The sequence below is a fragment of the Falco cherrug genome, chromosome 5, assembly GCF_023634085.1.
Source record: "Falco cherrug isolate bFalChe1 chromosome 5, bFalChe1.pri, whole genome shotgun sequence".
In the NCBI taxonomy this organism is placed as follows: Eukaryota; Metazoa; Chordata; class Aves; order Falconiformes; family Falconidae; genus Falco; species Falco cherrug.
In genome coordinates this window covers 3,865,706-3,986,910 of record NC_073701.1, presented here as the reverse complement: position 1 = coordinate 3,986,910, position 121,205 = coordinate 3,865,706, and the positions used below count along the sequence as shown (strand labels likewise).

The window sequence follows — 121,205 nt, the reverse complement described above, 5'->3', positions numbered from 1 at the left end:
GTCCCCACGCAGGATTGCCTACTGCTCACACACCAGGTTCTTTCTTTCCTCCAGTATTTGCTCTCGCTCCCTGGGAGAGCTTTCTTGTTGCGATTGTGAAAGCTAATAAATAATTATTTTGTTTATAATAAATATAATAAAGCTAATAAATACATAAATAAAGCGATTTTCACCGCTATATCTCCCCAGCTTTGGGCTGGCACCTACAAGCTGTCCCAGAAGTCGCTCGAAAGAAAGATGCCCCTTTGGGAAAGGCGCTCAGGAAAGCCTTGGCTTGGCTTGGTGGCCAGCCCGTGATGGTTTGCTGCCGCTCGGCGGCTGCTGCAGCCAGTGCCCGGTGTCCCGGCCGCACCGCCCGCTCCCCCCGGCTCCGCGGGCTGACGGGGGGCGCAGGCGGGGACCGGACCCTGGCCCGGGGCCCAGCGGGGCACGTCGAGGCTCCAGCTGTTGCTGCTCACTCGCGGGGTAAGCAGAGTTGCTGGCTGTAATGAAGCTGTTGGTTGTGATTATTTCATTAATTTTTTTGGGGGTGTCTCACGATGCAAAACGTGGCGCTTTCTGGATTTATTATCGTGACTAGAGCGACAAAAGCGTTCCCGGTGCAACGGGGCGCGGATAAGGGACGGAGCATCTCCCCCTGGAGGCTCCGTGCCGTGCCGTGCCGTGCCGTGCCGTGCCGTGCCGTGCCGTGCCGTGCCGTGCCGTGCCGTGCCGTGCCGTGCCGTGCCGTGCCGTGCCGTGCCGTGCCGTGCCGTGCCGTGCCGTGCCGTGCCCTGGGGCTCCGCACGCCCCGCGCCGCCCCGGCCCCGCCGCCCCTGCTGCTGCCACCACCAAGATGGCGGCGCGGCCGGCCCGCCCCGCCCCGCAGCGCCCGTCCCTCCCTGGGCCGGCCGGGGCCGCGGCCGCCGCGGTGGCTGCTGCCGCCGCCGCCTGTCGCCCTGTGATGAGAGCATCAGCCCTCACTGCCACGTCTCCCGGGCAGCTGCGGCGGCGGCAGCCGGCGGTGTGCAGGGCCGCGCCGGGGCGCCGAGGCTGGGCCAGCCGCCTCTTCCCGGCCCTTCCCCTCCCGCCGCGGCCGCCCGCTCTGCCTCCTGCCGCGCCGCGGGGCGCCGGGCCGGGGGTCTGCCCGGCGGGACGAGCCGCGCTCCGCGGGCACCCGCCGCCGCAGCCTCGCCCCCCGCCGGCGGGCCGGGGGGCTGCGGGGGCCGGGGCTCGCCGCCGGGCCGGGGACCCCGCTGCCGGCTGATGTCCGAGCCGCGCCGCCGCCCGCGCGTGGATGTGTGAGTACCGGCCCCCGCGGGGGCCCGGGGGGGCGAGGGGCGCAGCCGGGCCGGGCCGGGCCCCCGCAGCTCTGTGTGTCTGTGTGCGTGTGTGTGCTGGCTCCTGGGCTTTGCGTCGGTCCTGCCGGTGCGTTACGGCACCTGCTCCCCGGCTTCTCGCTTTCGGCGTGTCCCCGTGTGCCAGGGCGGCGCAGGGCCCCCGCGCGCTGCCCGGAGCCCGCCGTGCGGGGAAGGCTGCGGGTTAAACGCGAGCAGGTCGGGCTGGGGACACGGGTGGGTTCGCTTTGAGGTTTTCAAACGCGGTAACCAGTCCTACAACGTCCTTCCACCGGCCTGTGGAAGATGAGGCAATGCTCTGTAACTCGGGGCACACCTCACCCACCACCAGGTACGGTTTCCAGAATGGATGTGGGCGCACGTCGCTGTTCCCTCTTGTACCACTAAAAAGCAGTGTATCGCTCACCCTGCCTTACGCAGGGCAGCACAGGCCGATAATTTTCCGTGTTACGTGAGGTAGCTCCTTCGCTACTCCAGCATCATTCTGACATGACCGTGCAGTGGAAAAGAAGCAGCTTTGCAGTTGATGGTCACTCTCGTGCATGCTTTTCCCTTGTAACAGGCCCCTCGTGTCACTGGCATCTTTTGGGGCTGTAAGTGAAGGAAGGAGATGTCTGTGTCACAAAGTGGTCGGTCACAAAGTTCTTGGACATGACGCGTCGTCGCTTTTGTAACCGACTCAGGTCTGTTAACTCACTGTGCTCAGAGGATGTTTTCTGAGGGGGATGCAGCAGTACAGGGACAGGACTGGAATGGCTTGGCTCCAGTTTCACAGGGTGCTGACTGCAGAGCAGGGCACCAGCCCTGTAACCCGGAGCCTGCCCCTTTGCTCACCTCCTGGCACTCCTGGGGTGGCAGTGGCTTTGTTTCTCACACCCATTTCTCCTTCCAGCCGCTCCTCGAGGCGCTGGGTATCGCGATCGGATGATGCTTTGCTGATAAATCCTGGGCCCGCTGGCGCGGAGGTGGTAGCCAGGCAATGCTGACCTCTCTGGGAGTTGTGCTGAAACTTCACATGCCTTGTAGTCCCTTGTCGGACTGGAAGTTCTTCAGGTGTAGATGCAGCTGCTTCTTGTTTCTGTTCTTGAGCATCTCTGACTTGGGTTTTGCAGCGCAAACCAGCACGGAGGGTGGGAATGCTGTCCAGGTTTCACTTATTTGAAATGACAGAAGAGCTCAGGTAGTATCAGTGACACAGTTACCTGTGCCCACCGTGATGCACACTCCTCATCCCAAGACTGTGGAATATCTGCGTGTCTCCTTGGCTATCTCGTGGCTGACCTAGTGACTTGCAGGCATTTGAGACCTGATTTTCAGAAGGTCTGGCTGTCCACACTCCTGCTGATGGGGGTATCTGTATTGTCTCAACCTGAGCATCTGAAATCGTTGATAATTTCAAAAAGGTAGGCGTTTCATTTTTATTTTTTACTTTATTTTTTTAAAAGTCTTTCTGACTGTAAAATGGGGATAAACATTTCGCTTCCTACTTTTGCAGAGTACATTTTTATTCTGCTTGTAAGAAGGTAAATTCTTTTGAAAACTTCTTGTAATGTACAGGTTAGCACCTTGCTGAATTATTCTTTTTACAGAGACGCTAATGGCATCCTGTTGTAGCTAAGGAGATAAAGCTATTCTCATCATAGCAGCCTGCCTGTATGAGCAATATTTGTGCTGATGTAACATCGCCAATACAGTTATGTTGTTATGTATTACTCAAAAGCAGACAGGCCTAATCACTTTTTTGTCTATGCTTTCTTCAGACACTGCTTTTTGGTCTGAAATTTTAGAGACAGAATCTATGTATGTAGTATTTGAAGGGGGGGGTGAAACCCCACACCTTTCTGCTCTTTTTCACATTGAGCAGCACTGAACATAAATCTTTCTCTGCAAGTGTCTGCATTGCAAGTTAATTTGGGCAACTGGAGCCTGGCTATCTGGATAAAAAACTAACATTTTTTTTCTTCTGCAGGCATCAAATTTGGATGTTTGAGAATACAGCAAGAATATATATGCTACAAATGTGTGTTAAGGTGACTTCCAATGTCCATGAGCATACAGTTCAGAAGCCAGTCGGGTCACTCGGTCTGACTCTGTAGAGTTCCAGCTCCTAAAGGTGGATGTGGTGTAAAGCAACAAGATAGTACTGATTCTGAGACGGTCCTACCTCTCAGTCTCTGTGCTCCCCCTGTGCCTCAGTATCATGAAATCCTGGAAAGAAGTTTTCTTCTGGCAGTTACAAATGTGTGGTTTAGTTTTAGTTTATGGATGTAAAACTCTTGAGTTGGAGGGGCTGGATGCATGCTCTGGATTTAAAGAAGAGATACTTTATCAATAGGAAGATGTATGTGGTTTTTAGCACTGTTGAAAATCAGTTGGAGGTTTGGATGAATTTTTCTACTATTAGAACATTTATTCTTTAAAGTATTACTGATTTCCGACCATTCTTTTGTTTGTCCATTGTGAAATTTTATGTCCTGCGTTGTTTATGGACTGAGAAATACAGAGGAGGGTTGAATTTGGCTTGCAGAATCTGCTTAAATGCTTGGGATCTTTAGGCTTCAGTATTACCTGCTCTGTCATAGTTCATTTTGCAGTGTGATATTCTGTTATACGTATTTTCCTTTTTGAGGCCCGATTTTCCTTCTTGCACTGCCACCCAGTTGGAGAACTGATGCAGTTTGACCGTACTGCGGTGCTAACCTATGCACAAGAAACCATAAGGAAGAGAGGAAATTGCGACATCCACGTTCCTCTTCCTTCAGTGATCCCTTCTCCTCTGCCATCTCCTTAATCCGCTCTCAGGCTGCAGTTTGGCCTGCCCTGGTATTGGACGGTGCCATGAAGTTAGCTCTCTCCTCTTTGTTCGCCTCGCTGCAGCAGGTCTTTTGTGCTGATGGGAACTTTTGTTCATTTATTTCTAACCGTACCACGATTGGATAAGCGGTACAGCTTTTAGAGGGTGGATTTTTAAAAATTGGAGGTAAATCTCTGTTAGCTGTATGACTTGGCCAAATCACTCATGAGCTATCACAAATTCTCCTGAAAGACTTCCTGCCATTCTTTGTGGGGTGTAGTCAGTGGAGAGTCATTTCTAAGTTGTTTTTTTTTTTTTTACTTTTTGGGCTGAACGTGTTGCAAACGGAGTCTTCAGATGGGAGTGAGTATTATGCAAGCGAGTCAGAAAAGCCGTGATGGCTAGCTAACGTGGTGCAACGGCAGCCATGTATGCTGGGGGTTTGAAATGGTTGGGTTAAAGCAAAATTCTCAGTGTGGCCCAGACATGCTTATAAGGGAGCGTGTGTGCAGGTTTGGACAGCTAAATTAGTCTTGGTATAATTAATTATACCAGGGATTAACGTATCCTACTGCATTTTCCTGACCTGCTAGATTAGTTGCTCTGTAAATGGTGCTGTGAAGTTCTGAGTGCCACCTGCCAGAATAATGCAAGTTGAATTGAGGACTCGTACCGTTTTGCACGGGGGAACTTGCAGATTACCTGTACCTCTTATTTAAGAGGCAAGTAGAGGGGAATTGATGTATTCTCCTATGTGGTTTATATTTTAATGCAAATTTATGGTTTGTGCAAATTACAATTTATTTAGAGTCCCCTGCAATAATTCTGCTTTTCCATGGTGTCAGGGGTATGCAAATCACAGTCGCACCGATACCTTCCGATACGAATCCCAGCGCAATGACCTGGGGGTAAGGCTTGAGTAAGTGTTTCTTCCTTGTGTTCTACTCCATGCTTTCAAACTCATTGCTACAGATGGCAGATGCCTGCCTTATTTTTAGCTATGTGAGGACAAAACAGAAAACACCTAGTGACTCCCCATGATTTTTCATCATGGCTGATCTCCATTAAATTAACCGTAGGGATTGGCAGAGGAACAAAAACAGCAGGAAAGCTGCTTCTGTTTGTTTTAAAAGCACTAAAATAATTGCAGTCTCTAAAACACTAAAATAATAGTGTAAAAAATATTCAATACTATGTACAGAGACCCCTGGCAAGAGAAACACTTGCCAAACAGTTTATCCTGTTTGGGATAAGGAAATTGAGGTCTAAATCAGGAAAATCAGTAACAAACTTCCCTGGAAGTCAGTTGAAGAGAGATTAAAAAAACCCGAGAGTTCCTGGCTTGCAGGCCTGTACTCAGGCCATTAGAGCATGTGTATGTGTTCGGAGTTGGGAGCAGAACACGTGTTTTGGTGGCTTGCTTGGTTGAAAATTACAAGATGGGCTCTTAAGGCAAGAGCATCTTTTCTACCTCGCAGCTGCTCTCAGCGGTGATCTATTTTGCTGTGCATTTGTCCTGATAAGTTGGAAAAGAAAATTTCAGTGGCCATAGCCAAAATTCCCTTCCTTTCGCAGTCGCACGGCACGGTGTAACGGAGGGCGATCAGTGGCTGTGTTTTAGCAGTGCCGTGCCTGTGCGCAGTGTTTACTGAAGGGCTTTGGTGCAAGACGTTCTTGGCAGTGCACGTTGACAAACTGTTTGAACAGCCAGCTTCGGTAGCTTTGCCAGTGTTGTGTCTGCTGATGCACATTGTCCTAGTGATGGAGTGTTACTTCCCAACCACAGGCCCCTTCTAAACAGAACTTTTGTTTCTGTCGGTAACAGGCAGGTGGAGTTGGAGCTTAAAACTTTGTGTTGTGACATACCCAAATCCTGGTTTGGATCTGGAGCTGAAACTCTCCCGAGCTTTCAAACAACAGCGGAGGTCATCTTTGAGAACTGGATGTCAAGCTTGGGAATTCCCACCAGCTCTTTAGTTGGAGCCTCTTGCTCTGGATGAGGCCAGACTCGCTGTCCCTTCCCCCACACGATTTAGCAGGATGGGAACTGTAGGACCAAAATAGAGCATGACCCAGCTGGTCAGGCCTGCATTTCCCTCTGCTGCTGGAAAAGCTCAGCTTTGCACCTCTGTCTTGTTCTCACACGAGGACCAGCCAATGCTTTCTTTATTCCCAGATCCAGTATTGGGCTGTGAGTGTCGCTGTATACATCGGAAGAAGCCAAAGAAAATGTTACTGTATTGCAAACTGTGCGACGCTGTTGTCTTGGGGGAGAGTGTCGGCCACTTGTAGCTGCTGAGCCCTGAGGATCTTACGTTGTGGGTTGGGTTTTTTTTAATCTTTTTTTTTAAACATAATTTCAATTTATTCATAAAATTATTGTAGTCATTCATTAAAGTCTTATTAAGCTGTTTGTTCTGACCTCCCGCAGCAGTTAGTTGCAAAGGTAATTACATGGTTATGTGGTATTATTTAGTAGTCCAGGAATTGTGCCTTTGTTCTTGTAGTTGCCAGAGGTTCATTAAGAGCGCTTAGTATGTGTATTTTCTTTCCTCCAATTCACAAAGACTTGAACTCATCTGTGTTCTGAAGAGGACCACATCGCCTGCATACCTCTGGAAATCTCTTCGTCGCACCCCCTGAAGTAAGGTCTTTGAGGGGATTTTTAAGGAATGTGTAGGATTTGGTTTGGAAATCCCTCTCCATTTTTAAAAATTACTTTTTCAGTCTATTGGATAATCTTCTTGATATTAAGAACTTAAGTCTGTGCCCCGTCTTTAAAGAGCACATCTGCAAAATGAGCTGAGTTGAGCTTATTGCACTTCAACCCGGAGAGGCTTTTCCTGGAAAAGTTTTCTCTCCTGCTCCCATTTTTGTCTGTGGGTATTTGAAGTACTGTGGCAGCTACAGATGGCAAGTGCTGCCTTCACCTTGTCTTTAGCTAGAACTTTGATTTTCCCCACTTATCTGTCTGCTTAGTTTTAGCCTTCCTCACTGAAGATGCCCGAGTCATAGGATGTAGATGCTGTTCCTGAATTCTTGCCTGTTTCTTGCTACTTTCACCCTTTGATTTGGCATGTGTGTCAAGGACTGATAGATGGAGCTTCTTCAGCCGGAGCTGTGCTGTAGCAGAAAAGCCTACGCTGAGCTGGTGTTCCTGGGTTGGTTTCGTTATTACAGAGGAGGTTCTTGGTTCTTAGTCACTGAGCAAAAATTAATCTCGCTGGTGCATCACCTGACAGTGGTGATTCACCACCTGGCTCTTGGCCTTTTCGCCTGACCCTGGGCTGTGCTTCAGGGGGGTTTCTGGCTCTCTCCATGCTGAATCTCCTTCTTGATCTGTCGCTCCGTACGGCATGAGGACTTGGAAAATGTGCTGACTTGGGAGACCTCCCTCCTAAGCAGCTTTGCCTGCCGGCGCGGGGCTGGGGCCAAGTGCTGGGCCTGGTGGCGGGTGTGCGCCTGTGGAGCCAGCCTGAGTTGAAAGGTTGTGTTGACTTTAGTGCTGGGGGAGCTCTGTGCAAGCCAAATATTTAGCTTTCCAGCTGATAACCTGTTGGTTGTTTCCTCCCTCGCAACAACTGAACGCTCTTTTGATTCCCCAACCAAGTCAGGGCTTCCACAGAACTTCTGCAGCTTGTCGGCTCTCGGTGTGGCAGATGTGAGGGTGCTGATAAGGTGGCCTCATCACCCAGGCACGGGTGCAGCCATCGCTTTTCTAGGCTCTCTTCTTGATGTTTTGGATTGTGGTTTTTTTTTTATACATATTATTATGATGATGATGATGATGTCGGGTGAATGGGTTACCAGCTTTGTGGTTCAGTTTTTCCAGCTGTCCAAATGTTTTTACTTAAATAAATAAATAGGTCTCACACTAAAAGGAAAAAAAAAATAAGCCATAGTAACTGGGAGTCACAGCAGTTGAAAAGAAAACTTGACTATAAGGTGGATTTGCTGATAATTTGTGAATTATGATTAGGACTGCTGGAGAAATAAGAGTTTGAGATTAGGTTGGCTACAGTGGCTTGAAGTGAGGACATTAGTAACCGAGAGACCTTTTTACATAGCTTGTTTCGCTTTCAGAGACTGATGGGGGACGGAGGGAGGAAGAGGAGAAAGAGCTGTTTGTCTGCCAGCTGAAAGTCTCAACTGTTACAGCATATATTTATTTCTAAAGGTTAGAGAATCCTACTCTTTTCCTCCTCCCATCCTTACAGAAACGATTTCACCAGGGGCTAGTAACTGTCTTTCGCAGCCTTGCAAACAAAGTTTTATAAATAAACCACTGTCTGGGACACAGTGAGTTGTTGTCACCTGTGGGGTGGTAACAGAAGCTGTGCAGGTGCTTGCTGTGCCCTGGCAGCCCTGGGGACAGAACCTTTCACTCAGGCCAGGGGAAACTGTCCAGGTCTTAAATGGACCCTGGCCTTTGTGGTCTGGGAGCTCGTGCCTTGGAGCTTATCCAGACAGTCCAGTTCCAGGATATATGTTCCTTTTTGAAGGAAGATGACCTAGAAGCCAACGCTCCTGACAGCAGGGGGACAGGTTGCTGCTGCAGTGGGAGGAGGAATTCCCAGATGCCTGGATGTAGGAGCGCTCTGGAGATGGGCAGTGTGGTTTCCCGTGGCGCTGCGGGACTGCTTCTGGCACTGCTGCTTCCGTGCTCCTTGGCTTGCATTTTCCCTGCGCCATTCCCAGTTCCTTCATCCTTTTGTCCCACGCTTGATGCTAGCGATGGTTCGGGGTGTTACCACTAGTACCCAGAGGGGCTGGAAATGTCGATGGTGTTTTCTCAGCGCTGGTAGTACCCTGTGCTTCATGTCAGCGCTTTGCAGTTGTGTCACGGGGGTGGCAGGTGTGTTTCCATCCTGCGTAGCCATAAAGCACAGTCACCTCGAATGGAAAGTCTTGCTAGCAAGCCAGACGATGCTGAGAGCTTTTGTGTTGCTGAGGAGGAGGCAGGCAGAACTCCTTTGCTAATGGCCACAGAGGCGTGTTGCTTCACCCCAAGACGTCGCATGCTTACTCAGCAGGAAGGCGGCTGCTTTGATCAAGATGTAGAGTTGCAGTGAGAGACTTGTGGTCTTCTCAGCCCATGTTGCTGCAAGTGGGGATGGCCACATTTCCCTTTCTGCTCTTAAGAGTAGCCGGTTGTAGGACTTGTGGAGCGAAGGAGAGCCTCTTGAATGTTTTCCAAGCTCTCAGAGTTCTCATGCCTCAGTGCAGTGAGCTTCCCAAGAGGACTGGAGGCTCGGAGTTTTCTCCAAATAAAAAAAACAAAACTGTAATGCCATCAAAATAACTGGCTGAGCATTGTAGCATTTCCAGCAAAGAGATGGGGAACCAGGCAGACTTTTCATTCTGATGAGTCACTGACTGTCCTGGTTTGTCTCTTCTGAGAGTTGTTTGGGCAGCTGCTGATGCAGGAACATGATTCTGAGTGATGGTCCCTGGGGAGCAGGACAGGGCTGCATGCTGCTTCACCTCTCAGCTGGCGGATGGTTTGGCTGCCTAGCTGCCCATCACTAAAGCCTTGCTCACAGCTGTGGTTCTTGCCGGCTTGGTCCTGCCTCAGTCAGGAGAGCTGGGGAGCTGATAGGGAGGAGGAGTGTTGGTGCAGAGAAACAAAATACCAAATGCTTTCTGAAGTCCTAAAAGCAAGAATTGGAAATCAGAAGGTCTGATCCCTTACAGTCCTGGATCTTTTTGTGACCATGTAGGCTGTAAAGCTGAAGGTTTTGTCTCTGTCCCAGAGGAAGAGTGTGGTCCCTCTCTAGCACCCAAGAGCTGTCTGTACCCATATCCATTCCCTTGCGTGTTTTTACGATGCCCGCGTCTGCCTGAGAGAGGAGATCTTGGAAGCCAGGCGGTTTCTGTTTTGGGGATGTTGAGGATGAAGGGAATACAAATATGTGACTTACTTTTGATGGAAAATACAGGTGAACTGGGAATAACAATGTGGACTCATATTAATGGACTGAAGAGTCTTGTCAGGAAAAGCTTTTATCTTCCATTACTCACTTTCTGTGCCTGTGACTCTGTATAAAATAAGATTGCCGATGGGGTGGGGACTCTGCAAATAGAGAAAGGAGCCTGGTAGACTCCCAGCTCGCTCCGTGGGCTCGTTATTAATACTTAATATGACTTGGATGCACACAGGAATCTTACCTGTTGGAGTGAAGGGTCATGGGCACTTTTTTTTCTTGTTAGCATATTTTTCACAGTTGAGTCATGCCTTTATTAATTGAAAACTATAAAAAAGCTTTTTCCCGTGTCTGTCTGTCTCAAAAAGGAGGGCTGTTGATTGGTTCAAAGCCAAAAAAAGCAGACTTAGTCAAACTGATCTGTAATCTCACTGCTTTGTTTAACTTTATCGGGGGAGCTTCAGTTTTGCGTGGCTAGTTTTATAAAACAAAAGCAAACAACAACAAAAAAGGAAGGGTTCTTAGGCAGATTTTGCTCTAACAGACACCTGCCTAATTTGATCAGACTCCAGTGACATAAAGTTTTATTTAAAGCTTTTGGCTTGAGGAACTGCCCGGTCTATACATTCATGGATCGCTGTGAAAGGGCTTATTCAAGTGCGTTTAAAATACGGTGCGCTGACATTAAGGAGGGTTGCTTTCCACAGGCATTCTTTTGTACTGGTAGAAACCTGCATTTTACTGGTTTGCAAAACCAGAGGGTGGAAATGCAATTACTCAGTGTCCAAGTGTCTATATTAGCGAGCATGCGAAGCATACTAATGGGATAATACTAATGAAAGCTGTTAAATTATTTACATGAATTACTGACTGTGGCATAAAGTACCTTCCACTGTTAATACTGCTAATTAGACCACCAACATATTGCATCCGTTATCACAAACATCCTGTAGGTTGAATCAGAACAATTGTTTTAGCTTCCACAGTCCCTGTAATAGTTTAATTTGGCTTAAAATAGCTTTCAAAGTTGCTCCTTTCAGAGGTTTTTCTCATATTTTTTTTCACCTTAGCTGCTTATGTGAAGTGTCTGGATGCCCTAAGTGAATTCTGCATTGTCTGTTGCTGCCCCTGCTCATCTTGTGCATTCAGGAGAATTTTCTTCTGTTTAATTCTTGAAATATAAATATTCCCAAATAAAACTCTAGAACATCCCAGAGAAAGTTCTCTGAAAGCTTTAGAGCCTTGACTAGAAAGGTAAGGAAGGCTTCAGTTTTCTGTTGTGGTGGTGTTAGAATTATAATGAGAATTTTGAAGTCTGCCAAAGCACATTATTTTCCTCCAAGCCCAAATTGCCCAGTGTTTGCTCTCTCCTTTCATGCAATTTCACAACTCTTTTTTTTTTTTTTTTTTTCCCCTTCCCTTCCCTTTTTTACTCTCCAGGATCTCTGCTTTACTTTTTTTTTCTTTTTTGTGCTAGTGACCTTCATGTGGGTATGTAGAGAGCATTTCCCTTTTGAAGCATCCTGATTTTTGTTGAAATTTTGAGAGTTGGTTATTGGAATATAGATGAAGGATGGGAAATTTTAATACAAAGGATGATTCTTTGAGGGTTTTTTTAGAATAGTTCTGCATGCTGTGTTCATGGTGACAGTGATGTGACTCATGAACAAACTTCCTGGCATTTCTACCAGCTGTGATTTCTCAGGATTTTAAAGGAGGTGATAACTGAATTGTAAATAGACAATAGGTTCCATCTGTAAATTTCAAAGCTAGATCCAGAGTTTCCCAGAAGGTGGAGGTGTTTTTTGGACCCTGGGTTGGTTTTGGCTATGGTATTTTGCTGAAAAGGCATCTGATTAGTCTCCAGACATGCAGATACACCAGAGTCCTTGTAGCAAGATGCCCTCTCACTGTCTTGGTTCTGTACAGCATGTGCGCTTGGAATGACTTCCAGATTCACACTCCAACTCAACACCTTGCTCTTTTATGTCTGCTAGCCATCAGAAACGTACCTGACTGCCGAAATCCTTGCAGTGTTATGTGGGAGACCAGTGAAAGAAAAGCAAAATCATATGGGGAGTGATAAAAGTCTGTGCCAGAGAATCTACCTTTGTTACTGATACTCTGAGTTGCCCAGCCTGTCTCATAGTAGGTCATTTTAAGGAGCTGATTGGTTTAAAATGTGTCATTTAAAATAAAGAAATATTTATAGATTCAGGTTTTAATTATTATTAATATTTTTGAGGGCTGGGATACGTGATTGCTTATATGTGCCTTTGAAGTACTTGTGTACATAGAATCATTTAGGTTGGAAAAGACCTTTAAGATCATCGAGTCTGACTGTAAATCTTGCACTGCCAAGTCCACCACTACACCATGTCCCGAAGCGCCACGTCTACAGTCTTTTGAATACCTCCAGGGACGGTGACTCAACCACTTCCCTGGGCAGGCTGTTCCCGTCCCTTTCAGTGAAAAATTTTTTCCTAATACCCAATCTAAACCTCCCCTGGCACCACCTGAGGCCATTTCCTTTTGTCCTGTTGCTTGTTACTTGGCAGAAGAGACAGCCTCCTTTCAGGTAGTTGTAGAGAGCAGTAAGGTCTCCCTGGAGCCTCCTTTTGTCCAGGCTAAACACCCCCAGTTCCCTCAGCTGCTCCTCATAGGACTTGCTCTCTGGACCCTTCTCCAGCTTTGTTGCTCTTCTTTGGATGTGCCCCAGCATGTGTGTTTTGCAGCACTACTCTGCTAACTAGAACCACTTTAAAATGGACCTCCTGCTGTCGTGTCAGTTGGGATTTCTTGGCACGGGAAGGGAGCTGAACCATGCAATTAACTTCATGGAGACCAGTCTGTCTGTTCAGAGCTCTGGCAGAGGCAGGTCCAAATAACCTACCAGCATCAGACCCTGTCAAGTGATGTGTTGGGTCGTTAAAAAACCCTGCGAATCTCTAGTAGCTTCTTGCAGCAGAACAGGGAGGGGGCTTTTCCCAGGCTTGCTTTTGAAATGAGGCACACAGTTTTGTGGTCTCCAGCACTGGAGATGCTCGGTGGCACTTTCCAGCCAACAGGAAGTGGTAGCAGTCACTGATGGCTAATTTAAACAGCAACTTTTTAAAGACACAGTGTCAGTGGTGTCTGTGCTGTGTATGCAAGCAGACACTGATCCGGTGTCATTGAAATGGCACAGTGTTTTAGGGTGGTGATGGGTGTCCCACAGGGCTCAGAGTGTATGAGAGTGGCTTCCTTTTGCATGAACTTACTTGGCTGGGGTGTGAACTAGGTGACCAGCAGTTTGCAGCTTAAGTGATGTTCCTGCCTCCTTTGCAGACCTGGGAAGGCTTCGGGATCATTTTCTGCATCTTGGGGCACAGCCTGCTGGAGGCACTGGAAGTGGATTGGTTCCTGGTCATGCCCGGTGGAAGGAGGGGACCCAGCCGGCAGCAGCTAAGCCGTTCAGCTTTGCCTTCTCTCCAGACACTGGTTGGTGGGAGCTGCGGAAACGGTACCGGTTTGAGAAACAGGTAAGGACAACAGCAGGTTTGTTGAGACACCCGTGGCTGGGATAGCGCTGAAAGCTGGGAGCCTTGATCCACTCTGAACTCCGGGCAGGAGTGCAGCTTTGTGGTTAAAGCAAGGAACTGGGAGATGGGAACCTCGAGCCCTCTGCTGTAGTATTAAGAGATGGCCCATGCCAGGGGGAACATGCCCTGCATGACAAACCTCTTCCAGCTTCTCTTCTCAGCTCTGCTGTGGCGCATGCTTACCTCTGCGGCCCCTCTCTTGGCTTCATGCGTTAAGATCAGCCCCATGGGGAGGACTGTGGAAGTGGTCTTAGCCACCCTTCACCGCCGCCACAACAGCCAGGGATGGAAATTGCACGGTGCTCCGTTTGTCTTTCTCTGCAGCAGTTCCCAGAGCAGTGAGTCCTAGCAAATGATGAGTCCTTGTCTCTTGTTCGCTTGCCTGCAGTGCCGCAGGGAGTTAGTGTGACATGTCGGAGCTCAGCTGTGAGTCCCCCTCCTGCGTGGTAGAAGGGCAGGGCAGGAGGATGCCTATATTCTGCTTAAGCCCTGCTGGCTGCAGATGAAACTAATCCTCACAGTTGTCAAAGCTCATCCCCGTTTTCTGGGGAAGCTGGGGGCTGAAAAAGGAACACGTGGTGACATACAGATCTCCACATTTCACATAAAGACTAAAAGGGCCCAGCATTACTTCTGTTCACACAGGAGTTAGCAGACTAGAGAAGTTATTTGCTGCATGTTGAGGCCCTCATCTACTTGGTATACGTGCATTCTTACAGAGTAGAGAGATCCAAGCCATTTAGCTTTGGCCTTTGAAGATTTCTCTGCCTGGGACGGATGGATGGATGGCACAGTTTTAGATTCTTGAGGAAAAAGTCACTATTGAGACCACGGAGTCAGTGCCCCAGGGTCCTGGGGAAGTGTCGCTTAATCCTGGTTTCAGTCAGACACAGCATAGTTTATGCCTGAACTTCCTCCATCAGTTCAGTCTGCTGGAGCTTTTAGTTGTCCTAGCCTCTTCTGAAGGCTAGGAAAGAAGGAAGGGTGAAAACACTTGGGAGGGCAGCCTCTAGGAAGTGGCTGAACTCCTCTGTTCCGTTTTTAGTTACCCCTCTTTTTACGAGAGGAACTGTGGTCAGAAAGACAACGGACACTTTGCAGTACTGGAGGAGGCTGGGCGCCACTGTAATGTCCTAGTGATGGGTGGCAGGAGCCAACATTAAGCTCTTGGTCTGGCACAGAGTCCCTCATTGATTTTTGCTTGGAGTTGCTCCCTCACTCTGTACCTCTGTTCCTCCATCTACAAGTTTACTGAAATATTGCTGGACGCATCACAGCACCTCTAGCAGACCGGTCTGTTGTCTAGAGAAAATGCTGGGTGAGGGTTTTGTCTGAGCTAAGAAGCCTATGAAGCTCACCACCAGTCTTGTGCCAGAAACGTGAATGCAAGACTGCTGCCATCTCTCCTCTAGCAATGCCCAGTCCCAAATTCACAACCTCAAGCACTCGCTGTCCTGGAAAATGATAGAGATGATGTAGAATGTTTACCAAGTGAGTGATACCTGTCTGCTTCAGGAATGGTAGTGCCATCAGCCTCTCCGCGCCTCCGATCACAGCGCTGATTACTCCGGAGCCTGTACGTCACTGTCGGATACCTGAACTGCCGTTGGATGGGAGCCTTCTCTTTGAATTCCTGTTCTTCATCTACCTACTGGTAGCCCTCTTCATTCAGTACATCAACATCTACAAGACTGTCTGGTGGTACCCATACAATCACCCTGCTTCCTGCACCTCACTGGTGAGTTCCCGGCGAATGCCATCCCTCATGCTTTTTCATTACACAGCTGCTTTTCATGCTGCTTCAGTCCAGGAATCACAAGGCATTTGACATTAAGGGCGTGAAGGGAAGTTCACATGCACCCCCATCAGTCAGGGCCATGTCACCCCCATTTTTACAGGGGAGAAAATATGTAAAAGGTGGGAGAGGGATGTCAGCAGGATTCCTTCAGTGGAAATTTTTTGTGCTAGCCCCTAGGGTTTGAAATGGAGTTGAGACTCCAGGAGTCTGCTCTCTCCTGCTGTGGGTGCCCTTTCCCAGTGGAAACAACGGAGCCGAGAGAAGGGAGATGATGCAAGTTTTCATTAGCATCTCACAGCAGGTCAGCAGCCCAGGGGTTGGGGAGGGGGTCAGATCCTCAGCTTATGTAAAGCTCCTAGTCTCCTCAGTTTCAGTCTTCTTCCTGCCCCAATAAGCTGCGCAACCTGGCAGTGACCTGAGTCAGCAAACTCATCTGAGTGAAGCTAGCTTCTGAGGGGGTCCTTCACTTCATGCTGTGTCCGTGCTGCTTGGAAGCCTGGGGCGGTTCCTTAGTTAGCTGCACCGACAGGCGGTGCTGGTGTTCCAGTTACCAGGTTCCAGTTCAGCTACGTGATGCTGGACACAGCTTGCTTTGAAGAAAAAACATTCTGTTTTAGGCTCCCTACCTGGAAGGTTTTAATAGTTATTTGTTTGTTCCCATCAGATGTCAAGAATTCTTTTTTACCCAAAATGTCCCTGAAGTCCCAAACAGCAGTATTCAGTGTCTGCGAGCTGCTCTAGCCCGAACACATTCAGTGGCTTCACTGAAAAATCATAAGGGGTCCAAGAGCTGTATCTGACTTGATGCTGCCAGAGCCAACATTAAACTTCTAATACAGATTTATGGCCTGTGAAGTTGACGTTTCTCAGATCAACTTGATTAACAGGGAGCACTGGTCGCTACAGACCATCTCTGAGACCAAGAGCTAAAATGAACTGGTGGGCTCACTCTGGACTCCATTTTGGCTGCCCTTGCTCTGGTTGCTCAGTGGCTTTTCCCAGGAGAACTTGCAAGCTGTTCTCCGTAGTAGGATATCCTGGTCCTAGATATCCCTTTGAACCCCAAAATACCTGCCTGAAGGGTGGGTTTGTTTTGTTTTGAGTGGAAATCTCTTCATGGTAAAGAACCTCCACGTGGGGAAGATCTTGCTTCTGGAGACATTCCTGTGTTACTGATGTTTACCCCTCCTCCAGGATAAGAGAGCTTTGGGGAATGCTTACACAAGGTCCTAATGCACTCTCAGCAGCCAGCTTTCTAGTCCCACCCCAGCTGGGTGGTTTCAGAGTCCCTTTCCCTGGTGAAGACCGTTTTTCTTTCCTCCTTCAGAATTTTCACCTCATTGACTACCACCTGGCGGCGTTCATCACAGTGATGCTGGCGCGGAGGCTGGTGTGGGCCCTCATCTCTGAGGTAACATTCCCACTGTTCCCTCTCCTGCCCATAGCACGGATTGCAGAGCATCACCATCCGTGGCCTGAGAAAGTTCTGCAAGCTGGATAGCTGGAGGGTTTCTTCCCCCAGAACAAGCCTGGGTGTGAAGGACTAAGATTTTGGGGATGCCCATCTGCCTTGGAGTTTTCTCCTTGAGCCCATTCGTGTCCTGCAGTATTGGGTAGCTCTGCTGCCTCTGCAGCTATGAGGAGATTAAATGGCCCCACTTGCTTCTTTATCCCTGCCAGTGCAATATGGTGTGTCACTATCTCTATCTCGTGCCAGAGAAATGGCTGAGAGAACTGCAAGTTTGATAGCAGAAAGGCAGATAGGGAGGTTAGCCAAGACTGGATGAATGAACAGGAGACAAGAGGGGAAAGGTCAGCAGGAGGATGTCTGAGTACACTAAAGTGAAATAGGAATAGCTGGTAGAACTGCTTTTCCAGTCCTGGTTACTGAATAACTCTGAGACTCTGGTTGTGTCACGTCAGATTCTGGGACTCTCCCTGTTTGTGAGAGCAGAACCAGGCCAGATGTATGTTTGAGGAAGCTCATTTTAAGGAAAATGGAAGGTCTGTCCACTGAAATGGTTAACAACTCCAGGCCAAGCAACTAAGCGATAAGTGTAAAAATAAATAAAATAAAATAAAATAAATGAACAGTTCTATCCTGTTGAATAGATGGACCAGATGGGATCTCTGAAGTTCTTTTTTCATCTCTGATTCCTGCCATTTTCATTTATGTTCACATTCTCCATAAAACTTCCCATAGACTGAAATTTCTGCATTGAAACCTTCCATGCAAGTTCTTGCACGTCCCATTTATTGGCTCTAACCCCTAAGAATCTTTTCATAGTTCAGTTGCCTTCTCCCCTCTGGAGACTGGAACAAGCTTTCTTGCTGCCCTTTTGAAGGTGGTGCCTCCTTACTAGACTGCAGCCTGTACATCCAGTAGAGATGAGCGGTGGAAATCTAGTTTTGGGATTGCTATGGTGCACCATCTTCTCTTCCCTTAGCTGAGAACTGTGACATTCCAGTTCTTTAGGAAAATAAATGCTGAGACTTGATCCTTCTATAGGAGAGAACAAGAGGAAGCGTGTTTCAGGCTATCCTGGACTATCATCAGAGCAATAAGGGACCTGAGCAAAAATATTTTCTATTTTGCAGCTCTGCTTTTTTTTTTTTTTTTTCAAAAGGCCCTATTTTAGTCATGCCCTACAACTTGTGCTTATTTGAATCTTTCAGATTCTATCAGTCACGAATAAAATCAAAGGCATTCACCTTTGTAAGAAAGTCTGCTGCATCTGGAAGTGGGCAGCTGTGCCTTCCCTCTCCCTGCTCCTCCTCCTCCGCAGGCACGTTCTAGCACTAGCATTGCAGAGCAGCTGAATGTTTCCTCCCCATTTGCAGGCCTCTCAGGTGGGTGCGACATCAGTGATTCACTACATGGTGCGCCTGGTGCTGCTCACCCTCTGCGGATGGGTGCTCTGCTGGACTTTGGTCAACCTCTTCCGCAGCCATTCAGTGCTCAACCTCCTCTTCCTGGGCTACCCGTGAGTGACACCACCTTGTACCTGCATACATAGGTGTACGGGGAGCATAGCTGCTTGGGGGCGGCATGAACCACCATGGGAAGCAGAGCTGTTGGCTGTAATCGGTGCCCTCGTTTTATGATTAAAGGGGAAGTAGGAGTGGCCAGGGTATGATGCAAGGAGGTGGTGCTGAGCTGGTGAAGCACATTGCCTCAGCATGCTGTTTGCATGAGGGGCCTTTACTGCGACTGAAGACTGGGATCATTGGTTCCATAAATGAGATTTAAAGAAGCTTCTCTGCACAGCTGTTGAAGCTGCAGCCTCTGGGCTTTTATGGGGGAGAAGAGTTGGCTACTGACTTCTGGAATGAGGGTTCCTCTGTGGTGTCTCTCTCATAAAGGCCAGTATCTGTTGAGAAGGTGCCCCCTGCTTCGTGTTGGAATGGCTGTCATTTCAGCCCTTTTTTTTGCTTTCTTTCTCTGCAGGTTTGGTGTCTACGTTCCTCTGTGCTGCTTCCACCAGGACAGCAGAGCACAGCCCCTGCCTGCAGACTGTGGTTACTTGGTACAGGACCAGATGGTGGATGATGGGGCTTCAGCTGTCAGCAGCCTGGTCAAACCCAAAGATTTCCTCTCGCTTCTGTGGGAATCCCTGAGAGAACAGTTCAATAATCCTACGTCTATCCCCACCCACAGCTGCCCCCTTTCCCCAGATCTCATCCGCAATGAGGTGGAGTGCCTAAAAGCAGACTTCAACCGCAGGATCAAGGAAGTTCTCTTCAACTCCCTCTTCAGTGCCTACTACGTGGCGTTCCTGCCACTGTGTTTTGTGAAGGTAGTTCTTCTCTGGCTCTCTCCGCGCCCCTGCCCGCCGTCTCCTTCTGAATGTTGTGTGAATTGCTGCCAGGCCAGATTCCTGGTTAATTCCCCTTTTCTCTGTCTCCCCTTTGGCAGCCTGGATAGCGGAGCATGGCTGCATCCGGAGTGCACTAGTACTGCTCCTGGTTGGCGGATAGGTATTGCCATAAATGTGATGCACCTCTAGTCCCATCACCCCACTTACTAACTCCCCTTCTCCCACCCCCTGTCCTAGGCAGATGATAGCTGTGTTCTTCCTAGAAAAGGGAACCTGTTGTTACCCGTCTCAGATCCAACATCCTGGCTTTCAAGTGCTTGGATCAGAGGCTTTGGTGGTCAGCCTGCTAGAAAAAAGAGCCAACTAGGATGCTTGGCAAGCTAAATTCGAGAACCTTTTGTCATTGTGAGGGTTGTATTTTTAATCTGTCATTTTTCTAACTTGAACGAGCTCCAGTTGGTGTAGTGAAGTGGGCAGGGCTCTAAATCCACGTAGCAGTCTTGGTGCAATTGGTGCTCCTGGGACAGTTCTGTGGCAAGCAAACCCCCTAGGTATCTGCTGCTGGAGGAGGAGAGGCACCAGCTGCAGCATCATCCCCTGCCCTTTCTCCTTCAGGTCAAGGAGAAGGGAGTCTTGAGTGTTTCCTAAGCTGTAACCCTCCGAAACCACCGGTCCAAAAGCGCATGCCTGTAACATGTGGTGTGGGTCTGCTGGATGCACATGCAGTACGTCCCTTGTCATTCCTTCCTCTGTTTTATGACAGTGGTGCCAAGTTCTTGTCTGGTCTCTTTGCAGAGCACCCAGTACTACGACATGCGCTGGTCGTGTGAGCACCTCATCATGGTGTGGATCAATGCCTTTGTCATGCTCACCACTCAGCTGCTGCCTCCCAAGTACTGTGACCTGCTTCACAGATCAGCTGCCCACCTTGGCAAGTGGCAGAAGCTAGAACATGGTTCCTACAGCAATGCTCCGCAGCATATGTGAGTGTGGGGATGGGGAGAGGTTGGCATACCTGGCCAAGAGAAGACATTCTAGTAAATAAGGAAACACCAGCAGTACTTATCTGTTGAGGACACTTCTCCATTCCCCATGCAACTCTGCTGGTCTTTCTGTTCCCTAGAAACAGAAACATCTACTCTAGCGAGCTATCCGAGCTTCTCTGGTCTCTGCTGGCTCCTTCCCAGAAAAAAACACGGAGATTCCTCTTAGCCACTGGAGAAGTAGCATGCGCAGGGGCAGGGGGTGGCCCCCTCCAATGCAGCAGGCTAGGCTCTTGCACTGGGAGCCATTTCTTTGCATCACTCAGAGTCCATCTGGTGGGCTTGTGATCCTCTGTGCTTTTCCAGTGGGAGCTAGGACATCCCTGTGGCAGAGGCTTTGGTATTTTTCAAGATGCAGTCCATTCCCGTGAACCCACGTCCAGGGAGTTGCGAGCACAGATGCTAACGCTCTGGCATTGTTTCCCCACAGCTGGTCAGAAAACACAATATGGCCACAAGGAGTTCTGGTGCGACGTAGCCGATGCCTGTATAAAGCAGTTGGGCCTTATAACGTAGCAGTGCCTTCAGATGTGTCCCACGCCCGCTTTTACGCAAGTATCTCTTCTCTTGCTTGGTGACTTATGATGGTGGGAGGGAGGAGAGGCGCAAACATAGCTGCAGCAGAGCAGATCGTGGGGAAGAGTTCAGTGCTGTGCAACAGCCTGTTGCCGCTAAAATACCCATTTGCAGCAGAGGGGCTTTCCCGTTGCAGGATGACAGTGATGTCTGGGCAGGATGGAAGCCACGGCTGCCTTGTCAGCGCGTGCTCGTTACAGTGATGCAGCTCTCCCATCAGGCAGTGGCATATTCTTAAAGAGGGTTCTAGTCAATGTCTTCCAAGGAAACATTAAAGTATGTCAGCTGGCCAGTACGTTATTTCACCCATCCTCCCCTTCTCAAGAAAAATGACACTCCTACACACCTTGTTTCTTATGCTAGCAGTGGTTGGAGTACAAACATTTCTTCTGCCCAGCATGATGGTCATTAGCACAGTGGTGCCCAACAACATTATGTATGTACCCCTCCCCACTTTAACACTGCAACAAATTATAGAAATCTGTCTTTTTTAACTGTTTCCCTGCAGTTCCTTTTTCACCGTCCATTACGGCTGCTCAACCTCCTGATTCTCATCGAGGGCAGTGTGGTCTGCTACCAGCTCTACTCGCTGCTGCGCTCAGAGAAGTGGAACCATACCCTCTCCATGGCCCTTATCCTTTTCTGCAATTATTATGTCTTATTTAAGCTCCTCCGGGACCGGATAGTATTAGGCAGGGCATACTCCTACCCGCTTAACAACTACGGACTCAAGGCACACTAGGCCGGCCAAATGTGTACCCCTTCTTTTTCCCTTCCCACAGGCCAGGGAGGGAACCTCAGAAAAAAAAAATATTTTCGTACAGTTCTATTTTTTTCTTGCAGCGTTTATAAATATTTAAAATATTTTATATTTTGTATACTATTGTTTTTGTGGGGCGGGAAGGGAACCAGTGGCAATTAAATGTCGCTTTATAAACAAGGTGTTATTTTATATATATATAAAAAAAATCAATGTGTATATACCGTATATCTATACCCATACATATATCTATGTGAAGCAACAGGATTGTGTGTGTGGTCACTGTGTCCGCTTTGCTCACACAACTGCCTTGCTACTGCATACAGTGGGGATAGAACTGATGTTAATTAGGAACTGGTCTGCTGTAGAACTTGGATAAGTTGACAGTCAGGGGAAGAAAGGAAACACGGGGGCCTTTCACCAGGACAAGTAAAGTTTATCATAGTAAATTCAGTACCAGGGAAGTGCTGCACTGGAAACGTGCACTGATGTGATACCAGTTTAGAGAAAGGGAGGAAGCAGTGTGCAGAAAAGACAGCCAACACTATTGTCAGTCAGTAAAACCTCTCAGTTCTTTCTTCTTCCCACTGTTAGTAGGATGTGAGTATTATTTTTAAAAGACAACAAACTCTTAACTTTAGCTCCTATCATTCCTCCTAGCAACTTGAGCTCCCTCACTTTGCCCAGAGAATTAATTAGATATTGAAATTATAATTTTTCATCATGTGTCATTTAGGAAGGGATATGAAATAAATAGCTTCATCTAGAAGGACTGTAGTTGAGTATTTTAAACATCCATCTCTAATCCCATGAGTAATAGCATTAAATTAGGGAATATTCAGTCACTTCCTTCAAGCAATAATGTTCCTGGCAGAAATTTATTCTTGTCAAACACTTATGAACTCCCTTATTGCTATACAATGCATTTCAGCAGTGTTTCACTCTAAGGTATGTTGGTAGTGTTTAATAACTTAGCATTAATAATAGAAATATTTACTTTTAAACTCTTCTTCATAAAGCTGAACTATACTAGAATCTAGTGAAAAAACAGTTGTGGCAGTATCACATAGGGGAATTAAAAGGCAGTATCAACCATATAATTTAACTGTGGATGCTAGGGGCAGCTGATGGTAGGAGTTGATGGTTTAACTCAGGTGATTAAGGAGATGGCAATGCGATGTTCTTCCATTCAGATGCCGTCTGACTGAACTTTGCCATTAGTAAAGTGCTAGCTCTGCTTAAAGAGTGGGTATGTATGGGGGGGGGGGGGGGAAAACCCTCCCAAACCGTACTGAGTTTGGGAGAAACTGCAACTACTTTCTGTTCCTTCTTCCCTTCCAAGCTGAGTAAGAATACAGTTATCTTCTCTGCTCCTATCTATATGACAGCTTCTCCAGCAGCCTGATCACAAGCCCAGGATACCTGGTGAGCCCTGAACCAGAGCTTTGAATCGCCGAGTTGATGAGGATTCATGCTCTACTTTTTCTTACCCTTGCACATAAGGCCGAAGGTAGATAGGACAGCTCATGTAGCAAGCACACCCTTACTTCGTGGAACAGTTAAGAACTGACCTTAGGCTGTTTGTAGCTTAAGGAACAGCAGCACAGCAACACTTCCATAGCTACAGGCTTGCTATATTGCTGTGAGGAACTAAGTAAGGGGCCAAAAGACAAAACTACCTAATTGCAGTTGTGTTAAGATCCTCATCATTCCAAGGGAGCTAGGCATTATTTGCTGTCTCTTCCCCCCTCAAAACAGTACCTTTGTTATATCCTGGAGCAGGAGGAGTTCAGTGAGGTTTAAGGTCTAGAGATTGCACCTTTCCCTGCACAGTAGTATGAACTGCCCACATGCAGTCCTGTAGATGCAATTGTCTTCCATCTTTACACAGGACACTTACATGGAAAGGGGTTGCAGAAGATAGTTGCAGCTTCCCCTGTTGGCAAAAACACAGTGAGGAACTAGCTAGCACAGTTGGTGTCCCCAGTATAAACTGGACCATCCAATAACAAACAGGGAGCAGAAGTGATGGCTGCTAAGCATCAGTGCCTGCTTAGACCAGTGTTCCTCCCCATTCCTCAAACAGGCCTACTACTGAGCCTTACTCAGATGAACACTGAAAACAAGTCCACTCTTAATATTCGCTCAGGTCACACTAGGGAAAAAAAAAAAAAAAAAAAAGGCTTAGTCCCCTTCTTGGTCACTCCATCATGCAAGGATGTCGTAATAAATGGATGGTTTTTTTGTCTGGTAACGGAACTGCTCTAGCTTCAGGCCAATCCTCAGAAGAACAGCTTCATCCCACCATTTTGCCATGACCTGGGAGAAGACGAGAGAGGGAGAGAGAAAGGAGGAAGGAGGGGAGGAAAAAAGTAGCATCATCACATACAGGTGCTCTTGAAAGCCCTAGAAAACAATTTCTTTTCCCTCAACAGCACCTAAAGGACACATGTTTTTTTTCCCTATTACATCAGTAAGTAACTTTTTATTTGGGATAAAGGCAGCTGTGTGACTTATCATTACAAGACATGGGCCTTTCATATGCATGAGGTCCATTTCAAGAGGGAAGGTCTTAAAGAAGTTACAGAAATGAGAAATCGGAGATGAAAGTAGTGACAAATTGGGTACTGATGCAAACAAACAAGACGACAGATAAGTCTACCTCCCAGATATCTGAAGAGTCCTTCTACCATTCAGGAGTGAGTTTCTCCGAGGCAAATCTCTTCACCCACAAGTTAAAACTTATTACCAGCGCCTGCCAAGTCCTCAAGTGTGTTATGTGGAACAGCAGGAGCCTGGTTATAGTGGTTCAGGACAAAGTCAGCTGGGGATTTTTATGACCCAGCATTCACAAAGAGCCAATACTCACCTGGAAACTGATGGGAAGCCCAGCAGCAGAATATCCAATGGGGACCACAAGGCCTGGAATCCCAGTGAAGTTACCAAGCTGCATGAACCTGGGGAAAAAGCTGTTGTCAGCATTCCTGCCTTAGGACAGCAGCAGAGACATGCTTTGGGGAAAAGCAACTAGGATCAATCTCTCCTGCTCTACAGCCTGAGCTCCTTCAGTTAGTGCAGCTAGCCTCCAGCTGTTCCCACGCTTGTTACTGTAGTGTAGGCAGTGCTCTTCTTACCTCATGGACCGGACTGTGAAGGACAGGTCGCTGCTCCCAGTCAAGAGATCAGATTCATAGATTCTTGGGGCAGTGCAAGCAACAGCTGTGGAGAGATCACAAATTTAAGAGGACCTCAGGACATCATCTTGTCTACCCTTCTGTCTCGGATGGTCAGCTAGAGCAGGCTGCCAAGGACCATGTCCAAATGGCTTTTAAATATCCCCAGGGATGGAGATGCCACAGCCTGTCTGGGCAACCTTAAGTGCTTAAAGAGCAAAGGAAGAGTCGGGCAGTGGGCAATCTTCAAGGAACAGCTCAGGTCATTAAAGCCATGTTTGATAAACGTTGGTGATGCCAACTCACACCCCTGGAACGCAATCAAGTCACTGGGATTTATGAATTAAGCAGTTCCTTTTTAGAGCAAGAACATTTGCATACACAGAAGTAGACATCCAGTCCCCCCCCCTCATGTCAACGTGCTGGCTCTGCAGCTCCCATTTCAAATACCAAGGAGTTTCTCAGAGTCATGGACGATATAGGCAGTAAGAATAGAAATACACAGCAGATCTAGAAATACACAGCAGCCTTTCTAACCAGACTGCATTAGCTTCTGAAGGCTTGAGACACAGCAAAGTATTTGCACAAAAGTCATGCACAAAAGGGGAAGTTAATGGAGTGACTGTTCCTAAAATGCACCACAGCTTTTGGGGACCCGCTCTTTGGCCGAGACTGCCAATACCTGGTGTAAGGATACAGTTCACAGTGGTGAAGATCTCTTGCAAAAATCGCATGCTCCGAGTTCTCTGTCGATTTGCCTGCAAGCAGAGAGACCACTGTCTGACTGGGCCTTCTTGATCCGCGAGGCTCACGTTTGATGTTGACAGACTCTGCCCATCAGAACCTATGCCTTTGCAAAAGACAACACCACTCGTGCAGTTTAGAATCAAAGATGCAGGACTAGTCCAGATGGTGTGTCCTCTGTAGTGCCCCACCATTCAGCATGCTTTCACAGCAGAAGGCAGTCCAGCTGGGTGATAATCTCCCCATACACGTGGAAAGGTAAGAGAATCCTCTACCCCACCTTTACAATTTCACTAGGTGCCTCCCTCCAGCCCTCACCACAGCACGTTCCTTACCGTAATATAATCCAGAGCTGTGAACTGGGAAGCCAAGGCCAGGTTAGCCCGAGTGTCCAAATTCTGAAAGAAAACATCGACCATGGCTCTGCTTGCAAGAAACTCAATGTGGAGCCCAGAAGTTCTCTTCCAGGTCCGGTCTACTATATCGGTACTCACCCAACTGGTGGTTTGTCACAGAAAAAGCAGGAAACCCTCAGGTTTCTCAGTGACATGACACTTGCTCTGTATCAGCCAGGACAATTACTGCCACCGATCCAAGCTGCTGCTACTTACCATTTCCTGGAAATGTTTATTGAAGTCAGGTTGCAGGAAGTCCCTCATCTCGCTGAGAATGCAGATTACATGTGCTACTCGAACTTCCTCCATCTCTGGAAGAAACACTTCAACCACACTAGCTCCCAAACTCTGCAGGTGCTCCACAGCTGCATACAGAACAGGTAAAACAAACAGCATCCCTGAGTACACCAAACTTCACAGAAGGGCTGCAAATCTCCACTCCCTTGAGAAGTTGGAGACCCCATAGGCCATTACAAGGTAAGCATCTCCAGCACATCATGTGGCATGCAGACTGCTGCAGCTGCTTCTCATAGGTAAAGGCCTTCAGCCTAACTAGAACTCAACATCCCAACAGGGCAGGGGCAGGGGCTTGCAGACAGGTTCCTAACATAGCTGCTGCCTTTCAGGCAAGTTCAGCTCTTCCCTCTAGCCCCCAAAGTTAACCTGAAGAGTAAAGGTGGACCAACAATGCTTCCAAGCACTCGACATGACTGGTATTCTATCAGCACAAAGTGTTTATTTAGCATCACAAGATTCCCATTCAAAGCCTCTTATGAACCATTATGGTAGAGAAACCCAGGGGATACTCAAGAGACCAGGTCAACAGTACAGGTTCACTAAATCCTGATGTACTTTAGTAAGGCTGAACACCAAGATTTCAGGAAAAGTGAATATTTTGCAGTCTAAAAAGAATCTGTATCTTTTTTTTGTCCCCAGCTTCTTCATAAATACCCAGGCTTGCCTATTTCACTGGCTTATGGTGCATTTCTTCTAAGAAAACTCTACACATGCAGAAGCATGAGTGTCTATGGAAATAAGGAGGCTGAAGAAAATCCAGGCAAACAAAGCTTGAATACTGTGAACTCTCTCAGCTCCAATGCGTAGGAGGCCAACTACTTACTATACCAGGCATTGTAGAGTCTTTTGCCCCAGCCCCAAGTACTCACCAGGGTCAATTTTGCTTAGTCTAAAATCTGACAAAGCCACCCTAAAGGCACCATTTGGCTGATTTCAAGGAAATACCAGAGGACTGGATACATCACAAAGACCTAGCCCTGTCTTTGCTACTGAACATTATGTCGTGAAACAAGTCTCTCCCTTAAAAGTCTTTTACCACTAAAGCTCGCAGAGTAAGTATTAAAAGCACAGATCTGTCTTTATACAGCGGCTTAGCACACTGGACTGCATTCTTCCATTGTAACCTGACTAGCCTACAACTGCCGAGCTTTTTAACCCTCAGCAGTCAGGAGAGCTTCCCTAATACAAAGCTACTGCTGTTTGTCCAGCCAGACCTCTTTAAACATCTGCCTTCAAGGACTTCAGGTGAGATCTTTTTAATGCAGATGTAAGAGGAGCACCAAGTGATACCTTGACATCAGGCAGAGTAAGAGACAGACTTTTCCTCTTTACCTTTCTCACAGATGGACAGGACTTCATCGTCACATGCCTAGAGAATAAAAGCAAAGAACTAAGCAGACTTTAGTAACAGCTGTCTTCTCCTTGGTGAGTGCACTCACCAGGACTTTGGTCCTCATGGAGATTTCCTTGCTCTTGTCCCTAATAGTAGTGAAACACAGCCCTCCAGGACTGCCCTAGGCCACCTGCTCCACAGCTTGCAGGTCATACCCCTAAGGAAAAGAAAGGTCATCTTTTCCAGAGGAGAGCATATTCCTCCTCTGCACTGGGGCAGAGCCAGAAAGAGTCCTGGTTTTCCTCCAGGGAAGAAATCCTGAGCACATTTGTGGGGTCGCATTACAGTTGCCAAGCAGTACTAGCTTGCAAGCCCTGTTTCCATATTGGAATGATGAAGTATCACGCAGCCAGCTACAGCATTGTCACCAAACAGATACACTTAATTTTCCTCATTTGATTTTAAACCAACTGCCTTTTGTAATCAGCTCAGAAGCACTGCTTCCAATAGAAACAGCAGTATAAGGAAGCACACTGCCATCAACTGTACAGTCATTAGTTTGCCTCATGCCTCCAACAGACTTTTCCTCAAAAGACTGCCCTAGGAAAAAATCTATCCCTGTCGATGGTTTCACCCAGGGTATATTCTCTTCCAATTACAAGACTAAATATGAAGAGCTCTAACAATGACAGGCAAGGAAACAGTGAATGCACTGAATTCCTTTAAATTCTCATTTTGCAAAGCAGCAGAAAGAAAGAGGTAGAACAGTCACCTTAAAAAATGTCCAGTCCACTCCCAGTTTTAAGCCTTTCAGGTCAGTAGCACACATATCAGATAGAGTTGCTTTGGGCTGTTTTAGTCCTGCAGGGCACAAACAAGAGTTCCTCCTTTTATCTAGGATGCTTCTAGGAAGGCAAAGCACCTGGGCTTTGGGAGGGAGAGGGCTCACCTACCATATGGATAGAGCGGATCTGGCTCAGCAAGGATACTGTAAACAATGGCTGCATCTGCCACTGAGGTACAGATAGGTCCTGTAAAAGAGAGATCAGTTCTAAAAATGTGACAAGGAGTAAACGGTACCCTTCCTCCCAAGGTCCTTCATAGGCACTGATTGCCTCCCCTGTGAGAACAGCACACAGCAAGGTCCCTGAAGCGGAACAGAAGTTCTCTTACCTACACTGACTGTGGAGTAGGAGAGTGGCAAGCTGCCGTAAGAACTAATGCGCCCAAATGTGCCTAGAGAAAAAGAAATGGGCAGTTAGCCAGGTACCAGTAGTTGCTGGCAAGGTCTGACCTAGATGGCTCTGATACCTCTAGTCAGTAAGCAACATACCCTGCTAGTCACTGTTTGCTGTTTCAGAGCGCAGTCACTCATCTTTCAGTGCCCTGTTCTGCTGACCACGATCTGTCTCATCAGTGAAAGAGACAGGTTCAACAAATAGTGAAACTGGTTTCCCCATAAGAAATTATTTAGCTGAGAGGAAATATGTGCAGGGGCATTTTGAAATACATGCATTGAAATATGCAGAAGCAGCACCTATGGTATGGAGGATGGAGAGGCAGCAGCAGGATTATCAACAGCAAGAGATACCACCCCCTGGGAGATTTCACCCACTCCACCAGTGAGACCTCAAGCCTAACACCAATTGTCTTCTGCAAGTACTTGTATCGCCTTTCTGAGCAGTTAGATTTTTGTCATTGTCATCATTATCTTCCTCAGATGAATCAAAATTAGTCAAGTTGATCACATGTGAAGGACAGAAAAACAGTAATGGCTGAGTATCTGCCCTCAAATGAAGCAGCCAAGATCCTTCAGATTGATAAGCCATTCCCAGAAGCTGGCATCTCTTCCATGTGACAATCCTGTCTCACCACCTCCCATGGTGTAGAAACTGCCCTGTGCATTTATGTCCTCTGCACATTCTTCTTGATTACATTAATTTTGTACAGCAAAACCTGCTACTCCTTCTAACACTGAGATAAGAGGGAATTACTACATCCCGGTTATATACAAGCCTATTACCAGGTTTAATGGACCAGATAGTCTGAGCAGCATCAGCCTCTCCATATAATAGGGGTGATGGCAAACCATTGGGGCTGGAGCTGCTTTTCACCAGCTCACTACAGACACAGGTGTTAAGAACACCTCTCGGCAACAAATGGATATTGAAGAGGGATGAGTGAGTAGCAAAAAAAGCAGCACCCGTGTTTTGTTTAGCGTTTGACTCAAGTAAGTTTGGGGGTTTTAATATCTTTACAATAGTCAGTATTGAGAATATGTCCACTCTGCCAGTCCAGCCCATGTGACTCCCAAGGTGTTATACTCCAGGGTTTCTCTGGTCAAGTTTTGCTTGACAGGAATTAATGGACTGTGCCTGACTTGTTTGTGGCATCCTCAAAACAGCGAACAAGACACACACTCCCCCTCCATGATTAAAGGACTCTACCTTTCAGCCCCACCACACCACAGAACGAAGCAGGAATCCTCACAGAGCCACCCCCATCTGTGCCAATAGCCACCGGGCAGAGACCTACAAAAAAAACACAACCCACACATGGGCCTGTGATCAGAGACATCGTGTTGCCCTGTCCATTCTACTAGTAGCTGTAGCCAAGACAGTACACAGAGCTCTCTGTTCAGCTACAAGTTCTCTCCAGCTTCTAAACCGCTTTGTAAAAACTAAATGCCTGAGGTACTCTGGCTCAGGACCTTCTTCCCACCACCTCTGATCTCCATTTAGGACCACTTACCTGCTGCTACAGCTGCTGCTGACCCACTGGAGCTCCCACCTGTGAAGTGGTTAGGCTTGTAGGGATTCCTAGGGATCTTGTGGTACCTGAAGCAGACAAACAGTGTTGAATCTTTTCCTAGGAAGGACCACATGCACTACAGGGCAGGAAAAGATCCAGAAACACAGCTCAGGGATTCTGATTTCTTAGTAAAGAGATACCATTTAATCCCAGACAATGCTATGTCCCTAGAAAACAAGATGCAAAGAAGACTTCTACCTCAAAGCCCAATCTCATTATCACAAGCAGCCCATCCAAAAGGCAGGCTCAAAGCAACAGAAAGGATGCCACTCCAGCTCTTCTGTCTGCGACAACACCGTGCCATTACTGCATGCTACAGTGCATTACGCAGTTCCAAAAGGCGGAGCAGCTGGCAGCCAGCAATTCTTACAGACAAGCAAGTCAGCATCCCCACTCTGCCCTTTATCCCAGAGCAACAGCTCCCAAAGTCTCCAGTCTGACCACAGTCCCCAGACACCAGAGACCGGCCAGGAGGCAAGGTACCCAGCCAACCTCACAGGGAGGAAGTGCCCTGGTGTGTTGTTGCAGCTGATGGGGGATCCCCAGTTCCATCCAGCTGCATGTGCACAAGCATGGCTCTCCACACATGCCTTATCAAGGCTCTGAGGACCACTGCTCTGGAATAGCAGTTCTCAGTTTGGCTACAGCTGGAGAATTCTCAACAGTAAAGTAAATTCCAGTGAACCTGTTTTAGCTAGGAAATACAGTAAACCCACTACATTATCCTGAGATGACTACATTTTCTCATCATTCTGGGCCTTTAGCCATTACTGTGACTAAGCATTAGATTACTATTTATCTATTTTCTCTCACCACTTTTGTCTACCACTTATCCTGTAAACATTCACACCTCCAGGCCTGTAAGACCTGGCAAACCAAGTTCCTTACTCAGCAGACACCACTCAGATTCTCTCCTTCCTTTGGTTTCAGGTGCCTTCAGGCTTCCACAGCTACTCTGACCCTCAAATCTACAATGCTGGGGTTTTATACCCTCAGGGTTCTCCCTGCACAGGGTGCTTCAGTCAGTTTTATCCTCACATGCTTGCCCTATTTTTATACCTTTCCCTGACAGTACTGGACAGACTTTTAGCTTTCTAGACCGGGGGGGGGGGAAAAGAGAGGCAAAAGGGATTTTTACCTATTAGGGTTGCATCCAGTTGTTCCAGTCCCTAGTTCATGCATGTTTGAGACCCCAATAATGATAGCCCCAGCCTCTCGCAGCTTCTTGGCCACAGTAGCATCTTCTGTTTCAGGCTCTGTCCCAAGATACACTGTTCCCACTCGGTGATGGTAAGGTACCTTAGCAAGAAGACACCTTATTATTCACCCTAAAACCCTGGCAAGGTAGGCAGGCATGTGTGCCTGTGAAGCATGCACACTTCAACTCCATAACAGATCCCAGACATTAGGACCCACAGAGGTAAAGTAGGGGCTAGGAAGCTTCACAGGACACTTAACCCTTCAATATCTGGTCCTTCGCCCATGCAGACGAGTCCTTTTAATACCATGACACAGAAGAGCAGAAACACGTAGATCATCAAAATGTCTGCCTCCCTGCAACAATGCATCTGCTATGCCCAGAGGCTGCAGAACAGTCACCTTGGCTCCACAGCACGTAGGAGCTCTATTTTCCATTTTTCTACAGACAGAGCTGCAGCATTTCAGATCTGCAGTGCTTTGAAGCAAGGCACCAAGATTAGATGAATGCCAAAATACCAGATGGACTAATTTTCAGGATATGCTAAGTACTCCTTGAGGTAGCAATGGAAGACTCTATACAGAAACAGGACTCCCACCTTGTGGGTAGGTCTCTGCAGAACCTACAACAGCTTGATGACACTGTCAGGAGCATTTAATCGTAACTTGTTAGGCCACAGGCAAAACTCCTCATGAATGAAGATTTTCAAAGTAACACATATTTCTGACACGTCCTTTAAAGTAAGGAGAGAGGGATGCTTTGCTGGTGGAGCAGAGGCAGTGCCTGAGAAATACAGGCAGTTACACCCACTGCTACAGATGCTTTCATACATTCTCATTTCATCAGAAGAGGGACTGTTTCCCACTCCCACTCTCTACTTCCCACGGATTAAAGAGATCAGTACAAGATACGAAACACGTCTGCTGTACCCAAGATCTGTCTTCACCTGGCAAAACTTGTTAATCCTACTCATTACAAACATTCTCAGGCTTTTGCCAGGGAGCTGGCCTTAAAACCTCATTAGAGCTGGCCTTTAAACCTCGTTGGAGTGAGCTGTCCATGTTGACCACCTGCAAGATGAACTGACAGCTAGACAAGGAAACTCACCACTTTGAACTCTTCTTTCAGACACACTGGGATGCCATCCAGATATGACAGGGTACATTTATTCCTGTAACGAGCAGTGGAGGCCTCAGCCATCTGCACAAAGGAAAAATAAAAAGTGTATATTATATATATTTAGTTCAGCCAAAGGTCATTACCAGCATCAGAATGGATACCAAAAATGGTTTTCTCAGTCTGCTACTAAGCCAAACTATAAGAGTTTCTTTCTTCTTCCACCATATACTGGTGGGAAACCACTACTTCGAAGCATCTATGCTAATAGATAACACATAAGCACAGAAGTCCCATTTTAAACATATAGTCATCCAGCAGGAAACAGACTGCTTTAATGCTACCTCTCTCCTGGCAGGAAGAAAACTTGTTTGTAGTCCTCTGCACAAGGAGGGAGGAAAACCATACATATTTATCTGTGCAATATATCAGCAGAAGAGCCTCTGCCCCTTCTAATGGATGATACTGCTCTTGGGGCAGCAGAGGCCCCTTTCCTACCAGATGCAGACATTACCAGCATTATTTGCTCCGAGTCCCATTGCACTATCGCTCTGAGTGGGGGCGTGGATTTGTCGCAGTCCTCCAGCATGGCAATGATGTTCTTTGCTACCTGAGATGGCGTCAGCTTCCCACTCCTACAGGGCAGGACAGAAGTTGGGACCTTGTTACAAGACCCCCACACCACACCCACACACAGGGTTTGCCCCTCATGTAGCAAGATGGCAGCTGTCACAGCTGTAAGCAAGAACTATGTAAAAATCTGCATGTGGTGATGATTTCAACACAGTTGACACCACCAGGACAGAAGACTCCCTTCCTTAAGTACAGAATTTGCCTACGCAGCACACCTCCAACCCTTAGAATAGTGGCAGGAACTAGGAAAGTTACCAAGATATTCCTGAACCACCAGATAAACAGGGAAGGCCAGCTGACAGTTTTACAGAGTCCTCAAGCTCCTGAAGCTACGAAACTCCCAGTACTATGAGCTAAGACCAAGAGGTCAGCCTCCCCTTCCTTCCTACAGGTCTCCTGTTACAAAGAAGGGGCTCCCAGCAGTACTGTCATAACAAACAGGCCTTCCCCTGCTCCTGGCAAAAGGCTACATTACACCACAAACACGTCTGTCTCTGGCTGACACAAAAGCCGCACAGTCAGGATGCACCTGTAACACCAGACTAGTGTCGGCTTCCACTCCACAGCCTGCTGGTAGAGGTGGTCCTTGAGGAACCAGTGCGAGGAGCACAAGAGGATTTATGTGAGCACTCTACATGTGGTGCATGCCCCACAGGCAACCAGGAGCTACCAAGCAGCCAACAGCTTGCAGAACTGGACAGTCAGAGATGTACTCCCAGTTCTTTCCAAGCTGGACACATTTACTGGGTGAAAGCAGGCAAACTGCTCACAGGAACACAAGCAGTGGGGAACCAAGTGATTTTTCAAAGATGCACAGTATATGCAACTCGCATCATCCACATGAACCTTCCTTCCTTCTCACTCATGTTTGGGCAAACAAGGTATGTAGAAATCTCCCCCAGAGAAGACTGACAATAAGCCAAGGAAAATAGCATTTAAATATCCTTGCAGGCTTGTAAAAGTTGTGCCAGCTCTCCCAGCTGGTTTTCTTTTGTTACTTTATTAGTGGGAAAGGACTGCAGAGGGTGATGCTAAACAGTGGTACCTCAAGGACAATTCTAACAAAGAGAGAGGCCTAAGAGCTTGTAGAACAGTGGCAGCCCACCACAGGAGGGGAACACGTGAGACAGGTTGTTTCCAGACTGTAATTTCACCTACCGGTAGCAGTCCAGGTAGTCTTTGATCCCTTTGAAGCTAAACCCATTGCTAGCAGAATCAGACCTGCAAAGAAATGATTAAAGGGGCAACTGTGAACCATCAAAGCCACCCCTGTTTAGACCTATAGACTTCAGCATCACAGTCCAAAGCAGGTTTGGACACCACTCACAGTAAACCTGCTGGTCACTGTTTGGACTGCTAGCCTATGCTTTTCAGCTCACACTGTCACAGACTCCTTGCACACATACCAGACACTAGGCACTCTAAGGGTGCCACAGAAATAAGGGGTCAGTCTTGTTGACATTTCCTAGTTGCTTCATATTTCTACTGCAATACAGCAGTCATTAACTGTTCAAAATTTATTCCAGGTTCACATTTGCTACTCACCACTGCAACATTACAGAATAGCTAGAACATACTGGTAAAACTACCCCCAGGATCTTGTTGCAAGTTAGATCCAGAGATAACCAGCAGCACATACAGTGTGTTGTGCAGGAGGGGGAAAAGGCACTATGCAGCACATGCAAGGATACACATCAGCAAGCTGCTTTAAAACTAAGTCAATGGCTCTAGCACATAAGAAATAAACCATTTCTCATCATAACAGGATTAACATAAGATCATGTGAAGAGCTAGCTACAATTACTACTCCTGTGATGTCTCCATGTCATCACCCAAACTAGAAGCCAAATCCTGGAACAGGACAGCACATGGCACCATAACGTGCTATGCTGGGAAGAGGTTAAGGCTCCAGTAACCTGCCCTGTATGTATCACTGGTGGAGGCAGGGACATAAGAACTAGAAGGCTGCACTCACCCTGACCAATGCCTGCAGAAAACATATCCCTCCCTCTAAAGTGAAGGAGCTGAAAGTTTTTTCTTGCTTTAGTTTAAGAACTTGAGCAGGGAGCAAGCTTAATCCTGCTAAAAGCTGAGATACATATAGAGAACCTGAGATGCTGATGAAGTACAGCTCATATTTTCAGTAACTACTGGATAGGCCCACAATAAGAACCAAGATGAGCTGAGGAGAGCATTCACAGCAGCCCAGATGCTCCCATCTCAGCATCAGACCTCAGGAGACATGTAAGCCTTAGTAATGTTTTGCCTGGAATCTAGTGGGATTTAATCAAGTGCAGGCTGCAGTCAAAATGCTGAACTGGCTTTTACCCAAGCAATGTAACTAACAGAGCCTGATTTCTTGTGGATCTTTTTCTTTACAACCCATGTACCTTCTCTCCTCCAAGTAACCCCTGTGTTCTCTTTGAGATTCCCCACAGGCAAGAAACGCCACACCTGCAAACTCATTTCAAGGGTTGTATGCACTGACTAGCCAACCACTAGGTCTATCTGCTCTAACAGTGCAACCAGAGCCCTAGCAAGGGAAGAATCTGGTCTCTCCCCAATAAGCAGGCTCCCTGGAACTTGTGGAAACTTCACATAACTACCAACAATTTATAAGTTACAAAAGGAAAGATGACTGACAGCACTATTTGTTCTGTAAAATAGCTGGGTGTGGGAAAAGATTTTAATCCAGAATACTGACAACAACAGCTTTCCACTGATATAATAGTGCCAAGACAAGTGTTCTTCCACTCCACTCTTACACATCACATACTGACCTTGCAGCTATCAGCTGCTCGATAATATCTGAAGTGCTTCTAGCCTCAGACTTGTCTTCTGCAACCTCCGCAGCAACCTCCGGGATAAACGTGGGATCTTCATGAATGTCAAGCGAACGCATGAGCGAGAAGTTGTTCAGCCTGAAAGAGAGTCACTGCTAGAGTTGCAAGCTCCACCATGACTAATTTTTCAGACTGTTCAGAGGGAACCTTACCCAAGAACATTTTGTTTTAGCAGTCTGCTCTTACAGCAGGGAGTTGCAACAGTTACAAGATAATCCCTTACACCTTTCTTAAAGGCAGCATCAAATCTATCCTGCTTGCTTAACAGAGCCTCCTACCTCTTGACATAAAGCCAGCCAGCCTCCGTACACCCAAGCTGAGAAAGAAATGGTGAAAGTCTTTGATTCACTTTAATTAGACATATCACCCACAGACCAAAGAGGACAGGAATGGAAAGGAAACTGAGAAAGCAGTATAAACCATACATTCAAGCACTAATCCTGTTAGAACAGCACCTCTTCAGACTTTTCCATGACCTGCTTCAACATGGTTCATTTGCAACCAAATACAACCAGCGTAAGTCCAGGGCTTGGAACATGTAAAGGAAAAAACCCAAGACCCTGCCATAGTTGTCAAGGAATGATCTGCTGTGTAACAGCAGTGACACTTGTCTGGGACTGATTCACATGCCCCAAACAAAAAATTGAGGGGTACCAATTATGTGTAATACATTTCTGTGTCCTGGGATCTGCACAGATCATCCACCAAATCACAGGCAAACTATGTGAGCCAAGCGTGAGCTTGAGGTTCCCGACACCTCTTACCTGACTGGCTTAGTGCAATGTACACTTGAAAGCACAGTTTCTAAACAAAAACATAAAAGCGAGAGAAGGAGAAAAGGCTGATCTAAATAGTGGGTAACTTAAAAAAGAACATACTAAAACCACTGAACTTCATGTCCGGCCTCAATTCCACACAACTACTATTCTTTTACCACTGCTGGTGATAAACAGCAGATTTGCACATGCTTTTGCTTTGAAAGGAAAGACTGCTCTTTAGCAAAAGAACAGAAAGGCAAAGAGGCAAGCTGGTGAATTTTATTTCTATCCACTTGCCTGAGTGTGAATAAAGGTTGATTCCTTCTCATAGAGGCCCACTCAAACCAGTTTTTTTTAAATAATCTAGTAAACATTATGAAAATCTTGCTGACTCTCAAGTTATGCAGCTTCCCTCTTAGAAAAGGTCATTTCAGATAACCCATAAGTGGTACACAATGCAAGTACCTTTACAAGAAAAAAAAAAAAAAAGAAAAGGAACTGGGAGGGGAAGAACACTCCCCACTCTTACCTTATTAAAAGTGGCAGTAAGCAGATCTGTCCAAAAGCCTAGAAAAAAGCAAGCAGAAACATTGGTTTGCAGTAACTCTGACCCAAACACCTTCCTCGCTAGACAAGGAATGCTGGATGTGCTCACAATTGCCACAGTCTAAAAGCACCCTAGAGAGCATGCAACGCTATGTAGTAAAAAAATAGCACAAATGCTTGTACTTCAGGCCACAAAACTGGCCCGAAATGCTTCCCCTTCTTGCCCCCCTCATATTTATATAATTATAAAGAGAGTGTTCCTTTGGTTCTCCTGCTTTTGTCCTTCCCTGACACAGCCCTGAAGCAGCCTGCAGCTGCAGGGTGCAACACTTTTAAGAGGCATCTATCTAGCTCCCATCCATTACTTTCTTCATGTTCCACAGATTATGCAAACATAGCATAAGGCAGACACTTATTATTATTTTGTTCATCCTACTGTTAGGATCGTTCCTCTCGCTCAACCAGCTCCTGCAGTAAACAGAGTTAACTTGGAAAAGCATGAACAATTTGGAGACTCTGTGGTAGCAGACAGCTGAAAACACTCTTTGAATACCTTGGTTCCCAGTGTAGCGATACCCACGGTCCCAAAGAGAGCAGTCCTTATTCCAGCCTGTCCTAATAGCTCAACAGTGGGCTTCACAGACATGTTAAGGGATGTACACATACAGTACAAGTCTGAAGCAAGACTCACACTCCTAGATCCGCGAAGTGATATGTTGCCTCACACATTACATAAGAATTGCTGCCTCTTCTTGAAAATGCATGGCTCCTAATCTATATCTAATCTAAACCAGCACAGTCCTGTAGGAGATTGAGAATCTCACATCCTCCCTCCAAGGGGGATGTCAGGAAAGATAAGAAGCTCAGGGCCACACACCAGAAGCAGCCACAAAGCAAAGAAGAAAAGGTATTCTGGCTGTTATATCCTGGAAGAAAGCCACTTGCAAGGTATTCTCACAAACACACACAGCCCATCGCTAGTTTTCACCCCAGGCCCACCCAGCCTCCAAGGTCTGCAAAAGGTCACTCTGCTGAAACGCGGCTTTCATGCCTAACCTTGACCCCTGCTCACAAGGAAAGGCCAAGCAGCAACAGAAAGGACCTGCTTTTGGGTGGGCAATGCCGCAAGGCAGGGGACGCAGGCTTTCCCCCCCCAGCCCCCTGCCACAGCCCTCGCACGCTCCACACCAGCCGCAGGCCAAAGCCCACCTGAGGGAGTGCTGGGGCGAGCGCTGGGGCACGGCTGCCTTCCAGGCTCTCCTGAACGCCCTCCCTGAGGGCCGAAGGGCCCGGAGCCCCTCACACCTGAGGGAAGCCGGCGGCCGCTGTACTCCGCCGAGTCTGGTGCTGGCTGCGGGCTCGCCGTGCCACGCTCAGCCAGGGGCCAGCTCACCCTCTCCCCACCGCATCCCACCCGGGGGCCAGGCTGAACCCAAAGGCACGCAGGGAGCGCCGCAACCTCCCCACGATTCCCCAGCAGACCCCCTCCTTCCGAACCCCCTGGTCCCGCTTTCCCCACCAGCCTCGGTGGGGTTTTACCGCCCTGTTTACCCGCTCCCGCCGCGCCCTGAGGTACCGCCTCCGCTGCCCCGACCCACCGTGTTTGCCACATGAACGAAGAGCCGCAGCCCGGAGCCGCACAGCCGCGGGGCCCACTGCGGAGAGGAGGCAAGAAGTGAGCGCCGAGTCCCGCTCCCCGCCCGCCCGCTCGCCCCCCCTCTCCTCCCCGGCGCTCACAGGGTCCCGCGGCGGGCTGCGGCCCCGCGCCTCGGCCCAGCCCGGCTCCCGGCGGCGCAGCACGGCCCCCGCGCTGCCCGTGTGCCGCCGCACGCAGCACAGGTAGGCGGCGGCGGCCGACAGCAGCGGCAGGAGCAGCAGCAGGAGCAGCGCCATCGCGGTCCTTCCCCTCAGCCCGGCGGGGGCACGGAGCCCTCCCGCTGCCCGGGCGGAGCTTGGGCCTCGCCCCGCCCGTGGGCCGGCCCTGCCCGCGCACCCAGGGCGCCTGCGCCCCGCCCGCGGAGGTGGCGGGAGCCGCGCGGGGCCGGCCGGTGCCTGACAGGGCGGGCCGGGCCTCCCCTGCCGCCCGCCATGTCCCGCTTCCTTCAGGCGCTTCGCCGCGCTGCCAGTGCCCGGGCGACCGCTCCAGGCGTGGAGGAGGCGGACATTTACCGGTGGGGTCTGACAGGTCAGCGGGCCGCCGTCGGTAGCCGGGCGGGCCCCGGGCTGCCCGGGGAAGGTGGTGGCGGGGGAGCGGTAACGCGCGCTGCGGGGGTCCCTTCTGTGAGGGAATGGCGGGGGCCCTGCGGCTGGGCTCCGTGTTAGCAACCTCCGGGCCTGAAATCAGGAAAGGTGTCAGTAAAGGTGGCTGCCGGCCTGGGAGCGTGAGCCCTGGATGCTGCAGCGAGCGGGGCCGCTGCCGTGCCGGTGCGGGCCTGCCGCCGCTCCTCACTCGCGCTCCCCTCGGCCCTGCCGTGAGGGGGGTGCCAGGGCAGGGCCTTGGCTCCCTCGGCCCCGATTTTACCATTCCAGTGCCTCAGCGCGGCCTTCGACAGCCCTGCGCTTCGAGACCACATCGACAGGGCCGCGTTTAGCGGCCTCCAAGTGGGTTGATGTTGAGAGTGAAGCTTTTAATGCACTTTCTGCTGCCTGAAGGGTGGATGTTAAAGGGGAATGGCCAGGCCATCCACCCTGCTTGTGTATTTTCCTGAGATGTGGGAAGCCCTTGTTTCAATCCCTGTGCTGCTTTGGGTTTGTGTTTCCTGGGGGCTTCACACTCTCTGCCTGCATGTTTTCCTGGGGAGGAGAGGGCAGCAATGGCACAACGTTATTAACAATAGACAATATAATTAACAGTACGCAACATAATTAACAGTACGCAACACTTGAGTCCAGGTACAAGGAACGATCTTGAGAACTCCTACTTGACTTATTTTGTGTTTGTTTTAACATATTGTGCCCCATCATTATGATTGTAATGGTGGTGGTAGCTACAGTGACCTGCAGTTGAGGTCTGCCCTCAATTCTTAAGTTCAGGAAAGCTGGAAAACATGTGGAGAAACTGTTATTATACAATAGTAGATTGTTACAGACATTTCTGGTAGCCTAAAGCATGTCCGTGCATCTAATACTTATATATTTGAAAAAGTGGCTGGAGCTGAAAATGAAGCTGTCTTTTAGGAATGCAAAGTAGCAACTTGATTATTGGATTAGATTCCTTGTAGAGGCCTTTGTAATGACTTGGGGCATTTTTGTGTGCACAAGTTCCTGAATATGGTTTAATTTAATGGATTTGCTGTAACACTAGTGTGTCTGTTCTCCAGGAGCGTAAACCATCTTCTGCTGAAAACTGGTGTGCTTTTCCTGTAGGGCAGATGTTTGGGAAGACCTGTTCTGGGCAGGATCTGCTTCTGGTGGCTTCAAGGAGTAGCTCTGTATAGAGTGTACTAGATGACTGTGTAAATGTAATTAATTGCTTCTATTGCCAGGCATTAAGCTTCGTTCCTATCAAACAGAAGGTGTAAACTGGCTGGTGCAATGCTATGAAGTCCAGCATGGCTGTATCCTGGGCGATGAAATGGGTCTTGGGAAGACTTGTCAGGTGTGTTTTCTTCTACTTCTTCTTATGGAAAATGATCTTTGCCTAACTTTTTTTTTTAGCCCTGTGCTTCTGCAGAATGGAGAAGAAAAAGCATCCTAATGACTGGTCAGTTAAGCAGCTCAATCCTGAAGTCTCTTAAAAGAGAGAGCTCACTGTTTCTTTCATTCTGTAATCACTTAACTGTTAGGTCCTGAATAACACTCTAAAAAAGTTTCAGGGTTTTGTAAAAAGATGAGCGGTCTTTTTATACTGACACCTTAATGCATAATTTGTAGTACAAAGAGTTGAAAGCACAGTACATAGCCAGTACAGAGAGGATGATGTTGTTTTGATGCACCTGCAGCAAAATTATTTTTGAGTTTGCAACACATGGATTAAAATTGACAGGTGTAAATTTTTCAGAGCTTTTATTTTTTGGTAAGTTTTTCAATGGGTTTCAATTTTGTTGGGAAATGACTGTGCTTTAGTTCAGCTAGTTTTATTCAGTCAGTCTTAAATAATAAACTGTTAGTTTCAGAAAATGATGTATGGTAGATCGTTTTTGTGACTGTGGGAGAAAGGCCTTTGGAAAGGGGCTTCAGATATCAAAGTCATGTTTTGGGATCTAAACTTTTTTGTCATTGATGGTGGATCTCATCTGATATTCTGTTAGCTCTGCTTTGTGCTAGAGAACCTGTGGGAATTATCTACGAAGCTTAAGAAGGAGACAGTTTGTGTAGGTTCAGGCTACTGGGTTGAACCCTTTCCTTGTTATCAAAAAAATTATTTTCTTTGCCTTCTAGACTATTTCTCTACTTCTTTATTTAACAAAAAAAATAACGAACAAAGAGAGATTCCTGATACTTTGTCCTCTGTCTGTTCTGAGCAACTGGAAGGAGGAACTGGAGAGGTAAGTTTCAACAGTTGTCCAGCTCATCATATTCTTGCACAGCAAGTTACAAAGATTCTCTTCAAATGTGCTGAGTGCAACAGTTTTCTTCCTTTCAAAAGGAAAAAAAGTAAAAAGGGAAGCTACTAAACCAACAAATCAATGCGAACTGTGCAGTTAATGTATAGTCTTTACAATGCTGTGGTATGCATTAATTCATCCAAGTATTGGCTGACTTTCAGTCCAAATGCCCCTACTAGCTCCTTGCTTTTTATTGATTTATAATGCTCCATGCTCAGCCTCTCTTAGGCAAAATCTGCTGAAGACGGCCAGGATTCTGTATGTTGAAAGGTAAGACCCGAATTGAATAGTATCTTTCTTGGCATGCTCACATATATGCATGCAAAATACATTACATCTGTGCATGCAACCCGTCTTCACAGGGGTGCAGTGACTGTGCTGGTGGCACATTTGCTATGCCTGGGATATGTACATTTTTAAGCTGAAGCCCAAAGATTCTTTTTAAGTGGGAGGGCAGAAAGTTAAAGATGAGAACAGAAGTCTGTCTATGTGGCCGTCACACGATACTGTCTCTTGGCATCTGAAGTTGTCCAGGTTACATTCTGAAGTGAGCTTGCCTGATCTGGGTAGATTTACAGCTGGAATAGTTGGGGCAAAGTGCATCCCTGGTGTAGGTGCAGGAGGAACATTAGGCAAATATCAGTGGTGGGATTAAATGAGGAAGAATTTTATGGTCCCAATTCTTCCTCCATGGAACTGGTTTTATTTGCTTTTTGACTAAGGATAGATTTTTGAGGTCCTGACTTGGACCTGTTTGCCTTTATTTTAGCATGATTTAGGCTGTTTCTTTGGTCCCAGCTGGGCAAACTGTATTCATTCACCTGCTTTTCATGAGCTTTTTCAGTTCTGAATAGCAGATGGGCCATGACTGGTTTTCAGTCTCATGTCAGTTTTCAGTCGTCTGCCTTGAACTTTGAGACCTAGGATAATGTGCTTTATCTGGGACTTGTCCCAATCAGTACCAGCAGCTGAGGTGCCAACCTAAGATGCAAATTAGGAAGGAATTAGATTCAAAAGTTGAGATACAGCCACATCTCACAGGAGGGTAGAGCGTTTGAATAGAGGTTCTCATTATCTGTGCAGTGTAGCTATGTTTGTTTGTAGGGTCCAAGGTCATAAACACATGAAAGACACAGCTTGGCTTACTGCTTTTGCTCTTTCTTTTGATGACAGGTTTGCTCCAGGTCTTTCCTTTGTGACATACATAGGCAACAAGAATGAGCGACCCAAACTGCAGCAGAACCTGAAAGAGCAATCTCACTTCCATGCACTCTTGACGACATATGAGGTACATGGTATCTTTGTCACTTGAAAGGGGATCTCGAGTTTTTCCTCACCTTTTCCATTCCTCTCTACTACCCAGCTCATGCCTTGTCCTCTGTACTCATCTCTGACCTTCTTCAGGGATTTTCTACTCTGTAACACGTTTCACCCACTCAGATATCTAAGTTGCTGCAGTTTTTGTGTCCCTAAGATAACCTGCTTTAATTCCAGCTTTACCACACAGCTGTATCACACCTTGAGTAAAGAAAACAGACACATATCCATCCTTAGCTAATGCTAAATGGTATCTGCATTGTCTTTGTGTGGTGCTTTACTGACCTTTAGCATTTAATAACGCGTACACACATGTGATGTTTAGTAAGATTCTATTAATCAGGCAATGCAAGAACTCCTAGAGTTTGCCTTTTTTGTGCCCTCTTCAGCATGCCCTCCTCAGGCAAAACTCTCATTCCTGGGCTGCAAAATGGTGAGGGTCCTGTTATAATGGGTAGGTCTTTGAGCTGAATGTGATCAGAGCTGTCCTAAGAAGGTCCTGTCCTCCTCTAAATGGAACCAGCCAGAAGAGGGTTGCTTTCTTGGTCAAGCTTCGGACTTTGCATGACCTGGTGCTTAGTTATCTGCAGTGGGAAAAAGCCCTTATTTTTCTCTTACAAGTCAGTCCCACTCAGGTATTAATTTCGTATCAGCACTTTGATTTTATTTTAGCAGTCTCTTAGCAAACACATCAACTTAAAATAAGATGTAAGGCATCTCTTACAGCTCCTTTTCTTTTTTCCCCCCTTCTGATCTCACTTTCCCTTTGCCCTTTTGCTTTCCTTCTCTTCAAGTATTTCACTGTCCCCTCCTGCTGGGAGCTGTGTGACCTGTGCTGACCACTCTGAACTTGCATCTTCTTCCACGTTCCACAAGCAGGAGTGGGTGGCAGTGATAACCCTTGTCCTGAATGTGATAAATGGCGGTGCTCATACTGTAACAAGTCTGCTGAAACAACTGTATTGAGATAATCACTTAGCTAGTATTTTTCTTGTTTCTGTTGCTTTTAAGGATAAAATTCTGTGCTTTTTAAGGATGTCTTAAGGGACCTGATTTCCCTTCCTCTTTGAGTCTGAAGTTGGGCAAACAATGTGTGCACTTTAGGATATTAGCAGGCCATTGTGATAGCTTAGATTAATCTGCTGAAGCTTGTGCTTGCTTAGAGTCAAAAAGATTGTAGTGCTTGTGCTGGTTTTGGCTGAGATAAAGTTAAATTTCTTCATAGTACTTAGTATGGGGCTGTGTTTTGGGTTTGTGCTGGAAACAGTGTTAATAATACCGGGATGTTTTGGTTATTGCTGAGCAGTGCTTACACAGAGTCAGGGCCTTTCCTGCTCCTCACACTGCCCAGCTGGTGAGTAGGCTGAGGGTGTACCAGAAGTTGGGAGGAGACAGAACTGGGACAGCTGACCCCGAGTGACCAAAAGGATATTCCGTACCATATGATGTCATGCTGAGCAATATACTAGGGGGGAGGTTGGCTGTGGGGGTGCTGTGTGGGGACTGGCTGAGCATTGATCAGTTGGTGGCGAGCAATTGTTTTAATTTGCACCACTTGTCTTTCTTGGGTTTTGTTTATGTTTCTTTGTTATTTTCCTTTTCATTATGATTTATTTTTTTATTTTATTTCAATTATTAAACTGTATTTATCTCAACCCACAAGTTTTCTCACTTTTACCCTTCCAATTATCTTCCTTCATCCTGCTATGGTGGGAGTGAGCAGATGGCTGTGTGGTGCTTAGTTGATGGCTGGGGGTAAACCACGACATGCCATGTGCATGGTATTTCGTGCTGAAGGACGAGGGTATGAAAAACCTTTACAGAGTTGAAGAACATGTATGGTGTCTGTAAATTTCCGTTAATTCTCTGAGGGTTTGCTGGTGCTTTGCCAGAGAAGAGTTAAAAAGTAGGATCGCAACAGCTTGTGGTTACAATAGCTGCCGTGTTACTTTCCTCAGATATTAAGTGGCTTCATTCCACTCTGCTCCATTTCACCATAGTTGGCAAGCAAATAAAAAGATGCTCTGTGTCTGAACGAGTATATTTACTTAAGACATAAATCATGGTTCATTTTGTTTCATTGCAGATTTGTCTGAAAGATGCAGCATTTCTAAAATGGTGAGTCTAGTTTTAATTTTTTTCAAATTTAATTCTGCATTCTGTGAGTGATTTCTTAGGTGTATGTATGTGTGTGAGATCCCATGCTTGTTTCACAAGAGCCAAGGATGTTCTTTGCTTTGATTAGAGCTTTGCCTTTACTAACTTTCAGTGAAGAATCTTTAATGTCAGCTAAGATGTATGTGAACTTCCCCCAAGGACAGTTTTCAAGCCAGTTAAAATAGTATGATCATAGTGACTTACAGCAGTACGCTATATATCAGTCCAGAAGACATATTTAGAACAAAGGAGAACTTCAAGAACTTTGGATTACAAAGTTCTTGCAAAAAATGCAAGATTTACTGAAACCGACCTGCATTATACTAAGATGATCATTTGCTAATACCATTGTAGAGGAATGAAGGCAGGTTAATTAACATTGATTATATACAGCTGTGAGCTGGCTTCAGGGGCGGTGGGTTGGCTGATGTGGATAAGGTGCAGCTGTGGCTGGTTCCTGCTAAGCAGTTAAATAGCTCTGAGGGGTATGGAAGAGGAGCAGCCAATGAAGAGAGATGTGGAAGATGCAGAGGGAAGAGAGAGAGCTGCCCTGGATGTAGGAGAGATAAGGATGCAGTAGAGGCAAGAAGCAGGGTGGACTGGTCTGAAGAGGATGAAGAAACAGCATGAACAGTAGATGAACCTTTGAAACCTTGTGGGGGATTGGTGGCTGCACCGGGGCAAGGCGTGGGAACTACTTATTGAAGTTAATCTGGTCTGGGATGGTAAAAGCCTTTTTGCAGCCTACTGGTTTGCTAGTGCTGCAACATACTATATCCTGAAGTTTGTTGCCTCTTGCCAGTAGTCAGAGCTGTGGAGGGCTTCTGGAGCATTATGCTTTCTAGCAAGACTGATTATACAGCTGAAATTCAGTCTGTAGGAAGTATTGTCATGGTCATATAAGATTTTATGGAAGCCTATGCTTGAAACGGAGAGGAATTTTCATATTTTTTAGTAATAATGCCCATGCCTTACAGTGGTGATAAGTGCTGTGACAAATGCTGTGGGCAGCCAGATATCATGAATGGCTTAGGGCCTTCATAGGAGTAGAAACCTAGTCCCACCCCATGCCCCCGACAGGATTTTGGTCTCTCAACTAGTCAGGCCTGCTGTGGGCACCCTGTTGTCTTCAGCAAAGCACCTGTCCTTGGCCACTGCTGGAAACAACAGGTTGTGCTGGCTGAGCGCATCATGGTAGAAATCAGGCCTAATGAAAGACAGCCATGGCCATATTGTCCTTACAGTTCTGTATCATGTCCTGCACTGCTGTGTATGATTCTACTTATTTTGCAGTTTAGCCCAGGTATGTAGTACCCAAGGAGAGCAAGTAAGTAGCCCTGGTATCACAGAAATGTCAGCTCCAATGCAATTTCCTACTTCTAAGGCTAGCACAGAGCCTCAAAGACATGTCACTCAAGTCTGGATTTTTTTGCCCTCTAGTCTTTCTTCTGGAAAAAAAACCATTGCTGATTGTTTGTACCTTGCCCTGTCTAGGAGCAGTTGGAGCGCTTTGTAAATATGGGACAAAGCTGTCAGATGTCCCACTTCTACTATTCCTTATGAGCAGTGTAGCAGCACAAATGAGTTGTGCAAGAGCCATGCTCTCACATACTGCATGAGAGATCAGACTCTGCTCTGCACACGAGCGTCTGCGATGTTTCACTCTGCAGTGTCTGCTCTCCAATTCAGTTGCTGAGCCTGTGAGATAAGAATAATGACATTTGACTGTCCTGGCAATGGAGAACCACTTTTAAATAGCAAAGAGGAGAATCGAGGCAAACGGAAAGGCTGTAGGGAGAATGTATGTTGTTGTGATTCCTGCCCTTCACTGGGAAGAAAAGCATATGGTAAGAAAAGCCGAGGGTCATGCTTTCACTCCCCTGCCTACTCATCAGTCAGACTTGTCTATGTGGAAATCACTCTGTGACGTGGGAGTTGAAGCCCTAGTGATAAGCAGGCACAAACAACTGAGGGTTGAAAAGATCTGGAGTTTGCACTAAGCCTAGTGGATCTACTAGATCACCAGTGATTCTGCATCCTACCTGAGGAGACACTGCGTATAGCTGTGTGAACCCACAATATGTTGAAGGGTCCTGCCTTGCATGATTTGCAAAAGACTTATAATCACTGTCTTCGCTACCTCATAATAGTTGTTGCATTTTTGCACAGGTGCTTGGGCCTAGTTTCATGTCTCTTTTTTTTTCCAAATCATAGACCTCATTGATGTTTAACTAACTTGTGCTATGTCATTTTCCCCATAGTAATGGGAGTAGAGAGAGAAGCAACAAATTCAAGTGAATTTACTGAGTTTTGTTTTCAGAAAAACTCATCCAGGCTGTAGTTAAGGAGCTCTGCTGGCTTTTAAAAACCAGCACTTGTGAATTCCTCCCACCCAACTCGTGATGTTTGCTTGTTCATGTGGTGGGACCATCTCAAGTTCAGCCAAGCAGAGCCACTGCTTACTTCAGTCTTTTTGTACTTACAAGAATAAATTGTCAGCCCCTAACTGAAGATGCTGGTTTGTGTTTGTTCAGCTTTAATTGGGCTGCCTTGGTTGTAGATGAAGCTCACAGACTGAAAAATCAAAGTTCTCTGCTTTACAAGACGCTGTCTGAGGTAAAGTAACTCCTCTGTCTTCTAGTGGCTAATGACTTTTTCCTTTTCAGTATAGCATACAGATTCTCTGTTTCTTCCTCTGAGTATTTATTAAGCTCTGGGCCGCAACCAGTTTCTATCAGAGTTGGTGAACAGATTCCCCACATTTAGTGGCAGATGGACAAAGGCCTTGGAGGTGGGCAGTATTTGGAGCTTATCTCTCATGCTTGGGCTTGATATGTTGGAGCAATTTGAGAGACTTAAAAATGTAAAGCAGCCAAACGTAGTGCTGAACCACAGCTGTGCTACCGAAGTAGTAGAAGTCTGGTTGACCTAAGACAGTGTAAAGCAACAACAGGTTATCTATCTCCAGCTGTGGGAGGGTGAAGGAGCCCTTGCGTAGTTCATGAGACCTCAAGTCCATGTACTACTGACTTCTGTTGTCCCATTTAATAGAGCCACCCTTTTTTACTGAAATTAGTAGAATTGTTCCAGCTTCCAAAGCACCCTGCCAGAGTGTCAGAGTGAAGGCTGTGTTTCCTCTTACGGCAGTGAAACATGGGCATTAGGTCTGGGCTGGCATCAGCACCAAAGTACTACAGTACCTTGAAAAGTAAATTTTTTATTAAATTCCTGAAAGTCTTACATCTTCTGAACATGTCCATGCTGCATTTCAAGAGCTTTGGTTGTAGTCACAAGAAAGTAGGCATGATTTACCTTAGTTCTTCTGCTAAAATATTTTCTATTACCAAACCTGAGAGGAACTTGCATTTTTTTCAAAGTAGCTGTATTCCCCAAGTCTCTTTACAGAGACTACTGTAAGCAACCAGATAATGTTGCTGTGTGTGTTGGTTAGCCAGCAAGAAGAAATGGAACATAGTCTTTCACAGTTTCATTTCACTGTCCTGTTCTGACAGCATTTTCCAGGCATCTCTCATCACCTAACACTGAGTATGCAGTACTGGACTGTAGAGTACATGGATCTGAGAATTTTAATTTTGTAAAATGTCAGTTTTGTGCTTGTTCTTATTTTGCTTACACTGGCTTTCTTGCATTGGTGCCACCCTACTCTGGTGGAGCTGTTTGACTGTCACACCATACCTTATGCTGTATGGTTTTGGCAGACATTTGCAGCATTCTGCAGGCAGTTCTGGGCCTACTTCATCTTTAAGTTAAAACTTAATAGTGGTGCGGGTGGAGTTGTGTATTGAGTAACTTTTCCAGATATTTTCTTCTAATAAATCTGTTTTGTTACTGGTTCTTTCAGTTCTCAGTAGGCTTCAGCCTGCTACTCACCGGCACTCCGGTCCAGAACAGCCTTCAGGAACTGTACTCCCTGCTCAGCCTCATTGAGCCTGACATCTTTCCTAGGGAACAAGTGAAAGAGTTTGTTGAGTACTACCAAGCGATTGAAAAGGAGAGTGAGCCAGGTCAGTAATAAGCGATGTTGGACTTCAGTCAGAACCAGCTGTTATCTTGACTAGGAAACAGGCAAGCTGTGTCCTCTTTATTTGCTTTCTTTTAATGCTGACTAGTTTTAAAACAAAGCCACTAAAAGTAATAATTACTTACCTTGATGTATCTCTTAAGTATTTAAGATATGCAGCTGTGTCTTGGTTTCTCTGTTAAAATTGGGTTGAATCATTTCACTAATAGATATAAGGTTCCTTATACATTTATTTTGAAAGCATAGTTGTGAAGGTACTGTATAAATTCCTTACATTTAATGCAGTAATCTTTTTTCATCTGCTTCTGCATAGCCAAAGAATTGCACCATCTTCTGCAGCCATTTTTGCTTCGAAGAGTCAAATCTGAGGTGGTTGCAGAGCTGCCAAAGAAGGTGGAAGTGGTTCTGTACCATGGAATGTCAGCTTTGCAGAGGAAGTACTATAAGGCCATTTTGATGAAAGATCTAGGTAACTGAGAGTTTTGAATCCTATCACTTAATTTTAAAAACAAAATTAATTCCTTCTGTAAATCTGTGCTCTGTTGTAGTGAAGCAGAAGACACTTTGGCCTGCGGAGTATATATAGAATAACCATGTCAAATTCAGTGCTTTGGGCTGCTTCATTTGTGATTATAGCTTGTGATAAAATAAGAGACACGTGGATCTAGAACTGACTATTGCAGAGCTAGGGAGGGTCAGTTTCAGGATTCTGCTTTGGGCCAGCCTGTAATTGAAAATACTTATCACAAGGTAAGCCTGTTCGTCTTGCATGTTTTTGTGTTCAGGCAAAAGTGTGGTACAAGAAATTTTGGGTCTGTGAATCTCTACAGATTTTCCAGTAGTAGCACAGGTGGTGTAAAGCAAATCTAAACATACTGGATGTAGATACGAGTTTCTTAGGAAAGCACAGGGCCGTATAGACAATGCAACCACAGGCTCTTACCATAATAGCTTGCTTCTTGTCACTTTGCATCTGAACTGTTACAATGCATCCTGAGATATGAGAAAGTATTTGCTTCTCTCAAATTCTTCCTCTTCCATCTATTCAAACCACATCATATGGCTTGAAAGTGCTTATGTGTTGTAGGGAAAGTAAAACTGGGGGGATGGAGACTCTTTGTTCTTCTAGGACTAGCACTTTGCATGAACATCACCAGGCAATTTGAACTTTCCTCTTCTAAAGTCAGCATATGCACACATATTCTTTTTTCTACTCACAAAATTGCAACCCTGACTGCCTGGGAGATCTTTACTATGCTGTATTACTTTTTTTGTTGGAAAATTCAAATAAGGAACACCAAATGTCTTTCCCTGTTCTTAGTGATTTCTAGGTCTATAAATCACTCTTAGAAAAATGACAGTGACCCTTTCCAGTGAGTCCAGGAAGTTGCAGGGAGTTTGATAAGGCAGAGTAGTTTTCATCATGGTCTTATTTCTAAAGGTTTGTCCAAAAAATGTGAGGGAAAATTTTTTTTGGTCCATGAAAACAGATGTAGTAGCCTTGAGATGGAAAAATCAAATGAAGACGTGATATGCGGAGAGAGATACTCCAGTGCTGAAGCACTTGCAGAGCAGTGCTCCGTACCCAGACCTTCCCAGTCACACTCATTGATGGAGCATGGGCTTTCATGCTCAGTTCCTTTTCTGTGCTTTTTGTTCCAGATATATTTGAAAATGAAGGAGGAAGGAAGATTACACTTCAGAATGTCTTAATTCAGCTTCGGAAGTGTGTTGCCCACCCGTACCTTTTCAATGGTAAGCAAGCAGTGTTCTCTCTTGAAATAGAAAAAAAATAAGTTTCTTAATTTACACAGTGGTTTTCTATTATTGCTTGGCAGCATAATGCATAGAAGAAGCAAGTAATAAACAATGTTGTACTTGAATTAGTAGCAGCTGTGAGTTTGTGACCAGTTCCAACACATGACAGTTCATCAATAATGAGGAATCAAGTAGGGGACTGTGTAAAGTCTGAGTTTCTTACTGCAGCCCTCCATTTGTGCATCTTGTCTCACCTAAACAATGAAGTCACAATAGTTTTCTGAACTACTGAGGGTGTCCTTTAGATACAGAGAAGGACCATCACTTCTCAGGCAAGCATCACGGAGGTCTGCTTAGCGATAGTTGGCAGTGCACACACTGAGGTTGACCACAGAGTCGTTACTTGCATAGTATTAGGTCTGCTTCTGAAACTCTTTTCTGTTCCAGGTGTTGAGCCAGAACCGTTTGAGATTGGAGACCATATTGTTGAAGCCAGTGGCAAGCTGGTTTTGTTGGATAAACTCCTTTCATTCCTGTATGCTGGGTATGTCATGTTGGGGTGAGGAAGATAGGGTGGGGTTGACACAGGGGGAAGAGGTAAACCAGGAAGGCAAACTACCTTGCTTAGCCATAAATTGAGCAGATATTAATTACAACACAAGCGCTGCCCTATTTATTGCATGTTACTGACTACCTGAAAGAAACAATTTCAGTATAAGGAGCTGCATTAGAGGTCGTAGAGGAACCTCAAGAGATTTTTTGAGCTTCCCTTTAAACATTTCTCAAAACACTTCACTAACTCTCTCACGTGTTCTCATATTTGCCATATTTGGGAACTTGGGAGAATAACCATCTGACGTGGTATTCAGCATATCTGGTTTGACCACAGGTTTCCTGAGAGTAGCTTCCAATGCATCAGTTCAGTTCCTTTATGCTATGTTGCTTGTTTCTGCCCGGGAGGCAGAATGGATAGTAAATGTGAAAAATAAAATTTGACTGGACCAAACCCCAAGAATAAGCTTAAACTTCAGCTTTGGGAATGGCATTCAGAACTCCTTGTGTTGAGCTCTGGTGACTCCATAACCTGGAACCCAAGGACCTTGGGTATTTACCTCAGCTCTCAGGTGGGAGGCAAATCAAACTGTGGTTTGCATTCTTGTGCAGTCTGTGAAGCAGTGCCCTCCTGCATGATAAAAGTTCTACCTTCTCTCTTAATTGGGCTGAGATTTCTCTTTGACTGCTTCCAGAGGACAGAGCTTCAACAGACCTCTGGAAGTTCTAATATGGAGGTCTTTGTCCTTCTGGTGTGTAGCACCTTGTAAATGGGTGCCTCTACCTTGAACATCTTTGGCCGAGAACCAGCCCTGTGCAAATTCTGGACTTAAAAATGCCTGTGCTCTGCTCTACAGTGAAGTCTGATTTGAACAGAGCACTGTGAGGCCTAGAGCTTGGAGGGAAGTGACTTGATTTCTCACTTATATGTGATTATAGGAAGAGTTTGATCTTTGAGGGTCGTTTGCTGGAGAAGGAAATGCTCTGCTGTCACAGAGTTGCTGATATTACATTTCCCCACTATTTAAGATGCTTTGTAGCGTGTGATTTGGGAGCAGTCTTTTGTAGCAGGTCATGCGGTGAGGAAGCCCTGGTAATGCTTGGTTGAAGCTGAGATCCTTTTAGACAGGCTCCTTTGGGTCCTCCCCAGGCTGCATCAAGCCAGCAGCAGAGCTGCGCCAGAGCCTTGTTATCTCTCTGTGACTCCACTCTCTAGACATGGCAGCTGATGATGGCAGACAAAGCTAACTGGTTGCATTTGGATGTGGTGCTGAAAATGTGGTGAGGGAACAGGCCATGACTGTGAGGCTTAGTGTACACAAGTGATAAGGCCTTGCTATGTAACGGTGACTGGTTAAGCTATTGTAACCCCTCTACCACTCCGTGAAATGCTATCATGGTATGTTGAGACTCATGGTATCTCATGTTCTTCTTCCAGTGGCCACCGTGTCTTGCTGTTTTCTCAGATGACTCAACTGCTTGATATTCTGCAAGACTACTTGGACTACAGAGGTATGTTCTGCACACTTTGGGAGAAGAGGGCTTATCCTTATGATCTCTGCTATATGTTGTTCCTCTGATTTTGATTGATCAGCCCGGGATGGAGAAGGAACTGTGAGGACTTATACTTCATAGTAGATAGAAACCATATTCTTGCAGCGGTGCTGTGAGTTGGAGGGCCTTGAGTTCAGCTCTTTGCTGTGTTAGCACCTGCCTGAAACGAGCTGGCACTTAAATGTTGTTCTTCAAACTAGTTTCAGCTTTGGTTCCTCAATAAAATGTAGTTAACAGATGGCAGGGTAGCAATGTTTCATTATATACCTGTGTTCAATTATGTACCTGAGTCCTGAAATAATTGCACTGAAGGCAGTAGGCTTGCTCTAGATTCAATTTGTCCAGCACAAAACACAAATTGGGCCACATTCATACCAGGAAATTAATTTTTGATTAAAACAGTTGTTGGCAGCAGGGCCCCAACATGTCTGCAAGGCCAGATTGGATCAGACCACTTTTGGCAAGGTTAGCAAAGTGTTCTTGGGACATTTTCTTTTGTTTCAATCCACATGGCTCCATGCCTACTTAGGATTTCCCATGAAAGAGGCTTTTGTTTGGTGTTTATGGTTTTGGACGACTAATAGTGCAGGATAAAGCCAAATGTAGGGCCATATCCCATACTGCTCGCTCACAGGAAGGCACACATTGAGGGCCATGGGAGTTTGCATAAGGAGGATCCAATGGTTGTTGGCCTGTTTTGTGGGGCCAACAGCCAGCACAGCATAGTCTGAAATGAGATTCTGAACTGATGTTCTTTTACATTGGCTCTGAATTTTCCTGTTGTGTTTCCAAGCAGTACGTTAAATGCTAAGAGTCTCTTCTTCAAACCCAGCTACGTTACCCTTTGTTGACAGTCGACCTGGAAGTCAGGGTAGTTACTTCAGTTTATACAAGGTTTAACTGGGAAGGAATGAAGGAGTTGACTACACTAAAACGAGAATTGAGCCAGGAGGATTTGGCATAAAAGGATTCAGGGCAGTAGTGAGACAATAGAGAATGAGTAGGAGGGTAAGAGCATATACAGAATTTCAGAAGCCTACCTGTTTCTTTTTTGAAAAGGCTACAGCTACGAGCGGCTGGATGGTTCTGTTAGAGGTGAAGAGAGATACCTTGCCATTAAGAACTTTGGTCAACAGCCCATCTTTATCTTCCTGCTGAGCACCAGGGCAGGTAAGTAAGGAAAGGAGAGACTAACAACCCATGTTGCTTCTGCACTCTTCTTTTGCTCTCTCTGGCAGGATTTCAGAGAGTTCTGATTCCTGCAGAGCCTGTTCATGATGAGGATTTTTGAGGGAGACAAGACACATTCTGAACTTGAGTCTCTCAGCTAGGACATCTGGTTTCTGTGCTTTCCTTTTGGCAGCTGATGCCAAGATACTTTTCATATTGCAGCCACTTGAGTTACTTTTTTTATTCCAAGTTCCATAATGCCTGTCCCTGTGCCAGGTTGAGCTTAAGGAATCTCACTAGCATTTTATTTCTGCAAGCACCAGACTTGAGGCCCGAATAGACTTCCCTTAAATAAGCTGGTGGAATTGCTTCTCGAGTTTGCTGAACATGGACATGCTCTCTAGCTGGCAGACAGACTCAAATGAGAGCCTTTTAGCATTCTGAGACTGCAAAGAACACTGTGGGACTGATACAAAAAAAATGGCAGAAAGAAAACCCTCTGGACTTTGTTTTTATAAGTTTAGAAGGCAGGCATTCTTTGTTGCAGTGCTGGGTGCACGGAGATTAGCATCTCAAATCACGTACACCTATCCAATCAGCATTCCTCAATCTATTACAATAAAGCATACATATTCATCATATTTCCCTAGAATCTAATGCATATTATAACAGATTCCCCGATTTACATATGCATAATACATTTGCGTATGCACACTTCGCTCCTGGGGGTCTTTCTTGGAGTCTTTTGAGACCTCTGGTGGTTGACAAGTTGGTGAACTTCATCTGAACTTTCTTGGGGAACATGCGCACTACTTGTTCTTGTATAACTTCATTTGTTCTCTGCGCTGTATGGTTTTGACCACAATGTTCTGTTACCCCACTTCTCTCATCTAGGTGTCTCAGAAAGCTTGCTACATCTTAGTGAGCTTATTCAATAGGTCAAGTTAATCACTGCTTTATTTTCACCCTCTGTTAGTGGTTCTTTACATCTTAGTTATATCAGGACTGCCATCTGTGCTTATTCCCCTCTTAGCTCCTCGGGCAGGTCTGTGTCTTCTACACAGTATCAAACCTCCCTGTCCCTGTTCAAGCAAGGACAGAGGCAGACTTCTGCTTGCCTCCAGGGGAGCAATCCGCCCTGCTTCACCTGAAAGCATTGAACTTAGCGAACTAAGTCTTCATTTGGCCTTCTGGTCAGACTTCCCTGTATGAGCCTGGCTCCAATGATACTGCAGTGCATTGTAGGAAGTATGTAGAGAGACGGAGGTGCTTAATGTAGGAATAAGTGTGTCTCTCACCACAGTGCCTGCACTCTCCCTGCCCATGTCAGTCAGAGTTGGTTTTTACTGCACGTTGCTATGTCTAGCCAAAGCATCTTGTATTCAGCTGGGAACAAGTGTGCTAACAGTATTTCCATCACTGTTATGTTATGGACAGAGATTTTCAGGTGCTTGACTACCTCCGTTTGCAGGGATTTTCTGATTGTCGTGAAGAGGGTTTTGGCATGAGCTGGAAGAAATGAGGCAGCAGGCTCCCACCTCTTTAACTACAGTATACAGTCACAATAGCAGGTATTAAAAAAACAGACTTAACTGTATTTTTTTTCTTTTTATTCCATGAGAGCCCAAACTCTAATCTCAAAAACTTTTAAGTCACATAAATGCCTAGGCTCTGGTTATTGTATAGTTGGGCCTGGTTTTCCACTGTTTAAGCAGTGTATTTACCAGTTGCTTCTGTGCTGCAGCCAAGTCGTGACTTGAGCAGTCCCTTGTAGCCTCAGTGAAGTCAGCCCTTGCTGGGTTATTCTGCCTGCCAGTGGAAGAATATGTCTGTGTTGCACTGGTTCACTTGCCCTGTATCTCTTCTGGCTGTATTGCATAATACAGCTTGTTTTTTTGCTATTGCAGGAAGCTAGGAGCTGGAAATGGGAGGCTCGCCCATCTTCTTAGATCCTTATGAGGCTTAGATTTGGGGTTGAGAGATACATTGAATTAGATGTGGTTGATCAGATCTGAGAGCGCCTTGCACAGCATAAATTGTCCAGCTTCTCCTTTATTTTTTGCTGGTGAACTATTTTGTGACCTTTTTTGTTTGTAGGTGGAGTTGGCATGAATCTGACAGCAGCAGATACAGTTATTTTTGCGGATGGTGATTTCAACCCACAAAATGACTTGCAAGCAATAGCAAGAGCTCACCGGATTGGGCAGCACAAGTGAGAAATGTTCCTACTTATGGTTTGGTTGCTGACTTTGTCGGTCTGTCAGTCCTGCTTGCCCTATCCATGGGCAGTGGAAGGTTGAAGTACAATATATTGAAGTTCAAAAAAATGGCAGAGAGGATTTTATGTCTTCGGGGGTTTTGTTGCAGCTTCATGCAGTCTTGTCCTTGTCATGTGTCTAAGGCGGGAGCTTTGTAGATTTGGAGTAGGAGTGGGAGTCTGGAGGTTTGCCTGCTCTTTTGCAGTGAGCATTTCTCCTGTGTCAAGAAGCAATTGTATCAACATTACATTTCTGCAGATTATTTTTGTTGATTTTGTTCTTGCCTTTTTTTCCCCTGCCAAAGGAGTGGGTGAGAGGATAATGCACCATGCAAGGAAACAGCTTTAGTGCACCTTCTAAAAAAAAAAGAAAATAATAAGAATTTTCTTACACTTTTCAAGGCCTGTAAAAATTATCCGTTTGATTGGGCGAGATACAATCGAGGAAATAATCTACCGAAGAGCTGCTTCGAAGCTCCGGCTGACAAATGCCATTGTAGAAGGAGGTCAGTTTGCTCTGGGAGCGCCCAAGCATCAGGGAGCAGCAGAGTTACAGGTAAAATAAAGCTATATCTTCAATTTGACTCCAGTAGTGTCTTCAGAAATGTCCCAGAGTGTTTCTGCATTTATGTCTAATATGAACCTAGCCAAACGGTTATGTTTTTGGGGGAGATGTGCATTGACATGACAGCTTTTGCATGTCTTAAGAACCAAAATGACATCCCAGGTCCAGACAAGATCTGACATTTGAAGTCAGTTTTTTACAACTTCGAGGCACATCCATTGTTGAAAAAGGTTGTGTTTCCTTGAGGAAGAGGGGAAGGCAGAACCTTTCCTTGTCTTACTTGTTTGTTTTTAATTATAACAGGTCTAAAGTGGAAGCTGACTCATTGTTTCTAGAACTTATTTGTTTCTGATGCTTTTTTGTCACAAACAGAGCTGATGATAAGTACTTAGCTTTTGGTTGCTAGTCTGAAACTTGGTCAACTTTCTGTTGACCTCTTGGCAAATGTAGTGTCTTGGGAGTCAGGGCATGATTTATAATTCTGACCTGAAAGCTGAGGTTTGTGCTGAGAACTTGAGTTGAAAACCTCAAGCAAAGTGACATTTAGGGGAATATACCCGCTATGTGTAGCTAAACCTGGGAGAGGTTTGGAATTAGTATATCCTTTCCCTTGTCACCGCCCCTCCCAACCCTATCAGCATGTATCTCAGCAATTATAGTTTCCATGGGAGAAATGGAACTGAGCCCATAGGAAATTCCATGCTGATATTTTTCTCCCTGTGGATTTTTGTGGTATTTAAGCTTTTGTTTTAAAGGAGTTGGGGGCAAAAACAGGCCTGGTCTTTTTGGCTATGAAGAAAGGTGCTTGAATGCAGTCAGTACAATGCTGTTTTTTTCATCGATCCCTGAAAAAAAATGACTGCTCAAGTCTGGATGAGTTATGTTTGAGGGAGATATGCTGTAGGGGCCTGTCCCATCAGGTGCTGGGAGAGCTGGGTGTGTTAAAGCATAAGTATTTTGACAGGTAACATTAAGGCATAATTTCTTCGCTTGTCCATCCTTTGTATTTAAGCCTTAGAAGCTTGAGACACTGGGACTGACAAGTAATCAGGAGTTACTAATACTGAACTTCCCCTTCTCTTTGTTAAAGCTGAGTGAAATCTTGAAATTTGGCTTGGATAAATTGCTGTCCTCTGAGGGGAGTACCGTACAAGATGTGGAGCTAGAAAACATCCTTGGAGAGACAAAAGGAGGGAAGTGGGTAATGGATGTTGTGCTGCCACGTGAAGAAGAGAGTGAAGAGATGGATACAGAGAGTAAGTTAAGAATCTAAATACCTATGATGAAACACATGACACTTAAGTACTGGTAGAGAAAGCTTCCCAGGGAGGGGTGGCATTTTTCAGGCAACAAGAAGAAACGTGGACTTGTAATTAAGTAAGTTACTTGGATTTTGTTTGCGGCCTATCCACAGACTTTATTTCTGAGACTTCCTTGTTCTTCTTTTTGTGCCTATTTGTTAGATAATGGTAACAATACTTGCCCAGTTGGGGGGGGCTTGGGAGCTGAATTCCTTCATGTGCTTTAAATATTTTAAGACCTCGGGTGAAATTCATGAGAAAAGGGGAAGTATTAAAATTGCACCTGCTGTTTTTCTCACAGAGAGCTATTAAATAGATCTATGGTTTTAGAGATATAACAGTAACTTATGGAAAGGCTGTGTAGTATGTGTTTTGTATTTGTCACCAAACAAAAGATTATTTGCCCTGAAAATCGCAAGTTGAAATGCCCTTTTAAAAATTCCAAAATGTGAGATAAGAAATGGAGAGTCACGGTGTCTAAACAACTAGAGCAAACCTACTCTGTGTTCAGTAGTCTACCCTCCAGTCCGAACGGCACACAATTGTGGTTAGTTCTTCATAGCCCCCAAACTATATGAGAATAGATTCTAAGGATACTTTCCTTCTTCTAGTGTCATCGTGAGAAGAACTGAATTTCTGTTTTGAGTACAGAGTAGTACTTAAATATGTATCTGTGACTGAAGCAGAAATAAGGCCCTGCAGGTTAGGTATTGTCTGTCCTGCCGCGGTTGCCAGCAACAGGTACTTACTTGCTGAGAGCTAGCAAAGAGTGGTATTTTCTGTTGGTAACTTAGAGGAGCAGTGGTACTACACAGTGTAATAGTTATTGGGAAAATAACTCACTTGATGAGCAGTAACTCTGAGCTGCCAAGAGTTTTGCTTTTTTTGTTATTGTTTATTTTGAGGGGAGCTCAAAAGCCAGTTTGCTGTCCCTTTACAAGAGTTGCCTGTAACTAGATAGCAAAGCTAAATGGATTCGCTACTGGCAGAGGTGCAATGACCGAGGAGAACAGTGATGGAGCCACAGCTTAAGACAGTTAATTGACCAAAATAGGAAGAAGAGGTTTTTGCCAGTATAAATGAGTTAAATGAAAAGCTTTTGCCTAAGGAAGCAAATCTTGATTCTTTTGTTTCTACATGATGCTGTATGAATGTCTACATGTATGACAGTGGTCATACAAAAATTGAGGAAAGCGAACATCTTTTTTCTGCTGAGAGTAGAACAGTGCCACAAAGCAGCCAAATTTCTCTTGATCTCACTGTACGTTGTAGGTGTTAGTGGCTTTCGGTTCATTTTTACACTTTTTAATTATTTTTTAAAGCTCACATGTACGTGTATGAAGGCAAAGATTATTCAAAAGAACCCAGCAGAGAAGACGAAAAAGCATTTGATCAGCTTTTGGATCTTCAGAAAGCCTTGACTGAAGGGACCAGTAAGGAAGGGAGAGCTCTCCGGAACAAAGCAAATGTAAGAGACACAAAAAGGCACATGATGCTCTTTCATTTGATTGTGGAAAATGAGGCTGACAGTTTTGTCTCTACCTGCAGCTTTCAGAAGGCATGTAAAAGATTTGGATGTCAATGTAGTAAAGTTGGCTCTTGAATCTGAGGCCTTGACAATTCAGCAATTCTGATATCCTATCTCTGATCTGTTATGTGGGGCACTCATGTAAACTTAGGTCACAAAACCACATATTATGTGACAATTGGGGTCTGATGATTAAGACCAGTGGACAAGTAGGGAAATGGAAAACGAGTATAGGTTAAAGTGGGCACCAGACACGGCTTTAAGATCATCAGTTTGTTTCCGTGATAGTACTTTCTTTCTCCAGGCCCTTCTCACAGGCCTCCGGGAACAGTCAACCAGGAGGAAACATTTGTTGAGTGCAGAGGAGCTGGATGCTAGGCGGAAGAAGCGCCAAGAAGCAGCAGCAAAGAGAGCAAGGCTCATGGAGGAAAAGAAGGCGGCAAAAGCAGAGGCGGAACGCAAGAAAAAGTAGGGTTTGTAATGCATCTACTACTTGTGAGCTGATGTCTGTTACGCTGTACTCTAGAAATGTGTGTCTGGTTGACGAAAACAAGTTGTGCTCTGTATCTGCTCTGGCAGGTGGGGCTGGGGTTGAGGGGAGGAGATGACAAAATGGCTGCAGGCCACCCTTATGAGAGAGTTAACTTCATACAGCAGAATGTTTGTGTGTGGGCTCAAACTGTGTAACACAGGGATGTGAAGGTGGAAAAATGGCTTCAGCCCCTAGCGAGGGTTCTTTTCCCCTGAATACGCTGCCTGACCTCACATCTAATTTAATTCACAGAGAGTGGCTTGAATAAGAACCCCATATCTGAATGTGCACTGAGCTTATGGGAGAAGCTTTCTGAAATGTCACTGTTGGCTCCTGTGTATTGATCTGTGACTTTCTGGCATGCATCTTAACTTTCTCCTCCCTGTTTTCTAGATGTTCTTCCTTTTCACTGCTTTAAGTAGCTCCTTGCCCCTTGCCATATGCTCATTTTTTCCATGCCTGCAATTGTGTTATTGCACTGGCATGTGGCTCTTCATATCACAGGTAACAACTGTGGTAAATTTTGTTCCGGTCTAAAATAGAGGAGGGGAGCAGAAGGAATGCAAGTCAGGGTCTCCTGTGTTTCACTGCAATGATGTAAAACAGAGTGTGTGCCCCACCCACCCCCACCCCCGGCTTTGATTTTCATTGAGCAGCATCTTTCTTCTCTTGTTTTGTTTCAGGATGGCCTGGTGGGAGGCAAATCATTACACATCTACCTGCCTTCCTTCTGAGGAAAGTGACTTTGAGGAAGAGTCTGAGGAGGATCAAGCTGGGCTGAGTGTGGATTTAGATTACAAAAATGCAGACCTGAACTGTATCAAGTACGTCATGGGAGATGTCACCCACCCCAAAGCAGAAGAGGAGGATGCCATCATTGTCCACTGCCTAGGTGGGACTTAAAACAACAGGAATGTTAGTGGACAAGGGGGCTGAATTGTCCCTACTAGCTCAATAGTTTCTAATTCACATCCAGACCGAAATAATTTGGATTTGAGTCTGGCTTAATTTTGAGTGGTACAGAGGCAATACAGCCTCTACCCCACCATGTATAACCCAGACAAGTACTAGCAAGATAAGATGTACACTGGTCTTTTCATGTCCTCACTGGATTTATGGGCAAGCCTCTTGAAAAGTGCCTGTATGGCTTGAAATTTTATGGCTGTGGCCAAGTGGGGACAGTTCCGCCTGAGAGCAGGGCCTTTTGTTCATCCTGTGGTAGCTGTAGGGATTGAACTGAGAGATTTAAAATCATCTCCCTTATATCATCAGCCACAAGAGAAAAGGCACTTCCAGAGGCTGAGATCAGACTTTCTCTGTCTCAGTGTTTGTCTCTCAACATTGTAAGTACAGAGGCTCTAGGCTAGTCTTCTAATTTAAGGACCTCTGTTAAGGCAGTAAAGCTGAGGGAGAAAATTCACATGACAGAGTTCCTTCTGAATCGGTGCTGGAGCTGCTCTCTGAGCTGAGCTGTAGCAGAACATTATACTCTGCTTTGGTATATGTTAAACTTGCACGAAACCTCATGTTTAAAATGGAAATGCCAAGTAGAAGTGAAACCCTGCAAATAACACACATCCGGTTGTGGGAAGCCCAAGGCACCAATCTGAAGACATACTAGATGAATGCTCTATGCACCTATGTGCATATATGTGAGGATACCAGCAGGTTTATATGCTCAGTGCCATGGTTAGTGCTTGTTTGAGCACCCTGAATGGACAGCAAGAAGGAATTCTTCCCAGAGAGTTTTTCTGTGGGAAGTTTGTTTTTCTCAAGGGCTGAGGTTTATCCTCTAGGATGGTCCCTTGACGACTGGTTGTGTGGTTCCTGTATCTGGTTTTGATAATCATTCGTTGCATTTGTACAGAGTAGGTCCCTTTCCTGCAGGGGTGGTCTTTATCCTCACCTTCTAAAAGGAGTCTAATTTGTCATCTCGTTCTAGATGACTCCGGCCGCTGGGGAAGGGGTGGTTTGTTTACAGCTCTGGAGGCTCGTTCTGATCAGCCAAGGAAAATATATGAGATGGCAGGAAAGATGAAAGGTAAGAGATTAAACCACGACCTTAGGCCAAGATACTTGAAAAAGCTTAAATCCTACTGATGTTGCAGGAGTGAGGTGCCTGGATACCTCAGTACTCATGTTTTTTCCTCTTTCTCTGGATACGTGCATCCCTAGCTCTGAAAGTAGTAGTGCAGTGGGTGCTTTGACTTGACTTATCTGGAGTGTAAGAACTCTGCACAGAGGGTTGGTCATTGCAATGCGTACTGCAAGTCATAAAAAAAAGAAGAAAATCGAAGTTATTCATTATTCACAGGATTTTTTCACTATATGCAAGAAAGCACTGTCAAAGTGCTTTTAAGAAGAATGAAAGCCATCTCAGGCAGTACTCAGCTGACCCTTTGGCTCCCTCCAAGCACTAGTCTTCTAAGCATTTATTAGCAGTTTTGAGCTACCTGCAGCTGGTGAGGAATGTACCCCTTGCTGTAAGGTGGACCTGTTGTTTTTCATAATTTCCTGGGAGATGCTTTCTTCTTGTTCCAGCGTCTCTTTCCATTTGTGGTCTTTAACTGGGATGTATGTGTGTCTTTAGGGGGGGGGGGGGCCGGGGCGCAGAGGGAGCGGTGTGGAGGTAACATCTGTCTTGCTTCCCTGGGCAAAGGGTCTGACTCTGCTGAAACCATAATTAAAAAAAAAAAAAAACAAGCCAAGGAGAATAATACAGAACATTGACAGTGAAATCACTGCTCCATTGACTGCCTGTTGACTCTTTAGGACTGTTTTTTTGTTACTGTTCTGTTGTTTTCTGGACAGATTTGGAGTTAGGAGGAACCCTGTTGTTCCCTATTGATGATAAAAAATCCAGGAAAAAAGGACAAGACTTGGTGAGAATGAGAAGCTTCTTTCTGTGTTGTGTTCTGCCTGCATGTTTTTGAAGCTGTGTATAATGAACATTATGTCTTTTTTCCCAGTAATAATGGCGCTGAATACTAAACATGACTAAGTTGCAGTTAAATGTTAGAGAAAGATCTTTGGCTTGTTTATTAAAGCTAATAGTAATGCCGTTTTCCAGCAGCTATCACTGTGTCTCTTAGCACTGTATATAGACTCCCATTTAATTTTTTTGTATGTTTTCTACTTAGTTGGCCTTGATTGTAGCTCAGCACCGAGATCAGTCCAACAACTTGTCTGGCATTAAGCTGTCTGCTTTGGAAAAGGGCCTGAAGAAGATTTCTTTAGCAGCCAAGAAAAGGAATGGTAAGTGTCTGTGCAGTAGAACAGTGAATCCTTACATATGTGGTTGCATCTAAAGGTGATGACCAATTTCCACCTCTCCTGTACTGTTTTTTGTGAGGTGAAGTAAGAGTGAGACCTCCATGGCAGATATTTTGTGTTCTGAAATACTACTTCTGCTCATGTTGGGTAGCTTGAAGTCCTTACCTAGACCACTTTCTGTATGTGTATCTTGTCCTAAAGAGTGTGCACTCCCTATTCCCTCCTCAGCAACAGTGCATCTTCCACGCATCGGGTACGCAACAAAAGGTTTCAACTGGTATGGTACCGAGCGGCTCATCCGAAAATATTTCACAGCACGGGGTATCCCCACTTTTATGTATCCTTTTGGAGTATTGTCTTACTGTGTTCACGGTCCTAATATTGAAATGATCCCCTAAATATCTTGGTGAATGCAAAGCAAGAAAGCAAGGCAAGGCAGAGATGCCACAGGCCAGCTAAAACTTGGTTTCTTTGACTTTGCTGACATCCAGGAAATCACTCCACGGTGAAGGTGATAATGACAGATTAGTGTGATTCAATATGCCTGTCAGAATTTGTTAGAACTAGGTGCTAGTCTTCTGTTGACAGCCATCAACTTACCTGTATATACCACATCTGTGGGGGAGATGACTGGAATTTCAGAATAACGAAGTGACTCAGAAAGTAGCAGAAGTGAGAAGGTGAAAAAAACATCACAATGTTCCAAGCAAGTGATAACCTGCTTCCTTGGCTGAATGTGGTGGAGTTGGTGTGTGTTAGGACAGGCTCTCCTAACAAAACAGCTCACTGCTTTCACCTTCCAGGAAAAGAAAGAGGTTTACAAGGAGGCTCTGTTTTGTCACTTCTCTAGGAAGACATGCATTTGTTATACTGCCACTGTCAGCGATTCGGTGAAACTGAAAACCTGAAACAAAGACAGTAGTATTCACAGCATTCTGCCTCCTTCCTTGGTGAGTCTCTTAGTGGTCATGTTGTCTGGCGTTCCTTGACATTTGACAGCATTTCCTTGACAGCTTGTATTAGATACTACTTTTGTAGGAATAAAGACTTTTCCTGTGCTTCACAACAATGTTCATCTTCACTGACAGCCTCAAAGCCATGAAGAAGGAGTAATTTCATTGCAAAACATGCTCAAAAAGCTAAGGATCTTTTCAACATCGTGCAGACAGCCTGTATGTATTCACCTTGGAAACATGGCTTACACAGCCACTATTCACCCCTGTATCTCTGCCTTTACTGGTCAGAATGTTTACGTATTGGCAGTAGCTCTGGAGAGGAACGAGACTGCTTCAGAGTTCAAAGAGTCTGGATAAGGATGTTGGCTCAATCCTAGATCTGTTTTGGAGATGGAAAATTAAATTTTCACTGGTGGTTGTTATCCCTTGCAGTAAGTTATTGCTAGGGCTTGAAATACAGTATTGTTTGGCGATATTTCCTTCCCTGCCTTCAAATCTCATCCCTTGTTTCACTATACCCCTTTTCAATGAGCTGTTTAGTAGTTACCTGGGACTTTGTGTACCTGCCCACGTAGACGTGTCAGTGGAAAGGAGGCGGTCAACTATATGACAACCACATAGTATAACCTGTTCATACTGTTCCAGTTTCCCAGAAGTCCATTTGACTTGCATTTGTTCAAATACAAAATTTAGCCACATAATCACGTACTTAGAACCTAGCAAAATCCTGTCCAGTGGTCTTGGCAAAGGCGTACAAGACTGCCAAAACTTGAGACTGGCTTTATAAATGACACTTTTCCTTCTCCCACAACTGCTTTTTCATTAACAGCTCTTTGTTGCAGCTGTTGGGCAAAACCAGTTCCTTATTGCTGTCCAAAAAGCTGTGTGAAAGTTTCCATGACTCTGATTCACTTAAAGGAAATCTTAATGCAGGGGTTTTGATGTTGGCTTTCCTCTATTGCAAGAAAACTTTCCTGGGTTTTGCATTGTTGGCGCTGTTGGCTTTAGCATATTTTCTAGGGTTTTTTTTTTTTTAGTACAGCCAGGCAATCATAGCTCTCCTAATAAGTGTTTTGACCAGAGAGACTGTGAGGTGCCAAACTCAATTAAATTTAAAGTTCAGCTTCCAATAGGAAATCATCCCACAAGCAGTGGAAAGTATGTCTTTAAATACCTAATTGCCAACACACATCTCATGGGCTGCGTTTACACTGCCTCAGTAGTACCATCTGGTTGGTTAATAATTTCAGGCCTGATTCTGGCATGGCTCATCACACTGACCGGTGTGCTCCACACTAGAAGAAGCCTTCCTGAGCTGGATACTGTCATTCACTCTTCACTCTACTGGAAAACCCCAAAGGATTTGTTATCTCCTTTGACCCTGCTGAAGTTTAGGAAAGTTAGTGCTGCATAGCACCTCTGTGGATAAGACCTTTCTTGCAGCTGCTCACAGGAACAGCCCCTGTGTATTTGGCAAAGGGCTTGCAGGATCAAAGGCTGACTGTGAAGAGTTTCTGGGGTGAAAGGTGGTGAGTAGAGATGCACATTATCGTGTTTTCACCCAGGTATGCGAGCTGGCGCTCTTCCAGCAGGCCGGCTGGTGGCACTGTTCATCAGCTGCAGCACCAGCACATGTTGGTCTTCAGCATCCCTTCAGAGAGCAGGGCAGTGATCTCCAGCCTGGAAAAACACTTCCTCTTTGCCAGAATTAAGACAACAATTATGCTTTTCCTTTTGCCAGCTTGACTGAAGACGTAATTTCAATCTGCAGACTCAAGGCTCTGTTCCTCCACCTCTTCTTTTCCTGTGTATTTATTGCCCTTCTTTAAAAGGTTTCATTCCCAAGTGTGTTCCAGTGTGTGTAGTCTTGTTCCTCAACTTCACACACACTTAGGACCAAATGCCAGCCCACCTACGGGTTCTCTGGCCACCATGCAGCTACACGTGGACAAGACTTGTCTTGTGGCTGAGTCCCCCAGAACGGGTTGAAGTAGTGCATCTACCGCCACTATCGCCAGGTATTCCTACGTAAGGCCTCATGCCTTGTTTCTACAAGATGATGGGTCTCTGCCTCTGTCCTGTGCCCCCCACCCTGCTGTAACTCTTGACTAGAGTTATAAAGGAGAGGAGGGCATGACTACCTGCCTGTTATGTCCCTTACCCTCTAAGATAAGGTTCACAGCAGGCTGCAGGGTTCCTGGCACACACGGAGGAACGGTCAGGATATGCAATAGCTCCTAGCTCTCTAAGTTAGGAGCAAGTCAGAGAAAGATGTTCTCTTCCCCCCTCTAGTCCTTTTGGCCTGTACAGATGAAATCTACCATATTTTTTTCCCTTTAAATTTACTTAGGAAATGTTTCTGGATTGTGGGGGTTTTGTTGGGTTTTTTTTCTCTTTTTTTTTTTTTTTAAACTAACTTTTTTTAAATCTGCTGAACCCAAAGAAAAATTCTAACTCCATCTGCTTTGAAATGGAAGTGAGATTTCAGTTGAGTCATGAACTGGGTTTTGCAGAATCTCAGCCAAGTGAGGTTTTTGTTAGTGTGTGCTACCCACCACCATTTTTCTCTGTATTTGGGCAGAAATCATGTATTTTGGATAATTAATTCCGTAAAAGGCTCAGTAGCTTTTATGCAAGTTGCTATACAAAATAAACGTGTCATGCTGTTTCTTCAGCTGTGCAGTACCACGCGTTTTCCCTTTCTAAATAGCAACCACCCCAAAAAGGAAGGAAGGTGTTCATTTGTAGTCATGTCCCTCTGGCCTCTCTTTTCCTCTACACAAGATTTTTTGCAGCGCAAGAGCTGAAATGTGGCTTCTTGTGCATATCTGTCATTGTGTGTTTGCTTAAACTTTAGATGTGTGCTGCTAGATTGAGCTCAGTGGCACAGAGCAAGATCATGCACAGTTCAGACTGGCTGTACAAGCAGTTCCATCAGATAGGACCTATGAAGTGGCATCCAGTTGCAGTGAAAATCTTTCCACCCCATGCTGGAGGCTCCAGCTGATGCTGTATAAGAGTGGGCAGTATTTCAGAATGGCTTTTATACTTGTCCTGGCTTTTATACTTGTCCTGGCTCAGCTCATGCTTATGTTTCTTACTTGACAAGGCCCAGCCTCTGATTCTCAAAGCATTGTGCAGACAAATCCTGTCTTTGGTGAGGAGTCTCTGCGGCCTGTAACTTAAGAATGATCTTTTCATTCTACTCAGGAAATGGTAAACAAAACAAACGGAGAAACCAATCGGGCTTTTTGGACATGTGTAAATATGTGATTTTGTCACTGAATTTTGACACAGACAAAATTATCTGGAGATGTCACTGTGTGTTGGTGAAGGTGGAGTCTGGATCTTGGAAAGAAAGAGGAAGGCTGGTTTCCAGGGTGATAGAGAAAATCTACAGCAAATTCAACCTCAGTATCTTAACAAAAATATTGTATGTATGTGTCTCCAAACAAGGCAGAATTTGGCCCACAAAAATGTTCGGTAGAAAAATACAAGGGTAAGTAGATGGGTTTATTTAAAAATGAGTGCATCTAATGATCCTGGAGGAAAAAAGAAAGCAAACGTTGGAGCAAAGAGATGACTTAAGTGTAACCTACGTGTCAAGTTGTGTGAAAACTTCCACCGCTTTACAATAGATGATGCTAGAAAAGAGAATGAAGAAGCTAATTTGACTGGATAGCAAATTGATTGTGCACTGTGATCAGCAAATCAAAATGTGTGATTCAAAACCCCAAGGGATTTGTTATAAGAAGGGATAATGTCCACATTCTAGAAAGTGCCTTTTCTAGTAGATCCAAGATGACTTGTGTTCCACACAACTGTGACTGCAGATCCATCTCTCCCTGGTTTTCTGTCCAGCTTGTGCTTTTCAGAGTGAAAAATACAAGCCTGAGGAATGCAGCAGCAGGATTACTAGAATTATATATGAGTATTGCCTCTAAAAAGCAGATGTCTGTATCTTTTTGAATGGCCTGTATGCATGAGTTGGTGTGTGTTTTCCATGCTGGGCTCTACCATTTGCCCATCTTGGCCATGGTCAGGTGGTGTTGCATTTGTGGGAAGACACCTAGAACCTTCTGAAAATGTGATGAGGACAAAAATTGTCTGGATCCTTATGGTTCAACCAGGAAGAGAATGTTCCTGCTTGCACTTTCTAACATTTTTCTGAGTATTTCTTCAAAGTTAAGGATAGAAACAATCCCCTCAAGGAGCTACATGAAATAAGAATGTGAGTCATGTTTCCGTTGAAAAAAAAACAAGCTAAAGGAGAGTTAAGGGAATCCAGGTGCTTCTTGTAAGATCTGAAAAAGTCTCAATTTTTGCTGGCTTGAACAAAAAAGAATTATTTTATTAATTTATTTGTTGAAGTAAGTGCAGAGCATCTACTAGCCTTCCTCTGCTACTTCCAATAAACTCGAGGTTGCAGCATCGTCATTCACAAGGATTTTTTTCTTTTTTTTAACAGAATAGAGAGAAATTAGGAGCAAATCAAATGTATTTATGATCTTATGCAAGTCCACTGCAGAAAGGGATGAAGAATCTGAGATCATACCCCTTTTCTGTGTGCCACATTATGAAACAGGCCAAGTTTGGGCCTGGCTTCATAAGAGTGTCCTACTTCTTCATCTGTCTGTGTGTGCATCTTAAGAGCATGCCATAAAGCAGTGCCCTGGTCCACATACTTGACCACTTGCAGATCCTTCCTGAAAGATCTCTTGGCCGCTATGCCAGCAGGAACAGGAAAAGATCAAAACAGAGGGGAACTGAACTGTTCTGCATTACATGCAGACGGAGCGCACGCTGCACCAGAGACCACCTCTGTGTGGCATGGATGTTACTGGAGTGAGTCCAGCATAGGTACGCTAAAATGGTTCAGGGATCGGAGCATCTGACAGGAGAGGCCAGGAGAGCTGGGATTTTTTAGCCCTGGGAGGAGAGGTTTCAGGGTGGAATCAATGTGTGTAAATGTGTATCCACATATATAAATACCGGATGGAATGGAGGAAAAAAAAATAGAACCAGACTCTTTTTGGTGGTATCCAGTGAAAGGAAAAGAGGGAACAGCTACAAACTGAAATACATGAAATTCCACTTAAATGTGAGAATTATTTTTTTATATTTTTTTTTTTTTTACTATGCAGGTGTTAAATACTGGAACAGGTTCCCCAGGGAGGTTGTGGACTCTCTGTCTTTGGAGATGCTCAAAACTTGGCACAGCCCTGAGCAACCTGCTCTAATTGACCCTGTTCTGAGTGGGAAGACTGGACCTCCAGAAATCCCTTCCAACATTCTCCTGTGAATCCATGACATCCGTTCTGGGTACTTCAGAGTTGGTTGGTTGTTGGTTTTTTTTAATCTTCACTATTCAGTAGTGTACAAGAGCATAGCACTTCACACGTTTCTGAATTATGATCCTACCACACAAGGAGCTGGACTTGTAAAACATTCCCTCATGTCTCAGTGGTTTGAACAGATGATGAGAGAGAAGCATGTAACAGTATCTCAGCATCTGCCCCCAGCCCATCTTCAGTGTATTCCTCCTTTGCCAATATTCTGTGTAACAGCTTGACCTGGTTGGGTGCAAGTGGGCGTCACCGCTGGATCTAACAGGTACCTAGACCAGCTAGGTCTGGACGGGGGGTGTAGGTGCAAACTCCTCTGAGGTTTGTATATGACCCCAGTTTACATCCTGAGCAATCTCCTTTCTGTGGGGTACTGCAACAAGCTCTGCTGCTGTAGACCACAAAACCAGTATTTGGCAATCCTCTAAATATTACTGAGCAGCTGCAGGAGCAGCATAGTAGGGGAAGAAATACAGGTTTAGCAAAGTTTCTTGGTTGCTTTCAAAGAAGTCCAGGTAACGACCTTTGAAAAAGACCCCTTGCCTTCCAGGCAGGGCAGCATCTCCCCATGTCCTCTTCCCCAGGTGGCACAGGTAAAACCTTGCTCCTCGCACCAGGCCTCTCCCCCGTGCCAGAGGCATGGCCTCCATAAACCGTTGCCTTTTGTCACGTTTTCCCTGCCACCGAGCAGGGAGGAAGCAGGGGTGGTCCGGCGGCGGGGAGCCCCTAGCAGCCAGCCAGGCTGAGGCAGGCTTGCAGCAGGGTGTCGGATGCTTTCCAGGGCAGGGCCATTGCCTGGAATGCAGCGGAGCGCTCGGGCCTTGGGCAAGTTTAGACACATGTTGATGCATAATACAAGATGGAGCCTATCACTTGATATCGGCCTCTTCCAGTCAGGCACGGGGCTGGGTAAGCATGTACGCCATGCAAAACAGGAGGTAATGTCATTACCAAATCCGAGTGATACGGAAACGTTTCTTCTAATACCGGGCTGACTGTTCCACTGTAAAGTCACACCGTGTTGTATGGATGCTGAGTAGGGGCAAGCACCACAAATAAAAGAGTAGTATTATTTTGGAAAAAGGGGAAATTGCAGAGGAAATATAATAGATGCAATCTACAGAAGCCACAATAACGGAACACAAAAACTATCTGACAGGAATAACTTCAGTGTTTTCTGCATTTGTTCCCTTTGTAGACTGGATCGTTCTTGAGTAGTTCAAAGCGCAGGACTGGAATCTAGGAGGTCTAGATTTTCTTCATGCATTCCCAGCTGCTGGTTCAGTGCATGGCCTGAAAACGTAATTATTTTTGAAGGGTAAGACAACCCAAAGGTGAAATGAAAAAGGACCAACATTAGAATACAGAAAAGATGACCTGCGTGGCACGCAGAGCTCTGCCCATTTCCCTCCCAGCTGCCCCGAGGAAGCAGTGTGAGGAATTTGGGAATTTTGTGCCCAAGGCTGGCCTCGGGCAGCCCGCTGGAGGCTTGGGGCAAACAGGCCCTTCTCCCCGGGGGGCAGGAGGCCCGCTGTGACCAGGCGCAAAGCGCGCAGCCGCTGCAGGCTGCGGGTGGCGGAGCAGGCCGAGCAGTCCCGGGGGCGAGGCACGGCAGTGCCGGCAGGACACCCAGCCGCGGAGAGAGCCCGTGAGCGTGGCGGTGGGTGAGGGCAGAGCCAGAGGGACGGGGGCTTTCTGGGGAGCGATGGTGGCAGGGGAGGTGATGGCGGGGGAGCTGTGGAGCTGTAGGGGTCAGCCCCGGGGGGCGCCGCAGCGGGCGCTGGGGGCGCGATGGCAGGTCTGGGGAAGCGCAGCGGGAGCGCGCGTAGGAGCCGCGGTGCCGGCGGGCAGCGCTGCGGGGAGGGGTCCTGAGGCGGAACCGGGGCTCCGGGGGGAGCGGCGGGGCCCCGCCCGCTGCGGCTGCAGCACGGCCCGGCCGGGCGCCGCCGGGCCCGCGGGGAGGGCGGCCTCGCCCGGGGGCGGGGCGGGGCGGTGCCGGGCACAGGAAGCGGAAAGCGGCGGCAGCAGCGACGGCGGCCGCCGCCGAGGGGAGGCGGCGGGGCTCGGCGCGGCGGCGGGTCGGTGCCGGGAGCGGCATGGGGCGGCCGCGGGAGGGAGGTGAGTGAGGGGGCGAGCCTGCCCCTGCGCCCGGCGGGCGGGGCGGGGGGACGGGGGCCGTGGCGCTGCCCTCCACCACGCCCTCCCGCCGGCGGGACCCCGCCGCCGCTGCTCTGCCCCGGGGTGCCCGGGCCGGGGCGGCGGGACAGCCTCCTCGGCTCCCGCGCCCGGCGGCGGGGGGCCGTCCCCGGCCGGGGGGGGGGCGCGGCGAAGCCGGCTGCGGGGGCACCGACCCCGCTCCCCCTGCCCGGCGCTTCCCGGGGCGGCTGGGCGGAGGGGGAAGGCGGCCGGGGCGCTGCCCTGTCCCGCGGCGCGGCCCCGCTCCCCTGCCGGCGGCGGGCGGCAGCTCGGCTCCCCGGGATGGAGCCCTGGAACGCCGCCGAGGCCCGCAGGGGCAGCCCCTGGGGGGGGCAGCGCTCCCCCCGCCGAGCCGTGCCCGGGGCGGACCCGTGCGCCGCGGAGGTGCGAGGGAGCCCGTGCCAGAGCGGGGGCTCCGCTGGTGCCTCCGTGCCCGCACCGCAGACCCCCAGCGGCTCGGTGGTTGGGGTCATCCCGCCGGGCAGCGAGCTACAGAGGTGACCGAGGGGAGGGAAGGCACAGGCGTGCTGCTCTGCTTAGAAGCTGGCTCGGTCGCTGAAGCGATGCCCGAAGTCGCGGGCTGGCAGCACTGGAGAGTTGTTTCTGTTCAGCGACTCGGGGCCTGGAGGAGCGCGTGTGGCAGGAGACAGCGCTGCTGCGCCTGGGCCGCGCTGGCCCGGGGGTGCGTGCCCGCGGTGCTGCTGAGCGTACCCAACAGAGGGCAAAGCTTTCGCATTAGCTGTTGGGTTTCTGTCATGGCACGCTTTGGAGAGCCGCTGTGAAACAAGGTTGTTTGCTTGTTTGCAAGACTGTCAGGGTTGTAAGCGATCTGCTTTATGCTAAAGGCTGTACTCTTTGACATGCGGGGTCTATGAAAGCATAGATGGCTTGATGGCAGGGGTTTTGGTCTGGGGAGGCAGACTTAGTGGTTCGATGTCTGAGGCAGTGGGGTTTTTTGGCCCTGGGTTTGTCAATAATGAACTGCCCACAAGATCTTTGCAGCTGTTAAGAAATCAAGGCGCACCGGCTGGAAGAGCAAGTTAGGATGTTGTGAAGTATATTCTGTGATATCATTATTGCCTGTGAGCCCATCACCAGGGCATCCTGACTTTGAGGAGAGGAGCTGGGGAGAAGAGAGCTTCAGCAGTGCCTTCGCATCTTTGAAGAGCTTCATTCTGACTGTGCCTCGCTCTCTTCCTGCACTGGGGTTTGGCCATATAGCTGGATGCAACTATGGGACCAGTGTTGGCTCTGGGATCATTTCACTTGTTAATTGTGAAAAATAAATACGAGTGTCTTACAGAAAGCCTCCTCCCTTAAGAACGCTCCCTATGAGCTGACATTTTGAAAGGATCCCAGCCTGTGTCAGAACCACCCAGGCAAGTATGTCCTAACTGTCCACGGTCATTGGCCAGTGGCTCTTTTTGGCTGTTGCTGGCCTTCTGCTTTTGGTTACTAGTGGCAGTGTTCTTGGTGGCCCTTACCTTATGGATATATGCACCTAGGGAGGGCTTACTGTTACCGTGAGGCCAGGATAAGGTACTAGGAAAATGCTACTAAGATGACTGCAGTTGTCCTAGCAAAGCTGCACGCCTGTTGTGTTGTTGTGGTAGCCTGCCTGCCTTCCACCCCTGCTTCTGACAGCTAAAGCAAAGGACGGCATCAGAAATGGGGCTTTGCTGCTGTAGGCTGTGTTGTGCTGTGTCGGGACTCGAGAGGCAGAGAACTGTGTTGTCCAGTTTTGCTGGTGGGAAACAGTAAGTGCTGTGCTCCTCTGTGTCTGGTACCTTCACTGGGGAATTTGGTGGAAGGAGAAAATGAACCCTTGTGAAAACTATCTTATGACTTCTTCTAATTTCTCATTAGCTTTTACTTTAGAACTACCTGATTTCCGTCAAATTGAAAAACAGTGGTTATTTCCTCGGGGGTCAACACCCTTGCCCTTTCTCCTTGCAAGGTCAGAACCGCTTGGCTTTGTACAGGGTTGAGCAGGAGGCAGGGGATAGGGGGGGTCTCCATACTGTGTAGTTGCGCTGTATTGTGTCGCACTGGGGATTTGATCAGGGTCCGTTGGCTTTTTTGCATTTTAAATCCAAATAGAAAATGCAGGAGGACATGCAGTATCCTAAACAAGGGGGTGCATTTTCATTAGAGAAACCTTTTGCAGTTTATAGCCTTTAATGCTGTCTCAGTATCCAAGTGCTATGGCTAAAAGTAAACTTTAAAAATAAGGTACCTATCCAGGCAGGCAGTACCTGAGGAGTCCTGCAAGAGTCTTTGCCCAGTTTGTGTTTTTCAGTAAGGCTGTGGGGCTTTAAATGTTGGCATTCGCAGCAGCTGTAGTATCACGAGGGTGAGGCCAGGATACCTTCTGCTGTGTTGCATGGCTCTGGGGTTAAGAGGAACACTTGGAGGTCTAGCAGCACAGCAGGGATGTATGAGCGAGGCAGCACATGCTTTCGCTGGTCTGATAGGGTGGCAGCTGAGTATAATTTGCAGGATAGATTTGGATGTTGGTTGTGCTTCAGAAACTTAGTGCGCATGTGGTTCTAGCAGTGGGCAGAGGAGATCCTTCAGGGAGGTGCTTCACCGATGGGTCCCATGTGCAGAACTTCCCAACTTCCAGCTGTGGAACGGCGGGGCAGGAGGCAGGGGCTTGCTGTTCAGGAACATTGCTTGCCTGGGTGGTGCTTTTGGCCAGGCGTTTCTGTTGTCAATTGAAACAGCCTCATTACGTTTTCAGATGTGTGTTGTTGCATGTTCTGATTAAACGTGCAGGTGGATTGCTTCAATAAACCAAGTGACTTTTCTTTTGGAAATATCCATGTCGTGGACTAATGGTTTTCAGCCTGGGGCTGGAAATTCCCGTGAGTCTATGAAATCTTTCTAAGAAACCTCTGAGAAGCAAAAGCGAAGAGAATCTATTGCTATAGGGAGTTTGAATTTGCTGACTACTAAACATTTTTGGGGGATGCGGGGCTTGGCTTGCCAATCAAGAACCACCTCTGTAGAGTAAAAGCCTGGGCTTTAAAATATGTATCTCTGTGATCAAAATTAACCTTATTTAATGACATGCAAAAATAAATAAAGAGCTTTTGGAAAAGCCTTGTTTCCCGAAGCTTGTTGGCCGTTAAAACTGCAAGCCTTGGCTCTGCGAGTAGGTTAGCGTGGTTGAACTTCTGTGCTTACAGATCAAATTGCTGGACTGGGGCCTGGTCAGGAAATTCAAAAGCAAAAGGTTCCTGTGGCATTGCTCACAGATCTCACTATATATGCAGTTGAACATAGCAAGTTACGTAACTTCTCGTTTTTCTGAAGTGAATAATGGGAATACGCTGCAGCCGTACGGTGCGGGCGAGTTAATGCCGGAGCTGGAAGGCTTCCTTGCTGCTTAGCCATCTCTTAATTATTTTTACTCTTGAACCCTAACGCTATCCCATAGCTTAGCACTTGGGGTTCTGCATGTTTAATTTGTAAAGCTCTTCATTTCACTAAAGGAAGGAAAAAAGATTTCTCAGCGTGATAGCTCGTGGGCATCCGTTACCCTATAGACAGCTGGTGCTGTTTAACAAGCGAGGCTGGCAGCGTACAGAGCCGAATGTGCGCACATCCTCACGGACACTTGTGGCTGCTTGTGCTCCAGATGGCACTTCCAAATATGTGTAACTCCATGAACCGACTGGTAAATCAACTCTAATTGATTGCAAGTTTTAAATGGAGTAAGACTGAAACTGTACAGACGAGGATTTCAAAGCTGAGCTACTTTGGAGTTATTTGCCTCAACTTCACAGGGGAAGATCCATCAGGAAAGCACGGGATGTAAAAGAGTGCTCGTTTGTGTTTGCCCTCTTTGATTTAAAGATGTAACTTGCTCTTTTAAATTTCCCTTGGGCTTGGAGCCAAACTGTGCTCCCTTGAAGACGATCACAAAGCGAACTTCATTGGAAAGGGGATTGGGCTCCCAGCATGGAAAATAGCAATTCAAAAGAACTCTTCTTGGAGATTTATGAGCATATGAAAAGAGGGAGTTACAGCGAGTTGTGTAGCTGCGTAGAAACTGTGATTACAGTGATCTCTGCGGTGTTCAGGGGTAACTGAATTTCTCTGCTGTCATTCAGGATGCAGCCATCCTTGCCTGCGTAGGATCCCAAAATTTTCTTTGCAGTATCCTTAGCTTTGTTTTCCATCTAGTACTGGGCATCCTTCTGTCAGTAGTAAGGGAAAGGCAAAGTGAGAGTGCTGGCCGTACTGGGAGCAAACTGCTGGGTGTGCAGTTACACAATTGTCGTGTTTGGAGCGGAGAGGGCATTCCCATCTCCCCTCTAGCTGTTCGCTGGCGTGGCTGTTCACCCTGGTGATGGTTTTACTGTTTGGGGCTGTGCTGTGAACTAGGTCACGGAAAGGATCCAAGACAAAAGCGTGGCGAGCGGGAGAGAAGGGATTTTTTTTGTTTTGTTTTCCAGTGGTGCTGTTTGGTTGCTGAGGATTGTGTTGACACAACCAAGAGTGGTGAACTGTGGTGTGGAGGTGGAAGCTACTTACACCAGCTTTCTTGTCAACGCTGAAACACAGTGCAACTGTACGCTCAGGCCAAAGGAGCTTTCTTTCACAGAGGGCCAGGAACTTTGCAAACAGACCATGCCTTCAGTGGAGTCCTGCGAGATGTAATGATCTTTTGTGAAGCCATTTCAGTTGGCTAAATTTGACTCTCAATTCAGACCTGTTTGTGGAGGGATGAGACCCTTGAATGATGGGGCTGCTTTTTGACGCAGCACAGTTGTCCTTGCCCAGCGGGGTAGGGTAAGAATCATCATTCATAGTGATTTAGTCAGGGAGATGTTTAAAGGCTGCACTTAGTTTGGATATGGTTGTGTTATGAAGGAGATGTATACATGGCTTGTGTTCTTTAGCTTTTTCTCAGGCTCTAGTGGTGGGCACTGTTGGGGTGGTGGCTAATTTGGGGTTGGCATCTGTCTGTGCCATTGAAAGAGCTCCAATCTGGAGGTATAGCTTAGCATGTTAGTTGTCTCTTGGTGCCCTCCCTACCTCTTCCCCAGTAGTTCCAGAATCTTTTCTGGGGTAAGGCTGGTCCCCTTCTTTCTGTAAAATAGACCAGGAGGTAGGTAACCGGCTCGGCTTGGCTGTGAGGAACACGTGTTTGGACTGTGCTCCTCCATCCCTGGTATCTTCGTCTCATCCTGCTCAGACTGGGAGTGGTGTCCAGCTAGCAGCCCAGACTGTCCTTTGTTAGCCCAGTCTAGGAAGCCTTATTGATAATTAGCCTCGGGTGTGCACCTGGCAGAGCCAGTGGTCTTCTCCTTTTGCCGGCTGAAGTGGGGCAGATATATTTTATTCCCAGCAGCCCTGTGACTGGCAGGAAGATCAGTGTGGCCACCGGTGTGTCCTGCAGCAGGGGCAAGGAGGCAGTGCAGAGTCCCGGAGCTTGTTGTACTGCTTCTGACAGCAATCCAGGAGACTTAACGTTTTTTGGTGGCCACCTTGTTGACTTTTCGCAGAGCTGTTTCAAAACCGTTGCTGCTGTTTACACAGAAAACCAAAGTTGGCATGATCCAGCCTGCCCTGCCGTTCCTGTGTCAGTCTTCCCATGAGTCTGCTTCTCTGCCTGCTGCCGGGCACTGCCTTGCTTTACACACTGTCAAATGGGCACTGCTCCGTCATGGTTTGTGTTTAGGCAGCCTGTGCATTTCCACAGCAGATCCTACCTGCTGGAATAATCTCTGATGCGTCCCGAGAAGTGTGATGCTTTGCTGCTGGGGCTGAGGGGTCAGAAGAGGAGGTCTGTTCCCAGCCCTGTCTCAGCTCTGATTCTTCTGTCTGGGAGTTGGGGGGAAATTCTTTTATGTTGTTGGAGGAAAAGGCTGGGAGTTGATACTTTCCTAGAAGCCTAGGAAAAATGCGTAACCCTTACTGGTATATGCCAGCAGCTCTCCTTGCTTTTCCTATTCCTGTAATGTATTTGTGAAGATGGTAAGTTGTTCTCAAAGGGACTCCAGTAACATCACAGTCAGTGGTTTAAGCCTGTAATACTTGTCATCACCTTTTGTACAACTGAGGGTGTTTCTGGTTTGCAATGCCTAATGATTGCAAGGTCCTCTGTAGCCATCTCCTCTGTTGGCATCCTACTGCACTTTGAAGGTAGAGGGGTGGTGGCCTCACCCCAATTTATCGGAGAAGGTCGTCAGGCACAGAGGAAGGATTTTTCCATGGTTGCCTAGCAAGACAGTAGCAGGACAGAGGTAAAAATCAGCTTTAATGAATCCCAGCCTATTGCTGGAGCCATAAGCTACAGGCTGTGTGCAAGTCTAGGGAGTTAACGAGTGTTAACATCATGTGTCCCAGGCTGCGGGATTTTTATTCCTGTTACAGTAATGATGCCATTTTCCAAACCGTGCCGTGCCTTGGCTTTATGTTTCACTGTGTTTAAATCCATCTTCATTCCTCCCCTCCCAGAACTGGGGCTTGTGTTCCCATCCTTATTTGTCCTTCCTAGATTCTCTGCTGCTTTTTAGGAGCTTTCTCGAGGCATGATACACACTTAGAGCTTGGGAATTTCTGTACACAAAAGGTGTCCCCCCCCCCCCCGCACCTTCTCTCCGAGAGCCCTGGCAAGCCCAAGTGCTGTGCAAATACCTGCAGCTCCTGATGCAGCAGGAACACTTCTTTATTTCATCGCAGATTGCACCGCCAGCCAAGGAACCCTGTGGGGAAGAGGCTTCGTTCTTTGGCGCAGCTTGCGTGTGGTAGAGCTCCCTGCTCGGTTACGAGCTTTTCTGGAGGTGTTAGCGGAGGAATCTTATGGCTGGAAAGAATAGTTGGCCAAGTATAAAGCCCAATTTCTGTTGTTGTCCCTCTGTGTTTGGGGAGGGAGAGGGCTGAAAGCAGCGGTTGACTGTTTTATTGCTAACAGCTTTGAGAAACTGCTGCGAGCAGAAAATAATGGAGGGATTTAATTTGATTTTAGAGCGGGCTTTCGCCCACTCTGGAAGTACAGCATGGCTGTAGTCCTGTGTTGGCTGGAGGCAGCAGTTGTCTGGGCAGGAGGTATGTGAGAGTGCTCCTGCGTGCCAAGTGCTGGGCTGTGCCAAGGTCTGTAGCTGTGACCGCTCCGTCTGCACCTCTTCACCGTTTGCATGTATTCCCCCAAACCGGTGACGGTGCTCCCCTCCGTCCCCTTTCTCTTGTCGCCTAACGCAGGATGTGGGTTTGGAAGGCGGGGGTGGTGTCTACCCTTCTTCCCCACAGCGTTAAGGGTTTTGACATGTCGCTGTTGGGAATTGTTCCGATGTTGCCCTGCTCCTGTTCCAAAACGCGTGACTCTCTTCTGCCCTTTACGGATGGGACTTAAGCTTCTGTTCCAAATGGAAGTACGCCGTAAGAAACGCTGGCCCATATAAGCTAGACGTGATCTCTAATCAACTCTCCCCAGTGTTATTAGTATGTGTATATATAGAGAGACAATTTTTAATAAAATTCAATTCTTCAAGGCCCAAATTAGTTTCTGGAGGCAAAGGTTACAAAGGAAGGGAGGTGCTCATAGCGCCATTGATTGTATAGCAGCTAATGCTTGCAAAATGGGCACACCTTGCAGTTGTGAAAACAAAGCAGGTTCAGACATGGTGGTCTGATCCTCTCCTGTGTTTCTCCTAGGAAAGTTACCCTTACCCCCCACCCCCCTTCCCCCCAGATGCAGAGTGGCAGCATTACAGCCATAGGTAGGGGGATCTGGGCTGTGTGTTACACGGGTGAGGAGATGGGGGTGTGCAGGTCAAGGCCAGTACAGAAATTCTCCCCTAGAAAAAGTAGCTAGAGTGCTGAGCCTTCTCAGAGTCACTCTCTTTTCCAGGTGACTTACGCTGTTTCTTCCATATTTTTAGATGAATGTGCTGGACTTAACTTCTCTCTGTTTAGCAATCAGTTTATGTAAAGTTCTACAAATGCATGTATTTCACTGGACCAGAGAGAGAGATACCAGCCAGGACAAGCTTGCAAATTGGGCACAGTGTGATGTGGGTGGTGGCATGTGGCCAGGATGAGGGAATTGCTGCAGTAGGAATGATGTCTTGCTTTGATTAGAGTGCACTTCCATGCCTGTTTCTCTTTCCTTAGGTCGATCGTGAGGAGCTGAGCACCCTCCCTTCCCTCCCCTCTGATCCGATTCCTTTTAAGTGAAGCTCACTGGCTTTCTGAGGACCAGACCTCACTGATGACTGGGAAGCAAAGAGTACCCAGGAAAGCACTTTTACCACGGACTCCACCTCAGGAGCACCAGGAACTTGTCTTCTGAGTAAAATCTGTGTTCCTTCCGTGCAGACCCAATGTCTGCTGCAATGGATACAGAATCAACATATTCGGGATACTCCCACTACTCAGGTCACTCCAAAAAAGCCCACAGACAAGGGTAAGGAAATGTTTATTTTTAGTTAGTTACTGCTTTAAGCACATGTCCCGTGGGAAAAAACCTGTAAGCCAGAATGAAATCCGTGGGGCCACAGCTCTGGAGGAGATGTACGTGGAGAGTCCTTATGAGGAACCCAGTCAGGAGACTGGAAACAATAATGCAGCCAACTTAGTGATACTCAACCTGTTGGATGCACACTGGGGTCATGAATGGCCAGAAAGATTGAGATAGTGCCAGCAGAAGGAAAAGATGACTTAACTCCCCTCTTATAGTGCAAGGCCTGAGTAGAGGCTCAGGGGAGGAGACATGTCAGACTGCCTAAACTGATAATTGTCAGTTACTGTCTTCTGATGCCATTTCTTTATTGCATAATAATAAGGTTTCCTATCTCTTCCCACCATCCCCCTGGCTAATCTGTTGATGGTGTGTCAGGGTTTTTTAATAGAATTTGAGTGATGCTTGAGTCCACAAGTCATTTATCAGTATTGATTGGATTAGAAGTCAGGCTTTTTGGAGCTTTTTGGTCCTGTCTGTTGTGGTAGTTCAGCAGCCTCAAGAAACATCTTGCTGTGAAACTTCTGATTACTTGGAAACATGACCCTTTTTCTTTTCCTGCATCACCATTAGTTTTACATGCAAAATGTGTGCCACTTACAGTCTTTGCAACTTAAACTGAGCTGGTCCAAAATAACTTTGCATTTCAGAAGCAATTATCCTGTGTCGTTGGAAAAAGTATTCTTCCATGAAATGAAGTCTCTTTGCTCGCAGTCCAGTTATTGAGTAAATCATCTCATTTGCCTTTCCTCCCTTCTTTAACACCCCCACCCCCAATATGGATCGCTCTTTGAAGCTTAGAATGCCATGTGGAAAGATGCCTTCAAAGTTCCCAGAACGACATAAAAATTCTAGAGCCTCTTATTGTGAACAGGCCATGAAACCTTGGGGGTTTGGTAATTCCAAGAGAGATGCAATGGAGAGAGCAGAGCTGGGGCACTGGATGCTCCTGAGCTTTAAGATGGTCCTTGAGCGCAGTGAGGGTCTCTGGTGCAAAGGCTGCTTTCCTGTCTGGGGAGGAAAGTACCGATGAGCAGATTAGTGGGGATTGTCTCAAAATGAGTTATTGTCAGATGAGAAACTGTGAGTTCTACAAGGGTACTCTGGAAGTAAGCATGAGCCTGGTGCCCTTGGTGTTCTTGCTGTCTTGGTAAGGGTTAACTGGGGGTTATTGACTAGTGGAAATAAACTTCACCAATTGTTGTACGGTGTTGAGGTCCTAGTTGACGAGACTTTACGCTGCAGGAACTGAAGCTGTCTTGGTTAATTCCTTGTGTTAACCCTACATGTCCCTGTGAGACACTTTGTTGCAGGTGGAGAGCTGCGTAGCCCAGTTAACCCCAAGCGGAGCTGCCAGTTGTTTGGAGGATGCAAGCTTCCCTTCCAAGCACAGCGCTGTCGGAAGCTGTTTTAAGAGAAGATGAGGCGGTGGGGATGTACCCTGTCTCCTTTGCTCCCCTCTCCAGTCACTGAGAGGATAGACCGTACCAGCCACCAGGCTGCAGGCTGCTCTGGTCAAGGACCCTTTCTACCTCTTCCAAAGCTTGTTTTGTCACAGATCCAGTATTGATGAAGCGATGGGCAAGCATGATACTGACCCAATGCTTAGGACACCTGCTGCAGGTAGAGGCGTAGCAGATTCCAGGCTCTGTCCTGGAAACTATTTGATAATGTTGTTCTCTTGTTTTCTTTGGAAAAGGAGTCGGGACAGGCACAAATCGCCGCGAAGCAAAGACGGCAGTCGGTCTGAGAAGTCCGTCACTATCCAGACACCTCCTGCAGAGCCACTGCTTGGGAACGATGCCTCTCGGGCGGAGGAGGGCCAGGTAAGGAGGCAGTGAAATTAAACGTGGAGTGTGGTTTCTGAAACGGAGCGTATGACTTGCCAGCATATGAGTAGGAAAAAAATGATGCTCACTTGTAAAGAAGCATGACTTACGGGTACCCTTGATTCATGCCTAATGCCAAGGCCTCAATCAGTCGTGTCTTTTTCTGAGAGCATTAGTTTTGACAGCAGCGGTGCTGATGTGACTACTCCTGGGGCACTAATTTGCCTCTGTCTCCAGAACGTCATCTGCCAAGCTCTGTAGAAACATCTGTTTCCATCATCTCACTGTGCATTATGCAGGTCAACCCTTTCACCTGTATGTGGGCTTTTGGTTTTTAAGCAGGCTTTGCTCTAGGTAATCATGCGAAACACATTAGGACCAGCATCCCAGTAGGAAAAGGAGATGAGAAATGTAAAACTAATGTGAAATAGCTGGGCAGGCGGGTGAACTCAGTGATGAAAACTAGTACATTAACACTGGGTTAGATAAAGAATGGAATAATGCTGGGTTTAGATTGCACCTAGGATGGATCCAATACTCTCTCTCTGCTCTAGCAGCTGATGTGAAGGTGCATATTCATTTTTGAAGAATGGCTGACGCTGCAAGACATGGAATGCAGGATGTTTCATGCCCCCTGGGCTGGATTTGGGGTGTGTTAATCCTTGGCTGTGGGGCTTCACAGTTTCCACCCAAACTGTGTATGGTAGTACTTTTGGCAGTACTCATGTCACTGCAGGTGGGCTGGCTTCATGTGCTGCCACTTGGTATTTTGGAATCAGATGCTGCTTTTCATGGATCCCAGCTATTATTTGAAATAGATCTAAGGTGTCAATGAATTCTTAGGCCCTTGTTTTCATGCAGACCTCCTCAGCGTGAATTAAAGCCAAAGCGAAATAAGTTGATGTGTGAGCAAGACCTTTCTCCTAGGGAGCAGAGTGCCCAGGGTTGGATCCGGCAGCTTTTGTACCACTAGAGACACGCTCATATTTCTGTGTAACTGCACATTTTTTGTTTGTGCCACTTAATGTGGGAGGAATTGTTATAAGGGTAGACTGAGAGCAGGGTTGCCTGCTGTCTTCTGGGTTGTAGCATTAAGCTGCTCTGGTGTTTCTGTCCCTTCTCTTCTGCACAGTTTCTCTCTTCCTCAAATGGAGGAAACTATGCAGAGCTATTTAATGCATAAACATAAAATAGTTGAAATGCTTAGATGCTTTACCAGAGACACTGAAAAAGAGGAAAATGGGATAGGATTATGCTGCTTTTCTTGACAAGCTACAATGCAGATATCTCTTCTGGGGCCTCTGTTTTGGTGAGAAGTGACTCAAAACCCCCTCATATTAATTCAAGATGCTGACTGTTTGTGGTTGGTCTGTCTCACAACCCTACTGCTCTAGGCATAGGAGGTATTCATGTCTTGGAGTGCATTAGAATTTATACCCCTGGAGTTGTTCAAAGTAGTCATCCTGCCTGTCTGCTCCTTTCCCAAAGATTCACTTCTTTAGAAGTGAATAAAGGACTAAAATGATGCCTGTTTCTTTAAAACAAAATGCTTTGATCAGCATGTGTAGCTGCAGAAGTCTGGCAGAAGGTGTAAATCCTTTTAATGGCACGAGCTGCAGGGAGATACACTCGGGAGGATAGGAAGAAGAGCAAAACGTGTGCTTCTGAATGCGAGTTGCAGCTACAAAGGGGTTGGGTGCCACACAATGAAGCGCATGCATTGCCGCCCTTCGGTGTGTGTTTGTGGGAAGCATCAGGAGTCTTCATGTGCATGAGTCACTCCAGCAGCAGCTGTGAGTCAAATCCATACATGTCAGTGTAACTCTTTGGCCATGCCAGCTCCAGGAAGGAGCGATTGGAGACATCATGGGATGGGAGAGCTAGCTTGCAGAAGTCCTCTGATACTAGCTAGGGAAGAAATAAGACTTTCAGAAAACATAATGTAGCCTGAAGCTTGACTATATGGTGACTGTATTTCAGGTAAGCTTCTTTGTGGCTGAGTGGCTTCTGACAATGTCCTGGACCAGAGCTACTTGGCAGTCTTAAGATCCTCTAAACTTAAAGCCCCATACCTGAAAATATCCTGTGTGACCACCTGTGATTTATTGCCTTAACTAAATTTTTATTAGAATGTCAGGTATTGAGGGCAGGGCTACTGGAGAGGAGAATAAAAGAAAACAAAGTGGAGGAATTTGCTGGAAGTGTGGTTGCTTCTGTTACAGATGGCAAAATAATGTGTGAACATGTTTTTGATTGTGTAACAACAATAACTGGCTTGAAACACTCAAATGAGAATTTCCCTTCCAGGTGCTTCTGTGGTGCACTTGCGCTGCAGAGTGTGTAGGCTGGAAGAGCGCTAGTGCTCGCCCTGCACATGGGAACTGATGATTACTGCAGTTTCCAGGAGTTATGTGATATTACTCGTTAAGTGTGCTGGAAGAGGAACCTCTGGGGTACAGTGAGTGGCATAGCAAGCTGAGCTACCTGCTCTACAGTTACAGGGGTTTAACACCTAATGTTTCTAGTCACTGGTTTGAACAAGTTGCTATTGTTTCCAAACTTTTGCTAGTTTTCAGGGTTGACTATCCAGTATATTGAAGGTGTGGGTTTTGCTACATTTTTTTTCTGGGACTTAAGTCTGTTGTAGCAGTCTTTTTCTGAGCAATAAAAATAGAAGACCTGGAAGGAATAATCTGATTGTTTCAATATTATTTTTATCTCTTCCTCCCTCAGGATGACAACTGGGGTGAGACCACGACAGCAATCACAGGCACCTCTGAGCACAGTATTTCCCAGGAGGACATTGCCCGGATCAGTAAGGATCTGGAGGACAGCGTTGGGTTGGACTGCAGACGTTACTTGGGCTTAACAGTGGCAGCTGTTCTCGGACTCCTTGTCTTCCTTACCCCCATTGCCTTCATTCTGTTACCCCAGATCCTGTGGCGGGATGATCTGGAGCCGTGTGGTACTGTCTGTGAGGGACTGTTCATCTCTGTGGCGTTTAAACTCCTCATTCTTCTGATTGGGACCTGGGCTCTGTTTTTCCGCCAGCCCAAGGCAGACATACCGAGGGTGTTTGTGTTTCGGGCCCTTCTGTTGGTCCTCATATTCCTGTTTGTGTTTTCCTACTGGCTCTTTTACGGCGTGCGCATCTTGGACTCGAAGGACACCAACTACCAAGGAATAGTGCAGTATGCGGTGTCTCTGGTGGATGCTCTGCTCTTCATTCACTACCTGGCCATTGTGCTGCTGGAGCTACGGCAGCTGCAGCCCATGTTCACTGTCAAGGTGGTTCGGTCAACGGATGGAGAGTCGCGATACTACAGCTTGGGGCACCTGAGGTAGGTCCAGGCCCTTGAAGACCAGCAGCGTAGAGAAGTGTGGCTATGCTGTGCCACAAACCGTCATCTGCTTTTGTACGTGTGATGTTGCTGGTTTCTGATTCTTCTCCCAGGGGTGTCCTAGAGTCTCTCCAAAGTTACCAAACTGAATCTCTCATCTCTGTGCGTGCGGGAGAGGTTGGCCCTGCTTCAGAGGGTCCGGTGCGTTTCTGTAAGTGAGAAGAGCTGATGGCACAGCTTTCACTTGGTCGTTGGGCTAAGCCTGGTGAGGTCTTTAAGATCTTTTTCTAGGCTTCTTGCCCTGTCTCCTTGCTGGAGGAGAGGGGAGAGGCTTCCTTGCGTAGCCATGTCTGGCTTGTGCTCTTTGGCTGTGCGGGCCGGGTGCCACGTTGAGAGCAGCCCTTTGGGCCACGCGGAGCACTGCTCCTTGGAGCCACCTCGCAGCAGGCTAGTCCGTGTGGCAGGGGCTGGGGGAAGGAGCAAGTGCCCGGTGTGAGAAAGCATTCAGCAACCTAATTTGTTGTTGAAAACGTCTGTTTGCCCTCGTTGCCCTGTGCAGCCAAGAGTTGTGCGAGGAACGTGGATGAGGATGTTCCTTGCGTCGCATTGAGCAGCGTCATTTGGAGCCTGCCTACGCCTTTTGCAGCTGGTGGAAATGCTCGTTCAGGTGTTGGTGCTCTGAAGCCTGCTGCTGACACAGGCTGGGGCTGCCTTGAAGGGCTGACCCGGGCATACACTGGGATCTGAAGGCTGATTCCAGTGACGGGGGGGGTCTTTCCTTGTTTCCAAGATCAGCGTTTTTCTACAGTTTTGTGTTGGCTTGAGGGAAATTGCATTTTGTCCTGCTGAAGCAGTTGCCTTGGTGCAGCTAAAATCTCCCAGCACTTCAGGCATTTAGGAATAATATTTTTAATGAGTACTGAGGCACATGTAGGTGCTTTTGGGTGGTGTTTTTTTTTTGGCAGTGCTATGCTGCCTCTAGTTTGGTTTTGTAGCTTGATGTGCTTTTTTTTGCCATAGGTATGGATCAGTTTGCTGGGTCAGATGTATCTGGGAGTGTTTGGGAGCAGTGCGATATCCATAGGTATGACAACGTGCCTGCCTGCTTCCACCTTCCTGCTGGGGTTAATGCTTTCCTCAGCAAAGGTACAAGAAGCAGCAGGTGTCTCAGTCTCCTTAGTATGTGCCCTGTGAAGCTCTCTAGAAATCTCTTATTTCCTGTGCCCTGTGAAGCTGGTAGCTGAGCTCTGAAGATGATTCCCCAGACCATATGTGCACTTAAACATCTGTTCTGCTTATCCTGTCCAGACCCCTATGGCATGCATATCTGTTGCAGATGGAGAGATTAGTGTCTGCTGGTTTAAGTGGATGTAGGAACAGTCTCCTGCAGCCATTAGCTTAGCAATGGAATTGCTTTGAAGCAGATTTAGTGGGTGAAGCTCAAATCTGGGAGTTGATTCCTGGATGTTGTTTCTGGTTTAATGGAAGAACTCATGGCCTTTTGGGTGAACTAGATCTGGACTCTGCTGTATTTTCCTTCTCTGTAAAATGTGAAGGAGAGCCCCTCTTCTGTAATGGAAGTGTTCCCATGGATCTAATGTGGAGTCACCTTCAGGGTTTTAAAAAAAAAAAAAAAAAAAGCTAATCTCTGTTGGTTTCCTTGTGAAACCAATTTATTTTCTTTTTTTTTTTTAAACTTAGAAATTCTTCTGTGGTGACAGATCCAGCATAGCCTTTAAGACTAGGGAGATGGAAAGACTACCAAAGAGTTCCCCTGTGCCACAGCTTTGTGCCTTGAGGTGTGCCAGGGCGGTTCTCTCGTAAGTGAATTCTGCACAGAAAGTTCAGCACATGTATGTATATACACATGCTGTGCAGGTTTGGTTTGAGAGAGTTTGCTCGTTGCTTGGTGGTAGTTCATAGGTTTGTGTTTGGGGAATTAAGATCCTATACCTGCCAAAGTCTGCATGCCTGGCATTAACCATGTACTAATCTTGCCAGTGGAGGCAAAGAATTTGCTCTAAAATCAAAGCCTATATATTTAATAGCATTTGTTAGAAACAGCATTCTCTCCAGTTCTCCTTCTGCAGCAGGGTTTTGAAGTGCCTTGGGTGATGCAAGGGCAGCAGAAAGTTGTAAAACCAGGGTGAAATCTGAGATGTATGAAAATTAGTAACTTCTCGTTAGTTGGCAAGCTGATTGCAATTTTGTTTGGCATATTGAATCCAAACCATGCGGCATGTAGATGCTTCAGTGTCTTGTGTTACAGGAGAGTCTCGTCAAACATGTCTAATGATGGTAAACTAGTGTTGCTTTTTCTTTAGTTTCTGGCAGATTAGTATAGTGTGTGTTTTGAAGCCTGTGTGTCTTTCCATCTTTACTAATGTAAAGGTAAAACTCTGCAAGTTTGGTCAGTGGCCAAGTGTCTCCCATCTAAGGGGGAGTTCATTCTCTCCCCCTCGCTTGCTACAAGCAACAGGGAGAGTCACTGGTGCATAAGTGGTGAGAGCTGCTGGTCTTGATCCAGAGTGTTGTTCCAATGTGACAAACACTGAGAAGTGAGTGCAGGTGGCATCTCCTTCAACTTCTCAAGGCTTAGGATTGTGTGGTATTGATGTAAAACATGAGAAATTTGGGAACTTCTGAACATCTTTGCAGCATAATTTAATGAAGCTGCCGTCAAAGTCTTGACATGCTTGGTGGTGAAATGCTAGTCAGAGTTGCAAGGGGCTGCCTTCTGCCTCTGGTTGGCTTTCTTGCTGGGGCTGGAGCGGGAGGTCTGCTGATGGGAAAATGCGGAGGGAGACATGCAAGGACAGTGGATTATTCAAGGAGGCTGGAGAAGCAGCCTTGGGTGTGCTGCAGAGGTGCTTGTAGCTAGGGTAAGGTATGCATATACTACTCATTGCTGCCTCTGGGCTCTCTACTTGCCACCTTACAAGCTTGCCTCACCCCAGCGCTTTTAAAGGGGCCTTTAGGTTGTGGGCTGCCACCTGGAAGAAGGAAGCATGCTTTCACGGGTATAGCAATCTGCCTGCCTCCTGAAATCAAAACCTTGCTGCCTCAGTCCAGCTTTTTGTCATCTTCGTGCTCTGAAATGTCTTAACCGATTTGCTCCCTGGCTGCCCAAGGAGTCTGTCCTCCTCAGCGGTCCAGTGTGCTCTGGAGGAGCTGGTGGCAAGAAGGCTCTTGACACATCTTACCTTGTTCAGTGTTGCTTCTTGGAGTAGCTCTGGATTTTCCACAGGAAAATTGTTGATATCAACCTTTTTAATCCAAGGTGGAAGCTTTCAAATTCAAGGTCTTTTCTGATGAGGTGGAAGGAGCTGCTGTGTAAGTATGAGGGAAACAGGCTTTCTGGGGGAGAAGGGAAGAAAACAATAGCTCAGCCACCCTTCTGGAAAACCATGTTTTTGCCAGGCAGGGTACGGACAGGATTTTCCACCCTCCCTGGCTCCAGACACAGTAAAGAAGCTCAAAGTGCTGAGTTAGGTATTCCACTCCGCCCCTGAGGGCCCTCGGTCCAGGAGGGTAAGCATATTTGGGAGTAGTTCCCCAAATTCATACTATAATCAACCTATTAATAGGCTGGCGTGGTCCCACCCCCAGCATTTTGGCTGTAACCTTCCTTCTGGGAGACTTGACTGCCAAAACGAGCGCTCCTTTGGCATTGATTCAGGAGCTTGGGGGGGAGGTAAAAATTAAATTGGAGTCCCAGTGGATGTGGTGCCAAGTCTCAGCTCACTGACTGCTCTGCTGCTCCTGGAAGGAAGGGTTGCCACGGAGGAGAATGCTTTATGGTGGTATGAATGGGTAAAGAGCAGCGAATAGAGTAGCTGCAAGAAAGGTCAAGCCTGCGAAAATGCGAGAGGTTGGGTGGGAATGCTGGCAACACTTTTGAAAGCAACAAGAAAGGGAAACAAAGGTGGGGGAGAGCGACAGTAGATAACTCTTCAGTTGCAAGGCTTATAGTTATGTGAGGCTTGGGTTTGCAGCTGAGGCTTTGGTTTGTCCCTACAGGCAGGGACACCGATGGCACCTGTCACCTACAGTACAGTACCTTCTGGATGGCTCAAGCTGAGTAGGAAGGATCTTGCTGGAGAAAACCCTCCTTTTCTGTAGTTAGGGTGCTAAACATATTCCCTTCCTCTCCAGTGAATACTCTTTCCCCACCCTAGAGCTTTGCTAGTCTAGACAGCTCAAGAAAATGAATGGCTTCAAACACGTGTGGTAATTACTGATCTTACACGTAGCCTGAATGCTGGGCTGCAGTACAGTCCTGGTTTTCTGAGGTTAGAAGTCTGAGAATGGGTCTTTCTCCTCCCCTTTGCTCATCCTTGTGGTAGGAATATGAGGAGCAGGGCCACGATAGTTCATCATGCATCAGGTTGTACGAAGCACTGAGAGTTTCAGTCTGCTTTTCTGTCCTTGCTGGTATGGGCTTTCCTTTGTGAACCAGCTGGCTGGGAAGGCCTCCATATACCTTTGGAATCGGAGTGCAGACGCTGTGAGCTGGCTGATGTTCTCTGCCCGTCTAATCAAGAGAAGTTGAGTACTCAAATAGCAGCTCTGTATGGAAAAAGTCTGTTAGAGCATTGCCCGTATGTTGCCTGTACCTGTGTTGCCCATCTGCGTTTGGATGGATGTTTGTTGAACTGTGGTTTACAAATCTGGGAAGGGAGCAGCTGCTTCCTCAGAACAGGTACCTGTCTCTGAAGAGCCTGGACCTTCCCTGCAGGATCTATTGATAACCCTACTGAGAAATCGCATGGCTTACATTTGCTCACAAGACAAAGTAGATGCATTTATGTTTTGTGGAAGAGGAAAACATTTGGCCTGCCTCCCAGCTGAGCAGGAGGCAGCAGAGCAGCTCTTGCCTGGGTGGCACTGAGCCCTTGCCTTCAATACAAACCAGAGCTGAAACAGAATTGCACGGTAGAAACTGATGCTGCTTTTGTCCCGGCTGCTTTGGGTTGGCAGTCTTCTACCTGTTGAACCTGTTGCTTATAAAACTGATTTCTGGGCTGTCTGTTTATGGATCTAAACTGATGAGCGCTCTCTTGTCTGTGTCCCTTGGTGGCACTGGGCCTGTGTTCCCTAGCGAGGGAGTACATGGAGGGCTAAGGAGCGGGAATAAGCTGCTTCATACTCCAGCCTGTGTTTGTAAGCCTCACACATCTGATCTTGCGACAAAGAGTTGTTGCTCAAATGTGCCTCCCCTTATCAAGGGTGAAATTTTTCTAATGAAGAACACCTGGTCACCATTGGAACTGTGCAGAGCGCTCTTGCCTGGAGTTGTATCAACACTGCTCTCTGTTACGCTGTCCTAAAATCTCCCTGCCCCTCAAAAGGAAAGCTTCCATGGCATATAGACACCTTTGTTTCTGTTGCTAGCATGGTGAAATGTATCAGCTTAACCATGTGTATAGGCAGCTGGATCTCTTGCCTGAGGCAAGAGCTGCTGAAATATTGCTGTTTTCTGGTGGAGGAATTTCATAATGTGTGTCTAATTGCATCGGTCATTCATAGTGTGACTGATCCCATGTGCTTGTGAGCTATTTCTGTTTCCAGTCGGGCTGTCAGAAGTGGGACTGCAGAACGAGCATTGGCGCATGCTCATGCAATGCTGTACCTGCCCAGCTAAACCCAGCTGGGAGCACTCTGGGCTCCTGGGCTCTTCCTCTACCCTGTGTGCGGTTTGCTTGGTCTGTGTTCCTGGGGACTAGGGGAATTGCACTGACCCTCCTTTCTCCTTGGAGCTTCTTCAACCCTCACCATCTCCGTAGTCAGAAACACTGTGATGAAAGGGATTGAGCTGATGAGGTTTTTTTACCTTGTTCTGTGGCAAAGCATCTTATTAACTGTCCTGCTGCCTTGATCACAGGAGCTTCCTAGGATGGCATGTTCCACAGACTAGTGACTTTGCAGAGCAGCCCTGTCACTAGAGTCTCCAGCCTGTATCAAATTAACCATGTTCCTGAATGCATCTTCTCTGTCCTGAAGTCTGTACAAGGCACCCTGATGAGCATTTGTGTGTGTCCCACCCGTCACCAAGCCTGATGAGCACCAGGCTGAATAGTTTGTCCTCCCAAGAAGTTCTGGGATAGCCAGCTAAGTGGGTGCTAATTACATCTGCAAGTGTGAAGCTCCTGAAGAAACTGAGTGTCTGCTCCAGAACAGTGTCTTTTATCACTGAAAGGTGTCAGACTTGTGACCTTCAAGCCAGTGACTTCCAGCACTTCACCTAAGTGGGTGTTTACAGCCACCGTTTTGCAGTTCATCATCTCTGCAGCTGGGCTGCTTCTCCATGCTCCCATTCCTGAGCTTGCAGAACTCTGTCCGCAGCTGTGTCCATGGGCAGTGGAGCATTAGCACCCTTAAAACGCCCCATGCTGTGGAGTAGCCATACAGCAGGGAAGGAAGGGCTGACTTGGGGCTGAACTAGTAATGACTTAATGGGAAAAGACTTCCAACCACATTCTTAGTCATTCTTAGTCACAGGCTATACCTTTCCTGCTCCTGCCTGTGTCTGCTGCCTGTCCTCTAGGAGGATGGTGCTGCAGGGGGCAGTTCACCTGTTGCTCTTGCCATGAGGGTATCCATGGAATTGCAGAAGGGAATTTTCCAGTAGCCTCTGAAAAAAAAATGTGTGCTGTTCCTTGCCAAGTAGGGAGTAGTCTCCTTTGATGCTCTGGGTGAGTTATGGGAATGGTGCCTTGTTCTGTTTTACGAGGGTCTGGCTGCTGGTGCATGAGGTGCATTGTCAGCAGAGTTCAGCGAGGACTTCTTCCTTGGGTCAGAGTGACACCTCATCAAGAGGATGTATGTTTGTGACGGTGGTGAACAGCAGGCTCCAGGAGTGCCAGGTGCCTCTTGTGAGAGGGGAGGGGAAAGTCCAGGATGGACTGTCAGTATCTGACTGCATGCACAACTCCTCTGGGAGTTTCTGATGTGGTAAAGCCTGGGCGTTCTTTGCTTTTCTGAAAGCAGCATGTTTTCCCGGCCTCTTGCCTTTCTGCTTATGCTTTGCAGAAGGTGTTATGTTATGGCTGTACACACAGAGCTGCTCTTTGTTTTGATACAGATGACAGAGCTCAAGGAGCTGCAGTGCCCATGGTCATCTTTCTACCCCACTCTCCTCCCTTGTTTCATCCTGGGCTTTGATCAGCCCCAGTGCCCCTTTGTGCACACGCCACCGCTCTCCTCCTTTTCACCGGGAGGAGCGTGGAGCTGGGTGCACTAGGTCACAACCCAGGTACCAGTTACATTGTGCTCCTGCAGCTGCACCAGGCAGCATTGGTGAGCGGTGCAGGGTGGTGGTTGTACCCTGGAGCAGTCTCACATTTTTTGAATGGTTAATACTTTAAAAGTTTACAAACCTACTTGTAATTGAAGGGCCCACTGTCAATTATTAATCCCCCTGGCTAGTACGGTATTACTTGGTCCCTGATGTGGAGCTGCTGGGCTTTGTCCTTTTGAAAGACATGGCGAGGAGGAAATGCCATTGGTTTCATCTGCAGGGATTTCCCTTCTTGTTGGCTCATCTTTCAAAATCGACACTGCCCAGAAGTACAGGAACAGCATGTGCTTCAGCCTACCCTGTACTTAAGGGGTTTGTCATGTAATTTCTTTACCCCTGCAGTCGGTGCCCTCCAAAGTGCCGGTGTGTACCACCCACAGAGACAGATGGTCTCCCTAAGCTGCTGAACAAATTCTGTGGCCATGAAATACTTTTATCTTCAAATGCTGAAAAAAAAAAAAAAAATCCACCCCCTCAACTTTTGACATCCATTTCTTGTGGTGAATGATGAAATACAAATATTCTGTGAAGGAGTTAGCTGTGTGCCCTTTGGGGGAATGGAGGAAGTTCACTTTTGGTTAAAAGTGCAAGAAACTGAATTTACAGTTCTTGTACAGCACAACCAACTAATGTCCAAGAAAACTGGAAGCTGATTTCTGACCCTACCCTACTGGAATAAGGATTTAATAGGGAGCTGGATGGTAGTTAAAGAAAATTATTTTTCTCACAAAACTGAGGGCGGTGATGGTGTTTATGACTTAATTTCTCCTTCAGCACTTAGTCCCCATAAATGAACCTCTGTGCTTAAATTCCCCATGTGCAGTTCAGGTCAAGTGGGGACCTCAGCTGATGGTTTGGGGAGAGCTATTCCCCAGCTGACAGCAGAACAGGCCCTGGTCCACCGTAAGGACCTTAGCTGTGGTTTGGGGGCTGCTGACGCTGGCGTGTGCTCTCCGAGTCCTCACAGAGGGTCATCTGCATCCTGGTTGGGGCTGGATTTTTGACGCTCAGCTGTGGACCATATCACTATGGCCCAGCGCTGTTCATAGGGGTGCTAGCTATAAAATGAGGTAGCTCTTGCTTGTGCAAAGCTTGCTGGGGTGAGGCTGGTTGGGGGATGCCCCGTGGTGGAGGGATGCTTGCAGGGGGGGCTGGGCTGTAGTTCAAGAGAGCTGATAACTCCTCTATGTGCAGAGGTCTGGTAGCATCGATGTTGCTTCTTCAGGCCTGTCCCTGTAGGCTTGCAGGGAAATCATGCTCTGAAGCGTTGTGAAAGAAATCCTAGAAGTTAAAAGCTGCTGTATTGACTCAAATGGCAAACGCCATTCGAAGTCTGGCTGCGTTAATCTCGTCCCCTGCTGGGGGTCAAGTAAGAGGTGGTCCTCTTTCCTGAGAGAGCACCCTACCAGGCTGCTGTCGGAACAGGAGCTGAATACTGATGTTTCATGGCAGCTGCATCTAAATGGAAAGTCCTATTGCAGCACTGAAGTTTGCTGCCAGTAGAAGCTTTGAACGCTTTCTGTTGTTTCCTTGGAATTAAAGTTGCATTTCTTAGCTTTCACTTTAAAAAACCAACCAATTTATCTCCTCCGCCCCACCCACCCACCCCCAAAAAAAAAAACCAAAAACCCAAACACAAAAAACCCCACCCAAACCAAAAACCCAACAACCCCCCCCAACAAACAGCAACAACAATAAAAACTGCCACCCCACACTTAGTTACTTCATAGCTATTAATTTAACTTCAATAATTTCTTGTCTAAAGACTCTGGCCTTATTTGATGCGTGGTCAGGTTTTAAATTATCTTTTGAAAATGTAGGCTCTTATAAACTTCTTGCCATACCTGCCAGTTCCTGCATATATTTTATTTTATTTTGAGGCTCAGACTAACCAGAGGCATAGCATACATGTATGTTGGGAAGAGGAAATGCGTCGCTGTTGCGGGTTATGCTACTCCCAGGGAGTGGAAGTGGTAATCCAGGGTACCATACATTGCCAGCTGCTATGATGTTCCTGAGTGCTTGAGTGGGGCAATAGCTTGAGTTGGAGGCTAACGGGTACCCCGTAGCTCAGGATTTGGGGGAGACTGGTATTTCATCCCTTATGTCTCTGCGCTGAGTGCTTGTTTCACTCTTGCGTGCAGGGTAAGCTCCTGGTCTTGCTCCCGGCTGCTGTGTTCAGAAAGTAAAGCACGCCTTGGTGTCGTCCTGTCCCCACTGACTTGTTTGAAACTCCTTAAATCCTAAATACCACCTCAAGCGTGTAGAAACTTTTGAAAGCAGTTAAGCCTTCCTCATAAATACTCAGTGCACCCCTCAATTACATAATGTTTGCTCATAGTTTCACATCACTTCTTAAAACTAATGCTGCTGCAAAAAAAATATCCTGTCAACAGTCTGATCCTTCCTCACCCCTCCCAAAGAAATCTTGTCCGGTTGCACAGGGATCTGAATGCTGGACCTGGTAATTTGTATCTCTATGATCTGTGTAGCTTTATAGTCTGTGTGTTGTGTCGGTCTTCCTGGATTATCTAGCCCAGCTCCATTTCTGCAGCGTTTGTAACTGCCCTTCTGGTGCTTAAGGGTTACAAAAGCTTGTGGCAGAAGAAAGGTGCGTTGGGGCAGAGAGAAAGAGGCAGGACAGTATCTTCTCATGGTGGTGGTGGTTGCATTGGAAGCAGTGCTGCTGCCGCTGCCTGCATGAGGAGACAGGTTGCGCACATGCGTTGGTGCAGTCTGCCTGCAGTCCTCCTTGGTGGTGCATGGCTCTTGGCAAAAGTGTGCTCCTCTGCTGAGCCTGGGGAAAGGAGAGCCTCAAGTCCTTGCTTCTTACATGCACAGCAAGCCTATGGGGACCAGCTGTGGCCTAAGCATAAGGGACAGGTCTTACGCCCCAGGCCATGTCCCTTAAGGTGCAGAGCCAGACACAGTGTATGTACCACATGGGTGGCAGCTTATTGCTGGGGGCTTGGTGCAGAGTCCTATCTCCAGCTGTGAGAGCGGACTCTAAGTTATTATCTTGAACCATGCAGGTCTGCTTCCACGGGGCTTGTTGGCCTCAGTAGTCTGCTCAGCTGCGGAGGTGTTGACTGTAAGATTGACTTCAGCAGCATCCCTGACTCTCTCAAACTGGTCATGGGTCTGTGTTGAGCTGGGTGCGGATAAGTGATGCCACTTGGGCTGCTGGCAGCTGGGTGCAACACCCATAGGTGCCCGCAGAAGCCACCTCGCCCCTGCTCTGTTGGCATCTGTGTCTGGCGTATGTGCCATGCTGTGCAGGTCCATGGGGACAGCTCAGCAGCAGCTTCTTCCCATCATCTTTTAACTTAAGTTGTCCCCTTTGTGCTCTTCTCTCACTGCCCTCCTTCCCAACCTGCCGATTTGCTCAATAGATTAAGGAAACCCTGCTTTGGTTTTGCCCCAGCGTGAGCAGATGGTAGTTTCTTGTTTGGTTTTGGGGGTGTTTTTTTTTAATCTTGAATAAGCAAGTTAATATTTTCATTAGCTCCTTTGAGGATACCCCACCACTTTGCAAAATCACGGCGTGGAGGCAGACAGCTTGGTGCGCTGGCAGTGCGCTTGGAAAACCCAGTTCTGAGCAGCTACTGGATCCACCAGCTACAACTGCTTTCCAGATCCAATTCAGCTACTACTGGCTCCTGAGGGTGCTGGGTTGGGCTTGCGGTGTGGATGTCTGGCCAGGCGTTGGTTTGGTTCACTCTGGGTGTCTGGGACACGGCAGGTACGTGGCTGGGTACGGGCAGCTCCTTTGCTCTCATCTCTCTCTTCTCAGCGTTGCGGCAGAGCCTGAGGCAGTGAGGTGCTGGTAGCGAGGGCTCGCGCCCTGCTGGATGAGAAGGTAGCACCTTTGCCTGTTTGAATGTGTTTATGTATGATCAAAGTCAAGTGGATGTCTCTAGTTGGAGAGCTGCTGGGGCATCTGCATGTGGTTATTGGTGTCTGAGGAACTGGTTGAAATTCAGCCCAATCTGTTAGTGCCTGAAAGCTGCTGTTGTCCACTGGCTAATCCGTGAGCTATACCGTTTGGATTTAGTGGTTCTGCTAGGTATCAGCACGGTGAGTAAGTGCTTGAAAACACCCACCCACACACACACTGTTCCTCTTGGAGAAGCAGTCTTGGTGTAGGAGGATGCGAGTGGTTTGCTATGGAGCCTGCTCTGCTGGCAGCTGCCTTCCTCAGCCTTCTGGGGGAGGTTTGTCACGCCACGTGCTCAGGCTTTCACAAGCTGCTCTTTCAGATGCTGCCCCTGAAGCTGCTCTTGTTGTGTGCTCACGTACCCGTCCGGACGGATGGGCTGAGGTAATCGGGGCAGCGCACCCTTGCCGCGTGCTAACAGACTCCCCTTTGCTGTTCTGTGCGGGGCTGGAGGACAGCCTTTCTGGTTACCTAGGCTGACCCATTGCAATAAGGGATCCTAGAATGGCATACAGGGAATCTGGGAAGAAGCTTAGCCTTACTAAGGGCTTAAGTTTTTCCTTTCTTGTGAAGAGAGTCCCCTGCCTCCCATAGGAAGCTCTTCTGGTGATCCAGGACCTCCATGGTTTCTAAAATTCACGCTAGGCTTTTACAGCTCATTTCTTCATTTTCTGTCTGTTGAATATTCATGTCGGGGGTAACAAGTGTCCTTAGGATCTTTGCCTCCCTTGGCACTGTATGCCATGAGATGCTCACTGTATTAATGAGGGAGAGAGCTGTGGTGCTGTCACAGCATCTGACCTCAACACAGTGACTGTCTTTTCCTGGTAAATCGTATTATTGGACCTTTTGGACCACTCTTTGATTGAGAGGATTGCACCCTCCTTCTCTTCTTCCTCACTATGTATTACCACTAGTGTCTTGTGGTTTTGTGCTGGTTAATTGTACTAGCTGCCACCTTCAGCTGTTGGAAGTGACAGCAGTGAGGCTGTTGAGAAAGCGTTCGTTGAAATTTGAAGTTCTGCCAATAAAGGTGACTGGGAAAAACATTCAGCCCATGTGCTGGTACCCTGAAGACTGGTTAACTTCCTGAAGTATCAGGCTGGAAGGTTTGCCGGAAGGAGGATTGCAATGGAAGCATACCTGTGGGTTTACAGGGGTTTTGTAGCTGCTTGCTAAAACTTAGCACTCTGTACTTCTGTAGCAACATCTCAGTACTGGCCTGGGAGTACTTTTAGAGGGTTCTTCAGGGACGCTTAAGTAGTTTGTTTGGGTCGTATGACATAAAGGAGTGAATTCGCCACCTCCACCCCACCCCCAAGTTTGGTCATACTTTCCTGTAAAATCCTGTCTTTTAAAAGCTCCTCTTTCCATACTCAAAGCTTCTTTTCCGAATAAAAAAAGATTCAAACGTAACAGCAACATTACTAGTAGACTGGCAGGGGTCCTTTTCTCTTTTGTGCATACCCCGGAGGGTTTTGGCTACATTGGTCTTGAGGAAAACAAACAAAAAAGTCCCAACCTGAAGATGAATCCTGTGCTCCCCCTCTCATTCAGGAAATCTGTATGTTGAAATCCCTTCGGCATCAGCAGTGAACTACTGTATTGCCCAGCTGGTGTGTTGATTCTGGTTTTTGTCTTGCAAATCATGAGGCTTGGTGAAGACCATGTCCGTCTTGGACCATGTAGGGGTCCAAGGGAGACCTGCAGCTAGAGACCTGCAAGGGGAGATCTGCACCTAGAAAATGGGCTGGTGCTCCCCTTAAACTCACAACACTCACGTGACAGTTGTTTGGTGTTGGGAATCGATTGTGACACACTTAAGTTCATGTTTTGTTTTGTTTTTTAAGGGCTAGGAGAGGAGAGAACAGATGGGGTTGCCGCAAAACTGTGGGACAAACCCTTGTGTGTGTGTGTTTGGGCTCCGTATAAATCGCAGCATTGATGGATGGATGTTTGCTTCCTTGGGGCAGCAGCCGGTCCTGCCATCACAGTGACGACCTGTTAATACGCTGAGGTTTCTTTCCCTTCCCCGGCAAAGCCTTGACCTTGCAAATTCTCTTCCCTGCCTGAACAAATGCCAGAAGTTGGGTATCTAAAACAAACTCGTCGAGTCCCGGTCGCCCGGTGCCTGTTGGTTCCAGGGAGGGTGAGGATTGTGCTTGCCTGCCTTAACCAAGTGGAGACTTCAGTTGTGGTTGTCTGACAAGAAAATGTGGTTTTCCTGTTCCTAGGGGCTGTGGTCTTGTTCTCTTGACTCTACCAAACTGAAATGCTATTGTAGTTACGATCATCAAAAGGCGTCTTTCTTTCTGCTCTGCTTGTTTGGCCCCAGCTGCCGAAGGAGTTCCTTGTCTGGGCATCTGTGCCGAGATCTGACTCCAGCTCTTTACTGGAGAGGACAAAACTAGCTAAAGCATCAGCACTACTGCCAGCGCTGTGAAGTGCTGCTGTGTGACCTCGGTGCTCTCAGGAGCCTTGCTCCAAGGTGCTGCGTGGGAAGGACAGCGAGTACCGTGTCCCTTGTGCTCTGCCAGCTCGCAGGAGACAGCCCCTGGCATGGCAGTGCTGCCTGGGGAGCATCTGTCGGGGCAGCCTGCGCTGGCCTCACCCCTAGCTATGGTAGGCAGAGCAAGGTAGCAAGTCTGTGCAGAGGGTGGTGTTACCTTCTGTAACAGTCTTCAGCAGGGAGCTTGGTGTGGGAAACATTTTAATTTCAATTGTCGACTTACGGTTTTATTTCCAAGGCTTTGGTCCTGGTGAGTTTGCTTTGGAAGAGCAGTCAAGGGTGGTGGACCTGGAACTCGAGCCCTAGCTCTGTGCCTAGCAAAAAGAGGATGTGAAAAGGGGTTTTCTGGGAGGGAGATGTGGTTGTAGGATGCTTCTGGGGAGGCACAGGAGTTTCCTGAGCCTGTCGGGTGTGAACTGACAGCCCTGCTAGAGAGTGAGAAATGCTGTGAATGAGCAGCTCTGCACTCCAGGAGACCTCAGCATCGCTCGCAGTAGATAAGCTTGGTGCAGTTGTAGGCTGGAGACAGCTGGTAAGGCAAAGCCAACTCTGTGTGGAAGCTGCTTTGTGCAATCCTTGCTCAGCTTCTCTTTGAGGTGCCAAAGATTGCCAACTGGCTGTGGCATGTATTTTGTGTGCCCAGAGACCTTGGCTTGTTTTGATGCTGTGTCTGTTTTGGGGAACATAAAAAAAAAAATGTTGTTTGGAGGAGAGGAGTCTGTGTTGGGAACCATTTGATTAAATAACCCCAGGCTTCCCTTACCCTCAGCCCTCAATTAGCACAGCAGCGATCAGGCCTCTCTGACTATCCCTGTGGATTTTAGGTGTGTGACTCACCCTAAACTCTGATGCTGCAGGATTTGCATCCATGGCAAGGTAAGGAAGTTGATGCTCTGGTAGCAAACAGCTCAGCTCTTTCTGGATGTGTGTTTGTACCTGTTGCAAAAGCATGAGGCACTCCTGCCTTCGATGATTAGCAGTGTCTAGCTGATGGGTGGTATAGTACCATGACAGGCTACGTTTCTAGCTTAGCAGGAAAGCATGAAACTGCTTAAACCATGTGAATGACGGCGGCTGCAGCCTGCTGGGTTTGACTTGCAGCGTGTCCAATGGCAACTTTGGGTGTAGAGGTGTGGCTTCAATCTCTTTTTTTTTCTTTGGCTTTATTTTCTTGGTCACTAACCTTTTCCCACTGCTTCAGAAGACTGAAAACCCTTTTTTTAGAAACGAGCAGGGCCCAAAACCAGTATGTTGGTTATATAAACGGGCTTCTTGTGCTTTGCTTCAGTATAGCACTGGCTTGTTTTGCTGGAAATCCTCTAAAAACGCTAATTTCAGCATTGGTGTAGATATGTCACGGAAGGCAATGCAAAGCAAAAATGGCCTGTGAGTTACAGAGTAATGCAAGACCTCAGCTATCAAAACCCCACGTAGCAGCAAGAATTCAGGCAGAACTGCTCCTGACTTAACCTTTGGAGAGAAAAAAAACTGGCCATAGTTGCTGCTGCCTTTGTGTCACGTAGTCCCCTCCTCTGCTTCCTTGGGTGCCCTGTAAAAGTTAATTCATTACTGTTTGTAGAGGACTCTGCGTTTCTCTGCTGCCAAATGCCACTGAGGTACCCTGCGCTTCTGTTGGGTCTGTTTGTTTGCTTTCCATCTTGGCAGCATGCTGTGACTTGGCCTTCTTCAGGGTACGAATAATAATTGAAAAAGAAGAAAAGAAACTGGCTACACAAAAATGCAAAGCAGCAGAATGTAGAGCCTTACTGATCCTGTGCAGAAGGAACACTGGCTTTCCAGTAGGCCACTGGCCTTTGTGAGAGGCTTTTTCTCATGTCATAGGTTTTGAGTCTCAACTGTTGCACGAAAATGCGACGGTTTGTGCCCTGATATGCTTTTCTGTATTCTGGTAGTTTGTTACAACGCCTGAAATACATTGGGCTGCCAGATACTCCTCGTAGGACGTGAGGAGGATCCTCACTCTGACCTTCTCTAAACAGGCAATTAAATATTGAAACTTTCTGTTCATTTTCTTCCTGCCCTTCCCCATTCTTTTCCAGCCGTAAAGGCGAGGGAAGCCTCAGATTGCTGAAGTGCAGGGTGAAATGAATGTGGTGACCGAGCGGTGCTGAGCTCCTCCCGAGACACTGCAGCAAGGATGCGGGCTGCGCGAGGGCTGCGGCTCCCGTTGCTGTCGGAGCTGGCGAGTGGCTGGGCAGCAGCCTTGCTGCAGCCGCTTCCCCTGCCTGGCACAGCAGCCCAGGGTCTGCCCCGCAGTGGAAAGTCCCAAAAAACCTGAATTTCTGTTGGGAGACAGCAGGCTTAGCATTTTGCTTTGCTCTTACTCACTCCTCAGTGCTGTTCTGGATGCTTATTTGCTTGCGGTTACGCTCCTCCTTGCACGTGGTGTTGCACAAGCGTGGTGGGTCCCTTGCTGTTTGGGATGGCTGTGCCTGTCTGGGGGGGTTCTTGCTGCTTTGCAGCTCCTGCGTGGGGCAGGTCTGGCTGTCCTGCGCTGTGCAGGGTGAGGCTTCCCCTTGATGTGGGTGAGGAGGTTGAGCAACGCAGCCCAGAAGGCTCTGATTCAGCCTTCTCCTCGCTCTTGCTAATTATTACGACCCTTCTAATTTTCTTGTCTGCAGCATCTTCTCTTTAATTTTTCTTTGAAGGAGAATTTGTAGAGGAGGTGCAGTACCGCTGTCTTCCTAACCTGCCATGCTTCGGATGCGCTACATGGGAAGCAGAAGTGGGCTGGCAGAAATTTAGGAAAGTGATGTTTAATTACAATTCTCTCCCTAGAGAGCAAGACCCTCTGTGTGATTGGGTTATCTCATATGTGGGACTGAGCCTGTGCTGGATTTGCATCAGCAAAAAATCGCTGGGCTTTAATTTTCAGGGCAATGATGGTTGTTTATTGCAGTGTAAAAGCTTTATTGTGTTTGGAATCTGGGTGCATGTGCCAATGAATTGGTAGGGTAGGTTATTTACTGAGGGGATGGAAGGGATAGTAGGTGGGCAGAGCAGGCATCCTGATGATACTGCTCTCTGTGGTGTCCAGGGAAGCGGTCTATGTATTAAAATAGATCGTTCTGCCCTGTGATGCATTGTGTTTTGTCCTAGTTGGTCAGTGGAGCACCTCCCAAACATTTCCCACTGCTGGGATGGAAGTCCCAACGCTGTCTGAAATGAATGCAGTGTATTAAACTCTGTTCATTGTTACCTTCTTGTTTTCAGTTGGTCCTGGTTTTCCAAACATTGCATTTTGAGATGAAACTCTATGGAGTTTTATCTTCCTGGGAAGCGGACATGGAAAAACTCGGTTATGTTTCAATGCAGTCAGAAGGGGGAATGTGTGCTGCTGCTGCCGCATGACTTCTTTTATGAAATTTTGGGTTTAAGCTGCAGCAAATTCAGAGTAGACGTCAGAAGTTTGGCAGGGAGAAGTAAACTGACTTTCACTTGTTCTATGTCAGCGCCTATGTGTGTGTGGCAGTGGGTGGGTCTGTACTACTTCATTAAAGGAAAACTAGTTCCTTGATTAAATAGTGCCTTTTTATTATATATCAGTAGCTGAATGCTTAAGTGGAGTTGCTTTTAACAAATCGGAGGAAATAGGAAGGACCAGCACCTGAAAGGTAAAGCTTCTTTGAGATGCTCTATCTGGATGTAAAAGACCCCATGAAACAGTCCTTAAGGTGGAATTTGCTTCAAAATCTAAATTCTTCATCTTAAAGTTATACAGCTAATCAAATATGTGGCACTGTACCATACCACTGACTGATGAAGGTACGTGGTGAACAAGTCTGGGTTTGTTCTTTCTCAAAATCTCGCGAATGGGCCGGTATCTATGCTTTGTTCACTGTGGGAGTGGGGCGGTTGGAGAACGAGGATGGCAGCGGGTGTCTGTGTGTGTTTAAATTACTGGGGTGGAATGCAGAAGTTTAACATTAGCGCAAGGCACAGGAAAATTTAAATTGCTCCTCTGGGAGCATGTGTTGAATTGGTGGTAGTGCTGAGAATTGAATTTAGGTCTTAATTTGTTGATGTCTTATTTTCCCACGTTACCATCCTTGTAATGTTTTCTTCCTATGTTGTAACATGTGTGAGAATACTTGGTTGCTTTCCTTAGGAGAGGCTTTGTTGGTAAGTGTGAACTTTACAATTAACTGGCAACAAATGTGTTGGCAGTTCCCTTATAATTTTTGTGGGTTCAAAATGAAATTAAGTGTGGGTTCTTGTCAAACTCCAGCTGGCTGAATTGGTGATCTTGGTGATTTGCTGAGAACGCTACTGCCAGCCAAATGCCACACCGGGGCATGGAGCCAGAGCAACAGGGAGAGCGCTATGTCCTAGATCCGGCATGTGTGCTGGCATCTTTAAATGCCATAGCTCTGGCTTGTTTTGAGTTAGTTGTGTTTGTTGGTAGCAGGGCCTCCAGACATCTCTCGCTCTGTTGTCAAAATGATTGCAGAGGAAGATACCTCTGGGTTGAGCCTTTCCGTCATCATTTTATGTGGGGGCATCCCTTCAAAGGGACGGAGGGAGTGTCACTGCTCCTTATCCTGTCCCTGCTGCCTGGAATTTAACAAGCAATACTACGGTAATCCCTTCTCTGGCAGCCATACTCCTCAGGCAGCGATTTTATCTTGCTGTGAAAGCTGAAGAGATTGGGCTCTTGTCTGTGCTGGGATGGAGAGATCTGAGGAGCTGCGAGGTGTGGCTGGTAATGACTCAAAGGGAAAAGCATCCATCCTGAGCTGGTCCCTCCATCTCACTGGCCAGCTACAGCAAAACCAGCGTGGTGCTCTGATCTTCAGCCCCGGCAAGGTCTCTGCATCACAGCTATGGTACTGCTGGGCGGGCTGGGCTCTCTGCGGTGTTTTCCCATACCACAGACAGCCTGGTGCTTCAGTTCGTGCTGCCCTTGTTTAGGGATTTTTCTGTCACCCTGCTGTTGAGGGCAGAGACCTTTATCTTGCATCTCAAATGAAATTTCAGGTCCTAGAGAGAGTAATTAATAGTCTGCACATTGCACAATTCTGTCTGTGTGGCTGTGCTGTTCCAAACAATGTGGCTATTTTCATCTTTCTTTCTTTCTTTTTTTTTTTTTTCTTTTAAGGAAAAAAAATAACTTGTTGCATTGGGGTGGGGGGGTGTCTTGGTATTTCTCTATTTTTTTTTCCTAGCATCCAGCGAGCTGCACTGGTGGTTCTGGAAAATTACTACAAAGATTTCACAGTCTACAACCCAGCCTTGTTAACAGCCTCCAAATCCCGGGCAGCCAAGCACATGGCTGGCCTGAAAGTCTACAATGTTGATGGTAGGTGAGGTGAAATGTAGTCTCTGAGACTGGGTGGGATGGGGAAGGGCTGGGTTGGCTTTATGCTTTGTTATGCACACATTCTCACCTTTTTGCTTTGCCAGATGCTTGTCTCTTGCTGGAAATCTTCCGAACAGTGCTGAGTTTGCCAGTTCCAGATGACTTTACAGATGTGTTTAGCCCACAATAAGTTTTTTGTCTTTGCTGGGTGAAATGGCCAAGTTTTGGGTCAGGCTTAATTATTACATGGCCTGACAAGCGCTTTTCAGCACCACTGCTGGTTTTAGGCAGCCTCTGCTTTTTGTCACCCTTGGGCCATCTCCTTGGTTGTGATAGTACAATAACCACAACTTTGAACCTGCAGCAGTTCCCCAGTCGTTTATAGCGCTGCTTCCACAGGCAACCTTCAGGAAAATGAAGGAGGTTGGTAGCAGGGGGAAGAATTAAGTGTGCAAGCAGCAGTTGCCGGTGGAAGCGGTGCTTGTCAGCCCGCAGCCTTGGCACTACGTTAGCTATGCGTGGCCATGCTCCCAAGGCATAGTGATGCTAAGCAGCTCTTAGAAATTCAGGGGCGGATAACTATCCCCCTTGAGCTTTGCCATTCTGTAAACCTGTTTCAAACTTTTGGGTTTTAAAGAGGCCCGGGGGGGGGGGGGGGGGGGGGGGGGGAGAACGGAGGGGTGGATCCCTGTGGACACTCAAAGCAGTGAAGACTGGACTTAATCATTTGACACTCTTAAGCCCTATCAGTGGAAGCTGGGCTTGATAAGCAGGGTGTGCCCAGCCATCGCAGCCTTTATAAAAGTGCGCATTCCTTTGATGGAGGAGCTGAAGTTGTGTGGGGAAGTGCTTATGGTGAAGGACAACTGAAGTTTTCTGACCAAAATGTGGTAAGGCACGTCTGTCCATGAATTCATTAGTACTGAAAGGCTTTGAGAGCTGGAAGGGAGAAGGGACAGAAGGGACTTAGCTGGGCAAGGTGGCTCAGCGTGCAGGGTGTGGAGATCTAAATAGGAAGAGTATCTGTCACAGGGAAAACCATGAGACAGGACTGTTTTGCCTTCAGCAAAGTTGCAGCACCTTATGGGTGTGTGGGGTTTTTTTCTTCATTTTTGGTGACTTCAGAAGTTTCAAAAACCTGGTTCTAAATGTTTCCCCAAACCTGATGCAGCACTCCCGAGTCTGTAAAATTAGCTGGGGGTTTAGATCCTTACAGTGGAACGTCCCCATCCTGATGTGAGGGGGGTAGCCGAGGGGAGGGCGAGGGGCAGGCTGTGTCCATCGTGTGTCCCCTGCTGCCTGGAGGGAAGAAGCGCTCAGGTGGCAGAGAACGAGTTGAGTTTGAAGGGGGAGCAGGCTTGCGCTGCGCTTTTCTAGAGGGGAAATCTTTCATTCCAGCTGCTCACTCTCAGTGAGGCTTGGTGTGAGGAAAGGGCTTGCTGGTCCCACAGCGCCTGCACACCGTTCAAACCCAAGAGCCCGCCAGGCTGGCAACAGGACGCGCCGTTCTGGTTACTGCCTGGCTTGGCTTCTGCAGCGCTGCAGCATCCCTTCAGGAGCTGGCAGGGGCTCTGTTCCTGCAGCGCCTGCTGGGGTGTTGGGACTCCCAAGCTCGGAGGAAAAATTGCTGGTCTGATAGCATTAGGAGCTGCTAGCTCGCAAGACTTGGGAAGAGAAGGAGCCAGAAGCAAACTGCAGATGTGGCTGGCAGGCCTTTCCAAGTGTCAAGCTCGTGAGCCTGCCAGCACCTGAAAATTTGTGCCTTCCCTTCTGGGGCAGTACCGGTTGCCTGGGCTGTTCCTTGTGCAATGCCGCTGCCTTTGCAAACGTGGAAATCTCAGGCTTAGAGGCATGTCCTTAATAAGATTCCCATCCATTTTACAAAGCAGAGAGTAGTTCTGGCCGCAGCTCACCCTGGCATCCTGACAGTCTCTTACACCCGCCATGTGAAAAGACAGTAATGCTATTAAGGCAACCTAATTTGTTGGCAGCTTTTGTGTTTGATACTGGAGCAGCCAGGAAGGAAGAACATTTTGCTGTAATCTCTTTTACACAGAGTGGGGAGGCTCACCTTCAAAACCAAGATTTTCATTGCCAGGCATAGTTAACGAGGCAAATTATAGTTCTAACCCAAATGTGGGAGCTAGTATCTCCCTTAAGTCATATCCTCTGTTTCAGGGCTGTCAAACAAAGTCTGAAGTGTTTAGACTCTGAAGAAGCTGTGTGAATGCTTGTCTTTCCCACTGCTGAGCTTCAGACTTCTGTCTTAGAATCTGGTTTATGCTTTTTAGGAAAAATTTTAAAAGTTGCCCTTGCATGAGCAGAACAACTCTTAGCATGTCTGTGCAATGGATTGCCCTTAACCACTGCCAGTTGAGAGTGTGGGCTTTCAGGGCAGTTACTCAGAAAAGCACCTCTTGGCGGTTTGGAGGTAGTCCAGGACTTCTCTCTTCTTCCCTCTGCGTAGACCCATCTCTATCCTCTATCTAGACAGAAGGGTTGGTAGGCTCTTGTGGGACAATTTTTTTTCTCTCTGCCCAAACAGCAAGAGCTTCATGAGGGAGCTGCAGAAGCTACTACGTATTTTAAGGTCGCTAATTAAGGTCTTGTAGTAGACAGCTCTTTCACTTGACTAGGGTGTTACGGAGTAGTTCGCAGCTTCTCTGCTTCTGTAGCTATGTGGGAACTGTTGGCAGCAACAGAAGCTGTAATGGCAGGTGCTGATCAGAATGCCATGAGAAACTACTACACGTAGAGACCCCAGCTGACCCTACCGCAGGACTGCTGCTCTGGCAGCATCTGTCCTTCTGAAAAACCTTATGCTTTGTCTAAAGGTGACCCTGCTGCCTCTGCATCCTGTTTTTACTCCCTGCACGTAACTGTCGAGTTTGGCTTTCGTTCATTCATCTTCATGTCTCATGATGTTTTTGTGTTTGTCTTTCTCCTCTTTCCAACTCCTCACTTCTTGTGCTCTCACACTGTCTTGTTGCTGAAATGTGGTGTGTTCCAGCTGCCCTTGCCTTCAAACTGAAAACATACATAATGGGTGGTAAGTTGCATCCTTGGCATGTGCGCTTCACCTCTGCCTTTGTGTATGTTGCGTGAGGTCCTTCATCCCAACTAACTTTCCTTGTCCACGTGCCAAAGTCCCCTCTCCAAGCCCGTGCTGCCCAGCAGGGTTTCTGCCAGAGCTCCTGAGGACGGGGAAGGGTTTATAGCTTCAGCTGGGAAGGCTGGAGCCACAGAGCACTTTGGACGGGTGCTGTGGGGTGCTAGTCTGTCCCAGCCCCCGTCCTGTGCCTTTCTCACGCTGCCTTTCTCATTCCTTTTTGCCCCTCCTCGCCTCTCCAAGGCCCAGGTAACAACGCGTCGGGGCAGTCCCGTGCCATGATTGCCGCCGCGGCCCGTCGGAGGGACTCCAGCCACAACGAGCTCTACTACGAAGAGGCCGACCACGAGCGCAGAGTGAAAAAACGCCGTGCAAGGTACAGCCGTCCCGTGCCGCCCGCTGCTGCGCGGCGCTGCGGTGCTCAGTCGCGTGGGGCTTGGCAAGCCTGACGAGACGGGGAGACCTGTGATTTAAGGGCTGGGGTTTGGCTGTACATCTGTCACGGTGAAGAAGCGTATGAAACCCGGGTGCACAAGGGATGGTGACGGCTTGCAACTGGAATTATCGGAAGAACGTGTATGAAGCAGAGCTCATGTATATTATGCGGACAAGCTAATGCAATGTCATGGATTAGAGAACTGTCCAGTGCTTGACAAATCTGTAGTTCCTGTAGGAAATCCCATTATTTTTCCCCATGCCCAGCCTTGTTGTCTCGACTCAAGTAATCCAGGGATGGGATCGGTGGAGCATTTGGTGTTGCCTGTTCATGTGCAAGGAGAGTATTTGTGTTTGGGGACTACTGAAAGGGACAGTTTGACTGCCCTTTTCAATGAGCTGGGGAGGAAAGATGTGACCAGAAGCAGTTAACATTTAATTTTGGAACATAGGTGTGTTTTCTGCCAGTCAAACATAAGCTGCAGAGCTGATGCCTTGTTGAGGTGACCCAAGATAGTGCCTCTGTTTGCTCTGGAGCCTAATTATGGTTTGTAGCTGACGTACCTAACAGTTTGAGGCAAGCTGCTTATGGACAGGCATCCCTGAACCCAGCTGTGTTTAGAAGGAATGTGCCGTAACTGGAAGGAGCTGGCTTGTTTCATGTTTTCTTTTTGCAGTTTGTATTTCTTTTGGGGAAATCCTGGCAGAGTGTCGTGCATCCCCCCTGGCCTGCTTCAGTCTGACCTGTGCTCTGTAGCCACTGTCTTTTGGGCGCTCTCCCAGCCTCAGAGCAACAGGAACTTAAACTTTCCCTTCCATGCGGTGTAGCATCCTAACTCGGGCACATCTCCCTTGCTCACTGAGTTTGGTTAGAACAGCTGCTTAGTCAGAGGAAAACCATCAGTCACTAGAAGATCAGGCCAGGTGTTTCAAAGGAGGAAGGTCAAAGCTGCAAGAAAAAGACATGAGGAGATTAGAAACGGATTTCCACCCCCCACCTCCCCCAGGTCAAATTAAACGAAACGGGCAGGGGTCAGGGCTTCTCGCGCTGTTCCTCATACACAGTCTGACTGTAGTATGCTGTGTTTCTGCTTGTCACGAGGCAGCTTCCCCTGCCTTTAAGATGCTTTGGGTATTGAGGTCAGCGTGGACAACATTTGGTGACTTGAGCGGAAATCTAGTGTGAAACAAGTCCTGCCAGGAGGGGCAAAAGAGTTTTGTTGGGTGACTTTTTCCATTATTGTTTCTTTTTCCTGACTGCAGTGTAGCCCCTCACTTTCTACTTACTACTGGGCTAAATTGCAGGTGTCGTATGGCATCTGTTTGCCTTTTTATGGTGTGGTCTTGGTGTTTGCTCACCTGTGCCAACACAGGAATGGTTTGCAGAGGGTGTCTCTGGCAGCAGTGTTAGCAGGGAATTCAGAAGCCCCATCACTGTTCAGCGGAGGGGTGCAGAGCAGTCAGCACAAGTTCTGTATCCAGTTGGTGTAAATTGGAGCAGACTGCAGCTTGTGAGCACAGACTCTCAGAGCAGTCTGTGTCCTGGGTCACGCTAATTTATGGCCAGCCTCCTCCTGAGTGCCTGTCCTTACGCTGCACACTGCAGCACTGCCTGCTGGAACCATTGTTTTCACAGACATGCGTTAAACACAGGGGGAGGCGTGTAGTTGATGTTTATGCTGTGTTGGCAGAACCAAGTACAACGCTTAGGCTTTTAAAGTCTTAATCCTGGTTTATGACCCTCAGTTGCTGGATGGCTTAGGCAAGGAAAGAGAAGCTGCTGTCTACACCTCAAGACTGTCAGTAGAGGAGATTTTATGTAAATTTTCTGATGGCAGGCAGCGACTCAGTGACAGAGATGGGAATAGGAGCTTGTAAATTGTGACTCCCGGGCTCTGCCTTAACCACAGACCCATCCTGCTTCTCTCTTGTTATGGCTCTTGCTGTCTTGATTTTCCTTCTGCAGGCTTGTGGTTGCAGTAGAGGAGGCTTTCACCCACATCAAACGCCTCCAGGCAGAGGAACAGCAGAAAGCTCCGGGAGAGATGATGGACCCCCGAGAAGCAGCCCAGGCAATCTTCCCCTCCATGGCAAGAGCTCTGCAGAAGTACCTTCGCACCACCCGCCAGCAGCAGTACCACAGCATGGAGAGCATCTTGCAACACTTGTCCTTCTGCATCACCAATAACATGACACCAAAGGTAATGCTTTCTCTAATGTTGGTGCAGGAAGGAGGGAGAAAGGGGTGGCACATCTGTGTGCACACAGGACAGAAAATTGTGGAGGGAGCTGAGTGGAAGTTCTCATAGCTGCTCTCGGTGATGTGATCAGTGCATTGTAGGTTGGTTGCGTCCGGTCTCAAAGGGAAGTAATGTTTCCTCTACAGCATCTCCTGTCTCTCTTTAGCTGAACGTGTCTATAAGACAATTTTTCTGATATCCATTTCAGCAAAGGGGATACCAAAGAATTGTTTTGAGATGGTGGCCTTGAGTCACAGAGAATTCTCCCAGCTGGCTTGTGGTAGTGGCATGATGCAGGTGGCAGCCTACAAAGGACCATTTTTATTTTTTTTTGTCACTTCTGCAGTGCTGCATTTTGAACTGCTTCTAATTATCACCTAAATCCCCATCTGTCAGACAGTGTTTCTAATTTGTGGCTGCTTGGTGAAATGTCAGTTTGCTGCTTCACACCCTGACTCTGCTGACTTGCAGACGCAGGGAGGGACTGAATGATGAGGGAAAGGGGTCACACGATCCCCCTCCCACTCTCCACCTTCCCCTTTAAGAACACCCCACAATCGCAGAGAAGGATTAAAATGGTGAGAATTTACTCCTGGGCATTTATCCAGGACTTACTATGCTAAGAGCGGGAAGGCTGTCAGGAGATGGGGCTCAGCACCCTTTCACTGGCATCCAGTGGGACCGTGCCCAGGTATGCGAGGGGGACTTCTGCTGCCCCTGGTAAGACTGCAAAGGAGACTTTAAAACACAAGCAATGTCAAACGGCATTCCCTGTTCTGCTTTCGGTTTTGCAGCCTCATCAGGCTGCAGATGTGGAAACCTCTGCTTTCCACCTTAGTTTGGCCTGAAGAAGGGAGGGACAGCTGTCCCACCCACAGTCCAGGACTGCAGTTTTGGGATGGGTTATGGGGCTGGTAGGGGAGGAATGGCCTCTACTCGACTGAACTGCTGCTGGGTGGCAGTGCTTACAGCAGAAGTCTGGGCTATAACTTTGTGAGCTTGCTGGGATGGACAGAAAGAGGATCCTTCTGGTGGCTGTGTCTGCTGCTGAGGTCTGAAAAGCTGGGAGGGACTGGGGGGAGGATGATTCCTAAAGCGTGGAAGCTGAAACTATTTGCAGCATGGCAAACCCATGCTCGTGGAGCTGTGTCTGGGGATGGGAAGAGAGCACTGAAACAGGATGAGTCGTGGGGCCAGCGCTAACTCGTGTCCCTCTCTCGGCAGGCATTCCTGGAGCGTTACCTCAACCCGGGCCCAACCCTCCAGTATGACAGGGATCGCTGGTTCTCCAAGCAGTGGACGCTCGTCAGTGAGGAAGCAGTCACAAGCGGGTTACAAGATGGCATTGTGTTTGTCCTCAAGTGCTTGGACTTCAGCCTTGTTGTTAATGTGAAAAAAATCCCCTTCATCAAACTCTCAGAAGAGTTCATAGACCCTAAATCTCATAAATTTGTCCTCCGCTTACAGTCTGAGACTTCAGTCTAAGGGATTTTGAGGGTGGGTTGTTTGGGGATTTTTTTTTTTTTCAATATTGTGCTTTTGGGTTTAATTTCCCCAATGCTGACTGAAACTGGCAGATGATGGACCAGTAATATTTGACCATCTGCACTTTATTTGGAAAGGGGAGGGGGGAGTTGGGATATCTTATCTAGAAAGAAATATCTTAAGAGGCGACAGGGTGACTTGGCTCGGTTAGCTCAGCCTTGGAGACAGAACAGATTTTTTTCTAACCCCCCCATCCCCGCCTTGCCAGGCATACTGTAAATCTCATGCTCGCTCTTTCTCCGCACGATTGCAACGTTGGTATTTTTGTTGGAGCACTGCCTTACGCCGTGCGCACGCCTGTGCTTTTGTGTCTCTGCTTTTGCTACCTGTAGCTTTTCTGAGAGCACGCTGCTCACTTCTCCGCTATAGAAACCTTCTTGCACGGGGCTGTGGCAGTCCCAGTTCACTCGGGGAGGAGAGGGTGTCACAGGGCAGGTGTGAGAGGGCTGCTTCTGTGAGCCACCTAATCTAGAGGCTGAAGACTTTTATTCTTTTCCTCCTCTCCACGGGCCCTCTTCTGTCAGTGCTGGACCTGTGTGAGCATGGTGGGATGGTTTTGCTCTCTGTGAAGTTGCTTGTTTTGAACTGGATCAGCCCATCTAGCAGCTCTTCAAATTTTTTAATGTTTTTACTTTTTTTTTTTTTTTTTTACCAGTGCTTCTTAGTGAAACTTTTCTGCAGGACACAGCTCCCTGTTATCTCTCACCTGCTTTCCTCTCTTGCTTGCCCATATCTTTGTCAGGCACTCCCGAGGTTCCCTATTTCTCCCCTTCTGTCTGGCTTTCCAAATGTGTTTCTGCAGCCACAGTCCCCTCGGGGTCTGCCTTACCGCCGCGTCCTTTTGCACCTGCAAGGGCTGCGTATTTGCACTGGGACAGGGTAGGTAGGCAGCTGGCTCCTCCTCAGATAAATCACAGACCCTCCCTATGTCTGACAGCCTCTTGGAGGGGGGGGGGGGGGGGGGGGAGGCAGGAATGTACCCCTCCCTCTCTAGCTGGCTCCAAGTGCATCCAGAGGGAAGATGGGCAAAAGGAATTCCCTGCTTGGGGAGAGGAGCCAGCGAAGGGCTGACCCCTGCCGTGTGCGTTTGCTTTGGAGAACTGCTGTGCCCTGGAAACACTGCAGTGTGTCCTCACCGTACGCCTTCAGCTATAGCTAAGAAATACCAAACTATGTCTGAATGTTAAGTCCGCCTGCCTTTCTTGGCCTTTCTGTACTGCGGGAGTTCCTGCTCAGTGCTGGGACCCGCTCCTGAGACACGCAGGTTTGTTTGTAGGGCTGCCTTTGCCCGTCAGTGAAGCTTTTGTGTGCAGCTTCAGCGTCACTTGAGTTTCACGGGGTTTTGTAGGGTTTGCTTTTAACAATGAGACTAAAGCGATGTCTGAAGTCTGATTGCCAGCACAGGGCATCATGTGACTCCAGAGCCCGCTCCAAAGCTGGCAGTGACCTGCCTTCAGGCGGGTCCCTCTGAGACCCCTCCAGCTCTGTGGCAGTGGATTTGTGTGTGTGAATGCAAACACTCGATTCATTCTGCCCTGCCTTTTGCCATGGAAATATCTGTCGGGCAGAATCTCACCTACCTTCCATATGGATGTCTTAACACAGAGGGCCCCAGTTCAGTGAGGTACATAAGCCAGTGCCTTTCATTGCCAGGGTGTATTGTCTTCCAAGGGGGGGCTGTGACAGCCCCTCCTGTCCCCTTTGGCCTTCCCCAGCCTTCCCTGGGCTCTTCTAGCAGCTTGTGGGGCTGCCTCCGTGCTCCCACCAGCACAAGGTGGCCTGGCTAAGAGCGGAGCTCTGCTAGTCCTGCATGGCATGGCTGGTGTGGGCTGGCCAGTGCCCACCAGAAGCTGGTGGGAGGGAGCAGCCACCTTAAGCAGGGGTGCTGGTGGCGTGGCAGGGGGGTCCGGCCTCTTCCAGCTTCAGAAGCAATGGAGCTGTGGGTCCGTCGGCACCTGCGGGTAGTCCTCTTTGGGGTCAAGGGAGCACCCTGTGAGTGAGGGTCCCAAATGGTGACTCCCCATCCAAGCGATGCCCGCGGTGTCCTGCACCTTTCTTACAAGTACGTGGCAGTCAGCTGGATCCTGTCTTCTCCATGTGACGTGCCAGATGTGGTTTGTGGAGAAGCTAGGTGGCACAGGACGTGATGGGGTCAGGCCCGTGTCCCTGAAAGGATGGGAAGTAGGTAGGGTTTTCCCTTCTCTAAACTTAGCGTTTGGGTTTCTTTCTAGGTCAGGCTTTCTGGTCTGTATGTGGACTCCTTTATTGACTGTGGCCTTCGCAGTGTTTTATTTTGAAAAAAATAGACTGGTTTCTTCCTTCTTTTTATTTGGGGGGAAAAAAAAAAAAAAGGAAGGGGAGCATATAGTATCTTATCTCACACCTGGCTCTCCTAAAAATGTGTGTATCTGGCGTTTGTGCCGTGCAAAACCAGCAAGGTGGGAGAGACTGGAAGTAGCTTGGGAGACTACGGAGCACTTACGCCTGTGTGGAGGCTACTGCCTGTGGCTGAATTGGCTGATTTCTGTGAAGCTGGAGTAAGAACCACCTTGCTGGGGGGCTTGGGTGGGCTGTGTGCGTGAGAGCGCCTTGTCACAGGCACCTCTGCAAAACTTTCTTACTTTCCCAGGGTTTCCTTCCTCTTTCCTTTTCCCTGCCCCACAAGGAGGGTTGTCTGACAGTATCTTCTCAGGAAACTCATGTCTTAATTGCATTAAATCCTTGAACAGGTGGAGAACCAGGCGGAAGCGGTGTGTGCTTGCTCTAGGTCTGCTTCCTCAGCTGCATGCCGTGGTTCAGCGCTGACTTTTCTGCCTGCTGCTGAAAAGGACACGGTCCACAGGGGGCCAAGTCCCACATTCGATGCTCTTCCCTGTGTCAGCAGTATGAATGCTTTGCCCGATGAATTCTGAAGGAGGGGACTTGGTCTCTCAAACCATCTCTTTAGAGATGCAACCGGCTTGGGGTGAGAACAGACTAAAAGGGGAATTGGGACTCCTGAGTATTCCCTGGTTTAGTTTGGGGTTTTTTTACAACATTTTATTTTGCAGAGCGTCTCTTGTTTCCCCTCTCCATGCAAGATCCAGGGGACCACTGTCATACCTACCTCACTGGGGTGTTGTGAGGCTAAAGTGCTTTGAGATCCACAGATGGATCTGTGGTATCTATGGGAATTCAGACTGTAAAAATACGGATCAGTTAGAGCAGACTGGTTTGTTTAACTCTGTTTATAACCAGCTAATGAGTAAGAGTCAAGTCACAGGGAATGAAGCTCGATCCAAATCCTGCAGTCCTTACTTCTGCAGAGCTTGCCAAGAGCTGAGCACAAAAAAGGCTGGTGGGGTTTGCCAGCCAAGTGCAGGCTGTTCTCCTCCTAATGCCTTTCCTGTCCTGCGCTGTCTCCTTGCACATATTCTCCCTTCTCTCTCCCAGCCTGGATGCTTGTACCTGGCTGGGAAATTTTATTTTATTTTTTAGAATTCAAGTGGCTTATAAGACAACCCTGTTTGTGGTGAATTGGATGGTGTTCCCCTCGGAGGAGAGATCCTTGCACTGGGCGTCCTTCGCTGAAGGCTGAACCATTCGATAGGGTGCTGTGCTGCCTAGCCACGAGTGGTGTTGCCCCGTTCTTTTATGTTGGCATTTTTCCTCTGACTCTCAACTGTGTTGCTCAGATACTTTAAAGGCTTTGGGTTTTTTGCTGTCTGATTTGTTACAGCCTAAATCCAAAGCCATGCTGAGATCTTCCAAAACCAGATGCAGCTAAGATTTTCAGCTGCTCTGGAGCAGATGGAAATGGCTGTGGGTTTCCATGAAGGCTGGCTTTCTCTTTCGTGGCTGAAGAGTGAAAGATTTCTTGCAGCTTCTAGGAGTGTAGGGGCAGATGCCAGACCCTTAATACCTTGCCAGTCCGGTAACTAGGCCTGAGCAAAGGTGGTTAGCAGGTCTGTTTGCCTCTCATTGCCGTGTGGCTGCAGCCATCCATGTGTAGGCTCTGTGGGGCTGCCCCAGGTCTCGGACTCCTTTGGAGTCTTCTCACACATGGAAGCAGAGCAGATGGCGCTTTCAGAGGGGTAAGCTTTCTAGCTGTCCCCTCTACAGTATAGCAGTCCCTGACCAAGCCCCTGTGGTCACCCTGGGGATGTGGGGGGCAGTGCTTGCAACTGCCAGTTTTTACCCTGTGGAGGGGAGACGTTGCCACCCACGCACCCCTGTAGGCAGCAGGGTAGCCGGGGAGGGATGCCCCGGGCATGGCAAGCGTGATGCAGCTTGCTGGCAGAGCAAGGTCAGCTCCTGCTTCTGGGCTTGTCCTGTCTTGAAGGATGTCCCTTCAAGAGCCATCCTCCCTGAAGGGGGATATTGGAGAGAAAGGCTGATGTGATTTCAGCCTCTGCCAGATATTCCTCTGGCTTCTACCTCTAAAAATTTTCCTGCCAGCAGCTTCAGTCACTCCAGACCCCATCCTCGCCTTCCTGTGGTTCCTTCCCCGCCCCCCCCCCCCCCCCCGCCCCGCCAAAGTTCCCTATTGAGGCAGAACAAGTATCTGCTGGGATGGGAAGTGCTGGGGCTGCAGTTCGGGGCTCAGGGGCAGCTCCCGATTAAATGCAAGTCTGGGGGAGATCTGAACAAATCCCAACCCTTATGGAGCCTCTTAACATTTTCCTTTGGGCTGGGGATCTCCATGCAAAGCCTTGGCAATCTGCTGTTGCTAAGTCGGCCAAAAGCTGCGGGGAAGGTGTTTCTGAAGCTGGTCTTGCCCTGTGTAAGTAGCTTTTTAAAGTCTTGTTTGAGATGCGCTTGTTTCCAGCACTTGCTGCTGAAGAAACTGGAAAGAGCCATACGGTGCTAAACGTGGAAACCCACTCAAGTCAGTTTCATCTTGCTTACCAAAACTGTAAATCTGCCATTTTCAAAGGCGAAACGAAAGTCTTGCCATCCTCTCACAAAAATGCTGTAGTCTGGTCCCCGACTCCACTCCTCAGTCACGCTCCGTTCTGCCCTGCCCTATGAGAGCTGTTCACGAGGGCTGTGCACAGATGGCTGTTGTCTCATTCCGTTTGTGTGTCTGTGTGCTTTTTCCCTTCTAGGTGTGTGTGTTACACATGTCTAAAGCCTCAAGCCAGGCTTGGTGGTTCAGTGTTTAAACTGTGTTAAGAAGAAAGCGCTCTTGGGATTGAGCTGTTTGTTTTTAAAAAAAAAACAAAAAAAACCCAAACATACAAAACCCCTAGATTTCTGTTCTCCTAAAAAGAGATGGCTTTGGGCCATGAAGTCTCCTACAGGAATACGCATCCTCCTGCGTTCAGGATTTTTGATGACCATAAGTTGCCGTTTCTGACAGCTGCTCTGTGACTGGTGCAGATCGCTGAGATATTCCTGAGCTGGGTCCCCGCCGCACCAGCGGTCCAGCTGGTGCCGCCCGCCCCTCTGCATCCCTCCCAAGAGACTGCGGGTTTTTATCCCCGTATCGAACCGGAGCCCTGCGGGCAGCAGGCAGCCAGCCCTGCCCTGGGTGTGCTCTGCCCAGAGAGGGAACCCTTCCCCCTGGCTGCTCCCTGGGCACCTCTCACCAGCGCCAACGATGCTTGGGAGCATCTCCTGCGTGTGTGGCGAGGGGATGCTGTGGCTCGCTACCTGCACAGGCGTAACTGTGAAGGAATCTTACACTCTTCTGTGCCTGTTTCTTTGATTCAGCATTATTGTGTCTTGGAAGGGGGTGGGAGCGAGCGCCCTTCCCTCGCCCTCTTTTGATCACTGTGTAATACTCTTTTTCTACACAAACTGTGTATAGTAAGATGGCTTTTGCCAAGGTTTTCTAATTAATAGACACTAACCAGCATTTCTTGCCCACCCCCTCCCACTCCCCTTTTATTTTCCCCCTCTTCTTTGCACATGTGACTTTAACTGCAATGGTACATGGTCTTTTCTGTTCTTTTCTAATCGTGAACTTAAGTAAGCAAATTCCTGGTGTCTGTGACATTAATGCACTGTGGGTCTAGCCTAGTACACTGTTCTGTTCCAAGCTGGGTTCTCTTAAGTTATAGCTGGATGGGGTTTTGTTGTTTTTTAAACTGAAACATAAAACCGTTTTACACTTTGCATATTTTGTACAGTAAAATTCTGGAAATAAACTGAAACCAGATTTGATTGTTCCACTCCTTCCTCTTATCCTTTCAGACAAAAAAAGAAAGCTTTTCTGGCCTTCAAGCATTCCTTAGCTGTGGCTGGGAGGGGCCCTGCAAACATGTGGTTTAACCTTTTCTGAGGCTGTCTTTTTGTCACCCTTGTTCTAGACCCTTCTGATCTGCCCTGCCACAGTAAAATGCAAACTCATTTGTCATTCCTGAAAAAAGACTGGTAGGTGAGTGCTTTGAACACCTGAAATCTTAAATAATGGGGAGCAAATGCAGCTGGGGGGGGGCACGCGCGACTGGAGTGGGAACTGGTTTTTCTGCCTCCTGTCTTCTCATGGTTTGCACACCAATTATGAAGTGCAGGATTCGTTGCAGAGTTCCTTATTTGGACCTGGTGAGGAGGAGGAGTGGCGAGAGGTGGAAAAGCCAGTGCTCCCCGTTGGTGTGGATGCGAGCCTGTGCTCTGCTAAAACAACGTGCGGGGATCTCACATCAACAGCACCTGTGGGCGCAGCTTTCCCCACCTCCACTTCCCATCACTGGCACGCCGAGAGCTTGGAAAGACCCGTGCCCACGGAGACGGGGAAGCAGCCTTCTTACCTAGACAGTCTTTGGTACCCAGTTTTCAGGAAAGCCCCGTTTGGCGGGGAGTACCTGGCCTGGCCACTGTGCCCTGCCCCAGCAGGTCTCCTCCATGGGCTTCAGCTGCTGGAAAAATCCACAGGATGCTGCTGCGCAGTTTAAAATAAGAGTGCAGCGGCTGTGGAGATAAGCAGTGCACGTATAAACGCTGGTGGAGAGAAACAGCCAAATGGGTAATTCTCTGCTTGGGGGAGGATGGATGTATTTAGGCTACAGAGCCCGGGAGGAAGCAGGAAGGGTGGGATGGGGCTGTGCTTGGTCCTGCCTCCTGCCCTCCCTTGATCTCTGCTTTTGATCTGTCCCCCTCATCCTGCTGGTGCTTTGGCAGTGCCCAGCCCTGGGCTGTTTGCCCTGCAGCTCCAGGAATGGGCAGGGAAAGGAAACCACACCGCTGGTGCTGCCCTGCGGAGCCCAGGGTGGGTGTGCAGCCGTCGCTGGTCCCCTCCTGCCTTGCGGTGGAAAACCTGACCTGCCGGCCTGGAGCTGTGTGGGTAAAGGCTCTGTGGGAGCTGGCTGCAGGTGTGTCACGGGAAGGTGTGAGAAGCAGGAATTTGGCACAAACAAGATAATGGGCTCGTCAGCCTCGTCCAAGGCTCTTAGCCTTGAGAGTTGTGTCTTCACGTAGGAGTTCAGCATGCTCTGTTTCATTTTTGACTTAGCGCTGATACCAAATCAACACCCGGTTGCTGCCCTTTGTGGCACTTTCTCTCCTGCTGTGGGTTGTGGAAGCTGATGGAAGGAACAGGCTTTGCTGGAGGGACCAGTTCCTTTGGCCTTCGCCCAGAGCTCAGCTGCCTGAATCACAAGGGGCTGTGTGTGTGGCTCAGCAGAAATTAGAGCTGAGGGTGCTCTTCTGGTTTGGCCAAGTCTTTCACTTAAGCTGCGAGGGTCTTTGAGGTGTGATGGAGCCTCAGGTGCAGCGCTGGGTTAAGTTACCGACCCAAACTTCTCTGACGGAAAGGGGGCAGAGGCTTTCAGTGGCAAATGATGCTTGGAGGGACCCTGTGTGCTGAACGAGAGGTAAGTGCCTTCTGGAATGTACCAGAACAGGGTCCCTCGAGGAGGAGATGGCTCTCCTGCAGTGCCCTTCCTGAAGGTAAGGACATAAGGTTATGGCTAGCCTGAGACAGCACAGCAACAGCCGCTGGGGTAGAGATTTGGTGGCTGAAGTGTGGCTTAATACATAAGAAGATCAGTTGACCCCGTTGATTGACGTGACCAGGCTTCGCCGTTACGGATGGCCAGAAGCCACCAGCGTTGGGGAATTGAGTGAGGAGATGTGGGCAAAGGGGCTGCACGCAGCCAGGGTGTAACAAATGGGTTAAGAAAGGGATTTGTCACCTTCGGCAACTAGCTCTAGTGCCTTGTGTGAAGCACCGGCAACACCTCACCGTACAGTATTGCCAGCTGAATTCATAGTTCAGTGAAGCATCTGGCTGCAGAGGTGGGCAGAGCTTCAAACCCCGGGACAGCTTCTCCCGGTGCTACGTGCTGGCGGTGCTGCCTCAGCCCCAGACCTGATCTCCCGGGATCCGCGGGGGGGGATGGAGCTCGAGGGCTTGCGGGGGCCCTGGAGCTCGGGGCAGGCGTGCGGGGCTGGGGGTGTCCCAGCCGGACACGGTGTCTCACAGCAGCATGCAGGAAGGGAAGGTGTGTTGGGAGTTGGCCAAGCGGAGTGCTTTGATTTGTCTTTCAGCACAACTCCTGAGTTGATGTTGGACTGGGAAGGTGGCGGGTTTAGGTTACAGGCCTTTCCGGTACTGAGGGATAACGGGCTGGGGCAGGGGTGCCCGTTCCCTTTTCATGTGCGCATCCATGCGACGCTGGCTCAGGAGGTGCTGAGAGAAGAGGGAGCACCGAGTG

The 121,205-nt window shown here is 47.5% G+C and overlaps 4 protein-coding genes across 7 annotated transcripts; 3 read left to right on the top strand and 1 right to left on the bottom strand.

Moving 5' to 3' along the window:
• The first annotated feature begins 953 nt into the window (after positions 1-953).
• TMEM39A (transmembrane protein 39A) lies at positions 954-22,894 on the top strand. 3 transcript variants are annotated; one of them, XM_055711696.1, is made up of 9 exons: positions 954-1,280; positions 13,383-13,576; positions 15,152-15,374; positions 16,762-16,845; positions 18,276-18,418; positions 18,883-19,231; positions 20,048-20,235; positions 20,726-20,846; positions 21,380-22,894. In XM_055711696.1, the coding sequence occupies exons 2-9, from the start codon at positions 13,464-13,466 to the stop codon at positions 21,611-21,613; spliced, it is 1,455 nt and encodes a 484-aa protein (XP_055567671.1). In that variant the 5' UTR covers positions 954-1,280; positions 13,383-13,463; the 3' UTR covers positions 21,614-22,894. The 3 variants fall into 3 exon arrangements, with proteins under 3 accessions (XP_055567671.1, XP_027672751.1, XP_055567670.1); XM_027816950.2 differs by lacking the exon at positions 954-1,280 and adding an exon at positions 6,517-12,183; XM_055711695.1 differs by lacking the exon at positions 954-1,280 and having other exon boundaries at positions 12,235-13,576.
• On the bottom strand, positions 22,482-39,428 carry LOC102045838 (uncharacterized). Its single transcript, XM_055711697.1, has 20 exons — positions 39,216-39,428; positions 39,077-39,133; positions 37,462-37,499; positions 36,112-36,252; positions 34,490-34,552; positions 33,213-33,333; positions 32,690-32,782; positions 31,523-31,683; positions 30,325-30,410; positions 30,021-30,104; positions 28,747-28,809; positions 28,527-28,604; positions 28,346-28,434; positions 27,573-27,609; positions 26,160-26,308; positions 25,884-25,946; positions 25,487-25,562; positions 24,766-24,850; positions 24,501-24,588; positions 22,482-23,950 (listed from the first exon to the last, which is right to left on the bottom strand). The coding sequence occupies exons 1-20, from the start codon at positions 39,369-39,371 to the stop codon at positions 23,840-23,842; spliced, it is 1,839 nt and encodes a 612-aa protein (XP_055567672.1). The 5' UTR covers positions 39,372-39,428; the 3' UTR covers positions 22,482-23,839.
• Positions 39,429-39,475: 47 nt separating this feature from the next.
• CHD1L (chromodomain helicase DNA binding protein 1 like) lies at positions 39,476-65,409 on the top strand. Of its 2 annotated transcripts, XM_055711694.1 has the most exons (23): positions 39,476-39,663; positions 40,964-41,076; positions 41,859-41,965; positions 43,199-43,313; positions 45,429-45,460; positions 48,034-48,115; positions 49,362-49,524; positions 49,855-50,010; positions 51,204-51,296; positions 51,747-51,843; positions 53,290-53,363; positions 54,465-54,575; positions 56,673-56,787; positions 57,235-57,388; positions 58,488-58,653; positions 60,021-60,166; positions 60,531-60,694; positions 61,442-61,650; positions 62,701-62,799; positions 63,570-63,640; positions 63,899-64,013; positions 64,260-64,368; positions 65,055-65,409. In XM_055711694.1, the coding sequence occupies exons 1-23, from the start codon at positions 39,567-39,569 to the stop codon at positions 65,131-65,133; spliced, it is 2,667 nt and encodes an 888-aa protein (XP_055567669.1). In that variant the 5' UTR covers positions 39,476-39,566; the 3' UTR covers positions 65,134-65,409. The 2 variants fall into 2 exon arrangements, with proteins under 2 accessions (XP_055567669.1, XP_014142242.2); XM_014286767.3 differs by lacking the exons at positions 39,476-39,663; positions 40,964-41,076; positions 41,859-41,965; positions 48,034-48,115 and having other exon boundaries at positions 43,217-43,313.
• Positions 65,410-72,352: 6,943 nt separating this feature from the next.
• VANGL1 (VANGL planar cell polarity protein 1) lies at positions 72,353-118,721 on the top strand. Its single transcript, XM_055711720.1, has 8 exons — positions 72,353-72,450; positions 80,656-80,947; positions 82,701-82,827; positions 85,564-86,171; positions 105,104-105,237; positions 108,590-108,722; positions 110,748-110,982; positions 112,246-118,721. Exons 2-8 carry the CDS (start codon positions 80,865-80,867, stop codon positions 112,504-112,506), a joined length of 1,581 nt encoding a protein of 526 aa, XP_055567695.1. The 5' UTR covers positions 72,353-72,450; positions 80,656-80,864; the 3' UTR covers positions 112,507-118,721.
• The last annotated feature ends 2,484 nt before the right edge of the window (positions 118,722-121,205 follow it).

Coding starts and splice junctions, on each gene's coding strand:
- CHD1L (XM_055711694.1), top strand. CDS start 39,567: ATGTCCCGCTTCCTTCAGGCGCTTCGCCGCGCTGCCAGTGCCCGGGCG. Junction 58,654..60,020: donor TGAAGAGATGGATACAGAGA/GTAAGTTAAGAA, acceptor TATTTTTTAAAG/CTCACATGTACGTGTATGAA. Junction 62,800..63,569: donor GATGGCAGGAAAGATGAAAG/GTAAGAGATTAA, acceptor TTTTCTGGACAG/ATTTGGAGTTAGGAGGAACC.
- LOC102045838 (XM_055711697.1), bottom strand. CDS start 39,371: ATGGCGCTGCTCCTGCTGCTGCTCCTGCCGCTGCTGTCGGCCGCCGCC. Junction 37,500..39,076: donor TCGTTCATGTGGCAAACACG/GTGGGTCGGGGC, acceptor GCTTTTTTCTAG/GCTTTTGGACAGATCTGCTT. Junction 24,851..25,486: donor GAACTGTATCCTTACACCAG/GTATTGGCAGTC, acceptor ATCTCTCCACAG/CTGTTGCTTGCACTGCCCCA.
- VANGL1 (XM_055711720.1), top strand. CDS start 80,865: ATGTCTGCTGCAATGGATACAGAATCAACATATTCGGGATACTCCCAC. Junction 105,238..108,589: donor GAAAGTCTACAATGTTGATG/GTAGGTGAGGTG, acceptor CGCCTCTCCAAG/GCCCAGGTAACAACGCGTCG. Junction 108,723..110,747: donor GTGAAAAAACGCCGTGCAAG/GTACAGCCGTCC, acceptor TTCCTTCTGCAG/GCTTGTGGTTGCAGTAGAGG.
- TMEM39A (XM_055711695.1), top strand. CDS start 13,362: ATGTTCCTGCCTCCTTTGCAGACCTGGGAAGGCTTCGGGATCATTTTC. Junction 16,846..18,275: donor TGTGGGCCCTCATCTCTGAG/GTAACATTCCCA, acceptor CCCCATTTGCAG/GCCTCTCAGGTGGGTGCGAC. Junction 19,232..20,047: donor TGCCACTGTGTTTTGTGAAG/GTAGTTCTTCTC, acceptor GTCTCTTTGCAG/AGCACCCAGTACTACGACAT.